General features: G+C 41.3%; 8 protein-coding genes across 9 annotated transcripts; 3 read left to right on the top strand and 5 right to left on the bottom strand.

Moving 5' to 3' along the window:
* Positions 1-4513: 4513 nt before the first annotated feature.
* Positions 4514-22408, bottom strand: LOC139456577 (ubiquitin recognition factor in ER-associated degradation protein 1-like). Its single transcript, XM_071238368.1, has 12 exons — positions 22320-22408; positions 20640-20751; positions 20341-20373; positions 17926-18047; positions 16133-16263; positions 15256-15328; positions 13293-13361; positions 11451-11528; positions 9752-9793; positions 8843-8928; positions 7169-7250; positions 4514-4867 (listed from the first exon to the last, which is right to left on the bottom strand). The coding sequence occupies exons 1-12, from the start codon at positions 22320-22322 to the stop codon at positions 4796-4798; spliced, it is 903 nt and encodes a 300-aa protein (XP_071094469.1). The 5' UTR covers positions 22323-22408; the 3' UTR covers positions 4514-4795.
* A 346-nt stretch (positions 22409-22754) lies between these two features.
* LOC139456584 (cell division control protein 45 homolog) lies at positions 22755-47242 on the top strand. The gene is made up of 18 exons (XM_071238375.1): positions 22755-22845; positions 23871-23930; positions 26554-26646; positions 27972-28066; positions 29237-29351; positions 30063-30178; positions 31493-31541; positions 32383-32444; positions 33266-33376; positions 33900-34091; positions 37015-37113; positions 38179-38290; positions 39397-39452; positions 41663-41801; positions 44007-44090; positions 44412-44530; positions 44880-44956; positions 46344-47242. Exons 1-18 carry the CDS (start codon positions 22795-22797, stop codon positions 46409-46411), a joined length of 1698 nt encoding a protein of 565 aa, XP_071094476.1. The 5' UTR covers positions 22755-22794; the 3' UTR covers positions 46412-47242.
* An 11946-nt stretch (positions 47243-59188) lies between these two features.
* On the top strand, positions 59189-63510 carry LOC139456576 (E3 ubiquitin-protein ligase TRIM45-like). The gene is made up of 3 exons (XM_071238367.1): positions 59189-60364; positions 61101-61154; positions 62715-63510. The coding sequence occupies exons 1-3, from the start codon at positions 59191-59193 to the stop codon at positions 63347-63349; spliced, it is 1863 nt and encodes a 620-aa protein (XP_071094468.1). The 5' UTR covers positions 59189-59190; the 3' UTR covers positions 63350-63510.
* Positions 63511-65354: 1844 nt separating this feature from the next.
* LOC139456575 (uncharacterized) lies at positions 65355-77499 on the top strand. Its single transcript, XM_071238366.1, has 4 exons — positions 65355-65467; positions 71536-72715; positions 73509-73559; positions 75153-77499. The coding sequence occupies exons 2-4, from the start codon at positions 71542-71544 to the stop codon at positions 75785-75787; spliced, it is 1860 nt and encodes a 619-aa protein (XP_071094467.1). The 5' UTR covers positions 65355-65467; positions 71536-71541; the 3' UTR covers positions 75788-77499.
* Positions 77500-88110: 10611 nt separating this feature from the next.
* LOC139456582 (D-dopachrome decarboxylase-like) lies at positions 88111-90224 on the bottom strand. Its single transcript, XM_071238373.1, has 3 exons — positions 90068-90224; positions 88860-89032; positions 88111-88231 (listed from the first exon to the last, which is right to left on the bottom strand). The coding sequence occupies exons 1-3, from the start codon at positions 90173-90175 to the stop codon at positions 88171-88173; spliced, it is 342 nt and encodes a 113-aa protein (XP_071094474.1). The 5' UTR covers positions 90176-90224; the 3' UTR covers positions 88111-88170.
* Positions 90225-96767: 6543 nt separating this feature from the next.
* On the bottom strand, positions 96768-103159 carry LOC139456583 (D-dopachrome decarboxylase-like). The gene is made up of 4 exons (XM_071238374.1): positions 102959-103159; positions 100502-100655; positions 97804-97976; positions 96768-97093 (listed from the first exon to the last, which is right to left on the bottom strand). The coding sequence occupies exons 2-4, from the start codon at positions 100607-100609 to the stop codon at positions 97039-97041; spliced, it is 336 nt and encodes a 111-aa protein (XP_071094475.1). The 5' UTR covers positions 100610-100655; positions 102959-103159; the 3' UTR covers positions 96768-97038.
* A 4468-nt stretch (positions 103160-107627) lies between these two features.
* Positions 107628-111295, bottom strand: LOC139456581 (D-dopachrome decarboxylase-like). Of its 2 annotated transcripts, none has more exons than XM_071238371.1 (4): positions 111129-111295; positions 110183-110339; positions 108871-109043; positions 107628-107921 (listed from the first exon to the last, which is right to left on the bottom strand). In XM_071238371.1, the coding sequence occupies exons 2-4, from the start codon at positions 110288-110290 to the stop codon at positions 107861-107863; spliced, it is 342 nt and encodes a 113-aa protein (XP_071094472.1). In that variant the 5' UTR covers positions 110291-110339; positions 111129-111295; the 3' UTR covers positions 107628-107860. The 2 variants fall into 2 exon arrangements, with proteins under 2 accessions (XP_071094472.1, XP_071094473.1); XM_071238372.1 differs by lacking the exon at positions 111129-111295 and adding an exon at positions 110968-111083.
* A 9218-nt stretch (positions 111296-120513) lies between these two features.
* Positions 120514-121847, bottom strand: LOC139456580 (uncharacterized). The gene is made up of 2 exons (XM_071238370.1): positions 121418-121847; positions 120514-120608 (listed from the first exon to the last, which is right to left on the bottom strand). The coding sequence occupies exons 1-2, from the start codon at positions 121845-121847 to the stop codon at positions 120514-120516; spliced, it is 525 nt and encodes a 174-aa protein (XP_071094471.1).
* Positions 121848-122413: the final 566 nt, after the last annotated feature.

Here is a 122413-nt window from a genome sequence, read left to right as displayed (position 1 = left end):
ATTATCGTTGACCTCGATTTGGGAAAATATGTTTTATGGACCAAAGAAATTGATATTGACCTAGGCCGCTGGCCTCGGTTTCTTTGGTCCATAAAACATGATATTGCTCTCATGCATAATTGATAATTATCCAACGTACTGACAGAATACTTTTGAGATGCTCCCCAGAAAGTGACTTGAGGGACAAGAACGCTTGATGCATCGTCAACTTTCCACCATTAATTTCGCATTATATTTATCACCTGACAATGAAAGAGGCATGGATAAATCACCTGATTACAGTTCAGATACATGTGTTTTGTGAGTTTTAGTGTATTTTCATGACAAATAGCACACACATACATCGGGGTTCAACCTGTCGTTCAGGTGTCGTTAATTAGTACAAGATGTCACAGTCCTGATTCCTTGTCTTACTGGTCCCATGACACCAAAACATTTGCTGTTAGACAGGAAAACAAGAACAGGTGTTCGATACATCATAAAGTGAAAACCTGTTAATCTGGCCGAATTTTCGAAGTTTATTGAAAGTGTTTTACGTTTGTTTCTACAAGTTCTTGTCGAAGTAAAGTTATTGTCAGATGTCCTCAAGGGCAATACAAATATGCGGTGATATGTTGTCTGAAGTTACAAAGGTGCTTATTGTTAAATTTTCTCCAGAAGTTTGAAATGTAGGCGTTTGTCCTACGAGTTGCATTTTTTTACACGGGGAGCGGTTGTGGTGCAAGCATTCGCTCGTCGCGCCGAGACCCGGGATCGATTCCCCATATGGGTACAATGTATAAAACCCATTTCTGGTCTACCGTCGTGATCTGGTAGAAGTAATGCTAAAAAAGACATAAAACCATACTCACTCACTGTGGGCGGCGGTCTGTACATAATCAAATCTGGACCAGACAATCCAGTGATTGATACGGAGAGCTATGATCTTGTATGGAGGCGCCTTAAAGTTGGTACGAAGCTCTTTCTGATCAAAACAAACCACGCTTGGGCAATATTGTTTTGAAGATAGTAGGATATTGTTTTAAATGAGCCAGCTATCTTACGAGCTTAAAAGCAATATTGCCCAAGCGTGGTCTGTTTTGATCAGAAGGAGCTCCGTAGCAGCACTCAATGGAAACTATAAGTCACGTTAACGAAAAAAAGATAAAAAAGAGACAATACTCTCTTAACCATAAACGAGCATTATTTACGCAAAACATGTAACCTCTGTTGACATTTCTTTAAAAACAGCATCAGTGATGATATGCCAGTGTATCTTATTACCTACATATGTAACTAAATATTTATATTCCGTAAAAAACATCCAAAGTCTCGTGATTGACGGCGACAGCTGTTAAGCTGTTCTTCTTATATGTTAAATCAATTATTAATTACTTAGCTGTTGGTTCTTTTCACTTTTAACACAAGATGATTGTCATCAAACCACTTTGTAAATGACCAGTTTCCTCTCAGTATTCAGATATTCATGAAGGATTGTTTCTACTGATTAAACTTTATTACTTTCAGGCCTTGGACCACGGCATCAGAAGAACATATACATATACAAGTACAACATGCGATGTTATTCAGAGGACAGGCATTGTTGCATCATAACAACTAACAGTTCATACAAGATATAAATTAACATGTTATCTAAATATTCGTACAATAACTTCATAAAAGTTACTTAATCCTGTTTCTCGGTGTAAAATAACAAGGCAAAATTCGGAATGTTGGGATATTTACGATAACATCATGGGATTTCTCTGTGTTCTTTTAAAATCATCTCGATGTTATCCATGAGTGACTGAGTGAGTGAGTTGGGTTTAAGGCCGCTTTTATCAGTATTCCAGTTATATCACGGCGTGTCAGCTTAATGTGTGAGGAAAGCCCGAAGTGATGCAGGTCTCAGACGTTTACCACTTCGGTGAAACCCTCGAGCACGGGTATGGTGCTAACAAACCTAGAAACACAACCGGGGCGAACCAGGATTCGAACCCACAATCATGGGTTTCTGGCGTGCCCAAGGGACGCAACTCTGCACGGGGAATCGCGGCGCCTCAGACGACTCGTCGACCCGTGCCGCCTGTAATCCATGAAACAGTGTATGGTGGACATACAGATGAGCGATAATGACATTTGCTGCGACACAAACCTACATTTCCGACCACTTGCTTGACTAGGGGAACTATTTATTACCACCTTAGGCACAAGGATAAACATGCCAGTTGCCACGGTGGCAATGTGTCGTCAGACATGGGGTCACCAGTGCAATATCAACGATTCGTCAGTGTATTATACCCTTTCGGCGGGATGTGCTGAATTAGAACAACCGTAGTCGACGTATTTGTTTGTTTGTTTGTTGTTTAACGCCGCACTCAGCAATATTCCAGCTATATGACGGCGGTCTGTAAATAATCGAGTCTTGACCAGACAATTCAGTGATTGACATGCTGGGCTTCAATCCACACAATTGGGATGGATGACATGCATCAATCAAGTCAGCCAGTCTGACCACCCGATCCCATTAGTCGCCTTTAAGGGCAAGCATGGGTTGCTGAAGAGCTATTCTACCCCGAAGTAGTGTAAGGGCAGAAAAATGCATTGGGGTCAATCAAAACAGGTGATTATCAGCTGGAATTGTAATGAAAGAGGACCAATGCTCTGCCTACATTAGTGAGTGAGTGGGTTGGGTTTAAGGCCGCTTTTAACAGTAGTCCAGTTATATCGCGGCGTGTCAGCTTAATGTGGGAGGAAAGCCCAATTTAAAGTGATGCAGGTCTCAGACGTTTACCACTTCGATGAAACCCACGAGCACGCTATGGTGCTGACAAACCTAGAAACATAATCGGGGCGAACCTGGATTTGAACCCATAATCATGTTTCTGGCGTGCCCAAGGGGCGCAACTCTGCACAGCGAATCGCGGTGCGTCAGACGACTGGGCCACCCGTGCTCCCCTGCCTATATTAAATGGTACAACCCTCAAATATGCACATTATATCATGAAGATATTTCTGAACCCAAATTTGCAACAACCTCAGTTTGATGAGGGAGGAAATCGCGAAGAGACTCAAGTTTTAGTGAGTGAGTGAGTGAGTTTGGTTTTACGGCGCTTTTAGTAATATTCCAGCAATATCACGGCGGGGGAAACCAGAAATGGACTTCACACATTGTAGCCATGTCGGGAATCGAACCGGATCTTCGGCGTGACGAGCGAATGCTTTAACCACTAGGCTACTGACCGCCCCCTCAAGTTTTAGATGTCTATGTCTTATTGGGAAACCCACAATTACAGGTGTCCAGCACACACTCCTCAGAGTGAGTGAGTGAGTGAGGTTTTACGTCACTTTTAGCAATATTCCAGCAATGGGGACACCAGAGATGGGTTTCAGACATTGTACCCATGTGGGGGAATTGAACCTGGCTCAGCGTGACAAGCGAATGCTTTAACCACCTGGCTACCCTACTGCCTACCAGCTTGTCCTAAGAGGGAATTAACAGGATCAGGATTGCTGACTAGGTTCATGCATGTCATTGTATCCCCAATGCGTAGATCAATGCTTGTGATGTCAATCACTGGATTGTCTGACCCAGACTTGATTATTTACAGACCGCTGTCCTTCAGCGGGAATATTGCTGTGTGAAGCATTAAACAAAAAACAAAAATTTTAATACACATATATTGACACATCATATTTTCCCGAACCTATGCCCAATTAAATCACTCAACAATAATAAGCCTGAGGTCAAATGATGTTTATTTACAAAATGATCATCTTCCTTTGATTGTAGAACACATTGTACATTTTACAGACACCCAACAATAACATAGCCTTGTCATATACCAGTGTCACACAGTTGCAAATCATTTCCAGTGCTTGACATTCCGCAGAATTGAATGGAAGTCCTGAAACCCACTGAAATAATATCAACATCTCACATCCTGTGGAGTTTTCTCATAATCTGGTGCAATTTTGTCTGTTACCAATAGTTTTAAACATAGGCTTATTTTCTCATAGAAACATAAGCCCAAACCTCTCCAAAAAACAAGGTTATGTATTTGATCAAGCAAACATCATGCCGTTATTTGCATATCAAGACATATCGTGGAAGTCAAGGTCTTTTGAAGACAGGCAACAAAAGTCGAGGCCTTTTCAAGCCATTGAGAAGCCTGTCAATAGAAGCAATGAAGCCTGATTAAAATATGTTCCAGGTGCAACAGTCTCTATTTCCCAGAATATTCCTTAAGGTTGCTAATCAAAAAATGTATAATTATAATAAATTATGATCCATCTTAAACTCTGAGAACCGGTATTCAATGCAGAATAATGACTAAAGCTTAAAACTGCTGTTACTCAATGTATGTCATCTGCTTGCCATGCTTTAGTAGGAGGAAGTAGGTGGCGCTGGGGTAAGGGAGGTAACTCTCGGCTAAATTGGGTTTAACTAAAAGTCAAATAACTTTACATTTCAGATACCAAGACATGGCTTCACACATTGCACACATGTTAGGATCAAACTCGTGTCCTTGGTGTGAAAGGTCAAGGCACTACCCACTAGGCCAAACCAGTGCCTCTGAATGTCCTAAAGAATTTAAACATTTGGCAGTAATGAGGAACGATGTCCATTTATCTCTAGCCAATCACTGTAAATGAAGTTAATTTGACCTGAATCCCAACAGGCAGCATAGATTAGATCACTTCAATATGACCCCATGCTGCTGTTCAGTCGTGGTATGACGAAACAATCAGAAGCATTGTGTGGATGATCTGTACAATGAAATAAATATCAACAATTGTCCAGTTTGCAGTGCGATTATTTCCTGCCCTTCCTTCGTAACGACTGACCCTCTCCTGAGAAGGCTTCAAAGTTCTTGTCATCCTTGTCCTGACAAAGAAAGAATTGTATGATAATTTGGGAGTGTAAATAAAAAACAACAACAACGCAAGAGGAAAACCATTCTCGATTCTACGACAGACAGATTCCATTCTGTGTAAAAGGCAAAATAGCTGTGACCATTATATGAATGGATCACTGAAAATCAGTGACGACACCAGGTGTTCATAGAAGGGTACAAAGGAATCATATCATGTTGATGTTGTGGGATTATAGGATGCCAGAAAAACAAATACAAGGTTCAGAAAACAAGATGGCTGCCCCTATGACATGACTATCCTTTTCTGTTTTGATCTGGAATGATTCAAAGTTCAATTCGATGAAATAAGTTTATGAGCTTGGAGGTTAGTGATTAAGGAGATTAGTAGACAGGTTTTAAAAAATATTAAAAATTAATAGCAATCTGGGAAGTGAGCTGTAAATACTACACTTCACACTGACACACTTTACTGACTGGTAGCTCTGAGTAGTGACATACAGACCTGTAGACCAACTGATAACCAACGATGAGGGATCTGAGAACCACACAAGGTACATCCCCAGCCCTGAGTAGTGACATACAGACCGATAGTGACATCCCCAGCCCTAAGTAGTGACATACAGACTGGTAGTGACATCCCCAGCCCTGAGTAGTGACATACAGACCGGTAGTGACATCCCCAGCCCTGAACAGTGACATACAGACTGGTAGTGACATCCCCAGCCCTGAACAGTGACATACAGACCGATAGTGACATCCCCAGTCCTGAGTAGTGACGTACAGACCTGTAGTGACATCCCCAGCCCTGAACAGTGACATACAGACTGGTAGTGACATCCCCAGCCCTGAACAGTGACATACAGACCAGTAGTGACATCCCCAGTCCTGAGTAGTGACATACAGACCGGTAGTGACATCCCCAGCCCTGAACAGTGACAGTCAGACCTGTAGTGACATCCCCAGCCCTGAGTAGTGACGTACAGACCGATAGTGACTTCCCCAGTCCTGAGTAGTGACGTACAGACCGGTAGTGACATCCCCAGCCCTGAACAGTGACATACAGACTGGTAGTGACATCCCCAGCCTTGAACAGTGACATACAGACCGGTCGTGACATCCCCAGTCCTGAGTAGTGACATACAGACCGGTAGTGACATCCCCAGCCCTGAACAGTGACATACAGACCTGCAGACCAACTGATAACCAACGATGAGGGATCTGAGAACATCACAAGGTACATCCCCAGCCCTGAACAGTGACATACAGACCGGTAGTGACATCCCCAGCCCTGAACAGTGACATACAGACCAGTAGTGACATCCCCAGCCCTGAACAGTGACAGTCAGACCGGTAGTGACATCCCCAGCCCTGAACAGTGACATACAGACCGGTAGTGACATCCCCAGCCCTGAGTAGTGACATACAGACCGGTAGTGACATCCCCAGCCCTGAACAGTGACAGTCAGACCGGTAGTGACATCCCCAGCCCTGAACAGTGACATACAGACTGGTAGTGACATCCCCAGCCCTGAGTAGTGACATACAGACCGGTAGTGACATCCCCAGCCCTGAACAGTGACAGTCAGACCGGTAGTGACATCCCCAGTCCTGAGTAGTGACATACAGACCAGTAGTGACATCCCCAGCCCTGAGTAGAGACATACAGACCGGTAGTGACATCCCCAGCCCTGAACAGTGACATACAGACCGGTAGTGACATCCCCAGCCCTGAACAGTGACATACAGACCAGTAGTGACATCCCCAGCCCTGAGTAGAGACATACAGACCGGTAGTGACATCCCCAGCCCTGAACAGTGACATACAGACCGGTAGTGACATCTCCAGCCCTGAGTAGAGACATACAGACCGGTAGTGACATCCCCAGCCCTGAACAGTGACATACAGACCGGTAGTGACATCCCCAGCCCTGAACAGTGACATACAGACCAGTACTGACATCCCCAGCCCTGAACAGTGACATACAGACCGGTAGTGACATCCCCAGCCCTGAGTAGTGACATACAGACCTGTAGACAACCTGATAACCAATGATGAGGAGATCTGAGAACCACACAAGGTACATCCCCAGCCCTAAAACAGTGACATACAGACCGGTAGTGACATCCCCAGCCCTGAGTAGTGACATACAGACCTGTAGACAACCTGATAACCAATGATGAGGAGATCTGAGAACCACACAAGTTACATCCCCAGCCCTGAACAGTGATATACTGACCGGTAGACAACCTGATAACCGAATATGAGGGGTAGTTGAATGGTGACATCAGTCCAAACAGAAGCTAAAACTTACATCTGCATTTCCATTAGCAACTGGCCTGGACGTCCTGATGAAGGTGAGGGTCCCACGTTTGTAGTTGTAGTTGGGAATACCTCTGCAATAAAATCACAGATTAATTCAAGTAATTCCTTTTAAAAATGAATCTGAACATCTCTACTTCATGGGTGAGTAGGGTGTTGTGCTGTTGAAAACCATTTTCAAGAATAATCGCAGTGCCCCGGGACATTGGAAACCAACCTGACACAAGGAAATGTGTGGGGAAGAAACCCAGGGTCTGAATATGGAGTGAGTGAGTGAGTGAGTGAGTGAGTGAGTGAGTGAGTGAGTGAGTGAGTGAGTGAGTGAGTGAGTGAGTGAGTGAGTGAGTGAGTGAGTGAGTGAGTGAGTGAGTGAGTGAGTGAGTGAGTTGGGTTTAACGCTGCTTTTAACAGTTTTCCAGTTATATCGCAGCGTGTCAGCTTAATGTGGGAGGAAAGCCTGAAGTGATGCAGGTCTCAGACATTTACCACTTCGGTGAAACCCACGAGCATGGGTATGCCGCTGACAAACCTAGAAACATAATCGGGGCGAACCGTGATAGATGATAGAACCTACAATCATAGGTTTCTGGCTTGACCAAGGGACGCCACTCTGCACAGCGAATGGCGGCGCCTTAGACGACTGAGCCACCCATGCTCCCTGACAGTAGGAGGAAGACTCCATTCCACTGAACAGGTTCCGTAGAGCAGTTCATGCTCTACGTGTATTCGTGCGCCAAGATTAGTTGTCAAATGAACTGTAGAACATTAGTGAACTGGTCATTGAGGTTGTGAGGTGAGGTGAAATGGGGTTTAACGTCGAGTCCAAGATTATTGCACTTATATAGCAACGTGCATGTACGTGTGTGTGTTTGTGTGGCTGCTTGTACTAGTCCGGACTGATGCCGATTTATAGTGCTAGCTCACTGAGATACCATGCCGCAGTTTAACATGAATACCCCACTCAGACACAGTATACTGACTCCGAGCCGAACAGTCCTTGTTTTAGCCCCTTAATGCCAAGCGCCAGACAGGGTAACAACAAGTACCATCTTTTAACGTCTTTTGGTATGACGCGGTCGGGGATCGAACCCCGGACCTTCCGCTCTCCGGGCGGACGCTCTACCACTGGAGGCGGTCCTGGTCTTTGAGAGGCATTTAGAAGTGATACACATAAGGAAGAGAATTTATGGATGTCAACATCCATGAATTCTCTTTCTTATGAGTGTACTGATTGTAATGGAAATGACGAACTCTAAATGTGTGATATTTGAAGATCCAGGTTAGAATTGGTCTCTAGCAACCCAAGCTTGCCATAAGAGGCGACTAATGGGATCGGGTGGTAAGGCTCGCTGACTTGGTTGATGCATGTCATCGATCCCAAATGCATAGATCGATGCTCATGATGTCAATCACTGGATTGTCTGGTGGAGTCTTGATTATGTACAGACCGCCATCATATAACTCGAATATTGCTGAGTGCAGCGTTAAACAACAAACAAACATTCTCAAACACATGAGGTAACAACTGGCTATCAACCCTTCCACAGCTGCTGATGTTTTCAGTTTCATCAATGATACAGATCCCTATTTCAATTATCAGGTCACAATAGCCTCTATAATAGCCTTTTTGTAAAAATGATCCAATCTAAGGGAGATAACTCCTGACCTGGCTGGGGCATTGCTTGATGCAGTGGCTGAGCTGTCTGTTCCCTTCTTTTTCCCATCCAGACGGTTACCTTGACCACTGAAAGCCTGCAGCGATAGAGCAAAACATGACCAAATCATCAAACTGGTACAGAGGATCTCACCAGTGGGTGTTTTATGTGAAATATATTAAGACGAGTAGCTAAAAGTTGAAAAACTGAGGCCTCCTGAGGATAGTTTTGACTTTTATCTATGAGTGTTGACATATCTGATATTTTTTGTCTAACATTATATGACTTTATATCAGGATGTCAATTCAAAAGCATAAATCACAATATATTTGTTCTTAATCTTTAAATTAAGTTAATGTCAGAGACAATCTCAAAATTACTCGGACGCATTGCAGTGTTAGGAAAGATAAACATGCATTTTAACACAATGTGATTTAAACATTTCGTGTATACTGTAGACTGTTTCTGATACCACTGTCTATGCGTTGCATTTATGTGTCATCAGGGTATGAAACTCCCAAAAATTTCAGCCAGCTGAAATACTTGCCAGCCCTGACCAAAACCTGCCTGCCACTATAATCATATGTTTCTCAGGATAAGCTAACAGGTTTCTTTTTGGTTACATTTTATCATTCATCTTTACACGTGAATTAATGATTACAATCGGGAAATATTTAGAATATTGTCACATATGAAATATAACCCGACCGTCGGGCAGCCTGAGTTGAAATTAACCCATCTCGGACGGTCGGGCAGGCAGGTATTTCGAACACTGGTGTCATCATACTTGCAAACCCGACTAGAAAGGCATCGACTATTTTCTAACTTGCCAGCTTGGCCCAAGAACAACTGCAATACATCGACATTACAATCAATTGTTACAACACCATGAGCACAATGAAGAGTGCAAACCCACTCACTCTGAAGGCACTGTCTACATCATCTGCGCCAGTGTCCATTTCCTGAAACACAAGTCAAAACATTGAAATACATTTTTCTTCACTCAACTGTTTACAAAGAAGAAATTTATGCTGAAATCCATCTGTTGTGAAGTTGCCTTGCAGCAAGAGTGAGTGAGTGAGTTGGGTTTAACGCCGCTTTTATTATTATTCCAGTTACCGTATTCGACGTAATAAGCGCCTCGCTCTAACGGCGATATTTGCTAATATATTGGCTAGTGAACAATCCCAATTAGCACCCCTTCCGATTGATCAATGTACACAACACTTATTTATTCATGTATAATATGCACTCGTGTGTTGTATGCACCCTTAATTATGGGCAATTAAATTCTGGAAAAATTTATCTGACGTATATAAACATTTCAGGTTGTCAGCAGTAAACCACAAAATTTATCTTTCAACTCTGTTTTTTTTCACCAAAATAATATTCTAATAAGAGCCCCCATATTTCTAATTTTGAGAGCTCCCTGGGCGCTTATTACATCAAATACGGTATATCATGGCGTGTCAGCATAATGTAGGAGGAAAGCCGGAAGTGAAGTGAAGACATTTACCACTTCGGTGAAACCAACAAGCACGGGTATGGTGCTGACAAACCTAGAAACATAATTGGGGCGAACCAGGTTTTGAGCCCACAATCATAGGTTTCTGGCGTGCCCAAGGGACACAACTCTGCATAGCGAATCGCGACCACTGGGCCACCCGTGCCCCAGTCTGCAACCAGACGCCAGCATTACTTCAGGTGGACTTCCTACATGACCATCATGCCATCTATCTGACAGTACTAGCACACTGACAACTGATCTCACATCAGCAACGTCAATCAAGGGGGTGAGTTTATTTTAATAATGTTTTGCATGTGTTGTACAGGGTTACAGCTGCATGTCATCTTGGAGAAAAGCCCCAAGTGGTGCTGGTCTTGAACCCTCTTAGAAGCGACCATTTTTGAGTACAAATGAGACTTAAATCTATGATTGGTGACCTAAATTTATCTACTGCTTGCCACTTGGTTTCATAAAGCGACAATATCTGTTTAAGATATCTGTCGGCTCCTAAAAACTTAGGTTTGACTCCTAAGATATTCATGTTAGGGGCCACTTCGCTCCCCCCCCAAAAAAAATAAAAAATTAGAGGGATGTTTATCATTTTGGTGATAAACGGGTTTGGTGCTGACAAAACAAAATATAATTAGGTAAATTGCAATTTGAAAAACAAAAAAAATTACGATAAGTAGGTCCTTGTGCTGAAGAAACACAACTGAGCACAGTGAATTGTGGTGTCTTTTCAATGACTGGGTCACTTGTGGCTTCATTTAACCACAAACAGAAGATCATTAGTTCAAGACTCCAATTTCCCCCACAAGTACTGCCAACAGATCAGGAGATGTGTGCAAAACACTCTATTACACATGCAGGTTTCAATGTCAGATGTCGTCACGATATGGCTGAAGTATTGCCGATGTGACGCAAAGCATAAACTCACTCACTCACCCAATGTCAGACATGCTGCGCCCCTCAGTGTTTATTCTCCCTGCAGTGTTTTATTGTACTATAAACAACGACCATGAGGCGTTTATTTAATAAATAAATGTACATCACCTGACCCAAACAATAACCACCCATTGGACAAAAGTATTTACCCTGGCTACAGAACTCACCTCCCCATCTGTGCAGAGAGATTCCTCCATTTTCTGGCGCCGTGGTTCCTGGTAACCAACTGGTGGGGCAAAATCCACCTGTACACAACACACAAGCAGGACAAGGCTTCAATGTGTTGACAAGTTTCATTTCCATTTCTTGTATTGTTCAGAATTCCATGACATTTTGACATTTTATTCAAACCCATCGACTGTCTAAGTTAATGATGTTGACTTTTCATTTCATTAACAGGGAATGCCAACACATACATCCATCTTGACAAACAGGTCAATAACTGCTACATATTACTGAGGTATGGAACAGTGAGTGAGTTGGGTTTAACGCCGCTTTTAACATTATTCCAGTCATATCGCGGCGTGCTAGCTAAATGTGGGAGGAAAGCCCGAAGTGATGCAGGTTTCAGATGTTTACAATTTCGGTGAAACCCACGAGCACGGATATGGTGCTGACAAAACTAGAAACATAATTGGGGCGAACCGGGATTCGAACCCACAATCATGGGTTTCTGGCGTGCCCAAGGGACGCAACTCTGCACAGCGAATCGCGGCGCCTTAGACGACTGGGCAACCCGTGCCCCCGGTATGGAACAGGTTGTAGTTGATACCATGACTCCCTGCAGACCTATCTGACTCCGTGTTCACAACTATCCGTAAATTACAAAAGAATATCATCGCATTGGGAAACATATCCTCTTCATTGAAAGAATAATGGGACTCTGACAGGCAAATGTTATTTGGAGACCTATAGTACTTGCTGTATTAAGTAGAGCTGTTACAGTTCACTCACTTATTCGGTGAATCGGACCGTATCAATTCGTGAATTGAATTTGTTATTCATGACCAATAGAATCGAATATTCATGAATATGCAGTCATGTTCAATTACATACCCTGTATCTAAAAATATCCATAAGAACATATTATATGCATAGATTTCTTGAAAGAAAACACACTTATAATATTTAATTTGACAGTAATGTGGTCACTGGTCATTGTCGCATTTAAGCAGATACTACCACCTGGATAAGTGCAGTATATAAATGTTAATAGTTAACAAACCATGTCAAATAATTTGTGTTGCTTTTGTTTCACTGAATATAGCAAATAATACATCAACTGCTGACTTGTTATTGTATTCGTGAATTAATATTTGTATCCTTACTCTATATTCGTGATACGAATCGCATTTACCTCATAGTGTATTCGTTGCAGCCCTAGTATTAAGCAGCCTGCTCCAATACACTCCCCCCGAGCAACTGCTAGACCAATTTGGAAGTAAGCTCAGGTTACATATGACAGTGGATGCAGAATTCTGAACCAATCTCATTAAAATTAGATCTTAGTTCTCGCTACCGCTAAACAAATATCTGAGGACATCCCATTACAGGTCACGTCAGACGGACCATGTGCGAACTTTGACCGACCAATGGAATGACCAATCAGAAGGCAGCTCTCTCGTGCTTTACGGAACTAATTTCAAATTGGCGACTATGCTTCGAAACATATTTTGACAAATTCTTGATTACAAATTTGAAACCTGAACAAAAGAACATTCTGGAATGGCTAATAGATGGTCTAGATTTTATGGATTCAGTCGTTGAACCTGTAATTATTGTTCGGAGTTAAAGTTTTCGAGGTTGCATTATTAGAAATCACATTCCGACTGTCACTTTCATAATCTGGTAAGCGATGCTCTGATTGGTCGGATGAAAGGTCGTTCTGACGTGACCCTAATGGGATGTCCTCAGATCTTTGTTTAGCGGTAGCGAGAACTGAGGTCTGATTTTAATGAGATTGTATTCTGAACTGGACTCCCTGTGAGTGTACAGAGGCATGTACTTACATTCATGTCACATTCAATGATGGACACAGCAGTACCGGGCTTGGTTTCCAGGACACACAATTCATAGATCTAAAATAAAAGAATGAGTGAACATTTAAGCTTCAGTTGGCAGTATTACAGCAGCCTATAGTGGCCTATTAGTTATCAAGTCTAGACACTGTAAACAAAGCCGTGTGTTAACAGGTGTGGTGTTCTCAGACTGCTCTGATGACAGGTGTGGTGTTCTGAGATTGTTCTGACAACAGGTGTGGTGTTCTGAGATTGTTCTGATGACAGGTATGGTGTTCTGAGATTGTTCTGACAACAGGTGTGGTGTTCTGAGATTGTTCTGACAACAGGTGTGGTGTTCTTAGATTGTTCTGATGGCAGGTGTGGTGTTCTGAGATTGCTCTGATGGCAGGTGTGGTGTTCTGAGATTGTTCTGACAACAGGTGTGGTGTTCTGAGATTGTTCTGACAACAGGTGTGGTGTTCTGAGATTGTTCTGATGACAGGTGTGGTGTTCTGAGATTGCTCTGATGGCAGGTGTGGTGTTCTGAGATTGTTCTGATGGCAGGTGTGGTGTTCTGAGATTCTTCTGATGACAGGTGTAATGTTCTCAGATTGTTCTGATGGCAGGTGTGGTGTTCTGATATTGTTCTGATGGCAGGTGTGGTGTTCTGAGATTGCTCTGATGACAGGTGTGGTGTTCTGAGATTGTTCTGATGGCAGGTGTGGTGTTCTGAGATTGTTCTGACAACAGGTGTGGTGTTCTGAGATTGTTCTGACAACAGGTGTGGTGTTCTGAGATTGTTCTGATGGCAGGTGTGGTGTTCTCAGATTGTTCTGATGGCAGGTGTGGTGTTCTGAGATTGTTCTGATGGCAGGTGTGGTGTTCTGAAATTGTTCTGATGACAGGTGTGGTGTTCTGAGATTGTTCTGACAACAGGTGTGGTGTTCTGAGATTGTTCTGACAACAGGTGTGGTGTTCTGAGATTGTTCTGATGACAGGTGTGGTGTTCTGAGATTGCTCTGATGACAGGTGTGGTGTTCTGAGATTGTTCTGATGGCAGGTGTGGTGTTCTGAGATTGTTCTGATGACAGGTGTAATGTTCTCAGATTGTTCTGATGGCAGGTGTGGTGTTCTGATATTCTTCTGATGGCAGGTGTGGTGTTCTGAGATTGCTCTGATGACAGGTGTGGTGTTCTCAGATTGTTCTGATGGCAGGTGTGGTGTTTTGAGATTGCTCTGATGGCAGGTGTGGTGTTCTGAGATTGTTCTGATGGCAGGTGTGGTGTTCTGAGATTGTTCTGACAACAGGTGTGGTGTTCTGAGATTGTTCTGACAACAGGTGTGGTGTTCTGAGATTGTTCTGATGGCAGGTGTGGTGTTCTGAGATTGTTCTGATGGCAGGTGTGGTGTTCTGAGATTGTTCTGATGGCAGGTGTGGTGTTCTGAAATTGTTCTGATGACAGGTGTGGTGTTCTGAGATTGTTCTGACAACAGGTGTGGTGTTCTGAGATTGTTCTGATGACAATTTCTAACCACGATAGAAAAGGTGAGGTGAGGTGAAATCGGGTTTAACGTCGCGTCCAAGATTATTGCACTTATATAGCGACGTGTATGTGTGTGTGTGGCTGCTTGTACTAGTCCGGACTGATGCCGATTTATAGTGCTAGCTCACTGAGATACCATGCCGCAGTTTAACATGAATACCCCACTCAGACACAGTATACTGACTCCGAGCCGACCAGTCCTTGTTTTAGCCCCTTAATGCCGAGGGCCCGAGAGGGTAACAACAAGTACAATCTTTTAACGTCTTTTGGAATGACGCGGCCCCGGATCGAACCCTGGACCTTCCGCTCTCCGGGCGGACCCTCTACCACAAGACCCCGGAGGCGGTCACGATAGAAAAGAGTGACACAAGAGATCACATATCATCATTCAAGATTGCGCTAATGGTCACAATATCAAGGACACTCACCTTGTCGTTGTATTTGATGGCAACCACATCAGCTTTTGTTAAACAAGCAAAGTTTCTCAGAGCATTTTCAAGTCTGTACATGAAAGTTAAGGAGAGAATATGGCTACTGCACATCATAAGATGGGCATCCACACGCAACATAAGTCTGAAGAATCGGTAAAAGACGTAAACCTGATATGAATCACAGATTCACTCACATAAATAATTACCCACATTGACAAAGAGACACAACATAATTTTTTTTAATATCTTACCAGGGCTGGACTTAAAGACCTTCATATAACCTGCACCGGGTGCAGGTTGGCATGAATACCCAGTAGCACCAGACAAAACCAGGTTGCACCCTGGTCCCATAAATTTATCAAAGTTGGAACATAGGCCGGTCTGCTGCCTGTGTCACATTAATTGATGACATATTGCTGTAAAACGTAACAGGAGCTTAATCTTGAAATACCCCAAGTTTGATGTCAAGCCCATAAAGGAATGACAAATTACACATATCACAGAGATTAGTTATGTAGTATGGTAAATAAACTTTGAGGTATTGAGTGTGTTCAAAGATCGTTGTAGTGTGGACAAGTAATGGTTAGGCAGACACCAATTTTGACATAAATATTAGGCTGCAGTTTTCCTACACAAGGCTGCACTGGTGCATTTTATCATGTAGGTTCATCAACATCTCCAGTCAGAGAGGTAACGGAATAATTGATCTGATCTTTATGAAACTGAATTAGTGTATAGACGACAGTCCAGTATTGACGATAAACAGTTAAATACTGCAACAAGAAAAGCCATGTAACAATATTCTCCCATTATGTCTAGTTCTGCCTTCTTAGACACACTTTCATCAATACATGTTTCAAATTGGAAAGGATACACAGCTTTTGGGTTGGTGATGTCAAGGAAATCGACGGACTGAGGTTGAAATTTGGCAAATGTTGCGACTGAGAGTGAAACGTTCTCTATCTGTATCAGTCCACCTTCGTCCAACAGGAGGTTTCTCATCATCTGAAACAAGCAAACAGGATTCTCAAAAACCTGCTCAGTTGATTGCCAAAATAAACTTCTCCATACACCTTGAGTTATTAATAACAAAAATACCTCAGGTTTACACTGGTATCAATGACTGATAACACAAGTGACATCTCATCCTGGCCTCTGGAAGTACGTATTTCCAAATATTATCAACAACCTAAGAAATGTTAATCAAATCCTGAAGTGAGAGAACGTAGTGTTATGCTGTTTTGTGTTTCAGTAATATCAAGGTCTACCCTATCAGCACTAACACTGACAGACCATGGAACATAACTAGGATCAATCTGGGATTCTCACCCCTCATTAGCACATCCAGGTATAGCTAAGGGACGTAACTCCGTACGGTGAATTGCCGCATCCAAGACAACCTGGTCTGATACCAGATTGTTGAACAAGGAAATCAAAAAACGTTCAAGAAAAGTATCATTGTTAATGACACAATCACAAATATTTTCTTATGCAGGTTGTTAAAAACCCCTCATGTTCCGTAAATCGGTGAATAATCACCAGGAATTTATGTATTGCAGAAGGTTGTAGGGCTGGGACGAGTCCAAATTTACTACCCGGGTACCCACCACCCTATAACCCGACCCTACCCAGGTACCCACTGTAGGTCTCAGGAGATGTCTCAAAATGTCCGATTGGGAACATTTTTAGCATAGCCCTGGCAAAACGTATTAAACATTAGATACACGTATTAAACAATCTGGACATTCATACACTGAAGTTGACTTAAGTTTTATCTTTATTCAACCATATGAAAAATCAGAAGGAATGGGTGCACAGTCAGAAAGAAATGCGAACATTAATGGCTTGTAGTGTAACCATAGAGTTCTAGATAATTCTTGTCATTAAACAATACATCACGTGACTAACCACGGGTCCGGGTAGTCCTGTGGGTACCCTGGTCCTACTCAGTATCCACCCAACTGGGGTACCGGAGTTACCCGTCCCAGCCCTAGAAGGTTGTTAGATTTATTTCAGTCAAGAGCTCAGAGTTTTCAGAGGAGCGTTTGCGACACCCTTACCATTTTATCACCTTTTCTTTTCTGTCATGGCTGCATTTGTATTTAAGGCAGACGTTTACTGTAAATCTTGAAATTAATGCGTCTCAAAATTGATACGACTGCTGACCCCTAGCCAAAAATGCAACCCCAGGGGAATAGGGATATAAAGCCTATCGGTGAGCTTTGGATCGTGTTGGCCTTTGACGCAGCATTACGTGGGTGGCGTCAGTCTGGACTGCTGGAGTGGTCAGTGATGACTAGTTTGTCCCGAGTGAGTAGAACTCTTGACCCAAGTAGTGATAACTCACCTGACCCCCATTGTATAATTCTATTCTTTGAATGACATTGATATATACTTCTTACAACTGCTGCTCAATAAACCGTGATATGTGGAAGATATAGTTATTTGTGTTTATATTCAAGTAGGTATTTCCGCTATCTAAAGTGTGCAGTGAGTCTGTCTTATTGTTGATGGTCATTTTGGAGATATAAGTGAGAAGTTTCATTAATGAGAACAAACACCACTCGCATTTTCGCATTTAATTCACGCTCGCTTTAATTTTAAGATTTACAGTATTCAAGGATTTAACTTTAGCTGACAATCTCTCCATCTAAAAGTGTCACTCACCCAATAAGGGATGTATATCCGGCCTTCGTCTGCCACAAATTCCAGCACGCCACAGTGTGTCTCTCGACCATGCTTCTTGTTGGTCAGTTTGAACAGCATAGGGTACTGAATGTTGAGCCGAGCTGTGAACGAACAAAACACACACTGACTCTAGTGCACAAAATGCTTCACAGCCCCAGGTAATGTGCTAAGCCACTGAGTATTTACTTCCATGTTATCACTGTTATCTCTCACATTGGGTATTAGATGGTTATCTTTGGGCATTCAATGTGTGTGACCAACCATGAGTGAGTATGGTTTTACACAACTTTTAGCAATATTCCGGCAATATCACGGTGGGAGACATTAGAAATTGACTTCACATATTATACCCATGTGGGAAATCGAACCCGGGTTGTGACGGGCAAAGCTTTAACCAACCCTGACCAACCATGAGATAAGGGACCTTATGGGTGAAAAATCACAATTTTTTAACTTATCCTGCATTACTCCTTATTGCATATTACTGCCTTTTCTTGACAGAAAGAAGAGCTGTGTGAAATCTTGCTGAAGAAGAAGTTGATTCAACTAGCCTTGGGGAAAACCCTATCAAACAGCTCCCACGTGACCAATGGAAGTGATGATGTCACGGTCTTCACATTACTGCTGTCATTCACAGTGGATACACCTGTGTGATTTTTTCTGAGTAAAAATCTTGTTTCTCACTTGTATTGATTCTTAGTGAATATTTCTTGTGATTCTATTGTGCCTCTGCTTTGTACCTTCATATATTTAATATGATTTACGCCATAGCATAATGAATTGACACCTAGTGGTGGGTTTTCTCCACAAAGTTCAGGTGTCTTGTTGTTTCAGCGGCCATCTTGAATATTTTACATGGCTACGTGCATCTTGTGGTTTGCATTCTGTATTCTTTTCATTACCTTATACTTCACTATTGAAGTATGACTGCAAATATATTGTTTATTAAACTGGTGTTGTTATACATGTTTTTAAACTTGTTTGTCATAAACCCACAAGACTGGGACAAAGATTATAGCATACATATTCGGGCAGGGGTGCATTGTGATTTCACTCTGCTTCATTGCAGATAACACGCCATCTTGTAGCAAGTGCAGACAACAAATCGGCGTGGGATCCCCACCCCTCTGTCTAAATGGAACGTCCCTGTGCTCCAAATCCACAAAATGTAAAGACTCATTATATCTTAAAACTACAGTATCTCAGGAAAACAGGAACACAATGCACAGGCTTCAATTCTTATTTATTAAAATATACTTGGCATCAAACAGCTGAACTTATTTTAACTGATGTAATAATTTAGATATAAAGACTTATTAATCAAAAGTAGACATGTAAGCTGAAATGATTCGAAATAACACTTTTATTACATTACGACTTGAGACAAAAATAAGACATTATTGGACAGTCTGCCTAGATCTACATGGCAATTTTTACGGAAGTTAGCTGACGTCAAACGTTTTTCTATATGACGTCACAACACAATTGTATCCCACAGGGCTGGGATGATTCCAAATTTACTACCCTGGTACCCACCCCCCTATCACCCGACAATACCCGGGTACCCACTGAAGGTACAAAAAGATACAAAATGTCTGGCATTTTTTTACCATAGCCCTGGTAAAACGTATTTAGATACATGTATTAAACAATCTGGTCATGCATACACTGAAGTTGACTTAAGTTCTATCTTTATTCAACCATATGAATAATCAGAAGGAATTGTTGAATAGTCAGAAGGAAATGCGAACATTGGTGACTTGTAGTGTAACCATACTAGAGTTCTAGATAATATTTGTCTTTAAACAATACATCACGTGACTAACCACGGGTCTGGGTAGTTCTATGGGTACTTGGGTCCTACTCAGTACCCACCGACCCGGGTACCCGAGTTACCCGTCCCAGCCCAAGTATCCTTCCTCCCATAAGGTCCCTTTTCTCCTGGGTCATATAATTGTACTGACTGTGGTCCGACGCAATCAGCGCCCCGCTCTAATAAGCCCCCACGGTGATATTTGCTAATATATTGGCTAGTGAACAATCCCAATTAGCACCCCTTCCGATTGATCAATGTACACAAGACTTATTTATTCGTGTATAATATGCACTCGTGTGTTATAAGCACCCTTAATCATGGGCAATTAAATTCTGGAAAATATATCTGTTGCGTATAATATGCACTGACTTTTCTTTTGTATCATTTCAGGCTGTCAGCATAAACCACAAAATTTACAATCTTTAAACTCTATTTTTTTCTCCCACCAAAACTTTATTCTAATTTAAATTATATACTATATTCTATTCCTATTTCTAATTTTGAGAGCACCCTGGGTGCTTATTACGCTGAATATGGTAACTATTGAGCATGCACACAAATCAGTTGAATATACTCACTGAGCTGGTCAAGAGCAGAAGGTGGCATTATAACTGAAAGTAAAACATAGAACATCAAACATGAATCTAGGTAATCTTACTCTCCATCATATCTATGAGGGCACCTGCTGAATATTGTATCAATGTTCAAAGTGATAAATTTATATTTTGAAATGTTGGCTTAAGAATATTCTACTGAAGACGTGATTGTATTCTTTGAAATAATACTTGCTGTGATATATTTTAATTTTGACACTGATTATGTTTTGTTTATCTTCAAAAATTGAACTGGTTGTAAACAAAATATTGGTAAAACTCACTTTTGCCTCCCCTCTCCACGTCCTCTCTGTCTCCCAGCATCGTCACTGAGTAGCATCTGTAGGTTGTCTGAAAGGGCCGACCCACCTCCGGGAACATATGTCCAAAACCAAACTGAGGATGAAATAAATTAAGTATGACTAAAAGTGATGCGCCATCTATGGTTAACATGCATATTTTAACATGGTTAAAAGACAAATAGCAAATGGTTAACGATACAGCAGTGTTTGTGCACTGTGTCTTTGATGACGAGGACCAATGTACGCTTGCTCGGTGTCCTAGGCCTTATGTGTACAAAATACTCTTGTCAAGTGAGTCTATAGAATGCAGAATGGGATTTGAAAGTCATTTTCTAGGACATCGTCAGATTGTCATCCAAAAGGTCAAATTTGGTAGTGATATAGAAGAATGTCCTCAAAAAAGGTATAATATACAGTGTCTTGCAGATTACGGCATGGGGCGAGTGTTGTCACAAGGTCTGCCTTAGGTCTGTGGGGACTCAAAAGCGCTTCGCTGGCTTACCGGCTTGGCTAATTAGTGCTGGATTAAGAGCGCCATCGTCTGAAATTAGTGCTCATTTAATGGGTCATTAGCACCTCATTAACAGCATTGCACAATTAAGTAAACAATTAATTGCACATGCATGTTACTGATGACGCGCTCTCCAAATTCGTCTTTTTGAGGAAGCCATGCCTGTCATTGTCCATCAAAATGAGTAACTAATCGAGGGACAAAACTTGTTAAAACAGACCAGTCTAATAGGATTACCCTCATTGGATAATTGGAAACACTGTGCAAAGGTAAGAATCTATGGCTACCTCTAGTCGTAATCAGGCTAACATGAAGGATAAAAAAGGGGTGTTGGATCAGAAAGGCGTGTCAGTACCCTAAGATTGAAAAGGAGTGTTGGATCAGAAAGGAGAGTCAGCTCCCTAAGATCAAAAAGGAGTGTTGGATCGCAAATGTGAGTCAGTTCCCTAAGAAAGAAAAGAGGTGTTGGACCGAAAGGCGTGTCAGGTCCAGAGTATCGAAAACAGGCGTTGGATCACAAGGTGTGTCAGCTACCTAAGATCGAATAGTGGTGTTGGATCACCAAGGTGTGTCAGCTCCCAGAGATGAGTGCGAGTGTATTTGAGAGTGAGGCGTAATTGAACTGTTGGTAGCGGGCGAAGCTGCGCTTGTTAAGCTGCACTGCTGCCGTTGAGCATACATAAGCTCATCACCTCTCCTTTTGATGAACTATTTTATTCCTGTTAAAGCTGGTTGTTGTATGGCTGTCAGTGTAAACATGAAGTCACACATATTAAATGAAATTGTCTAATAAATCCCTCGGGGTATAAATAGCGATGTAAAAAAACTACAAAATTTTACTTTCAGTTTGGAGTGAGTTCATTGTAGTCATTTCTTATAAATACTTACCATGTTTTGAGTTTTGGGATTTGTTTACAGGCACTGGGATATAAACAAGAGTAGACATAAGACAAGGGATATCAGAACATATTTACCCTATGTCAGTGATTCAAACAATATTCGCGGTGGTGGATTTCACAAGATGTTTTACAATATCTTTCTGAAGAAAGTCAGTGGACTGTCGATAGACCTATAACATGAACCAGAATACCGACTTCAAACATCTATGCTAAGGGATCGTAGCAACATAACAACGTGTTAGTGATACGTACCATTTTTCAAATCGTGTTCGAACGGAAACAATAACAGATTATATTAAGACGTGAATCACATATGCAATGACACTGCTCAACAGCTGAACAGGAAGTAAACAGTACGCACGCACAATCGTGTCGAAGTGTTTGTTTACTTCCGGTTCAACACAACCCAATGAAAGCGCCTCTCTGATTGGTCATTTTCTCTGTTAACTTTTTATATGTTTTGCATCAAATTCCTATGTTCACCCCTCATATTCGTGAAATGTTATTAGATCACTCGTGTTTATATTTTTGTTTTCACAAAATGTAAAGGAGAAAGGTCCCACAATGACATAAACTGTAGAATATGGAGTGTCCAGTTTCAGTACTGCTAATCGTCAACCAATCATAAGCTTTGTATCACAAACGCGTTGGCTGTGTCGGCACACGGAACCGCGCCAAAATCGAATAACACGGATGAAAACACTGTGAAGAATTTATTCATATCAAAATGTTTGTCAAGGATTTTAAGAAGAATTTTTATGACGCTATACAAAATCAGGTACACTTCATCAGCAAAATTCATAGCAGCATTTCATTTCGATACAAAAACACAAATGTACAGAGGGCGAATATTCAATGTTTTTATGGCATTTCATGACAGAGACACAGTTCAGCTGTTCTCGTATAAAAGATATCAAAGTGATCGGAGTACACATCATGCACAAATATTAGAGTTACATTTGTGGCAATCTATTTGAACTATTTTACATCTTGATTTATTGGCATATCATTGGAGCTGAAGGGGTCGTCGCCACGGGTATTAGGCCTATATAGATTTGTAGGATACGGTAATATTATGGCTCATAATGTTTACTAACACATTAACTATGTCATACGCAAAATGTTTCTTGATCTCTAGTCAACTTTTATGACACATCAGTTAGGAGTAATTGATGCTAAGTTTCTTTACAGAGTTCAGTAAACAAAGTATCTGTCATAAGCGATTCAAGGGCGAGCAACTCAATATTATCGCGGTATGGCTATTTTTGGGCTTCGTCTAAACAAATGGGTTCTTTTCTGATCAATTTCGAACCGAGGTAGGGGTAATTCCACTTCAAAATCATTCAAGAAACTGTCATAAAAAGGTGAATGAGTATAGTTACAAGTAGCTGTGACATAGATCTACCGCAAGTCCTGTATTTCATCAACCATTCAAATATCGTGTTAAGATTTGCATAAGTAAGCAGTTGACAGCGGGTGTGGATTACGAGATTTTCCGATACCGCGATAATATAGAGTCATACTTTACCCTGGGTACGTTTCTGTCTACAGAAAGGTACCCTAGCCAAAATCAGAATACAGAATGGTACTCTAGGATGAGTCCATACCACATTGTGTTCAACCGATTCCTTGACTGGATCGGAACTGTCATACTATTATATGAGATGCATTCTAGTGTGCTGAATAAACACGAGCACAGTGCCATACGTACATCACTCTTATATCACACAATGCACAGCATTATCCAGCATCCAGTTATTTCCTGTATCCTGACGATGTGTAAATCTGTTTCTTCTGTTCCAGCGTGTTCTGGTTCTCGTGTCTTTCGACGTTGATGCATTATGTGCATGCAGGATATTGCAGGTTTGGCTAATTTGTTTTATTTTTTGTTAGAATGATTGGAAGATAATGAAAAAAACAAAGAGAAAAAAATCATAATTTTGTTGAAACTTGTGACTTTTCTTAAAGATCTCATTTTCCTAAAATCAGCGGTATGACATTATATTCAATGCAGTAAATTATAATATATGACAAAGAATTAAATCCTCTTCCTCTTTGTTGTTCCTGTGATTAGTGAAACCCAAATCATTGCAAATAGCTACTAGGGCAGGAAATGGAAAATTTGTCCTTTCAATTTGGGACATTTGCTGCTGACTTGGGGCGCAATATCGGCCTCTGAGTATGTGTAGACAAATCCCTGGAACAAACTGAAAGTATGGTATGTGATACATTGACCTAGCTATATAATGCCCCATAATTTGCAAAAAGTTGTTCATTTTCCACCTTTGTTAAATGTGTAAGCAAAGTAAGAAATAAAACCATATAAAGTACTTTATAAAGTATATATAAAGTCTATATATGTCTTAGTATTTGTAATATCATGACCATGGTATGTAGGTCCACTATCATAACCATGGTATGTAGGTCCACTATCATGACCATGGTATGTAGGTCTACTATCCCAGGCATACATGCTTGGTTTAAATATGCTCAACTGCTGCCTTTGTATATATTTGAACATTGTATGGACAAGACAGATTGTTACTGATACATGATTATGTTGTCACATGTGTTGTTTCGATATCTGTTCCAGTGTACCTCATCCTAGTCAGTGGATGCTTGTTACTATGGCTACATATGTTGTTTCAGTATCTGTTCCAGTGTACCTCATCCTAGTCAGTGGATGCTTGTTACTATGGTTACATGTGTTGTTTCAGTATCTGTTCCAGTGTACCTCATCCTAGTCAGTGGATGCTTGTTACTATGGTTACATGTGTTGTTTCAGTATCTGTTCCAGTGTACCTCATCCTAGTCAGTGGATGCTTGTTACTATGGTTACATGTGTTGTTTCAGTATCTGTTCCAGTGTACATCATCGTCCCAGTCAGTGGATGCTTGTTACTATGGTTACATGTGTTGTTTCAGTACCTGTTCCAGTGTACATCATCGTCCCAGTCAGTGGATGCTTGTTACTATGGTTACATGTGTTGTTTTAGTATCTGTTCCAGTGTACACCATCGTTCCAGTCAGTGGATGCTTGTTACTATGGTTACATGTGTTGTTTCAGTATCTGTTCCAGTGTACATCATCGTCCCAGTCAGTGGATGCTTGTTACTATGGGCACATGTGTTGTTTTAGTATCTGTTCCATTGTACATCATCGTCCCAGTCAGTGGATGCTTGTTACTATGGTTACATGTGTTGTTTCAGTACCTGTTCCAGTGTACATCATCGTCCCAGTCAGTGGATGCTTGTTACTATGGTTACATGTGTTGTTTCAGTATCTGTTCCAGTGTACACCATCGTCCCAGTCAGTGGATGCTTGTTACTATGGTTACATGTGTTGTTTCAGTATCTGTTCCAGTGTACACCATCGTCCCAGTCAGTGGATGCTTGTTACTATGGTTACATGTGTTGTTTCAGTATCTGTTCCAGTGTACACCATCATCCCAGTCAGTGGATGCTTGTTACTATGGTTACATGTGTTGTTTCAGTATCTGTTCCAGTGTACATCATCGTCCCAGTCAGTGGATGCTTGTTACTATGGTTACATGTGTTGTTTCAGTATCTGTTCCAGTGTACACCATCGTCCCAGTCAGTGGATGCTTGTTACTATGGTTACATGTGTTGTTTCAGTATCTGTTCCAGTGTACACCATCGTCCCAGTCAGTGGATGCTTGTTACTATGGTTACATGTGTTGTTACAGTATCTGTTCCAGTGTACACCATCGTCCCAGTCAGTGGATGCTTGTTACTATGGTTACATGTGTTGTTTCAGTATCTGTTCCAGTGTACACCATCGTCCCAGTCAGTGGATGCTTGTTACTATGGTTACATGTGTTGTTACAGTATCTGTTCCAGTGTACACCATCGTCCCAGTCAGTGGATGCTTGTTACTATGGTTACATGTGTTGTTTCGATATCTGTTCCAGTGTACACCATCGTCCCAGTCAGTGGATGCTTGTTACTATGGTTACATGTGTTGTTTCAGTATCTGTTCCAGTGTACACCATCGTCCCAGTCAGTGAATGCTTGTTACTATGGTTACATGTGTTGTTTCAGTATCTGTTCCAGTGTACACCATCGTCCCAGTCAGTGGATGCTTGTTACTATGGTTACATGTGTTGTTTCAGTATCTGTTCCAGTGTACACCATCGTCCCAGTCAGTGGATGCTTGTTACTATGGTTACATGTGTTGTTTCAGTATCTGTTCCAGTGTACACCATCGTCCCAGTCAGTGGATGCTTGTTACTATGGTTACATGTGTTGTTTCAGTATCTGTTCCAGTGTACACCATCGTCCCAGTCAGTGGATGCTTGTTACTATGGTTACATGTGTTGTTACAGTATCTGTTCCAGTGTACACCATCGTCCCAGTCAGTGGATGCTTGTTACTATGGTTACATGTGTTGTTTCAGTATCTGTTCCAGTGTACACCATCGTCCCAGTCAGTGGATGCTTGTTACTATGGTTACATGTGTTGTTTCAGTATCTGTTCCAGTGCGACCAGGTCCTGTACACCATCGTCCCAGTCAGTGGTCTGGAAGAACTGGAGAGGGCCTTCGTAGAGAATTCAGAAGGAGTGAGTCGTCTCTCATTTGTGTTGGGTGGTTGTGTAAATAAAATCATGGGAGACACCACAACTTTAATTCAACAAGTCTACATAGATTTGGGTTAGAGAGTGGCCCAGTTTCCTTAGGGCTGCAGTGTTAGAAATTGGCACTGGTCCTGTAGTCCTTGCCAAACTGGCCAATAGTTAAGGTATCCTAAGGACTAGTAGAAATTTGCCTTTTTTAAGGGTTTTGCTATATGTTATCATTATAAGGACTAGTGGACTAAATATATTAGTTTCTACCACTGGGGCAGCCTCTTTCTGTGCAGAGTTGTGTCCCTTCATCATGTCAGGATCTGCTGACATGGGTTCAGACACCTGATAATGATCTGTCAGCATCATACCTGTACACATGGGTTTAGACTTTCCTCCACCAGTAAGGTGACAAACCATGATACAACTGAAAGACCCTTCAAAGCATCCCTCATCTCAACCACCCATCTAGAATAGATTTATCCATGAAGATCCGGGTTAGAATAGGTCACCAGCAAGCCATGTTTGTCGTAAAAGGCAACTCTGTTTGTTGTATGAAGCGACTAACGGGATCGGGTGGTCAGGCTCGTGGATCGATGCTCATAATGTCTGTAACTGGATTGTCTGGTCCAGACTTGATTATTTACAGACCGCTGACTTGCTACATGCTAAGTGCGGTGTTAAAAAGAACACAAACAAACATAATACATTTTGTACTTGTTTCTGGAAAATGATTACATTTTTTTAGAAAGCATCTGTTCCTTACAATCTTCATTACCGTATTTGACGTAATAAGCGCCTGGGGCGCTCTCAAAATTAGAAATAGGGGGCTCTTATTAGAATATAATTTTGGTGAGAGAAAAAACAGTTGAAAGATTGTAAATTACGTAGTTTATGCTGACAGCCTGAAATGATACAGGCGATATGTGCATATCATACACGACAGATATATTTTCCAGAATTTAATTGCCCATAATTAACACATAATTGCAAATAACACATGAGTGCGTATTAAACACGAACAAGTAAGTCTTGTGTACATTGATCAATCGGAAGGGGCGCTAATTGGGATTGTTCACTAGCCAATATATAAGCAAATATCTCAGTGGGTGCATATTAGAGCGGGGCACTTATTACGTAGAAAACGGTAGGTTCAGCCTGGTATAGTGACAATGTTGAAATTGTGCATACTTCCTTGATTTTTGTGTCACTCAACAAACAATATGTTTAATATGAACTGGCCATTCCCAGCAAACAATACATTGATAGCTCCTGTAAGACTATTGGTAATATCTCTCATGCCGGCCTGTCTATATTTTCAGATCAAGCATGTTGTGATGATCAATTGTGGGGCCTCCGTGGACGTTGTGGAGATGTTGCAACCACCGGAGCACATCCGATTCTACATCTCTGACAGGTATGCTTCGTCTACAGCCTTCCCCCTGAAACATTCCTGAGAGTTGACCTAGAGAACAAGCATGGGGTACTGGGAACCTGTTCTTCCCCTGAACCCCCATAGGATATCATGCTTGTTTGTTGTAGGAGCCGGCACTCTTGGGGCTCTCACCATGTGACCTGATTGATTGTGTGTCATTGTATTTGTTTGTTTGTTGTTTAACGCTTCACTCAGCGATAATCCAGCAATATGACAGTGGCCATAAATAATTGAGCTTGGCCAGACAATCCAGTGACTGACATCATGAGCATCGATCTATGCAATAGGATACGATGACGAGCTTCAACCAAGTCAGCGAGCCTGACCACCTGATCATACTAGTCGCTCTCTTGACAAGCATGGGTTGCTGAAGACTGATTCTAACCCGGATCTTCACAGGGGGTGTCATTGTACCCTTACATTGTTGATTGTTGTGAGAGCTGACTAAACTGGGGGTCTCGCCATGTCACCTGATTGATTGTTTGTGGTCGTCTCTGACACTTTTGATTTTTGCTCGTACTGTCAACCATTGGTGGCCTGGCGTGATTATTTACAGGCCTCCTTGATAAGACTGAAATATTGCTGAGTCAGCCAGAAAACAACACTCAGTAACTGTTCAGTATTCTACCTGAGACAGAGATCTAATTGACACTAATAACTCACATGCTCGCTCAACTGGGGGCCGAGGCCAGTTCACTGTTGTCTGACATCGCTATCTGACTGTAGTAATCTTGAACATGACGTGGAACCCATTTCACCTCACCCCACTGTTGTTAAAGGTGCTGTAATTCGCTGTAAAGAGTTGTGTCCCCTGGTTGTGTCAGAATCCAGTGACCCTAGTTTCAAATCCAAGATTTACATGCCGTGATATAATTAAACAATGCTACTCACAAATAGTTAAGGACCAACCATTCTTTGGTATTACTACAGTTAATTTGTTATGACATTGAAATTGAAATATTCTACTCAAAAAAGTTAAGGACCATCCGCTTTTTTTCACATTACTATTGTTAATCTGTCAATTGTTAATTTCAATGCCATGACAGATTATTTTTAGTAATTTGAAAGAATTGGGTTGTCCTTAACCTTATTTTTTGAGTAGTATAATTGATGACCTGACTGTTAGGGTGTGACATGTTTGTTGTGCTGCAGTCACCGTCCGGTAGACATCCACAACGTGTACAACGCCGTGCAGGTGAAGTTGTTGATGAAGGAAGAGGAATTGACAGAGCTGCCGGAGTATGATGAAGTCTTCCGGGATGACAGCGTAAGTCGGAAACACATCTCGTTGCAATATGTCCCCTTTGCAGCAATATAAAATGGCATTAGTCCTGTATTCGTAGTCTTTGCCAAACTGCCCAATAGTAGAAATTTGCCATTTTTAAGGGATTTGCTATATATTATTACCACAAGTGGACTAAAACCGACAGTGTTTACTGCTGCTTCGGTTAATTATCAACACGTTGTTAGTGTAAGTCTGAAACACATACACCCCCTCCGTGGTCTTGTGGTAGAGCGTCAGCCCGGAGAGCGGAAGGTCCGGAGTTCGATCCCCGGCCGCGTCATACCAAAAGACGTTAAAAGATGGTTCTTGTTGTTACCCAGTCTGACGCTTGGCATTAAGGGTCTAAAACAAGGACTGGTCGGCTTGGAGTCAGTATATTGTGTCTGAGTGGGGTATTCATGTTAAACTACAGCATGGTATGCTAGCACTATAAATCGGCATCAGTCCGGACTAGTACAAGCAGCCACACACACACACACACACACACACACACGTACATGCACGGTGCTATATAAGTGCAATAATCTTGTACGCGACGTTACACCCAATTTCACCTCACCTCACCAGAAACACATACTTGTTAGCAAATGTTAAGAAAGAGTTCTCTGGATACGCCCTAGTACATGTCTTTCATGAAATATACACAGCTATTTAAATATAAATAAGGCTATTTCAGGAGAGTTGATATTTCAGTCGGACGAGGATTCCGGTAATGAGAGTGACAGTTCTGAAAGATCAGGGAAAAAACGGAGGTTTGATGAGGCAGCCATAGACAGACGGAGGGAAAAGAGACTGTGGACTGAAAATAGGTCTGTTGACTGTTGATAAGGATATATCTTCAGTAATATTCCATTCTTTAACCCTGGGGGGCGGTTGGGTAGCCTAGTGGTTAAAGCATTCGCTCGACCCAGGTTCGATTCCCGACATGGGTACAATGTGTGAAGCCCATTTCTGGTGTCCCCCGCCGTGATATTGCTAGAATATTGCTAAAAGCGGCGTAAAACCATACTCACTCGCTCACTCACTCACTCACTCACTCACTCACTCTTTAACCCTGGCGGGGTGCACGGGTGGTCCAGTAGTCAAGGCACTGCAATTCATTATGCAGAGTTGTGTCCCTTTGATGTGCCAGTCACCTCTGATTGTGCCTTTGATTCACTCCGCTTAACTTTTTGATTTGTTTTAAGATTTGTCAGCACCATACCCGTACTCATATTTTTTGCCACAGTGGTAAACATCCAGGACCTGCATCAACTCACTCACTTCTTTATGAAGTTTTGGTGTCCAGAGGGTCCAGGGTATTTTTTTAAACAAAAAGGAGATATAACACACTGGATAATCGAAGGTGTTGCTCATGCTATCAGCCACTTGTTTAAAAGATCACATTTGAGATTGCCATGTAACAGTCTTAAACAGTCATTACTTGTGTGTCATGGATACACGTCAGCCATTGTTCTCACTGTTGTAAACCTCTAATGATGTCACCCTGTTATAAATATAGGTTCGACTTTTCTCACGTAAACCCATAAAGGAGTTATTCCCTCAGAATGCCTGGGTAAGCCGGCATTCCAGCTTAAGTATGCCCTGGTCAGCGGGCATTCTGTGAAATTTAATGTTTTATAAACTTGCCCCTTGATATGACCACAATTTTGATTGATGATTGGTTTAAACCTAAATTCCATGACGTGAATCGAAACTTGCACCCTCACATATCGTGTTAAGTTTTGTAACCAATTGTTTTCCCACTGAGATACTGGGGCAGGTGATGAGAATTTGTTCACATTATCATGTCATGACTCCATCTAGTACACACTGCACATATTTTTTCTCTCGCATGCTTTGTGCAAATTCCTTTTATACCGCGATACACTGTATTGTTTCACTATAAGGTTTGTCGATGTTTTCTTATGTTCCTGGTATTTCTTGCATATAGATGGTTCATAAGTAGGATATAAACTCCCCCCTCGGTCTTGACTGAGAATGTAAGCCTGGGGTGTCGGGAAATTAGGTTGGGCCTCCTCCGCGGGCTTACATCCTCCGTCAAGACCTCGTGGGGAGTTTATATCCATTACTTGCATACCCCATACAGTCTTGATAATCAGTGTCTTGTGTTTTCCTTGCAGGAACAAGGTCATATTTGACTACACCAAGTTCACATCATACGGAACTTCAGTGAGTATGGAGCTCTGTCATCTTTGGCACTGGGTAGTGGGGTGGTCTCGTAGTCTAAGAGTTTCCTCGTCACGCTGAAAGCCCGGGTTCGATTCCCCACAGGCGTACATATGTGAAACCCATATCTGGTGTCCCTGATGTGTTATTGCTGGAATATTGGTAAAAGCGGCATAAAGCCTTATTCCCTCGACACACCTCACCTCACTCTTTGGCAACGACATTTATATTATCAAAGAGAGGGCCTGGGATATTTAATCGGGAATCATGCAAAGTTCTTTAAGGTTTATATGGCCGATGGGCATCAGTCGTTTTTCACAATTAATAATTGTTCGACTTCCATCACATAAGATGGCTTATCCCATTTGTTGTTTTATGAGATTATTGCCAATATGTGTATCATGTGTAGGTTCATTGTTAGTTCATAAAGTACCAGTAGAATATGATTGAACAAGATGATTTAACAATTTCTTTCATTAATGAAACATGTTGAATTAACATATCTCTATGAGGCTAAAAAAAAATAGTCCAGCTTCTCAGGCACCGCTCGCATCATCTTAAAGTTCGCCGCATCTTTCCTTTTTATTTCAATTTTAGAAAAAAATGACATCCTTAAATATTCCAAGTCCGACGGTAGTCAAAAACTGTATTCCAGTGCTTTACTCATCAAGGAATACATTTATGTAGGGAGACCCTTTCTCAGGTTGTTTGTACACAACTGTTTATATGTTTGCCCCCCCCCCCCCCCAAAAGGACACAGCCCGCCCGCACTATATTTTCAAAAACCGTTGCCTCAGAACCAATTCTTTTATTTTTTAAAGCCTTATGTTTGCTTTGTTTTCAGTCTTCTTTGTTAATGTTTGAACTGGCCTGGAAGATGTCTAAAGATACCAATGACTTACTATGGTGAGTTATCAGGGTGTCAGATCAGTTGATGTTTCTCGGACAATGGCTGTATGTCCTTACAAAATGTCCTTAGGACAAGTAGAAATCAAATAATGGTTGTCCTCATTGACCAGTAGCATTCGAGAGTTACAAGACTCAAAGAGTTCTCAATTTTTCCATTTTTCTACAAATTGGTACTGAATAAAACTGACCGAAAATGTAAAGATATTAAAATTTATTGTCTTATTCAAACAGGGCTAAAACCTCTGAGGACTGAGAAAAAAGGTTTCCGCTGGTCCTATCGACTTATCTTTAAAAAACCTGAATTTCTAAGGCTGCGCCAGCACTAATACTATGAAAAAAAATGTGTTGTGAACACTTTGTCATCAGTACTATCAGGGATTATACCAACACTATAGGGCTTTGGTACTTACTGATTCGGGGGCACGGGTGGCCCAGTTGTCTAAGGCGCCGCGATTCGCTGTGCAGAGTTGCGTCCCTTGGGCACGCCAGAAACTTATGATTGTGGGTTTGAATCCCGGATCGCCCTGATTATGTTTCTAGGTTTGTCAGCACCATACCCGTGCTCGTGGGTTTCACCGAAGTGGTAAACATCTAAGACCTGTATCACTTCAGGCTTTCCTCCCACATTAAGCTGACACGCCGTGATATAACTGGACTTATGTTAAAAGCGGCGTTAAACCCAACTCACTCACTCGTTACTAACTGATTCATGAGGGAGGGAGATGGAGGCCTACTGGGCGAAGCATAGTTCATCAGGCAGATCACTTGGGTTCCATACCAAACTCGCTAACATCCCCTGCATCCTTCTTGTTCTGTAGGCTTGCTATTATCGGTGTGTCAGACCAGTATGTACATTTCAAGACCCCGAGGGACAAGTACATGGACGATGTCATGGCGCTGCAGTCTCACGTAGCTCGCCACAACCATCGGTGAGCTGTCATCTTGTATAGGCCTGGGCCTTGTTCCACAAAGCAATCTCTGCACAACATTTGTCATACGTCTTGTGTTAGAATAGGGATGTTACTATCATCTATCACCATGGAAGCTGATATTTATGGAATAGTTCTCCTTTTTCAGTCATTGTTGGTAAATACTCATACATGCATTTATAGGCTACAAAATGCAAAGTTGCAGTTACTACAATATTAATAGGATCTGTGGCAAAATACATTTCGTGCTGAAAACAGCTAAATTTAACAATAGAAACCTCAAGCTGTTCGTTCGGTTCCAAATTATATTTAGTCTGGTTATATCTACAGGTAACCAAGCTCTACATTGAAAACTCAGTATGTTTATCTCCTAAATGTACCATGACTTTAGAGAATACTTGATTTCTATTGGTTGATAAAAGATATCAAACATGCGTACTAAAATGAGTTTGGACATTTTGGCAAATACTGAATTCATATTCCCGACTGCAGTATAACTGTTGCTGTGTTACCATGGTTACAGAGGAGACGATGAGGAGAACCTCATCTCCATCAACTGTCTGAAGATCGTGTTTGACGAGGAACTGACGCTGACGATGTACCGCCACTGGTCTCTGTTCGAGTCCATCTGTCACTCGGTCGGCATGGCGTGCAAGTTCAAGGTGTGGACACTCAAGGGACAGAAGAAACTCAATGAATTCCTGGCCGAGATGGGGTGAGATCAGCCGTTCCATGAGAAAATAACGGATAACTTTTTGAGCAATTGAGTTTTTACTCATAGGTTTCTATCTTAATTGGGTTATTACCAGGGGTCCGGAAAATTCAAAATCCCAATCGGACATTTTCATTTATGCCACGCCCCCTTCAAACAGCATGTTTTAGTACGACTTTTTACACACAAATTACAAGTTGTTACGTATTCATAATATGATGAATTATGAATTGTTTCAATTTAAATTGTTTAATTTACCGGACAATTAATAACAAATAATATCATTTTAGATATACATGGAAATCATACGTTTGTTTCTGTTATAATAACGATCTGTCAACGTTGTGAACGGTCTAATTAATATTCATGAGTCTGCTCAAGTGTACGCGTTGTAACATTTGGATCAAGATTATTATCCCATATTTGGTTATCACGTGACCTCACGGGAAAAGGTTTTTTTTAAAACTAAAGATTATTTAAAAACAAGACAGATAATATAATCATAAATCCTAAACTATCGTTGATAGCAATAGTTATTTGAATACTTTTTCATCTGTACTTAATTATTGACCATAAAAAAATTGATATCGATCGTCACAGAAAGCAAAATGGCGGTCAATAAAGATTCAATATACGACTAGCTACTGAAAACAATAAAATCTGCAAATCCTCATTGTATGTCAACCAAGTGAAAGTCGTTAGCCACGACTTACAAAATGATCATTCAGACTTTGAGGGTTTGGCAGATCCGCTCGACTGATCTGCATCGGTCGACTGGCTGTCGTCACGCTTCCGCTTCTTGTCTGAGGTTACGTATCGTAGCATTGTGAGGATAATGAGGTACATCGATGATGCAAGGTATTTATGTACAGTTGTAAACACATTTTACTCAAATTAACAAGATGTTCTCAGTAATAAATCCTCGATTAATCAGTGTCAACTCAGTTTATTGCCTATTACAGTGATTGACCGATTGGACTATCAGTATCATTCTAGGTACGATGTATTTACAGCAATCAAAACAAACAAAGCTTAAATTGTCAGTGTAGATAATCTTCATTGTGTTACAACTGCAGACAGAAATTGCTCAGTCCTAACTGTTGATCATGTCCGGTCAAAATTTAAGAATGTCCGGACAATACTTTTTAAAATGTCCGGACAGAAAAATTTAAATGTCCGGTAAGCAATATTTTAAACCGGACATTTGAGATTCCCAATCGGACATGTCCGGCGCATATGACGGTTTCCGGACCCCTGGTTATTACATGTCATTAGGTAACCAATATTTTTTCACTCATCTATTCATCACTCTATTGGGTTTTTTCCCAAATGAGCTAACATTTTGAGGTTTAAAAAGAATTGAAATAATGTTATAGATGTATATAAGGGTTCTAACTACAGGCTTGACTTGGAAAGTAAATTAGCTCGTAATTGTACTTTGGAAATTAGATCCCTTGTACAGATGCTGAAAAAGCTTCGTAGGGTATTTACGCATGGTGTTTTTATAATTTGAGTTTTTCATTTCATGCATGCATTTCTGTACGCAAGTTAATTGCAAGTAATTGGGTATTGAATATTTTTTATAAGGGTGGGGTGGGGTGGTATTTTACGCAAATACGCTGCTTATCTGTAGCTCTGGTGTAGTTCAACTCAGTCATGAACAGATGAAAATGTTTGAGGCTTTTGTTTTGGATCTTGCTGGAATTCTGTGTTAGAAGATGAAGTTTCTTAGTGGATTGGGTGGTCAGGTTCCGTGACGTAGTTGATTGTGTGTCATCATACCCCAACCGCATGGATCGTTGCTCACATTATCAATCACTGGATTATATGGTCCAGACTTGTTTAGTACAGGTCGCCACCATATAGATGGAATACTGCCGAGCGTGGTGTTAAACAACACAATCACAAACACTCACAAAAACTCACAGTGGCTTGGGGCTGCTTGTTCTGCTCAAATTTTCTTTCCGTTATATATCCCTCTACTGGCGGCTCAGGGGGGCATGGGTGGCCCAGTCGTCTAAGGCGCCGCGATTCGCTGTGAAGAGTTGCGTCTCTTGGGCATGCCAGAAACCTATGGTTGTGGGTTCAAATCCCGGTTGGACCCGATTATGTTTCTAGGTTTGTCAGCACCATATCCGTGCTCGTGGTAGTGGTAAACGTAGGAGACCTCCATCACTTCGGGCTTTCCTCCCACATTAACCTGACACGCCATGATATAACTGGAATACTGTTAAAAGCACGTTAAACCCAACTCACTCACTTACTACTGGCGGCTCATTGGTCACATGGTTGAAGGAGGCACATAGCAGTGCCAGCAGTGTATTTGCAGTTATTTGTTGTAACCCATGTTCTCAGTCTGAGTGCTGCCAATAAACATGCTCTCTCCATCAACTTACCTTGTGTTCTGACTGAGCTAACAGAAGTGTCACAAAGGCTCTTCCTCCTAATAAATAAAGGGACCATGGTCTTCCTCCTAATAAATAAAGAGTCCGTTGTCTAATGGTAGAACGTCCGCCCGGAGAGCGGAAGGTCCGGAGGTTCGATCCCCGGACGCATCATACCAAAAGATGTTAAAAGATGGAACTTGTTGTTACCCTGTCTGGCGCTCGGCATTAAGCGGCTAAAACAAGGACTGGTCGGCTCGGAGTCAGTATACTGTGTCTGAGTGGGGTATTCATGTTAAACTGCGGCATGGTATCTCAGTGAGCTAGCACTATAAATCAGCATCAGTCCGGACTAGTACAAGCAGCCAAACAAACACACACACATACATGCACGTCGCTATATAAGGGCAATAATCTTGGACGCGACGTTAAACCCCATTTCACCTCACCTCACCTAATAAATAAAGAAGTTGTTATCCATAAATTGTGTCAAGGTTAAGCTTCACTCATCCACTCCTTCCTTACTTCCTTCCTTCCTTCAGGATGCCCCTGAACCAGTGCAAGCAGAAGTTCTCGGCCATGGACACGGAGTTGAAGGGGAACATCAAGGGCATGATACAGGACCAGATGAACAAATATGGGTCAGTCCCCGGCCCCCCTCCACGACTAGTAGCAGGCATCTTCCTGCCTCTGTCTCATCAATAATGATTCAAATAATGGAGGGGCACGGTGTGCGGTGTCGTGTCCTTGGGGCACTCCTGAAACCTTATCATGGGTTTGAATCCCAGTTTGCCTTGATTATGTTTCTAGATTTGTCAGCACCATACCCATGCTCGTGGGTTTCACCAAAGTGGTAAACGTCGGAGACCTGCATCACTTTGGGCTTTCCTGCCACATTAAGCTGACACGCCACGATATAACTGGAATACTGTTCAAAGCGGCATAAACCCAATTAATTCACTGACTCAAATAACGTTTGTGCCTTTACTATAAAACACCCCTCTATATAAACTAGGGAGTGCAATGCCATCCTTGCTGCCATCTACCGTGTCCTGTTGCAATTGAGAAAATCAACGCAATCATCTATCATCTATACACCACAAGCACAAACAGACACCGTGGCTTTGGGTTGGTTGTTCTGCTCAAATATTCTTTCGGTTATTTATTCCTCTACTGGCTGCTGGGGTGAAGTAAGCACACTCTCTATACAAACATTTTTCTTAAACTGCGGCATGGTATCTCAGTGGACTAGCACCATAAAATCACCATTAGTCCAGACTAGTACAAGCAGCCACACACACACACCACACCACACCACACCACACCACACACACACACACACGTCGCTATATAAGTGCAATAATCTTGGAAGCGACGTTAAACCCCATTTCATCTCACCATATTGCCATGTGGTCGGAGCCTGTTCAGCTTCATTTACAGTTAATAAAAGTACACAATTCAAGGACACCGCCTGCCGTGTCTAGTTACGTAACATTATGATATAGCCAAGTGTTCCTCTCAAATGTGGAGAAGTATATTTGGTGTGTAAGCACCTTTCCTACGCTTGTTGGTTTCTCCAAAAAAGAAAAAAGTATAAAACTTTTGTTCCTTTTGACATTCGTCCCATAGTCAACTGGTATGCGGTGATGTAACTTGAATAGTGTTTGAAGCAGAGCATTACCTGACTTTTAAATTGCTTCATCCAGATTGGTGATGCAGGACATTGTCATCCCATCATTCTCGGCCCAATATGGCTACCGGAACAAGCTGTGTGCCACGGACGCTGTGTATGCTTGCTGTGCAGTATTAGAGGGAACTGTAAGTGCAGCTTTTTTAAAAAGACCCTTCCTCCACTTTCTAAATTCTTGAGACCACTGTAGGGAATGATTAAATATCTCCCCGTGAAATTCCGGGTTAGAATTTGGCTTCAGCAGCCGATGCCTGTCGTAAGAGGCGACTAACAGGATCTAAACCTGGGATCCAAACCCACTGCTTGCGTCCCTCCGATGCCCAGTGTTGAAATTCTCTACAGCGATTTACATGCTCGGCCACTGTATGTCTGGACATGCACCCTGACTGATTTGGAATGGTTTGGGATGTTTTGATAGTGCTTGCTTCCCATATTGGAAGTGACCAGCAAAGATCTAGGGTAGAATAGGTTTTCAACAACCCATGCTTGTCTTACGAGGCCACTATGCTTGTCGTAAGAGGCGACAAACGGAATAAGGTGGCAGGCTTGCTGAATTTGTTGATGGTTGTCGTCTTATCCCAGTTGCGTAGATTGATGCTCATGATGTCAATCCCTGGATTGTCTGCTCCAGACTTGATTATTTGCATACCGCCATCTTAAGGCTGGCCTATTGCTGAGTGCGGCATTAAACAAACAAGCAAACAAGTAGGAGATACCTGCTGCATCAGGGTAGCCCCCATGCTATATTATCATAATTATTGCTATCAATTAGACCTATGAAGATTCCAGTGTAGAGTAGGTCTTCAGCAACCCATGCTTGCCGTAAAAGGCGACTATGCTTGTCGTAAAAGGCAATTAACGGGATCGGCTTGTCAGGCTCGCTGAGTTGGTTGATGCATGTCATCGGATCCCAATTGCATGGATCGATGCTCATGATGTCAATCACTGGATTGTCTGGTCCAGACTCGATTATTTACAGACCGCCGTCATATAGCTGGAATATTGCTGAGTGTGGCGTAAAACAACAAACAAACAAACAAACAGAGCTATCAATTAGTTTTGTTTTTCGGCTTTACATAACTACTTGGTTTGCGGGTTATTATTTCTAAAAGTGTGTTCTGAAAAGTAAGAAATCTCTTCACTGCTGGTATTGGCTAACAGAAATATAAATTAACTTTTATCCGTAGCCGATAAAGAAAAACACACAGTTACAGAAGCTGTTGTTCTGTTGTAGGAGAAAGGCAAGACCCCCAATGACAGTTTCCTGGATGCAGTCGATATTCTAACAAGGTAGGCAGTTAACTATTTATCACAGAAACTGACCACTCAGTGTGGGTGCAAAAACATTATATCCTGCGGATAGGCTTTAACATGATTGAGAGGCTAATCAGTCAGACATTGGATTGTATGAGGTCGCCTTAGGCCCACGTAACAGCCTGATGTTACAGGCCCGTGTTTACAGGCTCTTGTTACAAGTCCATCTTACAGCCTCAGGTTACAGGCTCATGTTACAACCTCTGGTAACAGGTCCATCTTACAGCCTCATGTTACAGACCTATGTCACAGGCCCTTGTTACAGCCTCATGTCACAGACCCATGATACAGTCTCATGTTGAAGCCTCATGTTACAGGCCCTTGTTACAGGCCCATGATATAATTCCATGTTTCAGCCCCACGTTACAGACCCATCTTACAGCCTCAGGTTACAGGCTCATGTTACAGTCTAATGTTACAGGCCCATGTCACAGGTCAATGTTACAGACCCATGTTACAGCCTCATTATACAGACCCATGTCACAGCCTCATGTTACAGACCCATGTTACAGCCTCATTATACAGGCCCATGTTACAGGTCAATGTTACAGCCTCATGTTACAGACCAATGTCAGAGCCTCATTATACAGGTCAATGTTACAGCCTCATGTTACAGACCCATGTCACAGCCTCATGTTACAGCCTCATGTTACAGACCCATGTCACAGCTTCATGTTACAGGCCCATGTCACAGGTCAATGTTACAGACCCATGTTACAGCCTCATTATACAGACCCATGTTACAGACCCATGTTACAGCCTCATGTTACAGACCCATGTCACAGCCTCATTATACAGGCCAATGTTAGAGCCTCATGTTTCATACCCATGTGACAGCCTCATGTTACAGACTCATGTTACAGACCCATGTTACAGGCCCATGATATAATTCCATGTTTCATCCCCACGTTACAGACCCATGTTACAGCCTCATGTTACACACCCATGTTACAGCCTCATGTTACAGACCCATGTTACAGCCTCATGTTACAGCCTCATGTTACAGGCCCATGTCACAGGCCCATGTTACAGCCTCATGTTACAGGCCCATGTCACAGCCTCATGTTACAGACCCATGTTACAGCCTCATGTTACAGGCTCATGTTACAGCCTCATGTTACAGGCCCATGTTACAGCCTCATGTTACAGACCCATATCACAGCCTCATGTCACAGGCCGATGTCACAGCCTTATGTTACACACCCATGTTACAGCCTCATGTTACACACCCATGTCACAGCCTCATGTTACAGACCCATGTTACAGCCTCATGTTACAGCCTCATGTTACAGCCTCATGTTACAGGCCCATGTTACAGACCCATGTTACAGCCTCATGTTACAGCCTCATGTTACAGCCTCATGTTACACACCCATGTCATGTTACTCATGTCACAGCCTCATGTTACAGCCTCATGTCACAGCCTCATGTTACAGGCCCATGTTACAGGCCCATGTTACAGGCCCATGTTACAGACCCATGTTACAGCCTCATGTTACAGGCCCATGACACAGGCCCATGTTACAGCCTCATGTTACAGCCTCATATTACAGACCCATGTTACAGCCTCATGTTACAGGCCCATGTCACAGGCTCATGTCACAGGCCCATGTTACAGCCTCATGTTACAGGCCCATGTTACAGCCTCATATTACAGACCCATGTTACAGCCTCATGTTACAGCCTCATGTTACAGGCCCATGTTACAGCCTCATGTTACAGACCCATGTTACAGCCTCATGTTACAGTCCCATGTTACAGACTCATGATACAGCCTCGTGTTACTGGCCAATGTTACAGCTTCGTGTTACTGGCCCATGTTACAGCCTTGTGTTACCAGCCCATGATACAGCTTGCGTTACAGCCCCATATTAAAGACTCATGTTACAGCCTCTTAAGAATTGCTGACCCCTGTGGGGTAGAATTTTTACCGTCATCTATCCTTATCACACAAGGCAAGTTAGTGGATCAGGTGGCCAGACTCGGTGACCTAGTTGATTGTGTTTTGTCGAACCCAAAAGTTGTGCATTGTTGTTCATGATATCAATCACTGGTTTGTCTGGTCCAGGCCAGATCATTTATAGGCTTATTTAAGTGTACTATTTTCCTTTCACAAACAGACCATAATCAACACTACAGTCCACCTGTGTGTAATATCTCTTATCATGGATGTGTTGATGTTTCAGGACAAATGTAGCTGCTCTAGAGAAGGGCCTGGAACTGGCCAAGCGTCAGCTGAAGGCCGTGGTCACACAGGTCCAGACTTTCCTTGACATGCACCAGGTCATTTCTGCTGGGCCCTTCCTCTACGCCCTTATACAGGAGGTGAGTAGACAGCCAGACCCTTCCTCTACGCCCTTATACAGGAGGTGAGTAGACAGCCAGGCCCTTCCTCTATGCCCTTATACAGGAGGTGAGTAGACAGCCAGGCCCTTCCTCTACGCCCTTATACAGGAGGTGAGTAGACAGCCAGACCCTTCCTCTACGCCCTTATACAGGAGGTGAGTAGACAGCCAGACCCTTCCTCTACGCCCTTATACAGGAGGTGAGTAGACAGCCAGGTCCTTCCTCTATGCCCTTATACAGGAGGTGAGTAGACAGCCAGGCCCTTCCTCTACGCCCTTACACAGGAGGTGAGTAGACAGCCAGACCCTTCCTCTACGCCCTTATACAGGAGGTGAGTAGACAGCCAGACCCTTCCTCTACGCCCTTATACAGGAGGTGAGTAGACAGCCAGACCCTTCCTCTACGCCCTTATACAGGAGGTGAGTAGACAGCCAGGTCCTTCCTCTACGCCCTTATACAGGAGGTGAGTAGACAGCCAGGTCCTTCCTCTACGCCCTTATACAGGAGGTGAGTAGACAGCCAGGTCCTTCCTCTACGCCCTTATACAGGAGGTGAGTAGACAGCCAGGCCCTTCCTCTACGCCCTTATACAGGAGGTGAGTAGACAGCCAGGCCCTTCCGCTACGCCCTTATACAGGAGGTGAGTAGACAGCCAGACCCTTCCTCTACGCCCTTATACCGGAGGTGAGTAGACAGCCAGACCCTTCCTCTACGCCCTTATACAGGAGGTGAGTAGACAGCCAGGTCCTTACTCTATGCCCTTATACAGGTGGTGAGTAGACAGCCAGGCCCTTCCTCTACGCCCTTACACAGGAGGTGAGTAGACAGCCAGACCCTTCCTCTAAGCCCTTATACAGGAGGTGAGTAAACAGCCAGACCCTTCCTCTATGCCCTTATACAGGAGGTGAGTAGACAGCCAGGTCCTTCCTCTACGCCCTTATACAGGAGGTGAGTAGACAGCCAGGCCCTTCCTCTATGCCCTTTTACAGGAGGTGAGTAGACAGCCAGGCCCTTCCTCTACGCCTTTATACAGGAGGTGAGTAGACAGCCAGACCCTTCCTCTATGCCCTTATACAGGAGGTGAGTAGACAGCCAGACCCTTCCTCTACGCCCTTATACAGGAGGTGAGTAGACAGCCAGACCCTTCCTCTACGCCCTTATACAGGAGGTGAGTAGACAGCCAGGCCCTTCCTCTACGCCCTTATACAGGAGGTGAGTAGACAGCCAGACCCTTCCTCTACGCCCTTATACAGGAGGTGAGTAGACAGCCAGGCCCTTCCTCTACGCCCTTATACAGGAGGTGAGTAGACAGCCAGACCCTTCCTCTACACCCTTATACAGGAGGTGAGTAGACAGCCAGACCCTTCCTCTACGCCCTTATACAGGAGGTGAGTAGACAGCCAGGCCCTTCCTCTACGCCCTTATACAGGAGGTGAGTAGACAGCCAGACCCTTCCTCTACGCCCTTACACAGGAGGTGAGTAGACGGCCAGACCCTTCCTCTACGCCCTTATACAGGAGGTGAGTAGACAGCCAGGCCGTTCCTCTACGCCCTTTTACAGGAGGTGAGTTGTAGGGGTGTCACGATATATCGAAATATCGATATATTGCTCTTGGTAAGCACTTAAAGAAAATAAATCGATTGTTAAATCAGTTTCCGATCAATAGTATTGATTTCAGTTAGGAATATCAATAGTTTCGATATGTATTTACCATATAAATAAAAAACATGCAATACTGTTCAAATGTGTTTTTCTTTTGATCAGGAGTGGTAGTAATTTACACATGGTAATGTGGAAGTTTGTTTTCTTAAATTACTAGGGTAAAGAAAAACAAATCAGTCATATCTCAAACTTTACTTTTTATTTGTTGTTATGGTTATCACATTCAAAGGAAACTTCAGTTCCAAGGTTTAATTCAACTCTAAATTCCATCTAAAATGATACACTGAAAACTATCGATATTTATCGCAGTAGTTGCTTGCAATATCAATAGTTATCGCAATAGTGATTTCAAGACCAATAGTCACTCCTAGTGAGTAGACAGTAAGCATGACAACAATGTACTGCTTTTCATTGTTATTTCCTTCAAAACCAGCTGACAGTCTCTCAGTGATGAAGCTGCTATTCAAGAACTTTACTACACATGCTTTGTAACAAGACTTTATTTTTATTTTCACTTTTCAGGGAACAGCAGATGTGAAGTTTTTCTCCAAAGTCAACTGCCTCATCCGACTGGCTCGGTTCACACTAGAAGCCCACTGCTCTGTGGTGAGAACTTCCTTTTAATATAGACATTGAAGAATTCTTTTAAATCTTTATGAATTTTGTTAATAACTTTCACTTTGTGTGAGTTCATTGAGCTTATCGTAGAGTGTGGGCAGGGTGTAAGCAAGGGGTTCTCATAGGCTCATATTCACCCCCATAAATATCAGTAAAAATTATCCAATTTGAACTAATAATTGCCTAGCACAGATTATTATTATAATGACCAATACTTTTGATTAATTTTTTTTCCGATTTGCCTAGCACTGACAATTTGTTTGAAATCCGAGATACATATCTTCTGATCAGTGATGATGCTTTTCACAGAGTCGCAGTAAGAAGGCGCGGTCACTGCCCCTAGTGCTGGGTGCCCCCCTCAACACGGAGCAGGGGACGACGCTGGTGATCGGCATCCCTCCTCTTGAGCTGGACGATGAAAGGAAGAAGTAAGTCTCTGACTGACTGTTGAGAGACAGAAGAGGCAGATCCCCACCCCCCCCACCCCCCCCCCCCCCCCCCCCCAACACACGCGCATAGGCAGTCAAATTATCTGAGAGAGGATTCTGATATTTTGGACTCCACTGTTTAAAAGATGCTGGACCCTGATATGATGCATAAATTTTAGCTGCTAGCGGCTTATTTAATTACTTTGTTTACTAATTTGGAGAAATCTGTAGAAGAAACGAATATGCCTTTTTGTCAACTCTTTACTGTTTATGTAAAACAACCCTTATTCAGTGAAGGTGATTGATGTTTTATTATGATGTATAATAAATTTATGTATATTTATTTCAGCTTCTTTGGAAAGGCGTTTGAGCAAGCAGCAAGCAGCACCAACTCCCGAACTCACCATGACTATTTTGACTCCCATGGTAGGATCGTTATATCAGTATCTGCGGTATTAGGGGGATCATGATACACCTACAATACAGGGGCGGTCGGGTAGCCTAGTGGTTAAAGCGTTCGCTCGTCACACCGAAGATCCGGGTTCGATTCTCGACATGGGTACAATGTGTGAAGCCCATTTCTGGTGCCCCCTGTCATGATATTGCTGGAATATTGCTAAAAGCGGCGTAAAACCATACTCACTCACTCACTCACAATACAGAGATGCCAACCCTCATGATGTTCACATAATAGTCACGAGTTTGAGCCTAACCTTACACTATTACACTGGTCGGAGCCAAATAACACTTTTGCCATTTTGGTCATTTTTGTCACAAATTTATTTACAAGCATAAAATATTTTGGAGAGCAAATTGTTAATGCACTGGTGACATGAAGTATTTTACGGCCAGACTATGCTGACCAATGAGAGCCATGCTTTCAATTCACACAGTGTTAAAGTATCCATTCCTCAGTGATGTGACCAATGAACCAATCCTTGCTTGTCATAAGAGGCGACTATACTTGTAAGAGGCGACTAACGGGATCGGGTGGTTAGGCTCGCTGACTTGGTTGATTGCATGGCATCGTATCCCAAATGATCGATGCTTATAATGACAATCACCTGATTGTGACTCATTTATTTGCTGACCACCATCATATAGCTGGAATTTTGATGAGTGCGATGTTAAACAACTAACAAACAAATAAACAGTGATACGTGATCTCTCATTGGGTGCTAAAACACACTCAAGTCATTGGTACTGTACTGTTACCATTACTCTGTGTCAGATGAAATTACTCTCTCTTACACCACTGATTACTCCAAAGCTTCAGCTAGGGTTGACAATACTGTCATGATACAATACATTCATACTTAATTTTTCAATGTTTGCATGAAATTCACTGCCTAATTGCCATGACAGGTTTGTTTTGAAGGTATTATTCAATCAGACCTAGCATTTTGTTTCATGACAGGAGGGGAGGTAATGTAAGAGTGGTTATTGCAAAACTTCGTAAATATTTTACCTTTTGAAAATCAGTACAAAACTATGTTGTGCATAGGTTCTCGCATCGTGATAGTGTAAATTTGCCGTGCACCAATAAATCAGTGAATTGTGACTCCTCGTGTATCTCTAGACTAGTAGTTCATACTAGACGGAGCATAGATGGCCCAGTATTCTAAGTCGATCCAAAGTCACTGTGCAGAGTTGTGTCCCTTAGTTGTGTCAGGATCTGCTGACTATGGTTTGAAGCCCTGTATGCCCAAACCATATTAAAGACATGCTACTGTGGACTGCAAGGAATACATTGATTGATGCTAGAGGCCTGTGTGGTACCTCCCTGATGACCCCATACCTGTTCGTGTTTCAGTGATGGAGATGAAGACGGATGACAGGAGCAAATTCTTCGATGCCCTCCTCAACCTTCTACAGACATGAGTCCAGCTTGTCAGCTTCTATTTATTTCTACAAGTGCTCCTCTTTGGCAGATATTAGGATCAGTTAGGTAGCCCAGTCGTTAGGTTGTTGCCTGTCACCCGAACATTCAGGTTATAATTACCAACTGGTCACATTTATGGAGGTCGGTGGGGTAGTTTAGTGGTTTAGACACTCGCTCTTCACTCTGAACACCTGGGTTTGATTCCCAAAATGGGAACAATGTGTGAAGCCCATTTCTGATGTCCTCGTTCCCCCCCCCCCAGTCGTCATGATTTTGCTGGAATATTGCTAAAAGTGGCTTAAAATCATACTCACTCACTCACTCACTCAGCTGGCCAAATATCCTTCATCTATCACTTAGATTACTCCATGTACATTGGCAGACTAATAAAGATGTTATGGTTAGTGTCCGACCTGGCTGTGTGTCGTGCGGTGACTGCATAGGTCATTGCCGACTGTGACATCAAACAACATTCGCTCTCACTCATCCCTGGATCTGTCACCAGGTTGTTCAGTGTATCTGGTGACTGCTAAAGGTCTGTTATAAAATTGTCATCAAAATAATTTGCTAATATTTAAAGATCTGTTCTTGCAAGTATTGATGAACGTATTGCACGTGTCTAGATATCAAGTTCTTGTACAGATCAACTTAAAATAATGATCACTGATGACTGAGTACCTGATACACTATTGTGTGAGGCTGTAATTCCAATTTCTGTATATTTAGGAAAAAAACATTACGTATTTGTCTACTGTAATTCAAAATTTGATGTTAAGTAATTTAATTTGGAACCAGACGGCGTTTGGCAGTATTCTAATAAAAAAATCAGTTTGCCGACATTGTAAATAAACAGTTTCCAGACATACTCCAATCTCATTCAAATCAGATCTATGTTCCCGCTACTGCTAAACAAAGATCTGCGGATGCAACTCTGCACAGCGAATCGCGGCCCCTCAGACGAACAGTTAGAATGCAAATGATCCTCGAACAACTCATGTTAGAATAAAAACGTTTTTCATTGCTGATATGAATATGTACATATACTATTCAAAAGAAATAGAAGAACACCCAATGCTTTCAACTTGCTGTAGTTCAATCTGTCATGCCATGACAGATTGACTCAAAAGACAATGATAAACCTTTCTTTCATTTAACTGTGACAAGTTAACTAAAGTAATGTGAAAGAATTGGTAGTTCTGTAACTTCTTTTGAGTAGTATTTCCTGTATTTTGTCCCACTACCAAGTGCTACGCTGTGTGTTGTGTTGTATCTATCCGTATATAAACAGTTGTTAAATAAAATGTCCTAATCTTGTCGTAAGAGGTGACTAACGGGATCGGGCGGTCAGGCTCGCTGACTTGGTTGATGCATGTCATCGTATCCCAATTGTGTAGACTGATGCCCATGATGTCGATCACTGGATTGTCTGGTCCAGACTTGATTATTTACAGACCGCTGTCATATAGCTGGAATATTGCTGAGTGGCATTAAACAAACAAAACAAATTGTACATAAGTAAATTGTTGTTAATATATTTGTAAACCCTGCATATCTTCTTGCAGTGTTATGGTGAAGAGGTTTGTCTAAAAAACCCTGTTTCTTGGTTTAAAGTTTTTCCCCCTAACTGTAGGGATGGGTTTTTTATATTTTTGAAGTGGTTTCTGAAAAGAATTATAGGTTGAATGAAATAAAGAAAAAAAAAATGAACCTGGATTCGTTTTCAATCACAAATGAAAGAGTTAGTTGTTTTCTAAATTGACCTGCATGAAGTTTTCTGAATCACTGATAGTTTTTACCACACCTGTCCGAAAAAATAATACTTTTTAAACTGTTCATTTCTTTCATGTTTATTTTCATATATAAGCAGATCTATAAACAAGTGGTTCAAAAATGGCTAATGGAAGATGATGTCACAGTGCTTTATCCTAATTGGTTGAGAAAAATAAATAATGTGACCATCTTAATCAGATTTTCCTTGAAACATCATCTTGAGGCGTTTTGAGGTTTGTGATGGAAGCAAAAATATTCACAGTAAAATCATATACTAGTATCTGTTTATAGGTACCTATTTATATACTGCTAAAAAAATTGTCGGCCACTTGATTCTTTCAAATTACTTTATATTTAATCGGTTATGACATGATAGATTAACTATAGTAATATATTAGAATCAGATGGTCCTTAACTTTTTTTAGTATTATATTTGAACCCTTTGTTGTAAATGTGATGTTTTGCCTCCTGGAATGTTTTAATAAAGTTCTATGCACATTCTAAACAAACATGGAATTACACATGAAAGTTTTATTAATCAATCTTGAAACCTGACAGGAAATACAAGTCACAAAGTGGAATGATGCTATCCAAATGTTTTGTGTGTGTAAATAATTGTATGAATTGTAAATATGACTGAATAAATGATACAGATTCTTTTTTGGGTTTTGTTTATGTTTGAAGTGTGATATATTCACGTGGAAATATGCCTTGGCCTGCTGTTTCACAAGATCTGTCCTTGAGCATGTGTTGGATGAAGAGAAACCTTGTTTTTTACGCTGACTTCCAAACAAACTTTTGACATTAATCAAGCTGCGACCATCTTCCCCAGGCCGAACTAGGCTGGTATTGTGGAGTTACATTTTGGCTGGACTAACGAGTCTATGCATAGTCCAATCACAATCGCGCTCAGAAATCGAAATCCGGTTCGTAAACTGTCATGCAGATTTCCGTCGATTGGAGGATTTGCAAAGCATGTGCACCGCTAACTCGTTGTCAACAGATATTTTCTAAATCTTTTCATGTTTGTAATCAAGTTGCTCGCGTGATTTGATGCACTCCGTGATGTAAGACTCGTTTTATCACAATATAGATCTTGATTATCGACCAGATCGTCTTGACGGGGCGTCAAATGATATGAGAGGTGGAATCTGATTGGTCCATAGGAGAGGCATAGAACTCTTAATAGCCACCGATTGCGCTACGATCGAGCCCAGGAATTCCAGCCTAGTTCGGCAGGGGTGGAAACTGGACTTTTAAAGTCCGTTAACTCTCTTGCTTTGGGAAGATGAGCTGCGACAGGCCTTGGTCAAGATCTGGAATGATACCCCAACAGCCTTTCTCTACCATCTTATGTTGACAATGAGGTGCCGTTATCAAGCTTGTGTCACTGCAAATGGTGGCCAAATCAAATACTGACAAGTGAATTGACAACAGAGTGATGTCCATGAAACATGAATTCATCAGTTCTGCCAACACATGCATCAAACGTCATCGTGGGGTCAATATATTGTTGCAAAATCGTTCTTTGTTAGCATTTATTTACTATTTCCCATGATATTTAGTGATGCACAGGACTTTTTCCGCTAGTATGTAAATTATCATTTAAAATACGGACGCAAGGTATTGCAGAACGCAGCGCAAACGACGCAGATAAGCAATCGTGGCTTGGGGATGTCACCTAGGATGTAGAACGCCAGACAGTAACCATGGAAACTCTAAGAAAGATAACCACCTCCGTGGTCTAGTGGTGAAGCGTCCGACCGGAGAGTGGAAGGTCAGGGGCCGCATCATAACAAAAAGACACTAAAAGATGGTACTTGTTACCCTGCCTGGCGCTTGTCATTTAAGGGGCTAAAACAAAGACTGGTCGGCTCATAGTCAGTGTACTCTGTGTGAGTGGGGTATTCATGTAAAATTAGCATTAGTCCAGACTAGTACAAGCATTCACTCACCTCGACCCGTGATGATTCCGGGATAGAATAGGTCTTCAGCAACCCATGCTTGCCGTAAAAGGTGACTATGCTTGTCGTAAAAGGCGACTATCGGGATCGGGTGGTCATGCTCGCTGACTTGGCTCATGCATGTCATCGATCCCAATTGCGTGGGTCGATGCTCATGACATTAATCACTGGATTGTCTGGTCCAGACATGATTATTTACAGACTGCCGTCATATAGCTGGAATATTGCTGAGTGCGGCGTTAAACAACAAACCAACCAACTCACCCACCTCACTACATCGCTAAGAAAGAAACATCATCTTGCATACACAATTATTTATCTAAATAAATGTCATGTATGATATACCGGGTGATGTTCCGGATTGAAAGTCCACCGTAAATAGAGTGACATCACTAAGCTCACTACTTCCAGTCATACAGGGCGCTTCACGACTGACAGCCTGGATGCGACACAGGTAGTCTGTATGCTGATCAATGTAGCCAATAGTCCTCAAGATGGGACAGCGCTGGTCACATGATATGCATGTCATCGTATCCCAATTGAGTGGATCGATGCTCATGATGTCAATCTCTGGATTGTCTGGTCCAGGCTCGATTATTTACAGACCGCCGTCATATAGCTGGAATATTGCTGAGTGCGGCGTTAAACAACAAACTAAAAAACCGAAAACAATTTCCAAATCCCGTCACTCTCGTCATGTCTAGTTCAGTTATGCCGGGGCGGTCGGGTAGCCTAGTGGTTAAAGCGTTCGCTCGTCACGCCGAAGACCCGGGTTCGAATTCCGACATGGGTACAATGTGTGAAGCCCATTTCTGGTGTCCCCCGCCGTGATATTGCTGGAATATTGCTAAAAGCAGCGTAAAACCATACTCACTCACTCACTCACTCAGTTATGCCCTTGAGATGCGGCACACTACAACAACGCTGTCCATAGATAGATGTCAATATTACATGGTACGAAGCCGAACACTCGTTATGAACTATCATCTCCTCGTGGGGATTACGGGTTAGAATCAGTCCCTATAAATAGGTCTACAGTTATCATACAAAGCGACTCAACGGATCGGTGACTTGGATCATTGTGTGTCACCGTGCCCCGATTGCGTGGGACCCGTGAAGGTCCGGGGTAGAATAGGTCTTCAGCAACCCATGCTTGCCGGAAAATTCGACTATGCTTGTCGTAAGAGGCGACTGACGGGGTCCGGTGGTCAGGCTCGCTGACTTGGTTGATGCATGTCATCGATCCCAATTGCGTAGATCGATGCTCATGATGTCAATCACTGGGTTATCTGGTCCATACTCGTTTATTTACAGACCGCCGTCATATAGCTGAAATATTGCTGAGTGCGGCGTAAAACAACCAACCAACCAAACCAACCGATCGCGTCGGAAGATGCTCATAATATCAATCCCACGTTTGTGCCGATTCGATAATTTACAGGCCGCTGTCATATAGCTGGAATAATGCTGAGTCCGGCGATAAACAAGAAAATAACAACAACAAAACAATCGTAGGTACAACGGAACATTTCTAAACTAGTGTCCAAAAGAAACGATACCACCTGTTTGCAACGACATAAAAGAAAAACTAAACAATGCAGAAGTTTTGGATTGGCGTTATGCTTTTGAGAAATCCTTTCACAACATCTGTACAAAAATTTCATTTCAATAAAATCTGTACAACCAATATGACAAGCCTTTAAAGATGGGTGGGGTCGAAAAATGAACATTTCGTTAGAGCACTGAGCACAGAAACAACGGGAAATGTCACACCACACGTCTCAAAGTCAAGTCAGTAGCGGGTATGTCCACCGTGAACATGCCAGAACACGCCTACGGACTGATGACGTCAAACGTCTGATGACGTTGGGAGTGATGCGTTGCCATTCCTCGAGGAGACATCGTTCCAAGTCCTGGACGTTGACTGGAGGCACACGGCGACGTCGGATTTGCCGATCGAGGTGGTCCCATAAGTGCTCAATGGGATTCATGTCCGGTGAACATGCGGGCCATGGCAAAAGTTCTGTGTCAATCTTGCTGTGTGTGGCCTTGCATTGTCATGTTGGAAAAGGAGTCCACGAGGCTGTTGCTGAATAAAGGGCACCACAACAGGCCGTAGGATGTCATCAAGATAACGCTGTGCATTCAGGTTTCCACGAATTACGACAAGCATCGTTTTGACGTCACCACATATGCCACCCCAAACCATTAGCCCTCCACCTCCAAACGGCCGGACCTGTTGGATACAGTTAGGCGCCAAACGTTCACCAAATCGTCGGTATACAAGCTGCCGTCCATCGTTTCTGAAGATGAGGAATCTGCTCTCATCAGAGAACATAACACGTGCCCAGTCCCGCCGTTGCCAACGTCGAACTCGCCTGGCCTAGATCAGTCTGTTGTTCCGGTGTCGAGGCGTCAGGAGCGGTCCGCGGTAGGGATGACGTGGCCGGATACCATACTGCCGTAGTCTCCTGTAGACGGTCTGTCGACTGATCCTGTGTCCCAGTGCTGTAGCCGCCGTGGACGTCGCTGTTACGGTGCGGTTCCTCAGGTGTAATACCCGGATGTAACGATCTTCACGGGGCGTGGTTACTCGTGGTCTTCCACTCCTGGGCCTGTCTGACGTCTGACCTGTCTGACGTAACCGCTGCATCAACCTGGTGATAGTGATGCGTGCGCAGCCCAACCTTCTGGCGACGTCGACGCGTGACGCTCCTTGTTGGACCATTCCAACGGCTCTCTCTCTCTCTCGATGGCTGTCAAACGTGGCATATCTTGTGTTCTTTTTGTTGCTGTGATATCAACGTGTCTGATCAGCCGTTTTATACAGTTTTTATGCACGTGCAGAACATGCTAGAGAGGGAAATGTCACTTTCACGACATTTATGTTTTTTTCCCCGGAAGTGATCACGTGTTCCCGGTATTTTTTATCGACTATGCTGTGTATGGGATGTGCAATACGAATTGGCATGTTTTCATACTAGACAATTCACTTAGTAAAAAACAATTTTGAAAATAAGTTGGTATCGTTTCTTTTGGACACTAGTTTAGTTTTAGTTAAAGAGCCGATTTTTATATTTATATAATAATCAATGCATAGATCTTTACTTCAATTTGGATCATATGATTTTAAGATGCTTCAAATGTGACATACATTGTCCCAGCAAACGTTGCCAAACGAAACTAGACACAGCGCATGTCTGCCACTTACCCGTCACTAAAACGACAGGGGTGTAACGACTTTCCCATTCGTGTCAGGCATGTTACTACGATGGTGTTATTGACACACGTGAAACACAGAAAGAGCTAGTTACCAAGAACTGTATGTCAGTTCCCAGTAACCTGCGAAGGTAAGTGATTTCAATTATCAGTGAGTTCACTTTGAACCAGTTCTGTAACTGTCCTTTTGAACACAATACAACTTAAGCTATGACCAAGCACACAAACACAAAAGTTTACTATTGAAAATCGACCGAAATACCTTATATTATGTGTTGATCTACATGTGTATTTCGAAATTATGTATATATGAAAATTAAATATAATACTTTATTACTCGAAAATGGCGGTAGCCTATGCTTATGAATGACCTATTTTTTTATGCGTGTGTATGCCTTTTATTACACGTGCCTTTGAGTCCGACTGTTTTCCTTACTGACGGTAGCTAGGTTGCTACTATTGACGGTGGGTCGGACTGACGTATTGACGTGAATGGGCTGTTATTTCCCGTTATTTGTCTGTCTGGTGAGTCATTTGTCGCATTGCGACCCAATTGCCGGTGTAACGGGTTGCGGCATACTTTGGGGCCGACCATTTCATGTGGATTCTCAAAAACAATAATAATGCTTCATACTGTTGAAAATAAAAGAAATTGCCTGCCACGAAAATTTCAGTGTTGCGAGGTGGTTTTCTTGAAACAAATTCAGGCTCTTGGTTTAAAATATAAAAATATCTGGCCTTTTAGCTAAATATCTAATCTAGATACACAACTGGAATATTGCTGAGTGCGATGTTCAACAACAAAGAAACAAATATTTCACCTAATAAATAATTTGATAATAATGCTCTACCTTGAATTGCAATGATCTGTACAGTCTTGGAATAATACACCTATAGCTAGTATATGTAATTTGAAAATGATTAAGGCTCTAGCTGGACTTGCTATGACCTGTACAGATTTGGAAATAACACAGAATGAGTAATTTGATAAAGAATGTCTCTATCTTGACCTGTACAGAGTTGGAAATAACCCCCAATTAGTAATTTGATAATCGACGGGTCTCTATCTTGACTTGCAATGACCTGTACAGAGTTGGAAATAACCCCAATTAGTAATTTGATAATGGATGTGTCTCTATCTTGACTTGCTATGACCTGCACAGAGTTTGAAATAACCCCCAATTAGTAATTTGATAATGGATGTGTCTCTATCTTGACTTGCAATGACCTGTACAGAGTTTGAAATAACCCCCAATTAGTAATTTGATAATGGATGTGTCTCTATCTTGACTTGCTATGACCTGCACAGAGTTTGAAATAACCCCCAATTAGTAATTTGATAATGGATGTGTCTCTATCTTGACTTGCAATGACCTGTACAGAGTTGGAAATAACCCCCAATTAGTAATTTGATAATGGATGTGTCTCTATCTTGACTTGCAATGACCTGTACAGAGTTGGAAATAACCCCAAATTAGTAATTTGATAATGGACGTGTCTCTATCTTGACCTGTACAGAGTTTGAAATAACCCCCAATTAGCAATTTGATAATGGATGTGTCTCTATCTTGACTTGCAATGACCTGTACAGAGTTTGAAATAACCCCAAATTAGTAATTTGATAATGGATGTGTCTCTATCTTGACTTGCAATGACCTGCACAGAGTTGGAAATAACCCCCAATTAGTAATTTGATAATGGATGTGTCTCTATCTTGACTTGCAATGACCTGTACAGAGTTGGAAATAACCCCAATTAGTAATTTGATAATGGATGTGTCTCTATCTTGACTTGCTATGACCTGCACAGAGTTGGAAATAACCCCAATTAGTAATTTGATAATGGATGTGTCTCTATCTTGACTTGCAATGACATGTACAGAGTTGGAAATAACCCCAAATTAGTAATTTGATAATGGATGTGTCTCTATCTTGACTTTCTATGACCTGCACAGAGTTGGAAATAACCCCCAATTAGTAATTTGATAATGGATGTGTCTCTATCTTGACTTGCAATGACCTGTACAGAGTTGGAAATAACCCCAAATTAGTAATTTGATAATGGATGTGTCTCTATCTTGACTTGCAATGACCTGTACAGAGTTGGAAATAACCCCTAATTAATAATTTGATAATGGATGTGTCTCTATCTTGACTTGCAATGACCTGTACAGATTTGGAAATAACCCCCAATTAGCAATTTGATAATGGATGTGTCTCTATCTTGACTTTCTATGACCTGCACAGAGTTTGAAATAACCCCCAATTAGTAATTTGATAATGGATGTGTCTCTATCTTTACTTGCAATGACCTGTACAGAGTTGGAAATAACCCCAAATTAGTAATTTGATAATGGATGTGTCTCTATCTTGACTTGCAATGACCTGCACAGAGTTTGAAATAACCCCCAATTAGTAATTTGATAATGGATGTGTCTCTATCTTGACTTGCAATGACCTGTACAGAGTTGGAAATAACCCCAGTTAGTAATTTGATAATGGATGTGTCTCTATCTTGACTTGCTATGACCTGCACAGAGTTGGAAATAACCCCCAATTAGTAATTTGATAATGGACGTGTCTCTATCTTGACCTGTACAGAGTTTGAAATAACCCCCAATTAGCAATTTGATAATGGATGTGTCTCTATCTTGACTTGCAATGACCTGTACAGAGTTTGAAATAACCCCCAATTAGTAATTTGATAATGGATGTGTCTCTATCTTGACTTGCTATGACCTGCACAGAGTTTGAAATAACCCCAAATTAGTAATTTGATAATGGATGTGTCTCTATCTTGACTTGCAATGACCTGTACAGAGTTGGAAATAACCCCAAATTAGTAATTTGATAATGGATGTGTCTCTATCTTGACTTGCTATGACCTGTACAGATTTGGAAATAACACCCAATTAGTTATTTGATACGAGGCAATTAGAAGATATAAATAAAGAAACGTCATGCTATAAATCATGGATATAGTGTATGCACACTCAATACTGAACATTTTAAGCCGTATCACAATTTACTGACTTTAAGCAGTGTAAGAGTCGTATTGCGCTCATTGCAATCTTGATAGAAAGAGCATGCTCGATTGTATCTCAAAAGTTGTGAAATGTAAACACCAAAGGCTGGAGCTGCTGGAATATTGCTCGACATGAAGAGAAAGTTGACAATTGGAAAGTTAAAGTCATCTCTCTTGTCATACAGTCTTGTGGAGAGTGTTTTCTCATTCTGAATCTTTATACATAGATCCAAATATGAAACAGATGAGGCGGTCTCACTGGTCCCTTTATTTCTAGTTCAGGTAGATAAATCAGTGGAAGGGAACTGTCTATTTGAACGATATCAGATCATCGATATACCTGAAACTTAAGTTAAACTTCTTGGCCAAATTACCTTGTTTTAACTTTGCCAATCCGAACAGAAATTCCGATTCATATGCATAAAGAAACAGATCCACAAAAAAGGAGAGCACAGTTGGTGCCCATGGGGATGCCTACATCTTGCCTAAATGTCTCACCCCCAAAATCTTTCGTAGATGTCATTAATGAGGAAGTCCAGCATGTCACGTATTGTTTTCTCAGTAAACTTCAGATGCCATTTGCTTTACTTTTTGACAAATTGTCCGGAACCTCTGAATATTGATATGTAACCTTCTCCGAGTTCACGTCCACGTTTTGTAACAAAAGCTCATGGATCAAGGATTGAAGTTAGGTTAGTGTAGTGGTTCTAGTGTAGACTGCATGTCCCCTACCCATTATTTGTCTCCATGGTCATCAGTTCATCAGCTCATTATAAAGCCATGGGTTCTAGTGTACACTTCATGTCCCCTACCTGTTATTTTGTCTCCATGGCTTAATATGTTATACCAGAAGTGCTAGTTCCTCTCCTTCACTTTTTCTGATCATGTAGGGATAATTTACAAACGAGTGAGTGAGTGAGTGAGTGAGTGAGTTGGGTTTAACGCCGCTTTTAACAGTATTCCAGTTATATCGCGGCGTGTCAGCTTAATGTGGGAGGAAAGCCCGAAGTGATGCAGGTCTCAGACGTTTACCACTTCGGTGAAACCCACGAGCACGGGTTTGGTGCTGACAAACCTAGAAACATAATTGGGGCGAATTTACAAACGAGTGCAATATTGTGGCCAGTTAAGTATAATGTAAAGTGAAAATAAATAAACAGTTTAAAGTGATCTAGCTCCGAATGTTGCACATTCATTCAATTAACCTATAAATAGCTTTTGTATACACATTTCATACAAAGCCTCAATTACAGGAATGATATTTATGCAACAAAATGATCAAACAATGGTTAGGTAATAACAAAATAGCAGTCATTACGACATTTTCATGTGTCCATTATCCTGCAAATAGTTTGGGAATATCAGAATAAGACTTCACTTGATCACTGAGTGTTCACTGTTTGTGTTGGTAAATATTTACTACTGAGCAAATATTGTCCCAGTGGGACCTCTTTACATCGCATCGTGTTACTTAAACAATGTGTGGCAGCATGACATACTAGTTACATTGAAGAAGTATTAAATGTTCACTTGCGATGTTATGCATTATTCTACCATGAATTTGGAATTTACTCGATTCTGATTGGTCAATCAGAGGCTATTAAATCACAATAAACCCCCTCTGATTGAAACAGCTGGTTTGACGGCGCATCACCGCGGAAGCTAAAATTGATAGAATAGTACTATTTTCAGTCATTGTCGGTAGGCACATTTAAATAATTATATCTACAATTACAGGTTACAAAATGCACAGATGCGGTTACTACAATATTCAAAGGATGTGTGGCAATACATTTCGTGCAGAAAGATACGACAGAAATCAACAAAGGGAATGTATTTACGTTTTGGAGACAACAGAGAGCTTGGAATTTTGGCGCTTTTCTATATACGACTGTGACGTCATATCTTTTGCGTCTAAATGACCGATATGACGTCATAATGGTGACGTGCGATGTAGAGCGAAAGCCTTGCAAAGCTTGCTTTGTTTTCTTTAGGGATGCCCACCTCATGTTACCTTACCAAGTTGCCGTGATTATATACTTTCAATGCCTGTCATATGTTCGAGCGAAGTATTACGGTGTAAACAAACTGCTTGCGTTTATACAGCACCATATTTTGTTCGGTGATTCCGCAATTCAGATCGATAACCCACTCAAAACACTGAACTCAACCCATGCCGCTTCACTCAGTATATTTGCTAACACCAAAGAGTTCGCGTTTTATTTAGTCATGCTAAATTTAACATTTGAAACCTCACGCTGCGCGTTCGGTTCCAAATTCAATTTAGCGGGGTTAAATCTACAGGTAACCTAGCTCTACATTGAAAACACAGTATGTTTATCTCCTAATTATCAAGATAAGAATGTTGTTCAAAATATAAAAAGGTAGGCTATAAATGCACTTACTGCAACGAAAATAGTTTACAAGTAACAAAGTTTAGATTAGTTCCTTTCCTGTTTTGATCATATCATTTTCATAATTTTAACTTGTAACTTGTAACTGCACCAATGTCACTTGTTCTTGTTTTTTTTGTTAATATGAACCTGTGTCCTCAATAAAGATCTCATTATGTTGAATTTTGTACAGGTAAACAGTAGAGCTAATAAGCATTACCAACATTTTCACAACAATAAAACAAGCTCGAAATTTGAAGGGTTTCCTGCAGTTTTAAGTGGCGTACGTAGCGTGCAAGTTTGGATGTGTCTGCCATGACTTCGAATCAGTTGTCTCGAGACGAAGACAAAAAATAAATAGGAAATCCAAAAATGCTTGCTATGTAATATATATATTTCCAGATAACCATGACGGACTACGTATCGGCGTCCGCCATCAAGGACCTCCTCACCGAGTGCCCAATATGTAGAGAACACTTTGATGAGGCCAGACGGACACCTCGTCGTATGCCCTGCTGTGTACAGTCAATATGTCAGGCATGTCTAGAGACGTACAGCAAAGGACTCCCAACGTTATCATGCCCCATGTGTCGACACCAACATAACCTGTCGGGTGGTGTGAAGTCTCTGCCCAAAGAGCCTATCATCCTAAGAATCCTGGATCATCTGAAGATTGTGAAAGGGCTTCATCTGACATGTACAGATTGTCCTGATGGTAACCCTGCCATGTCCAGATGTGATGACTGCTGCCTCTTCCTGTGCCAAGAGTGTCTAAATGCCCACAAAAGAGTTCAATCTATGCGAGATCACCAAACTGTCAGTTTTGACGACATGAGGGAACGACCAGTTGAGAGCTTCCGTCGCCTCCATAAGTGTACACAACATCACCAGCCTCTACAGTTCTACTGCCACACTTGTGACCAGGCCGTCTGTGTGTCTTGCACAGTAGTGGAACATGATAAAGGGAGTGGGCACAACGTTGTGTCTGTTGAAAACGCACATGAAAGTAAGGCTGCTGAAAATGAAGACGTCTTGCAGAGATTAGATGAGAAGGGCAAAGCTCTTGAAAAAGCAGCTGAAGATCTACAAAAGAAATGTGACAGCATAAAGTCATCAAGAAGCACTGCCAAAGATGAGATCAACAAAGCCTTCACTAATCTGATGGAGGCATTGCAGCAAAGGAAGACTGTCATGTTGTCAGAAGTTGATAGAAGGTCAGATGAAGCTCTGAAGCCTGCAGAGGAGGCATTGGATTTCACAGTAACGCTGCTGACTAAAGTGAAGTCTTCTACAGAATACACGAGACAGATGAGAGGCAAAGCTGACAAGATAGAGGATCTACAAGTGATGGGATCTTCAGCTGCCTCTTTGAATTCCATCTTGGCGGAGACACCTAAAGATGTTGGGTTTGTCAGGACTGGAATCAGCTTCGTTCCTGCATGTTTCAAGAAAATAACATCATTGATGCAGATAGCTGGCATTGTCCGAGTAGTATCATTTTCACCTGCTAAGAGACCTGAATACATCCCTTTCAACAATATATACAATTCAATTACTCTTGACCAAGGTACTTTGGAACAAGGTAAATATATCGTAACATTTCTTTTGAAGGTACACACTGTGATAATGTTTGTTTGTTGTTTAATGCCGCACTCAGCAATATTCCAACTATATGAAGATCTGTAAATAATGGAGTCTGGACCAAACAATCCAGTGATTGATATCATGAGCATTTATGTACGCAATAGGGATACGATGACATGCATCAACCGGGCCAGACCACCCGATCCCGATAGTCGCCTTTTACCACCAGCATTGGATTCAGAAGATCAATTCTAACACCGGATCTTAACGGTCACTGGGAAAATGTTTGTGGGTGAATACAATTGCCCACTAGCCACAGATCAAAGTAGAAGAATAATGGCTTCTATAATATTTTTAATATGGTTGAAAAGGAAACCAAACGCTTCGGATGGAAACTGTTAAAACAGAAGAAAATCTATTTTGGGGAACAACTGCATGAGCTTTTGTAATTTCAAGGAAACATGTCTTGTTTTTGCAACAGTGGTATGTCTAAATGTTTTACTTCGGTACAGAAATAAATAAAATATAACAACATACATGTAACTAGCTACTCACAAAGTTTGTACTGTATATTCCAAAAGCGAACTATGAGCGAATTGTGTAGTCATCTCAATAAAATTATCTGTAGTTCATAATTTGAAAATTAAAATTCAATAATACAAATAATTCGCCAAAAGTAACTACGATAGAAATGTGAAGCAAAATGTTTCCTTTTACAGCAGCAGCAGCAGCAGCAGCAGCAGCAGAACATATGAACCTGGAGCCTGTAGGAGGAGGTGGAATGTATTGTGAGTTGGCAATATATACGTTATCTGTGACACTTCATGTGAACGAGTGAAGTTCCTTCAATGGTATTATGCGTTTTGTGTTTCTTTATGCATATGAATCGAAATTTCTGCTCCCATTGGCAAACTCAAAACACGGGAATTGGGCCAACAAGTTTAACTTAAACTTCAGGTATATTGATGATCTGATAGAGTTCAATAATTGTCAAATAGCAAATTTCTCTTCAACTGATTCACTCACCTGAACGAGAGATACAATATGACTGTATGAGAAGAGAGATGACTTCAACTTTCCAATAGTCCACATTCCCTGTTGAGCAACATCCCTGCAGCTCAAATCTACATTTCGCAAATCTTGTGGTACAATAGAGCATGCTCTTTCCACGAAGATTTCATAGAAGGTAATACGACTCTTGCTCAAAAGTCGTTTGACACGGCAACAACATTCAAGGCCTTAGTAAGGGTTTCATAAAGTGTTATCATAGACTTCCTAACTTGACGCATCAGTGACAAGAATGATACCTTTCCATATTTTGCTTGTACCATATGCTCCCATGTTCATTAAGGTGAACACTTGCCTTGCCTTTGCACGTGTTTGTGACAGGTGGGACAGGCTACACTCACATTTCGCCAACACCTGGTATCATCACTAGTTGATAGTGATTCGTAAATATAAAAAGTCAGTCCAAGAGAATAACCAGTCTCAATTTTCCAACGGACCAGATTTCATTGGGCGAAGACAGCATGCTTTTGATATAGTCGGAATCGTGCAGCGGATTCTGCTACTAGAAGAGATTTAGCTGCTGACAAATCAAGGATTCGAACCCACAATCATTGGATCCTAATACGCCTAATGGATGAAAGTCTGCAAGTCGTGGGATCCTTAGACATTATCGGAGAACAGAATAGACCAGTCACATTCTTGGATTATATAAACATTTCTACTGTACTAAGGATTTTTTTAATTCTTATAACCGTTTTGCTATTTGTGCCCTATGGAATCTGTTTCGGCAGATATTCGAGGCTGATAAGTTTCAGACGTCTTAATGATAATTGTGTTTCATGAAATGCTTATAGACACAAAACGATCCGGATGTTGACCTTTCTGTTACTCTTGAACATATTTAAGAAGTCTGAAAACATGTTGAAAACTACATCATTATTCATTCGGTTCGGAACATATAATTTCGTTTCCTGTACTCGGCATTCATGATTTGTTTGATACCATGTCCACGTCTTAATTCATGAACGTCCATTGCATCTGTATTGGAATTGATATCTTTATTGAAGTGTCATGACGTCAGTTATTACGTCCACTAGTGCACATATGAGTTCATTTTCCAAGGTGTGTAGATTAATATTATAAAGCATGTGCATTTTGAGAATTGTTTTCTTTCTACTATTGAATGCCTAGATTTTCGAAATGTTATTATGAAATTCCTTTGTAGTATATTCCTGTAGTATTTGGGAAATGCTATTGATTACACTGATGGTAAAGTAAAGGGTCGGCATACATTCATGTGTTTCATGTGTAGTTTATTCATGTTATTCTGTTTACTCTAGATGCTGACCTGGAGTGGGACAGCAGAACTGCCAGTGCAGTGGTGACGGTGACGGGGTCAGTTGTCACAAATGAAAAGCCAGTTCATCCTCCTCCAGCCTCGAGTTGGCGGCTGCAATTAAGTCGTCGTGTTCTTGCGTCAACACCTCTAGTTGTCGGGAAAGGTCAACGCATCATGTGTGCCATGAGGGTCACATTCTCTGTCATAAAGCCAGAACAAAAAGGCAGAGTTTTCTTCGACGCAGCTTTTACCCACAGTCCTATTGAAGCTCACAGACTTCAACCAATAGGATTGAGTGTAAACATAGCAACCTGTTCGAATCATGGCGGGTACATCTGTATCAAGGTGTACTACAATAGGAAACGTCTAAGGGACAACACCCTAACTCCAAACAAGTCTGATACATCACGCACTCTGGATATCTGTTTCATACTCGATGAAGCCAAAAACACAATCCATGTCCTTGACGTAAGTCACCCGAGAGTCGTCGCGAAGGTACATGAGGTCATGTTTAGAGACCCACTGTGGCTGATAATAAACAGTGGGGATAATCGTAACACACGCGTGTCCTGCGAGTTATTGCCAAAGAGTGACATAGATTTTGTAGACAAAATAACAGACCTACTCTCAGAGTAACAGTGACTGACCAAATGACTAACAGGAAAATCTTCATTTGTTCGATCATTGTACCAGTGCGCATTAAGTGACAAATTGAACCCTGGTTTAACTTGTGTAAATATGGTTATCACATGAAAACATTTACTTAAGAGAAACTGAGATCCCCAGAGTTTCATATATTATTCACACACCTGTGTTAGTGTGAAATAAATTCGCAAAAATCGCAATGTCATAATGACAAGTTTTATTGCTTGAATCATGGCTGAGCTATCGCCGAAATGTTTGTAACTCACACGCTGACTTTGTGGAGTTTACTATGTCACCCTTGCTCGTATAGTCTTGCAATGATTATGCTATATACTTAAGCTACACACATAATGCCAACATTTCTCTATGCTTAATTTGTTTTCAAGCTTTTTACAAATTTACACCTATTTGGATCAGTAGTTTAAGAAATTGACTGATTGAAAGTGTAACTGTGGATTGAATGGCTTGTGTATTATCTATATCTTAATTATGAATGTATTATCTGTGAATAATGTTTTGCTTACTGTTGCTTACTGTTTCTCAAAATGTTACTTTTCTCAATTGAAGCCATATTCTTATCATATCCAATAGTTGAATAAACTTATATAGCTGGAGAAACAGAAGTCAGGAGCTGTCTATGATATTTGACAAACCTTTTTTATTATGCTTAAAAGTTCTATATTATATAAATGAGATTCAAAGAAAGCTCTTCATGATAAATGAATCATGATTCAACAAATTGCATTCGTTAATAGGCACAAACACGACTGAACGACATCACCGCTAAATAAATTATGATGTTGTGATACATCACGTATATAATAAGAAAATTAGAAATGTATTTCTCCAAAACTAGTAAGGCTACGTTCATGTACACGTATCTCGTGAGCACGGTGGCCTGATGTTTTGAAGCTACGATTCTGTGTAACCAAAAATATACCCAGTTAACACTGTATCCATATATAGCTTACTATTTGTAACATACGGACGCAAAGGTAGGTAGCGCAAACGACACGATAAACCATTCAGGGCTGCGGATGTCATCTAGGATATACAAAAACCAGTCAAGTATCCATGGAAACTCGAAGAAAAAAAGACCTTTTGAATATGCAGTAGTTTATTTAATATTTATGTCATGTTTGATATTCCGGGTGATATATGTGAGAGACAGTCCAGCGTTCATGGAAGGGTATGAGATCTGTTCACTCAGCTCCACTCTGTATACCGCCTGTATATATGGGGCTACATTAAGCATGAAACTGGTGTTTTTTCTGCTGACAGATACTGGATAAGGATTCTGAAACAAAGAAAATGTAGCCTTGTTGACTGTTGTTTCCATCTTTCAGGTCAGGTCTCTGTTGGGCTGGACTTTGGACGTGTCTGCACTATACTTAATGTGTGATAGGGAAGGCTTTAGTTTGTGACTGAAGTGTTTGTTCGTCACAATGAAGACCCAGGTTCGATTCCCCTTTTTGTCCGATTTTGGTATCCCCCGCCTTGATATTGATACTACTACTGACCCGTGAAGGTTCCGGGGTAGAATAGGTCTTCAGCAACCCATGCTTGCCGTAAAAGGTGGCTATGCTTGTCGTAAAAGGCGACTATCGGGATCGGGTGGTCAGGCTGACTTGGTTGATGCATGTCATCGATCCCAATTGCGTGTATCGATGCGCATGATATCAATCACTAGATTGTCTGGTCCAGACTCGATTATTTACAGATCGCCATCTAGACTGCTACTAATGTTGAGTGTGACGATAAAGACTGACGTAGGTATAACGGAACATAACTAGTTTTCGTGTATAGGGCTGTCATGTTTATATTTATATAACTCTGAATACATAGAAAAGTGTAATTGATCTTTACTACAATATGGATTCAAATATTTTACGATGCTTCATATGTATCATACATTGTACCAATAAACGTAAAGTTACAAAACGAAAGTAGACACAGCGCATGCCTGGAACATTCCCCGTTCAACGACAAGGGGATAAATACTTCCGCGTTCGTGTCAGACATGTTACTGTAATGGTGATATTGACGTCCTTAAACAGAGAGATAGATGGTTACTAAGAATTGTGTGTCCGTGCACAATACCCAGTGAAGGTAAGGGATTTCACTCATCACAGAGTTCACTTTTAATCAACGGTTCTTTGAACACAATTACAATTTAAGCTATGACCAAGCACTAAAGACCTCAAGCTCTCAAACACAGAGTTTAATTTCAAAGGAAATCGACCGAAACTCCCACCTTACTCTTCGGTATTTTTCGGCGTTATATCCCACAGGAGTGGTAAGAGTAACACGTTAACTCTTAAAATGGCTGATAATGTAGCACAGTGACCTACTTGTGATACCTGTATAGGCCTGTGTGATATATGCCGTTACAGCTGACTGCTTTCCGCACTGCGTGCAGCTCGGTCCCTACTACAAAGGGTGTGTCGGACTGACAGTGTTGTGAATGCCTTGGGTTGATGACGGCTGCTGTCTTGTGAGTCCTCGCTCGCACAGCGTCCGGGTGCTGGTGTAGTAGACTCAAATCAATACCTTAAAATTAACTCAAGAGTGATTTGAGTCTTGGCCCAAACCACTCTAGATCATTTTTAGCCTATGCTGAAATTAAGAATACTGAAATTTTCATAAATTCGCCATTCGTTTGATCAGTTTTCAGGCGCCTATTACTTGTTTTGTGATACATTCATAATGCGCCAAATCCATGCCCTAAAGCATGCCCAAAGTGCTACATTATTACCCTGGCCAATGGATGAGTGTGCAAACGAGTGTCATTCTCAGCTCCTTGAGGAATATACATCCCAAGCTGCCAGTGAGGGCGTGAAGGTTAACTGTCCTCCATCCTACCGGGTACCCATTCACAGAGGCATATTCACATAAACTTCAATAAAAAAGTTTATTTTTAACATCGCAATATGTCATAATGTGATGCTCGAAAAACAGGCAACGGGACAAAACGAAACCTGGAAAAACACAGTTTTTGATCAAACAAAAAGAAACAGTTGAAAAAGAAACACTTCAATATTTTAATTTGTATTTGAATTTCTAATTTCTTGATTTTTTTTGAAGATCGAAATCAGTGTTGAATATTTTTTATACATGGATAATTTAGCACCATTTCTGTAGAAGAAATAATAATTGAGTATTTAAAGAAATAGCTTGAGTCTAATGTTATGTCCGTGTCAGAATGTCATGTGGTTTCATTTGATAAGTTTTGCCAAATATTATTTAACCGGATCTGTTATACTATGTATGCACACTGACCAGTCTGGGTATATTATGGCCACGTGAACCGTATATAACAAGTGTTTAAGAATCAAACTCACCTTGCATATATCAAACAGGTCACCACTCGGGATACTCGTGTCTAGAACGGAACCTGCGTATTTCGTCGAAACTAAGTTTTTGTAGAATGAAGGTGAAGACATGATACAGTGAGAATACTACACTCATTCTCGTTTGATACCTTTTTACGAAACGAGTGAACTTTCTATGGTACCTGATACTTAATATGTACTGTATGCATTTTCCGAAGTGTCTAGAGAACGTTCTAAGTGTGGGAAAATGCCTTACTCTCAGTGGGAATTGTCCACGTGGGGAAATGTATGAACCCCATATAAGTGTTGACACAAAGTGAACATACAAAAGAAATGACACTTTGTAGTTTCGTACTGATATATAAACATATGTTGACAATCACTGGCTTGCTTGTTTTACGCAAGCAACATGCACACCCAACGTCACCAACCACATTTGCATCAATTATTATTATACGAATATATACACAAACATACAAATAACTATGGACATTTGAAACACTAAGGAAAGTGATTTGAGCCTCGGGAATCTTTGTGTCTAAGTCAATCTAGAGTGATCTCAACCCAAGCCCTAGTCACTCGAGGGTGATCTCAACCCACGCCTAAGTCAATCTAGAGTGATCTCAACCCAGGCCCTAGTCACTCTAGAGTGATTACAGCCGACGCCTAAGTCACTCTAGAGTGATCACAGCTCACGCCTTAGTCACTCTAAAGTGATCTCAACCAAAGCCTAAGTCACTCTAGAGTGATCTCAACTCACACCTAAGTAACTCTAGAGTGATCTCAACCCTCGCCTAAGTCACTCTAGAGTGATCTCAACCCAGGCTCAAGTGACTCTAGAGTGGTCACAGCCCAGGTCCTAGTCACTCTAGAGTGATCACAGCCAACGCTTAAGTCATTCTAGAGTGATCCCAATCCAGGCCCAAGTCACTCAAGAGAGATCTATGTCTAGGCCCAGGTCACTCTAGAGTGATGTCAACCTTGGCCCAAGGCACTCAAGAGTGATGTCAACCGACCCAAATCACTCTAAAGTAATCTCAACCCAGGCCCAAGTCACTCAAGAGTTATCTAAGCCAAGAACCAAGCCCCTGTGGAGAGATCTAAGCCTAGGCCCAGGTCACTCTAGAGATATCTCAACCTTGGCCAAAGTGACTCTTGAGTGATCTCAGCCTAGGCCCATGTCACTCTAGAGTGATCTCAACCTTGGTCCAAGTCGCTCTAGAGATATCTCAGCCTAAGCCAAGGTCACTCTAGAGGGATCACAACATTGGTCCAAGTCACTCTAGAGTAATGTCAACCTAGGCCAAAATCACTCTAGAATGATCTCAACCCGGGCCCAAAACATTCTAGAGTGATCTCAGCCTAGGCCCAAGTCACTCTAGAGAGATCTCAACCGACCCAAGTCACTCTAGAGTGATCTCCACCCAGACTCAAGTCACTCTAGAGTGATTATTACCACGGCCCAAGTCGCTCTAGAGCGATCTCTCAGCCCAGGCCCATGTCACTCTTGAGTGATCTCAACCGAGGTCCAAGTCACCCTAGATTAATTTAACCTGGCCCCAAGTAACTCTAGAGTGATCTCAGCCTAGGCCCAAGTCATTCTAGAGGGATCTCAATCCAGGCCCAAGTCACTCTGGAGTGATTTGAACCTAGGCCCAAATCACTAAAAACTGATCTCGGCATAGGTCCAAGTCACTCTGGAGTGATCTCAACCCAGACCCAAGTCACTCAAGATTGATCTCAACCCAGACCCAAGTCACTCAAGAGTGATCTCAGCCTAGCTCCACGTCACTCTAGAGTGATCTCAGCCTACGCCCAAGTCACTCAAGAGTCATCTCAACCCAGGCCCAAGTCACTCTAGTGTCATTTTAACCTGGCCCAAAGTCACTCTAGAGTGATCTCTCAACCCAGGCCCATGTTATTCTAAAAGGATCTCAACCTTGAGTGACTCTAGAGGGATTTCAACCTAGGCCCAAGTCACTCTAGAGTGATTATTACCTGGGCCCAAGTCACTCAAGAGCGATCTCTCAGCCCAGGCCCAAGTCATTCTAGAGTGATTTTAACTTTGGCCCAAGTCACACTAGAGTGATATCAACCTAGGCCCAAGTCACACTAGAGTGATTTCAACCTAGGCCCAAGTCACCCAAGAGTGATCTCAGCCTAGACCCAAGTCACTCTGGAGTGATCTCAGCCTAGGCTTAAGTAACTCTGGAGTGATCTCAACCCAGGCCCAAATCACTCTAGAGTGATTTTAACCTGGGCCCAAGTCACTCCAGGGTGATCTCAGCCTAGGCCCAAGTCACTCTAGAGGGATCTCAACCCAGACCTATGTCACTCTAGAGTGATTTCAACTTAGGCCCAAGTCACTCGAGAGTGATTTGAACCTAGGCCTAAGTGACTCTTGAGGGATTTCAACCTAGGCCCAAGTCACTCTAGAGTTATCTCAGCCTAGGCCCAAGTCACTCTGGAGTGATCTCTAAACCTAGGCCCAAGTGACTCTAGAATGATTTCAACCTAGGCCCAAGTCACTCAAGAGTGATCTCAGCCTAGGCCCAAGTCACTCAAGAGTGATTTCAACCTAGGCCCAAGTCACTCTTGAGGGATTTCAACCTAGGCCCAAGTGACTCTTGGGGGATCTCAACCGAGGCCCAAGTCACTCTAGAGTGATCTCATAACCTAGGCCCAAGTCACTCTTGAGTGATCTTTCAACCCAGGTCCCAGTCGCCCTTGATTGATTTGAGTAGGGATTGATTTTAGCCTCTTACGCCGATTTACGAGTTAAGGTATGCTTACTGCATTTCAAGAGCAAGCATTTCTCAGCACGTGGGTTTGGCTTGTTAACAGTGGATCTTACTACCAGTGTTTGCGGGATGGGTTCCTTATCTCCCGGGTATCAGTGGGTGTAAGGTCCCCTGCCTGAGGGCGTCCTGGGTGTAGATATTTGGTGACCGCTAGGTCGTCCAGTGATCAGGAGTTATAAATGTTGATTTTAGTTCTGCTCAGGGATGTTTTTACCTGCGTGGAAAGCATTCACTCAAACTAAATTTGATATCGATGATACTTAAGTAGTGTAAAGAATAATACCTCTAAACCCGAAATGGTTACTTTATCCGAACAACTTGGAATAGTACACCATACATGTGTATTTGTAACTAATAACCCTGCTTGCTATCTTGGAATGATGAGTTATACAGTTGTAACTCGATAATGAATAAGACTCCATCCTGAGGAAGAACGATCTGTTCAAACTTGGAATATATCATCCAATAAGTAATTCAATATTGAGTAACGCTTGATCCTTCCGGTTTAAGAATGGTATTGATGATTGCAGGCGTCCGATTTTTGATCGGCCGAAAATATTAATCTAAATTTGTGCACTTAAATGCACTACATGCTGACAGTACCTTAAGCGTTGTGAAACCTGAAACAACCGTTTCTGTGTTTATGTGATCTTTCTGGAATATGACTGGTCGACTGTCAAAGTCAACGTCACCATGACAGAAGTTTACAAACAGTTTATGACCAGAAGAACATTATATGTCAGGATACTCCTGAACATACATGATTTAATGGACAAGAGTCTTGTTAAATATGCTTTGTTTGACGTTGGTAAGAGTTTAAGGTCACCATAACAGAATAACATTATATGCTAGGATATTCTTCAAACTATACATACATAATCTCATGGACAAGGGTCTTGTTAAACTTTTGACTTTTTGTTTGACTTTTGTGAAAGGTCAAGGTCAAGGTCACTATAATTTTGAAAGGCAACCGCCACATATGAGCACGACTTCCATAAAATATACCAGAACAAAGAACATGTGTGTGCATTACTTCAATTATATCACCTTCACGATGGTTGATTTATGCTGTGTCTTAATATGTTATTTCTTACATGCAGTCGTTTCATTTTTTTATAACCAACTATTTGGAATTAAAGTGAATGAGTGATTATGGTTTTACGCCGCTTTTAGCAATATTCCAGCAATATCATGAAATGGGCTTTACACATTGTACCTTTGTCGGGAATCGAACCCGGGTCCTCGACGTGACGAGTAAATGCTTTAACCACTAGGCTACCCGACCGCCCCTATTTAGAATTGAAGCAAAAGAAAAGAGATAATAACACGAGCACACATCTAGATATGCAAATACACTATCTGTAGCTGAGGTTACATGATAATATTACGTGCGGCATGGTCATCAGTCCCATGGATATAGTTTAGACTGCATGTCCCCAACCAGTTATTTGTCTCCATGGTCATAAGCTCATCAGTTCTGTCTGCTTGTGTTGGTAAATATCTACTACTGAGCAAATATTGTCGCAGTGGGACCTTTTTATTCCGCATCATGTTACTTAAACAATGTTTGGCAGCATGACATACTAATAACATTGTTCAAGTATGAAATGTTCATTTGCAAGGTAATGCATTATTATTAAGATAACAATGTTGTTAAAAACATAATAAGGTAGGCTATAATTTCATATTCTGCAAAGAAAATATTTTACACGTAACAAAGTTTAGATTTATTCCTTTCCTGTTTTGATAATTCCTCAAAATATCATTTTCTTGATTTTAAATAACTTGTAACTGCACCAATGTCACATGTTTTTGTTTGTTTGTTTGTTTGTTAATATGAACTTATATTCTCAATAAGGATATTGTTACGTTGAATTTTTGTACAAAGCAAATACTAACATTTTGTTTCCTGTAGTTTTAAATGGTGTACGTAGCATGCAAGTTTGGATGTGTCTGCCCTGATTTCGAATCAGTTGTCTGGAGAAGAAAAGAAAAGTTACATTGGAAATCCGTAATGCATCATATGTATTAAATACATTTCCAGATAACCATGTCGGACTACGTATCGGCATCCGCCATCAAGGATCTTCTTATCGAGTGCCCAATATGTACAGAACACTTTGATGAGGCCAGACGGACACCTCGTCGCATGCCCTGCTGTGTGCAGTCAATATGTGAGACATGTCTAGAGACGTACAGCAAAGGACTCCCATCTTTATCATGTCCCATGTGTCGACACCAACATAACCTGCCGGGTGGTGTGAAGTCTCTGCCCAAAGAGCCTATCATCCTAAGAATCCTGGATCATCTGAAGATTGTGAAAGGGCTTCATCTGACATGTACAGATTGTCCTGATGGTAACCCTGCCATGTCCAGATGTGATGACTGCTGCGTCTTCCTGTGCCAAGAGTGTCTTAATGCCCACAAAAGACTTCAGTCTATGCGAGATCACCAAACTGTCAGTTTTGACGACATGAGGGAACGACCAGTTGAGAGCTTCCGTCGCCTCCATAAGTGTACACAACATCACCAGCCTCTTCAGTTCTACTGCCACACTTGTGACCAGGTCGTCTGTGTGTCTTGCACAGTAGTGGAACATGATAAAGGGAGTGGGCACAACGTTGTTTCTGTTGAAAACGCACATGAAAGTAAGGCTGCTGAAAATGAAGACGTCTTGCAGAGATTAGATAAGAAGGGCATAGCTCTTGAAAAAGCAGCTGAAGATCTACAAAAGAAATGTGACAGCATAAAGTCATCACGAAACACTGCCAAAGATGATATTAACAAAGCCTTCACCAATCTGATAGAAGCATTGCAGCAAAGGAAGACAATCATGTTGTCAGAAGTTGATACAAAGTCAGATGAAGCTCTGAAGCCTGCAGAGGAGGCATTGGATTCCATACTAACGCTGCAGAGTAAAGTGAAGTCTTCTACAGAATACACGAGACAGATGAGAGGCAAAGCTGATAAGATAGAGGATCTGCAAGTGATGGGATCTTCAGCCGCCTCTTTGAATTCCATCTTGGCGGAGACACCTAAAGATGTTGGGTTTGACAGGACTGGAATCAGCTTCGTTTCTGCATGTTTCAAGAAAATAAGATCATTGATGCAGATAGCTGGCATTGTCCGAGTAGTATCATTTTCACCAGCTAAGAGACCTGGCAACGTCCCTTTGAACATGATATACAATTCAATCACTCTGGACATAGGTACTTTGGAACAAGGTAAATATATATATCATCACATTTCTTTCAAGGTTCAGCAAAGAGAGTCTGTCCTCAACAGTATCCAAAGGAACATCCACAAGATGAGAATGCTGCTGAGAATGTGAAATAAAAGTGCCTAAAATGAAAATGTTGTGATAATGATTGTTTGTTTGTCGTTTAAAGTCGCACTCAGCAATATTCCAGCTATTTTATGATCTGTAAATAATCGAGTCTGGACATAAAATCAGGTGTTTGACATCATGAGCATTGATGTACGCATTTTGGATACGATGACATGCATCAATTACGTCACCGAGCTAGACCACCCGATCCCGATAGTCGTCTCTTACGACCAGCATGGGTTGCTGAGGATCATTTCTGAGCATGATCTTCACGGGTAAAGGGTAAAAAGATCGTAGGTGAATAAAATTATTGCCCACTAGCCACATATAAAAATAGTAGAACAGTGGCTTCTATAGTATTTTAGATATGATTGAAAAGGAAACCAAACCCTTTTGACGGAAACGGCTAAAACAGAAGACCATCTATTTATTGGAACATCTGCATGAACGTTTAACTTCATAGCTTTTATAACTTCAAGGAAACATGTCTTGTGTCTGTCTATATGTTTTACTTTGGTGCAGAACTAAAATCAATAGGTTGGTAACTAGTTCACACCAAAGTTAGTATTGTATTTTCCAAAAGGTAATTATCAGTTCTGGTGGATGTAGCATTTTGAAAATTAAAACTCAATATTTCAAATAATACGTAAATACGGTAGAAATGTAAAGCAGACTGTTTCCTTTTACAGCAGCAGCAGAATATATGAACCTGGAGCCTGTGGGAGGAAGTGGAATGTATTGTGAGTTGGCAATATATACCTTATCTGTGACAATTCATGTGAACGAGTGAAGTAGCTTTAATGGTATTATGCGTTTTCTCTTTCTTTTTGTATGTGAATAGGAACTTCTGCTCGGACTGACAAAATCAAAACACTGGAATTTGGCAAAGAAGTTTAACTGAAGCTTCATCTATATTGATCATGTGATATACATGTAGTTCAATAATTGTCAAATAGCCATTTCCTATTCCACTGATTTGTCCACCTGGGCGAGAATGACAAGCAACATGTACAACCGCCTCGTCTGTTTCATATTTGGATTTATGCATCCATAAACATTCAGAGTGGCAATAACAAGATTGTATGACAAGAGAGGTAATCTAAACTTCCAACAGTCCACATGTCGAGCAATATACCAGCAGCTCAAATACATTTCACAACTTTTGAGGTACACTTAAGCATGCTCATTCCATGGAGATTTCAAGGAGAGTAATACGACTCTTTCTCAAAAGGTGTTTGATTCGGTTTACAGCATTCAAGGCATTAGTAAGGAAGTTAAAAATTGTTAGGATATTCATGTGGAGTATATTTCCAAATTTGACGCATCAGTGACAATAATGATGTGAGATGCATTTCAATATTTTGCTTATACCATAGGCTCCTATGTTCATTTAGATGAACACTTGACCTGCCTTTGCATGTGTTTGCGAGGTGTGCAATCGGTGGATCAGGATTCGCCCACCTTTCACGAACACCTGGTATCATCACTTGTTGATAGTGCTTCGTAAATATATAACGTTAATGCTTTTGATATAGTCGGAATCGTACTGCGGACTGCTATTCAGCAGCAGACAAATCAAGTATTCGAACGCACAATCATCCTGACACATCCTGACGGATCCTGACACGCCTTACGGATGCATGTCTGCAAATCGTGGGATCCTTAGACATTTTGGGAGAAAAGAACAGACCACATACATTCTTGAAATTTATAAAAAGAAATTCTGTTGTACTTTCCATTCATATAAATTTCATCACTGTTTTGCCATTTGTGCCCTATGTAAATCAGCTATTCGAGGCTGATGATTTTCTGGCGTTGACCTTTTGAATTTATAATTATTGTGTTTCATGAAATGCATATAGACACAAAACGTTCCAGATGTTGACCTTTCTGTTACTTTTGAACATGTTTAAGAAGTCTGAAAACATGTTGAAAATTCCATCATTATTCATTCAGTTTGGAACATATAATTTCGTTTCCTGTACTCGGCATTCATGATTTGTTTGATATCATGTCCAAGTCTTAATCCATGAACGTCCATTGCATGTGTATAGGAATTGATCTCTTTATTGAAGTGTCAAGACGCCAGCTATTATGTCCACTAGTGCACATATGAGTTAATTTTCCAAGGAGTGTAGATTAATATTATAAAGCATGTGCATTTTGAGAATTGTTTTCTTTCTACTATCGAATGCCTAGATTTTCGAATTGTTATTATGAAATTCCTTTGTTGTATGGGAAATGTTATTGATTACACTGATGGTAAAGTAAAGGGTCGGCATATATTCACATGTTTCATGTGTAGTTAATTCATGTTATTCTGTTTACTCTAGATGCTGACCTGGAGTGGGACAGCAGCACTGCCAATACAGTGGTGACGGTGACGGGGTCTGTTGTCACAAATGAAAAGCCTGATCCTCCTCCTCCAGGCTCGAGTTGCCGGCTGCAATTAAACCGTCGTGTTCTTGCGTCGACACCTCTAGTTGTCGGGAAAGGTCAACGCATCATGTGTGCCATGAGGGTCACATTCTCTGTCATAACGCTAGAAGAAAAAGACAAATTTATCTTCGAGGCAGCTTTTACTCACAGTCCTATTGAAGCTAACAGACTTCAACCAATAGGATTGAGTGTAATCATAGCAACATGTTCGAATCATGACGGGTACATCTGTATCAAGGTGGACTACAATAAGAAACGCCTAATTGACAACACCCTAACTTCAAACAAACCTGATACATCAAACACTTTGGATATCTGTTTTGTACTTGATGAAGCACAAAACACGATCCATGTACTTGACGTAAGTCACCTGAGAGTCGTCGCGAAGGTTCCTGAGGTCATGTTTAGAGATCCACTGTGGCTGATGATTTACAGTGGGTTTAATCTTAACACACGCGTGTCCTGCGAGTTATCTCCAAAGAGAGAAATAGATTTTGTAGACAAAATAACAGACCTACTCTCAGAGTAACGGTGACTGACCAAAGGACTAACAGGAAAATCTTCATTTGTTCGATCATTGTACCAGTGCGTATTAAGTGACAAATTGAACCCTGGTTTAACTTATGTAAATATGGCTATCACATGAAAACATTTACTTAAGAGAAACTGAGATCCCCAGAGTTTCATATATTATTCACACACCTACTGTGTTAGTGTGAAACAAATTCGCAAAATCGCAATGTCATAATGACAAGTTTTATTGCTTGAATCATGGCTGAGCTATCGCCGAAATGTTTGTAACTCACTTGTTGACTTTGTGTCTATGTCACCCTTAGGTGGTTCTTATAGTCTTGCAATGATTATGTTATATACTCCAGCTACACACATAATGCCAACATTTCTCTCTATACTTAATTTTATTTCAAGCTTTTTACACATTTTCACTTATTTGGATTAGCAGTTTCATAAATTGCTTGATTATTTGTGCGATTGTGGAATGAATGGCTTGTGTATTATCTTAATAATAATCATGTGTAAGTAATATTTTGCTTACTGTTGATGATGCAATTTAAGTATATATTACTTTTCTCAATAGAAGCAATTTTCCTACCACATTAAATATAGTTTTATAGTTGAGTTTACTATATCACCCTTAGGTGGTTCTTATAGTCTTGCAATGATTATGTTATATACTCCAGCTACACAAATGAAGCCAACCTTTCTCTCTATACTTAATTTTATTTCAAGCTTTTTACACATTTTCACTTATTTGGATTAGCAGTTTCATAAATTGGCTGATTATTTGTGCGATTGTGGAATGAATGGCTTGTGTATTATCTTATCTTAATTATGTATGAATAATGTTTTGCTTACTGTTGATGATGCAATTTAAGTATATATTACTTTTCTCAATAGAAGCAATTTTCCTACCACATTAAATATAGTTTTATAGTTGAGTTTACTATATCACCCTTAGGTGGTTCTTATAGTCTTGCAATGAGTATGTTATATACTCCAGCTACACACATAATGCCAACATTTCTCTATGCTTAACTTGTTTTCAAGCTTTTACAAATTTACACCTATTTGGATCAGTAGTTTAACAAATTGACTGATTGAATGTGTAACTGTGGATTGAATGGCTTGTGCATTATCTGTATCTTAATTATGAATGTATTATATGTGAATAATGTTTTGCTTACTGTTTCTCAAAATGTTACTTTTCTCAATTGAAGCCGTATTCTTATCATATCCAATAGTTGAATAAACTTATATAGTTTGAGAAACAGAAGTCAGGAGCTGTCTATGATATTTGACAAACCTTTTTTATTTTGCTTCAAAGTACGATATCATATAAATGTGATTCTTAGACAGATACATGTACGTACACGTATTCATATAGCATCGAACATCCCACTGATATTCTGTAATTACCGACCTTTGTTCATAAGTAAATTCTAGGTAATATGTTAAATAAATTCTTACAACGATGGTAACAGCTGAAGATGATTATGTAAAGACCTCTGTTTCTGATTACTTTGCGTACAAGATATTTTCTCTGAAAACTGCAAGGGGTATTTTTAAAAATGTTTTCTGAAAAGAACAGTAGGTTGAATGAAATAAAGAAAGAAATAGAAAAATGATTTTTAGGACCACAAATGAAAGAGTTACTTGTTTTCTAAATTGACCTGCATGAAGTTTTATATATCACTGATATTTTGTACTGTAGATATTCCTGAATAAAACTGTACAGATTTTATTTAAGGTTTGTTTGTTTTTTAAATGTGTTATTCACCTGGACAAATATTTTAGCACTGTATATTTCCATATGGACCAGCCATTTATTAAAATCGTATTCTGTATTTATTTTCAGAAGAAACTGTACCGTTACATCCTTCTAGTACCAACTTGAGAGCAGGCATTGGTGGGGGTCTCAGACATTTGTCTTATGTAGATTGCCAAGCTCCATGAAAGCTATAGATACGAGGAGTGACTGAAATGTTCTGAAACTAACTGTGAAGTATGTATTGTGCACCCTTAAGAGTCTATTTGTATTAAGTACAATACTTTCCATGCTTACTGGCTGCATTGGAACAAATACAAAACCACGGGCATTCGGTTGGCATTAAACTCTTCGATACCAAATTGGCCACCGTACTGTCATCAAGTAACTCCAACTGAAGAAGGGAAGGGAGAAGAGCCTCTAAGATGATCCAAGCTCGGGAAGACCTTTATATGCAACCACAAAGGCAAATGTTGATGACTGGCAATGTGATTGTGGATAATCGACGATTCAGCACACGTCACACTGCCGATACAGTCGCCATCTCTCATGAAAGAGTTGAGAACACTCTGATGAATGAACTGGCCATGGCAAAGGTTTCATCACGCTGGGTTTCATGGCTCAGAAAAGCCTGATCTTGTGAGAAATGACGTCGTATTTATTCAGACCCACCTTATAGTGTTGAGCGATTTGAAACCGTGGATGATTTGTGATTTCACCACTATCAGCTAGAAAGTTACGTCTCCTCTTCTGAAGAAAGCAAAATCTGTTCCATCAGCTGCCAAGGTGATGGCTTCGGTTTTGTGGGATGCCAATGGAATCCTAGTCTTCAATACCCCCCGAATGGTAAGACAATTAAAGGCCAATATTGGACTGATATTCTCAGGCAACTGCGTGAGAACAACATTGAACACCGTCCGTAGTCAACATATTCGGCACTGTCAGATCTCCACCTCTTCCAATATTGAATAAAAAACTAACTGGCAAGCATTTCACAATGATGATGACGCCTTTCTGCTGTGGATTACGTTTTACACTACAAGGAGGACGCCTCCTACATCAGTGGGATCCAGGCACTTCAGCATCGTTGACAGAAGAGTGAGAACCTCGGAGTGGATTAAATTGAAAAATAGTTTGCAACCAACTACATCAACACAGCCCATCATAGTTAAGCTCAGAGCGTTTCAGCCGACCCTTGTATATGAAATTATTATGACGGTGCTAAGGTACTTTCTGGGTGTACATATACTTGTATTGGAAATATGACTATCATATAATTTGTACATATTTGACTTTAGCTTAGGTACGGTTGTCATTGAAGCTTTCACCAAGTCTGTATGTTGCTGTTGTGTTGGCACAGGTCCTGTGCACAGGTCACAAATCAGGTGAAGATGTGAAACGCCCGGCAGAGGAGAGACGTTGAATCACAGGTTATGAAAGGTGTGGAGTTTCCATGGGCATGTGACTTTGTTCAACAAATGCCTCAATACACCCAGCAATGAAAGCGTGTACCTTGGTGGATGAGATGAATGTCACTTTTATTCTTCACTTCAGTCAAGTACTGAGTTGATAAATGTGATATTTTCATTGCAGTGAACTTAACACTTGATATTTCATTGCAGTGAACTTAACACTTGATATTTCACTGCAGTGAACTTAACACTTGGTATTTCACTGCTGTGAACATAACACTTGATATTTCACTGGGTGATTAATAACAGCAATACAAATATGCACTTAACATTGTTTGTTAATGTCTTTACGTTCTTTGAAATATTCTGATAGAAAGAGTTCAATGAAAATAACACATGCCCATGCTGTAATCGAAACTGTACAATCGGCTTTGCTTGTAGCAGTGATTTCTTGCAGGTATGGAAAGGGTTTTGTCGCTTGTATCATTATACACTCATGCGGTATCTGATATTGGGATTTGATTGAAGGATTTCATTTTTCAGAAGGTTTCAAATATTTCATATTTTGAGGATTAAATACTGAATATCATCCGCAAATCTAAGAACACATGTATCTCTTAATAATACGTGTTGGAAATAAACTGTATCATTTTGTTGGATGGTGTAAGCTGAATAAACTGACGGGAAGAGTCTATATTGATGATCAATATCCGTCGTTAAGTGGAAAGAACAAAAGATAAGATGTCAACGATGCTACTTGTTGTTTCCCTGCCTACGCTTCTCGTTAAAGTAACACAGAGATAATATTGCAGTTTCAAGTGTTACGAAATTTAAAAGATCATTAATTTCATTTTCAGTTTGCTGTTTTATCACAAAACACTAAAGTAAAAATGAAAACAATAGTTGGCCAGTGGCTAAGAGTTACTATAACAGCGTTACTAGAAAACTAGAAACGGGATCTGATTTGCAAGGACACAAGGCCGAACTATCATAAACTGAGGAAAAATACTTTGAACAATGGCTAATACTGTCTTACACAGTGTTGTCATGACAACTGGTCACTGTGGCGCTGAACTACTAGGATTCGAGGCCGAAATGATGGAACTCCGCTGGCAGGTATTGGATGACGAATCTGAAACAAACAAGTCTTTGTTAACAAATGACCCCCACGATCCTCAAACTGTTAGATGATTTTGTGACTGTTGAGAAAGGAACATTCGCCAGAGGAAACTGTTGTGGAAAAAAGCTTTGCGATTTAGACATGAAATCTGTCGACATGTTGTTAAAATGTTGTTAAAATATTAACACATTAACGTCCAAGCGCGTGGATTAGTGTCCTTATTGTACAATGTTCAGCACAAAAACAGTTGTCCTGGTCAAGTAGTTTGTTTATTTCTTTGTTTGTTGTTTAACGCCGCACTCAGCAATATTCCAGCTATATGACGGCGGTCTGTAAACAATCGAGTCTGAACCAGACAATCCAGAGATTGACTCCATGAGCATCGATCTACGCAATTGGGATACGATGACATACATATCAACCAAGTCAGCGAGCCTGACCACCCGATCCCGTCAGTCGCCTCTTACGACAAGTTTAGTCGACTTTTACGGCAAGCATGGGTTGCAGAAGACCTATTCTACCCCGGATCTTCACGGGTTTCCAGTAGTTTGAAATATATACGATGTGCATCAAGAATGCTCTTCATGATAAATAAACCATGATTCAACAAATTGCATTCGTTTATAGGCACAAACACGACTGAACGACATCATCGCTAAATAAATTATGATGTCATGATACATCAGGTATATAATAAGGAGATTGGAAATGTATTTCTCCCAAACTAGTAAGATTACGCTCGTGTACACGTATCACCTTTGAGCACGGTGACCTGATGTTTTTCCTAATAACAAAATAGTTATGGGTACCGTATTCGACGTAATAAGCGCCGGCTCTAATAAGCGCCCACGGCGATATTTGCTAATATATTGGCTCGTGAACAATCCCAATTAGCACCCCTTCCGATGGATCAATGTATACAAGACATATTTATTCGTGTATAATACGCACTCGTGTGTTATATGCACCCTTAATTATGGGCAATTAGATTCTGGAAAATGTATCTGTCGTGTATTATGCGCACATACATTTCTTTTGTATCATTTCAGGCTGTCAGCATAAACTACGAAATTTACGATCTTTCAACTCTGTTTTTTCTCTCATCAAAATTATATTCTAATAAGAGCCCCCTATTTCTAATTTTGAGAGCGCCCCGGGCGCTTATTACGTCGAATACAGTAATTTATTTACATAACATGCAGGGAAAACGCAATTATTAACGTATATTTTTATTTGACACGTGATTGCTGTTACGTGAATAATTAAACATTGCATATGCTTAAAAAACACCTCAGTAATATTTTGTCCAAAACAGCTGATATGAGCAATCAAGCCCATGCCATTTCCTTATGAGGGCTTACTGTTATGCCACACTTTTAAAGAAGATAATTTGCATTTGGCGATTATATGACATCCCTAGTGTTACTGGGTCAACGAAGAAGCTACGATTCTGTGTCACCAAAAATATACCCAGTTAAAACTATATCCATATATAGCTTACCACAGTAAACTACGGTTATAACGAACAAGCTTATAACGAACTTACGGATATAACGAACTTACTTTTTTGGTCCCGAGTATTAGCTGTAGTTATGATGTATATATGCTTATAACGAACTACGGTTATAACGAACTAAAATTTGTAGTCTCTTTGAGTTCGTTATAACCGTACTTTTCTTTATTTGCAAAATACGGACGCAAAGGTAGGTAGCGCAAACGACACGGTAAACCATTCAGGGCTGGGGATGTCATCTAGAATATACAAACACCAGTCAGTATCCATGGAAACACGATGAAAGAAAGACCTCTTGAATATGCAGTAGTTTATTTAAATGTTATGTCATGTATGATATGAAAGATAGTCCAGCGTTCATGGAATGGTATGAGATCTGTTCACCCAGCTCCACTCTGTATACCGCCTGTATCTATTGGGCCACATTAAGCATGAAACTGGTGTTTTTCTGCTGGCAGATACTGGATAAGGATTCTGAAACAAAGAAAATGTAGCCTTGTTGACTGTTGTTTCCATCTTTGAAGTCAGGTCTCTGCTGGGCTGGACTTTGGACATGTCCGCACTATACTTAATGTGTGATAGGGAAGGCTATAGCTTGTGACTGAAGTGTTTGTTCGTCACAGTGAAGACCAAGGTTCGATTCCCCTTTTTGTCCAATTTTTGTACCCCCTGGCCATGATATTGATAAAATACCGCTAAAGCGGAGGAAAACCAAACTCACTAACTCTTTATTGCAGAATGGTGAGGTGAGGTGAAATGAGGCTTAATGTCGCATTCAGGATTATTGCACTTATTATTGCACTTATGTGTGTGTGTGTGCTTGTACTAGTCCGGAATGATGCCGATTTTATAGTGCTAGCCCATTGAGATACCATGCAACATGTATACCCTACTCAAACACAGTATACTCTGAGCCGACCAGTTCTTGTTTTAGCACCTTATGACCGAGTGCTAGACAGGGTAACAGCAAGTACCATCTTTTAACGTCGTTTGGTATGAGGGGAGTCGGGGATCGAATCCCGGACCTTCCGCTGTCCGGGCGGACGCTCTACCACTAGACCACGGAGGCGGTCCTATATTTTTGAGCGAATGGACATAACAAATACAACGTTGTACATTGTATCTGTTCATGGCAGCAACAAATTACGCAACAAGAATTAAAAAAATATGCGAGGAAAATACACACCTCAAAATATTGCCAAGAAATTTAGTCTCCGTAAAGGAGAGTGCACTTCCAACCTAGTAGTTAATGCTTGTCCTTCTTTTAACACAGAAGACAGTGAGTAAGTAATTATGGTTTTCGCAGCTTTTAGCAACATTCCAGCAATATCACGGCGGGGGACACCAGTAATGGGCGAAATCGAACCCGGGTCTTTGGCGTGACGAGCGAACGATTTAAACACTAGGCTACCCGACCGCCACCCACAGATGATAGTTTTGTTAACAAGTAAGGTTTTCTTTTCAGAAGCTATGACGCTGAAACTCTTAAGACATGATCTAACAGACCAAATGATAAACAATTAGTTTGTTTTCGGAATAAATACGCCTCTTTCCAGTTGAATTTGGTTTTGATAACCAGAAATAAACAGAATCCAGCGTCCAAACACTCCCAGAATGTTTGTGCCCATGCATTATACAGACAATGAGGCGATCAGGATCGCCGAAAACTGACCTTTCAGCTTTAAGTTTGAGGTTGCTCTTGAGGAAGTCCAGTATGGGCGGTGTGTAGGTCGGGTTTCTCTCCTTGTCGAAGGCGTCAATGCACGTGATCTGGAGGAAGCAGGCGGGGTCCGTGTTGTGGAGGCGGAACTGACGCTGCCCCGACAGGACCAACACGTTGAGTTGCTGGCAGAGGGAATACATGAGTGAGTGAGTGAGTGAGTGAGTGAGTGAGTGAGTGAGTGAGTGAGTGAGTGAGTGGGTGGGTGGGTGGGTGGGTGGGTGGGTGGGTGGGTGGGTGGGTGGGTGAGTGAGTGAGTGGGTGGGTGGGTGGGTGGGTGGGTGGGTGGGTGGGTGGGTGGGTGGGTGGGTGAGTGAGTGAGTGAGTGAGTGAGTGAGTGAGTGAGTGAGTGAGTGAGTGAGTGAGTGAGTGAGTGAGTGAGTGAGGTTTTCCATCGCTTTTATTCCAGGAATATCACGGCGGGGGACACAAAACAAAAAATGGTACCCATTGTACCCATGTCGGGAATCGAACCCAGGTCTTCAGCGTGACAAGCGAACGCTTTAACCACAAGGCTACCCGACCGCTGCTCAGGATAAAGAGATATACAACGAACACATGCTTATGGCGCTGACAAACCAGGGCGATTTGAACTCATGACTAGATATGGACACATCAAAGCGATGCAACACTACACGGCGAAAAGCGACGTCTCAGACCACTGGGCCAACTGTACCATGTGAAAGCTCCGGGATTCAAACCTCATTAAAGCATAATGTGTTAAACCCAATCAGTTCTCAACCCAACCCAATCAGGGCTCAGCGCGGCTTTGAAGAGTGTTTCAGTTATATCAAGACATCTCAGCTTATTGTGGGAGGAGCACCCAACGGGAGCCGCTTGTAGACGTTTACCATCTTGGCGAAACCCGTGAAGATCCGCGATAGAATAGGTCTTCAGCAACCCATGCTTGGTGACTATGCTTGTCGTAAGAGGCGACTAACAGGAACGGGTGGTCAGGCTCGCTGACTTGGTTGATGCATGTCATCGTATCCCAGTTGCGTAGATCGATGTTGATGATGTCAATCTCTGGATTGTCTGGTCCAGACTCAATTATTTACAGACCGTCATATAGCTGGAATATTGATGAGTTCGGCTTTAAACAAACGCTGAACTTTTACAGTCAGTTATTGTATTTTTTTATTTATTTCGACCTACCCAAACTAATTGGTTACAAAATTCCGTCAACCTAGTGTACATATTAGTAACGTGAGCATATGTCCTACCTCCATGGGTCTGTCCAGGACTTTACCAATAAGCTCTGCGAGTCGGGCCTCCAGCTGTGGGGGGACGTCCGAGTCCTTCAGGTTGGTGTACAACACACACATCGGCATGATGACTTCAACAACAGTAGTCTCTATTTTAAGATGAAAAATATAAATAATGGTTATCATACAACCAAACTGCAACTAAGTCGAACATTCAGTCAATCTGTAAACAACACATGTTTGATAATCCCCAGAAAAGACACAGGGGTTTCTGAGTGAAGATCTAAGTAAAAATTGGTCTTCAGCAACCCATGAGGCGACTGAGTTAGAATTTGTCTTCAAGTTAGTAAGAGGCGACTAACGGGATTGGGTGGTCAGGATCGCTGACTTAGTTGATGCATGTCATTCCATCTGGTTCATAATGGATTATTTAAACCGCCGTCATACAGCTGGAATATTACTCAGTGTGACGTTAAATAACAAACAAAGTAACAACACCCCGCAATCAGTTGAAGCTGTTGCGTGTCAGCTGTGCACATTACTACCACAGTCAAACACTTGTACCACTAGGGATGCAATATGCCTTGTCATTGCTTCTAGAAGACAGATACGTCAGACAGTCAGTACCCTCGTGAGCCTTCTAACGCGTTTCAAGGTCAAGAAACGGTCACAGTCTTTCAAAACAGTATCTTTTCGTCCCCAATTCCCTTCTTAAAAAGTCACTGTAGGTTTATGGGTGTGTTAAACTGACTTACAGTTAGATACAACATGGAATCTGGTGTAATGTTCTCCGACTTGTACTGATACTAACGAACCAAGTTCAAAATTCCCAATTTCCCAGATTCTATGGTCATACCCGTTAAAAGAACTACGTACATACAGATGATCAATGCCTCCCAGCCGTGTCATACCTGAGTCCAGTAGCTGGAGGGACGTCTCCGATGGCAGACTGAATGCGTCGCCGGGAGCCCGTGGAACCTGATAACCGTCAGAAATGAGATCACGCAGCAAGATAGCTGCAAGAGCTCGGCGGTGGATATCTCCTTTTCTATGTATACAGGTCACTCAAACGGTGCATCAGTGAAACACCTGATGGCGTGGGATAATCAACCGCCAGACTTAATTATTTATGTTTGGAACAGTGCTGACATCGGCCTAAAACAACATTTACCCACTACGTGTGTAGGGTTCCGTAAAGGAAACACATTAACAGAGTGAGTGAGTGGACACTATTTTAGTTACATCACGTTGTATCAAAGAGTTCAAGCCCAGTTTGGCTTTACGCTGCTTTTTTAACATTTGAAACATATTTCGGGTGAGTGAGTGAGTGAGTGGGTGGGTGGTCTGAGTGAGTGAGTGAGTGAGTGAGTGAGTGAGTTGCACACACTCTGCTCCGGGTCTTCGGCTTGACCTAACCACCAGCTATCGATCTTCACTTATTCCACCAGTGACGCGGGTCACAGGCCGCTTTAGTCACTCACTTCTGTCTTTGCTTGACATTCTTCCGTTGCAGTTAACCCCATCACTATCACTCGAATACAGCTGACATTGCAGTTAGACTGCACTGCTCATAGTCCACTGACAGACATTACCTCAATCCAGTATCACGGAGGGGGCACGGGTGGCCCAGTCGTCTAAGGCGCCGCGATTCGCTGTGCAGAGTTGCGTCCCTTGGGCACGCCAGAAACCTATGATTGTGGGTTCGAATCCCGGTTCGCCCCAATTATGTTTCTAGGTTTGTCAGCACCATCCCCGTGCTCGTTGGTGTCACCGAAGTGACTCGTTGGTGTCACCGAAGTGGTAAACATCACTTCGGGCTTTCCTCCAACATTAAGCTGACACGCCGTGATATAACTGGAATACTGTTAAAAGCAGCGTTAAACCCAACTCTCTCACTCACTCATTCCAGTATCACGGCGTGTCAGCCAAAAACGAAGAAAACACAAAGTGCCCCACGACGTGACCGTAACCGCTTTGGTGAAAGGAACGCAAGCAACGCCAGATTTTACAGAAGCAACCAATAATCCATTTTTTATAGAGTGTTGTTACATCGCGGTCATCAAGTCACCGATTCATAGCGATATTTTATGACTTAAAACACATTCGTTTTTTGTAAATGAAACCCGGATTAGTACACAAGAAAAACATTGCTTATGTACATTGTAGATACCGCTCCAGGGAAAATAAAATTACATTTGGTGACTTTATATAAACATGTTCATGTTGGCTATATACGTAAAAAATAAAAGAAATTAATCTGTAACCGTAAGCTGGAGCTAGCGGTGTCCGAGTTAAAGGAATGCAGTATCACAATTTCAATATTTTACCCCAAAATAACTAATATTCGAATCCTTTGACAGTAAAATAGTGGACTGATTTAAGAACCTCCACGTTGATTGCGACACTAAATTTAGAGCTGCGGTCAGACACCGTTCTCAGGTTATATCGATGGGTGTAAAAATACATCAATACAATACAATAGTTCATAGCATTGGCATTAACCATTAGACTCCACACACACACCCCACACCCCACACCCCACACCCACACACACACACACACACACACACACACACACACACACACACACACACACACCGCCCCATCCTTATCGTTGTTGTATCAATGGAATAATCCCATCCAGTCCGCCGTATCAACCTGTAGGATAGAATAGATTTCGAGGACACGTCTAACAGTTTTGTGTATCGTGATCAATGTTGCCTAGAGTGCACTAAATGGGGCAGCGCTGGTCACTTGACATGCTAGTGTAGTTTACCAGGACAAACATATCATTGTCTGGTCCTTCCTCGTCCACGTGGACACACTATAGACATGAGATCACAATGAATAATATACATACTAATATATACTAATATGGTGTTATGTCATTTCGTATCTGAGGTAACAGATTCCTACTTAGCCGTGCGTCCATCTGGAAATGTTGTTGTTTTAAGTTGTCTAAAAAATGAGAGGATACCCTACATAAGTGCAATAATCTTGAACGCGACGTTAAACCCCACCTCACCCAAACACACATAGGTGTAACGCATGGAACGTTAACGCACCTCCAGCACTATGGGATTCGCAAGCCGACGACTGCCTTTGATTACCTCATACGCGACCCGTGAATGTCCGGGGTAGAATAAGTCTTCATCAACCCATGCTTACCGTAAAAGCCGACTTTGCTTGTCATAAGAGGCGACTAACGGGATCGGGTGGTCGGGTTTGCTGACTTGGTTGATGCATGTCACCGTATCAATTGCGTGGATCGATGCTCATGATGTCAATCACTGGATTGTCTGTTCCAGACTCGATTATTTACAGACCGCCGTCATATAGCTGGAATATTGCTGTGCGGCGTTAAACAACAAACAAACAAACAAACCTCATACGCTTATATCTGGGGGATAAACACGGTAGAAACAACTGTTAACTACACATGGTACCTTACAGAATGCAAACAATTAGAGGGATACATCAAATTATTGTGGACACACAAAATAACAACATCTTTCATTTGTATTGAACGTTCAGATTTATTTTAAATGCTAATGATTTTCATTCTGGCATATATGCACTGTACACAGGCCGTGTCCAGACGCAACTCTCTGACTACCAGCAGTGACGCACGACGCGGTGATACTGTTGACGACGACGTCTACAACGGCGTCACTAACCCCACGTTATGAAGGTGTAACGGAAGATACTGGATAACAATTCTGAAAAATTGAATAGTGAAGTGTAAGACTCATTACTCAAATCACAAAGTAGACACAATTTATGGATAATAACTATTTTACTGTAATGGCGACGTTCGGTGAAGAAAGGGTCTGTACCGAAACGTCACCATTACAGTTAAAAAATAAAGCTGATATCCTTAAATTGTGCCTACTTTGTCATCCGTCAACTTCTAAGAATGCCTATCACACAATTCACATCAAATCATACATCTATAACCCAAGCACCAATGTATTTTTGATTTGACAGAGATGAAAGGAAGTTTTGTCTTTAATGTTTTCATTTCGATATAGAGACTCCTAAGTGCCATGAGAATATTAACTGGCGGTCATAAGAAGCTTAACCATAGTTTTATATAACTCTGGTTATAATACTTATAATATAAAACAAACAAAAAGCAATAAGATACACAAAAATACTCCAAGTATCTGACTTGACATTCAACCATAATTCCGTCCTTCATGTAGTACATGCATGCGGCGTCCTTACACTCTAACCTCAACTGTTGCTATAACAACGATTGAAATATAAACTAATAAACCTCACTTCCATCTGTTGGAAATACATTATGATTGGCACTACCGTCTCAAAACACTGTGCACTATTCACCTATTTCCATCGATGTTCAAGGCATTCTTGAGGAAGTCTATGATAGGCTGAGTGTAGGCTGGGTTCCTCTCTTTGTCAAACACGTCTATTGAGTGGATCTGAAGGAAGCAGGTCGGGGCCGTGCTCTCCAGGCGGTACATGCGCAGTCCGCTCTGTATCGTTGTGTTCATTCGCTGAAATGTTTCTCTAAGATCAGCATACAAATAAAAGCAACAAAAACTTTTCAATAATCACAAGAAATCTCTACAAAAAGCAGAGATCATTGTAAGATTACGACTATATCATAATCATGCGTTTATAATTCACTATCAAATAGTGATGGTTTACACGAAAAGGTGATGCAAACACATGCAAGGGCAAGGCAGTTGCTCACCTGAAACGAACACGTGAACATATGGAGGTCAAAATAAGGAATTGCATTGGACATAATTTTTATCACTGATGCCTCAAATTTGGAAATGTCATCCACATATATACTTTAAACGTTCTGAAAGCTCTACTGGGCCCTTGACACCATGATCACGGGTAAATGGAGCTGACGATTCTGGTGTGCCGAAGGTACGCAACTCTGCACACCTTAGACGACCGGGCCACCTGTGCCCCTTTTAGAGTAAGAAACTCATCAGCATGTCTTACGTTCATGACTATCCTCAAATTAAATAAAACGAACACGCTATGAATGTAGCTTTAATGGGGCCACTCACTCCTTACATCAGGGGCGTTGGGGGTAGTCTAGTGGTTAAAGCGTTCGCTCGTCGCGCCGAAGACCCGGGTTCACACCCCCACATGGGTACAATGTGTGAAGCATATTTCTGGTGCTCCCGCCGTGATATTGCTGTAATATTGTGTCGGTGTATATGTGTGTGTGCGAGTGCGTGCGAGTGCGTGCGTGTGCGTGCGTGTGCGTGCGTGTGCGTGTGTGTGCTTGCGTGTGCGTGTGAGATTAGGATTGAGACCATATATGTTTTCAGCTGTAACTGCCATTGCAGATATTTGATTCACTAAAACTATGAGCCTAAAGAACATCTTGCAATAATGTTTTTTTGGTGGTGGACAAATTTTTTTTCAACGGCACCAAGCATAATTATTTTTTTCCAGTATTTTCTAGGCCAATCTACACATATAAACGAGCTCTTTATGTAAAGGACATTAGCATTGCAAGTAGTAGAGAGTGTTGCCGTGGCATTTTATAACTACTGACTACTGACCGCCATGGGTTTGTTGAGAACCTTTGAGATGGTCTGCGCCAGAGTGACCTCCAGATCTTCAGGGATCTCGCTGTCCTTCAGGTTGGTTTTCAACAGGCATGTCGGCATGGTTGGGCTGGGTGACTGGCCAGGGAGGAACGCTGGTTACTTACGGCTGATATCTGAAATCATTTACAATACCTTTTCGTTAGGTAACCATAATAGTGACATGCAAGGAGGAGACGTGATGCCTTTCGTCGGGCCTTTAGTGTTATTCCCAACCAAGAAGAGAGTGACTCGACAATCATCTCATCAAACCACCAATAAATGAAACTTCTGCAAGACCGATATCAGCCGACAATATCCTTAAACGTTTGAGTCATTTCCTATGTCAAGTGCTAAAGATACGAAGTAAACACCTATCCTTGTAACCTCACGTGCATTATTCTCCAGGCGCTTATTCACCATGTGCATTTAAATATACTTATCATCTTGTTTGCTTTATGGGCCCAGGGCCATAAGTAGAGAATTTATTATGTCAGTTTGTCCGTCTGTATGATAACCTTTAAATAATAATTTGAATCAGTTATAACAGATGAAACATTTAATTGCAATTCGTACAGATCGGTTTACAAACGTTAAATGATACATCCACTGACGTTTGGACCAAACGCTTAACATGCGTAAGTCAACTGTATTCCTATCTTCCCAAGGCAAGGTAGTTAACTGACTATAAAAGTCCAGTTTCAACTCGAATGGAATTAGGCTGGAAATTCGTGTCTCGATCCTCGCGCCATGAGTTATGTCCCTTCTTTGTCCCTCCTATTGACCAATCTGATTCCACCTCTCACTTGCATTTGCTTCAGACAAAATGGCGGCTCTCAGTCAAGATGATCTAATCGATAATCAAGATCTGTCTTGTAAAAAAACGGGTATTACCTCGCGAAGTGCAGCAGTCACTTGAGCAACTTGATTAAAAACTTAAATAAAATATCTGTCAACACCCAGTTGACGGTGAACATGCTTTGCCAATCCTGCAATCGACTGAAATCTGCACGCGATTTTGATTTCACTATGCATTGACTCGTTAGTCCAGCCATACTATAATTCCGAATTTTCAGCATGGTTCGTCAAGGCTGTAAATAATTTTATACCCAAATAATTCCCTTGCTTTGGGAAGACGCTGCATTTCATAATTACAAAGTTTTAGGGTTGAGCTTCATGCATTCGTATAGACCAGTGATTCCGAGCCATGCTATGGAGAGGTTAAGGCAGGCAGTGTCGGTGCATTCAAAGATGGCGGAAAGGATGGAAATATAAAATGTCAACTCCACGGAATAACCTGTCTTGATTTTCCAACGAAACAGATTTCATTTGGCGTGAAAGACAACATAGCAGTGAAAATAATATGAATGGTTTAGTGAAAATCAATGACACCAGGGCCCACTTGCACAAAGCGATCTTAGCGCTAAGGTAATCGCCCATACTTTAACATAGCCATACGATAGTCTTAGCGTTCAGATTGCTTTGTGCAAGTGGACCCAGGTGTTCGCGAAGGGGGTAAGCACGTTCTGCCCTACAGGTAGCACCCGCCACTCACACAATTTGCATAAAAGAAGTAAAAGTTTTTTGCCTGACCCAGCGTAGCAGTACTCGGTGTGTACACAACCAGGGCCCCGTTCCACAAAGCGAGTGTAGCTCTACGACTGCCATAAGCCTATGTTAAAGTGAAGGAGTAACTATCATCTTAGCAGTACGATCGCTTTGTGGAACGGGTCCCAGACAATCACGTTATGTGTGATAAGAGATGTGGCGTCGAAAAAAGGCGTGTCAACCGGTACAAGCAAAGAACGAGTTCTGCATGTTACCATCACCGTGCAATACCATCAGACTATCTGCTCCTCCTTGCAAGGACGCCCTGGTTGATGGTCCATGTGGGGCAGTGCACGCCAATACAAGCCTACGACATTCTATATTGTCTGCAGTTCAACATTGTGCAATACCATCAGACTATCTGCATACCTTGTAGGACGCCCTAGGTTGATGGCACATGTGGGACAGTGCACGCCAATACAAGCAGACGACTTTTTGCAGGTCAAATCTGTTTAATACCATCAGACTATCTGCATACCTTGTAGGACGCCCTGGTTGATGGTCAAAGTGGGACAGTGTACACCAATACAAGCAGACGACATTCTATACTCTGCTGGTCAACATTGCGCAATACCCTCAGGCTATCTGCATACCTTGTAGGACGCCCTGGTTGATGGTCAGTGTAGGGCAGTGTACACCAACACGAGCAGACGACACGTGTTTTCCTATACTGCATGTTAGCGATATGCATGTGCAATACACTCAATTCAATTCAATTCAATTCTTTATTGTATGAAAGGCCACAGGCCCATATACAACGGAGTTACATAACATATTTGATAAAATACAAAGTCAAGGTAACAATTCACTTCGTAACAAAAAAGCATTATGTATGTACAAAGCCAGTTGATGTTGTGTCATAAGATCCTTGCAAGACAGTAATGAAGACAATCTTTTAGCATTAAAATGAGATAGAGACCACTTCGGTAAGTACTTGTCTCTAAGATTTTCGTATATAGGGCAAATAAACATGAAATGGTATTCATCTTCGACAACAATGTCACAAAATGGGCATAATCGTATCGATTTTTCAATAGATGAAAATCTCCCTGTGTTAATTTTTAGATCATTCAGGCCAAGTCTGAAACGAATAAGGGTGTTACGAGAATTCCTGTACCGTAAATTTGATAAATAGGATTCTGGTTCAAGCAATGACTTGAATTGGCGATAAGTATCATATCTTGAACTTTCATAAATATCTGAATGCCATTTCTGATGAAACATGTCAATGGCACGCATGCGAAAGTACTTACTGAAAGCATTTGCATTACCAATTGTCTGGGACAGCCAAATGAAACCAAAGCCATATGTAAAAAGCAATGTACGAATACGAGAAGCCCATGTGTTCTTTCCAAGATTGTCGAGGTGTACGAGCATGTTGTAGGCTTTCTTGGGTAAACGGTGTTCAGGCATTATTATTATTTTACACCAATACTTCAAACAACGAGTGTAAGATCCAATGTACAATGGGAATCTCCCGCATTCTCCATAAACCATATTACTTGGTGTTGACATACCAATTAACATTCAAAAACTTTTTACAAGCGAGGAGATGAACCTTTTCAATTGTATAGAACTCTTTACAACCCCATATCTCAGACCCGTATAGTAAAATAGGTTGTATTTGAGAATCAAATAATTTAAAATACATTTTTGGTGAAATAACTCCGAGCTTAGACATAACAAAGTGGACTTGTAACAGAGCTTTCTTTGCTCTGTTTGTGAGATTAATTACTGACTTATTCAGATTCAGTGTATGGGTAAACAATATGCCAAGGTATTTGTATTAATGCACAACATTAATACATGTACCTTTAAAAAACCATTTCTCTCTCGACCACCTCTACGAAATATAACAATATTTGTTTTATCAAGATTAACACTAAGTTTCCATTTATCTGAATATTCCGAAAGGATGTTAAGCTGCTTCTGTAGACCAATAATAGTACTAGACATCAAAATCACATCATCTGCAAAAAGTAGCATGAAAAGTTCTATTATATCAGGGGAGAGCTGGACGCCATGTCTACCAGACTGTATGATATCAACATATAACTCATTTATAAAAAATGAGAAAAGTATAGGACTTAAAACACATCCTTGACGTAAACCTATCGGACAATCAAAAAAGTCACTCTTAATATCACCACAGCGAACACATGATTTTACATTTGCATACATTGATTTAATAATGACAAGCATTTTGCCTCCTAAACCCTTATTTTTCAAACACCTCCACAAATAAGCTCTATTTACAGAATCAAATGCCTTTTTAAAATCAACAAAGGCCACATACAACTTACGTTTCCTGTACGATAAATATTTCTCAATGACTGCATACAACGTAAATATGTGGTCAAAAGTAGAATAGTCCTTTCTAAATCCCGCTTGTGTTTCAGGGATCAAATCTCTCATATTTGATCACTGTGTTAATCTATTATTGATGATAGATGTAAATGCTTTACTAAGGATACTTGTGAGAGATATACCCCGATAATTGTCAGGATTGTTTACGTTTCCATTCTTGAATAACGGATTAATAATAGATTTTGACCAGATAGAAGGAAAAATACCTGTATCAAAAATCCGATTGAAACATTTAACCAGAAAAGGCATAGTATCAGGTAGTGAGTACTTGAGCATTTCAGCTATAACACAATCAGTACCAGCAGATTTACCTGTTTTAAGGTGAGATATAGCATTAAATATTTCCGTTTCCGTGATAGGCGATTCCAACAGAATCATGTCAACATCACTAAGAATTTCACTGACGCCATCATCATCACGTTCAAAGCACTCATTGTCTACCAAATATATCGAATCATCTTTTGATAATAACTTCTTGAAATGATGTAACCATTCTGTTTGGGATATAGATCCTTTGGGGGTAGGATGTCTCTGAAGAGAACGTATAGTATTCCAAAATAGTTTCGGACTGTGTAAAGTGCTGTTTAGTCGGACTAGCCGTGACAATTTAAGGTCATATTTGAACTTTCTACAAAAGGTTTTATACACATTTCTCAGTTTACAGTAGCGTTGTCGGTTGTATTCACTGCGACAACACCTATACCTTCTGCGAGCCTTCCTGGATTCAGATCTTGCTGCCCTACATGCTATATTCAACTTTGGTTTATCGTGTTTATTTTCGCCATATTTGATCTGTTTCCTCATACAGGATGCCGAGTCTAGAACATACTGTACCAAATATGTAATCCCCTCCTCTACATTAGCTTCAATTTTATCCATCAAGGAATTTTCATGAATATGCAAGGACCATCTAAGTGCTGTGATAAAAATGCTTTTCTTCGATTCGTTCCATGAAAATGTACTGTTCATAGAGACATCATCCTCACAGTCTAAACTATGTATGGCGCGATTGCTACAAGGAAACCTGCAGGATAATTCAAGAGGGAAATGGTCTGAATCTGATCGATCACCAACATTTAACATATCTACATACTGGAAAAAATCAGCAGATGCAATAAAATAATCAACAACACTAGAACTAGTATCTCCTACAAAAGTAAACTCGCCTGCACTATCACCATAAACTCTCCCATTTAGTATAAACATACGAAGTACAAAGCATAGATTCAATAAAATGCGTCCGAATCTCAGGAATAACAATACCTTGGTAAGACTGGTAGGACGGCCTGGGATGGTGTTCCTGTGCAGAGTCTTGCAGGAAGTAGAGACGGGAGTATAGCAGATTGTGAGCACGCGTCAAGACTTCTAGTCTAAAGCTACTGAACTGGAGATCTAGATACGATCCTTACAGTTACAACGTATGAACGACGGTCAAGGCCGAAATGAGATAACACTGGACACGTGAGAGACCTGGCTCTATTACCATTAAGCTGACTCATTACCACAAGGTGTGTTATGTTTGTATAGTACTCAGGCACGTCACCCTGCCATGCATTTGAGCAGGATAGGACACGTGATCTGGAAGTGTGAGATATTAATAATATGTTAAAATACTATCATCTAGAGACCAATATCAGATAGCTGAAAAGACCGGTGGGGTAGGCTAGTGGTTAAAGTGTTGGCTCGAAACGCCGAAGACTAGGGTTCGATTCCCGAAATGGGTACAAGCTGTGTAGTCCATCGCTGTGGTATTGCTAGAATATTGCTAAAGGCGACATACAGGCATACTCACTCCAGAAAGCTGAAAAGAGTGTTCATCTGGACGACCAATGTGTATTCATAACTTCCTGGGGCGGCGGATAGCAAACTGGTTAGAGCGTTCGCTCGTCACGCCGAAGACCCGGGTTTGATTCTCTACAGGGGTACATGTGAAGCCCATTTCTGGTGTACCCCGCCCTGATATTGCTGGAATAGTACTAAAAACGGCGTAAAACTACACTTACTCATGAAAAGGACCGTGGTCAGTTTTCGGAAAATATTATAAAAACAGGTGCATCGAAGGAATTACAGTGTCTACTGTTTATTTGCTTTGAAATGAACTTACCAGAGAACAAGCAATGAGACCATACATTTACAGCCGTGACAAAAGAAGAACAGATTGACATGTGTATATTTTATTTACATTCAGAGTATCATGAACCAAGTATGACCGACATATAAAAGCACACGTGTCACCAGATCTAGACCAAATACAATTATTCAAAATAGTCAGCGGAGCACGATTATATTTATTTTTATGTAATCGTATCCAAGTTGCGTAGATCGATGCTCGTGTTATCAATCACTGGATTGTCTGGATCCGATTATTTACAGACCGCCGTCATATAGCTGGAATATTGCTGAGTGCGGCGTTAATCAACTGATTTTAAGTGAGTGTGTGAGTGAGTGGGTTTGGTTTAACGCCGCTTTGAACAGACATCATTTCAGTTATATCACGGCGTGTTAGCTTGTTGTGGGAGGAAAGCCTGAGGTTCGGTGGTTTTATGAACAAACCGAGAAACACAATCAGGGATTCGAACCCAGGATCATACAGTTCTTGCACGTCCAGGTGACGCAAATAAGCACACCGTGATCCCCTCATCAGCCCCTCACCCCTCACCCCACCACCATCCCCCACCCCCCTCATCCCCACCCTCCCACGAACACATTTTATAATATGAACGTTTGTCCGATTAGAGTCAAATCGGACATGTATTCATAAAACATTTTGGATAAGCGTTCCATCAGTCAACTGATGTGTTGATGGTGATCTGCATTATATGTATATCAACTTAGATTTAGTCAAACATGGTACAAGAAGAATCTGTCAGAAAAATCTGTTTAACACATTAGTATCCTCTTCTGTCTACGTTTCTTTCTGAACGGTGTGCGATGACGACACCATGACAACGTTGACATTAAAAACATCATCTTTACTTCTCCATTCCGACGTTGTGCGGTAACAATGGCAGATACTGGATGACAACCCTGTAAACAGTGAGGAAGAGTGACAGCAAATAGAAATTATAGAAATATATACAATTTAATAAAAAAAAAATGATGATGATATTGAAGATGATAATAATGATGATGATGATGATGATAACTAATGATGATGATGATGATGATAAGGAGGAAGAAGAGGATGATGATGATGATTATGATGATGATAACGAAGATGATGATGATAATGATTATGATGATAAGGAGGAAGAAGAAGATGATGATGATTATGATGATGATAACGAAGATGATGATGATAATGATTATGGTGATACGGAGGAAGAAGAAGATGATGATGAAGATGATAATGATGATGATAACGAAGATGATGATGATAAGGAGGAAGAGGACGACGACGACGATGATGATGATGATAACGAAGATGATGATATGATTATGATGATTAGGAGGAGGAGGAGGAAGAAGAAGATGATGATGATAAGGAGGAAGAGGAAGACGACGACGATGATGATGATGATGATGATAACGAAGATAATATGATTATGATGATTAGGAGGAGGAGGATGAAGAAGAAGAAGAAGATGATGATGATGATGATGATGATGATGATGATGATGATAAGGAGGAAGAAGAAAAGGATGATGTTGATGATAATGATCATGATGATAAGGAGGAAGAAGAAAAGGATGATGATGATGATTATGATTATGAACAAAACACTTTGCACTATTCACCTATTTCCGTCGATGTTCAGGGCATTCTTGAGGACGTCTATGATAGGCTGAGTGTAGGCTGGGTTCCTCTCTTTGTCAAACACGTCTATTGAGTGGATCTGAAGGAAGCAGGTTGGGGCCGTGCTCTCCAGGCGGTACATGCGCAGTCCGCTCTGTATCATCGTGGTCACTCTCTAAAAGATTATTGTATGTGAATATAAGTTAGATTATTACAGGAGTTATAAATTTCGGAAAAACAGTATGACACACATGTGGAAGTAAAATCTCTTCTCTTTATCATTATTTTACACACTGTACTATTGGTTGTTGTGAAGAAGTCTACCGAATTGAAACTGTGCCGAGCCGCTTTACATGACGTCAACGATGATTCAGCGTATAACGTCATTGCTATTGTGACCTTCATTAAAAGTCAACAATGGCGTATATATTACACTAACGATGCCATTGGGTGAGTGAAATCAGTATGACAGGTGTGGTCTGTGTTGTAATCGGTCATCTTGAACTTCATGATAATAAAACATTAAACATGATTTTACTAAGTCAATTGGCTGGGTTTAACTTCGTGTTATTCGCGTCTCCAAACATAAACCTGCTGGAACTACGATGAAAACGGTATAAAACCATAACCCTCACATCAAAAGAGGGATTAAGAGAAGGATTAAATCTTTCTTATGGTTAACGGTCCCTTTCGTCGAGCAATATTCCAGCAGCTCCAGTCTGTGGTGTCTTCATTTGACCAATTCTAAGGTTCAACGTAGCAGGCTCTTTCTGCGTGATACGAGTTTTTCACGGCCTTAGTAAGCTTCCAAGACTTCTTATGGTAAATATCCGTCGGACATTTCCATATTTGGCGCAGCAGTGACAAAAACGGTGTTTCAGATGCATTTCCCTACTTGTACCATATGTACCCGTATTTATTCAGGTGAACAATTGACTTGTCTCTGCATGTGTTTGCTGCGGGTGCCTCAGGTGGGCCAGGATACGCTCAGCTTTTTGCAAACACGAACTCTTCGAAAGTTATTCACAGACATAGACGGGATCGTACAATGGAGAATAATTTTTATGATTATTGAAATGGTTTTGTCGCTTTCTTTATACAGTGAAACCTCGCTAGACCGGATACCCCTACCTACGAGACCAATGTTGGGAACGTTATGAGAAATCGCTTCGGGGTGTTCAAGCACTATCTCCTTGGACATGTCATTGCCATGAATTGCATCACAATGCAGACCATTTTTACGTCCACAGTTACCATGACGTCACAATAAAATGACATCACTAATCTCTCTGCCACTGAAGCTTTACTTTTTACACTAATGACACTGGTAATTACTGTTTACATACTGAAAAAGTTAAAAGAATGATTTGGGATGATATATAGAATCTCACCCTCATGCATTGTTATATCCAATATTCATATCAAATATCATATATCATACTCAAGCCTTGATATCGAAAGACACATGGGTGAGATTCTCAATGCATGTATACAGTTACAGGGACACTCTTACTTACTATTGATTCGTTAATCAGTACGATTATACTGGGAAGGACAACGTCAATGCGGTTACACTGTATGCTGATAACAATCAACGTTTTTGTTTTGTTTCCGAACTCAGCAATATTCCAGCCACATGACGGCGGTCTGTAAATAATCGAGTCAGGACCAGACAATCCAGTGAAGCGTAACTTTTTACACTGGAAATTACTGTTTACGCACTGAAAAAGTTAGAAGAATGATTTGGGATGGTAAATAGAATTTTACCCTCGTGTATTTTTATATCCAATACAGTAAACTACGGTTATAACGAACACGCTTATAACGAACTGACGGATATAACGAACTTACCTTTTGGTCCCGACTATTTGCTTTAGTTATGCTGTATATATGCTTATAACGAACTACGGTTATACTGAACTAAAATTAGTAGTCCCTTTGAGTTCGTTATAACCGTACTTTACTGTATATATATATATATATATATATATATATATATATATATATATATATATATATATATATATATATATATATTGCATATATCATAGTCGTCGATAAAAGTGTTTAACTCCTCTGCAAGCCTATATATCGAAAACACACTTGGATGAGATTCTCTTTACATGTGTTCAGTTACACGGACACTCTTACTTTTGATTCGTTGATCAGAACGATTTTACTGGGAAGGGCAACGTCAATGAGGTTTCACTGTTGAGATCTGACGAAATGCTGGGGATATAAAGGTGTTTTGAATTTTGAGGTATGTGCATGTATAATTGTTCTGATACTCTTTAGAGTGATACTGAACACAATAATAATACCTTCAGAAGGTTTAGTCATTGAAAACATAGTTCATGTTTTGTTTGTTTGTTTAACGCTGCACTCAGCAATATTTCAGCTTTATGATGGCGGTCTTGAAATAATCGAGTCTGGACCAGACAATCCAGTGGTTGATATCATGAGCATCGACCCACGTAGTTGGGATACGATGACATGCATCAACCAAGGAAGCGAACCTGACGCCCGATCCCGTAGTTCATGTTCTTCTGAAACATCAGTTCTGAAACAGAATTTCTGATTCTGACATTTTGAATATATAGAAAGGGGCTGAATCAAGTAGAGTCGATATGAAATCTGAATTGATATCATAACACAACACTCATTAATTTAATCTGTTTTGTTTGTATATCAGCAACTGACCTCAATGGGCTTGTTGAGAACCTTGGCAACTGTCTCCGCCAGAGTGACCTCCAGACCTCCAGGGACCTCAGCGTCCATTAGGTTCGTGTATAACAGACACAGCGGCATCGTTGAACAGGGAGACTGGCACAGGAAGACGCCGAGTTATGCTGCACTACAAATGACAATATCGTCGTCAGATATCAACAGTATCAGTGACTATTTCAGCACTAGTTTTCAAGTACCGCTTGCAAGTTACAAGCACAATCAGGCTATGTGCAAACGTTGAGTAGAGTTTACGGTTCCGTGCTGGTCAGCGTATTTTCGCAATGGAAAAGATTCTTGGTTGTTTTTCGAGGCAGTTTGCGGTATTACTGCTTTATAACATGAAGCTGTAAACCGATTGTTGAACACACCATTGCTAGCATGGTAGGGGTGTCTCGATAAATCGAAACATCGATATATTGCTATTAGTAAGCACTAAAAGTCAATAAATCGATTGTTATAGTTTCCGATCAATAGTATCGATTTCAGTTAGGAATATGGATAGTTTCGATTGCATTTACCATACCATGCGATTGATATCGGGGTACGAGAATCCCGATCCATTTCATCGCCTCTCATGCCCATCTTATCAGTTTGACGTGGGAGGTAAGTGATGCAGGTCTTTATTTACCACTTTGGTGAAACCCATGATCACATGCATGGTGCTGACAAACCTGTAATTGTAAATCGGGCGAATCTGGGATTCAAACCCACAATTCTATGACGTCCAAATGACGCTTAAGATGACTGAGCGACCAATGTCATCTATGACTGTTCTGGAGTATCTCTCAGTCTCACAACCTGTGACAATTCTTTGTCAACGGGGCGGTCGGGTGGTTAAAGTGGTTAAAGCGTTAGCTCGTCACGCCGAAGACCCGGGTTCGAATCCCGACATGGGTACAATGTGTGAAGCCCATTTCTGGTGACCCCGCCGTGATATTGCTGGAATATTGCTAAAAGCAGCGTAAAACCATACTCACTCACTCACTCTTTGTCAAGGTATAAACGATTTTTTTTAAATCAGCATACTTCAAGTTATATGACGGTTATTTAAGAAATAAACGAATCACGGTAGTTATCATGCAATGAAACACGGCGGAGTAAATAAACCACAAGGGGCGCAGAGAGCTTGAAACACACCCCCCACCCCCCACCCCCCCCCCCCCCCCCCCCCCCCCCCCCCACCCACCCACGGATGAGTCGATGTTTTCATGTATAAGTACTGCGGGGCAACAATGTTTCATTGTACTTGAGGGGGCGGTCGGGTAGCCTAGTGGTTAAAGCGTTCGCGCGTCGAGCCGAAGACCCGGGTTCGATTCCCGACATGGGTACAATGTGTGAAGCCCATTTCTGGTGTTCCCCGTCGTGATATTGCTGGAATATTGCTTAAAGCGGCGTAAAACCATACTTACTCACTCATTGCACTTGCCGATTGTAGCGTTCAACTAAGTATAGACACATGTTCAGGTTCGCTGCCCCTACAGATCACTAATGATATATCTAATGTAATCAGGGCGGTACGACCACAGTATTGTTGTACGTTTGCATTCCACATATTGTCACAGAAAACGCATTATGTTTGTATACACATCACACGATGACGAGTGAGTGAGTGAGTATGGCTTTACGCCGCTTTTAGCAATATTCCAGCAATATCACGGCGGGGACACCAGAAATAGGCTTCACACATTGTACCCATGTCGGGAATCGAACCCTGGTCTTCGGCGTGACGAGCCAACGCTTTAACCACTAGGCTACCCGACCGCCCCACACGATGACGATGGCTAAAACCTATATTAATACCATAATGAACAGCCCCGCGGGTAGCCCATGTACAGACCCTGAAACAAATATATCCAATACAACCCATGAAAGTTTATAATATTTGTAAAGTCTCCTGCACTATCACGAAATGAAGAAAATCTCTGGGCTCCTTTTTATCATATTTTATAACTATAATTTAACAAATTTTTTCTGTATAATAGTTCATTTCAGAGAGTAGACGTTAGTCTTCCCCGAGTGACATGGTTCAGGGTAGCTCCCTCGCCCTGTTTCTCTTGTGAGAGGCGACCGAATTAGATGGTTATTCACCGCGACTGGACTGATTCCATGTCATCGTGCTCGGTTGGCGCGGGGCGTTGCTCCTATTGACTGCCACTAGTTTACCTAGTCGATACTGGAATATTAACAGGCTGGCGGGATACAGCTGTATTATTATTGACTGCGGCGTTACACAACACTCACACGCTAGTTACAACGAACTATATAGATGAGTGAGGGAGTATGGTTTTACGCCGCTATTAGCACTATTTCAGCAATATCACGGCTGAGGACACCAGATATTATAGCTGAGCCAGTGAGGATGCTGTAGCCGGATCAGTCGGACCTATCTCTCTGTACACTTGTGTTAAAAATAAATCTACTTCAACTTACCGCAATAGTGAAGAAGCTCGCGGTTGGGAGAACCGTGTTTTAACCAGCGTACAATCCAAGTGATCTCGCAATGTAGCCTTGCAGTGCGTGTATTCCTTGTAGGCTGTCAAGCTGTCTGCCTAGAAGGTCACCATGCGCCTGACGGTCAAGGTCAAGGTTAAGAAAATATCAATACCGGATACGCTCACTAAAACGACCTACAAGCTGTGCTTATTCAAACGTTACACTGTTATATCTCTATTGAATGCAATGTGAGAAAGAAGCCTTGGGTAAGTTTAGGACTACTATCACACACGGACGTGACAGTGTATGGGCTGTGTATATCTCTAATCGGGGCTGATCGTGAGCTTGAATTACATGGTCTCCTACAGGCAAGCGTGGCCTTATTTTGCATTTTCTGAAGACGAATCGTCCGGAACAGACTGTGTGAATTCATTTTATTTGACGTCAGTTCTATGTTTGATGAAACATTATTTAGCAAATCAGACAAGCGTATATCGTCCAGGATGTGTTGTATGCGTCATGTATATGTTGTACTCGTCATGTATATATTGTACTCGTCATGTATATATTGTACTTGTATGAATAGTTGTACTGGTCATGTATATATTGTACTTGTATGAATAGTTGTACTGGTCATGTATATATTGTACTCGCCATGTATATATTGTTCTTGTTATATGTAGTTGTACTGGTCATGTATATATTGTACTCGACATGTATATATTGTTCTTGTTATATGTAGTTGTACTGGTCATGTATATGTTGTACTCGTCATGTATACATTGTACTTGTACGTATAGGTGTACTGGTCATGTATACATTGTACTTGTATGTATAGTTGTACTGGGCTTGTATACATTGTACTTGTATGTATAGTTGTACTGGTCATGTATACATTGTACTGGGTATGTTTATATTGTTATTGTTATGTAAAGTTATGTTGGTCATGTATATGTTGTATTCGTCATGCTTGTGTTGTATTCTTCATGTATAGTTGTACTCGTCATATATATATATATATATATATATATATATATATATATATATATATTGTACTTAAGAAAAGTTGTACTCGTCATGTATATGTTGCATTCATCATGTATATATTGTACTCGACATGTATATATTGTATTCGTCATGTATATATTGTATTCGTCATGTTTGTGTTGTATTCGTCATGTATAGTCGTACTCGTCATGTATAAATTGCATTTGTTATGTATAGTTGTACTGGTCATGTATATGTTGTATTCGTCATATATATATTGTACTCGTCATGATTGTGTTGTGTTCGTCATGTAAAGATGTACTTGTCATGTTTATGTTGTACTTAGCTTGTATATGTTGTATTCGGCATGTATATATGGTACTCGTCATGTTTATGTTGTACTTAGCATGTATATGTTGTGTTCGTCATGTATATATGGTACTCGTCATGTTTATGTTGTACTTAGCTTGTATATGTTGTATTCGTCATGTATATATGGTACTCGTCATGTTTATGTTGTACTTAGCATGTATATGTTGTATTCGTCATGTATATATGGTACTCGTCATGTTTATGTTGTACTTAGCTTGTATATGTTGTATTCGTCATGTATATATGGTACTCGTCATGTTTATGTTGTACTTAGCATGTATATGTTGTATTCGTCATGTATATATGGTACTCGTCATGTTTATGTTGTACTTAGCTTGTATATGTTGTATTCGTCATGTATATATGGTACTCGTCATGTTTATGTTGTACTTAGCATGTATATGTTGTGTTCGTCATGTATATATTGTACTCGTCATGTTTGTGTTGTGTTCGTCATGTAAAGATGTACTTGTCATGTTTATGTTGTACTTAGCTTGTATATGTTGTATTCGGCATGTATATATGGTACTCGTCATGTTTATGTTGTACTTAGCATGTATATGTTGTGTTCGTCATGTATATATGGTACTCGTCATGTTTATGTTGTACTTAGCTTGTATATGTTGTATTCGTCATGTATATATGGTACTCGTCATGTTTATGTTGTACTTAGCATGTATATGTTGTATTCGTCATGTATATATGGTACTCGTCATGTTTATGTTGTACTTAGCTTGTATATGTTGTATTCGTCATGTATATATGGTACTCGTCATGTTTATGTTGTACTTAGCATGTATATGTTGTGTTCGCCATGTATGGTTCTCCTTGTCGTGTTTTATTGTATTCGTAATATATATTGTATGTTGTATTCCTAATGTTTATATTGTATGTTGTATCCCTAATGTTTATATTGTATGTTGTATTCCTAATGTTTATATTGTATGTTGTATTCCTAATAAATATATTGTATATGTTGTACTGGCCATGAATATGTTGTATTCATGAATATTTTATGTCCTAGTTACATTGACACAGTTACAGTGACACGGTTACAGTAACACGGTTACAGTGACACGGTTACAGTGACCAGGTTACAGTGACACAGTTACAGTGACACAGTTACAGTGACACGGTTACAGTAACACGGTTACAGTGACACGGTTACAGTTACCAGGTTACAATGACACAGTTACAGTGACACAGTTACAGTGACACGGTTACAGTGACACAGTTACAGGGACACGGTTACAGTGACACGGTTACAGTGACACAGTTACAGTGACACGGTTACAGTGACACGGTTACAGTGACACAGTTACAGTCACACGGTTACAGTGACACGGTTACAGTGACCAGGCAAAGTCACGTGACTCAAATGGAAATTTAGCAACAGATCGAAGACGAGAGGAAGTATTATAATGGCGTTACAGCTCAAAGAACAATATAGTTCTCACACATGTGCTTTTTTATCCGGATAAAGTACAAAATTACTTCATTAAAAGTACTGAATCCACTTATGTTCCATGAACCTACAGCCCTGTCGTTGTACAAGGCGATCGCGATCTTACCGCTAGGGGTATCGTAACTCCCCTGTTTGTCGTAAGAGGCGACTAACGGTATCGGGTGGTCAGGCTCGCTGACTTGGTTGATGCATGTCATCGTATTCCAATTGCATGGATCGATGCTCATGATGTCAATCACTGGATTGACTGGTCCAGACACGATTATTTACAGACCGACGTCCTATAGCTGGAATATTGTGGAGTGTGGCGTTAAACAACAAACACAGTCGTAACTCCCATTCCTTAACATAGTGAGTGAGTGAGTGAGTATGGTTTTACGCCGCTTTTAGCAATATTCCGGCAATATCACGGCGGGGACAACCAGAAATGGGCTTCACACATTGTACCCATGTCGGGAATCGAACCCAGGTCTTCGGCTGGACGAGCGAACGCGTTTAACCACTAGGCTATACCCGACCGCCCCTTCCTTAACATAGACTTACGACAGTCGTAGTGCTGAGGTTGTTTTGTTTTGCATTTGTAAAGCTTGAGATATATGCAGCCGAAACTGTATTGGTTGGAGTGCTTTATCAGGATTGTGTTGCTATGCACGTCGGTCAATGACACCCACTGAACCAGGGCACTTTGCTCTGCTCTGACGTGCCCGATTAACAATGTCGATGTAGGCGATATTTACCGTAACACGACTCTCTCCTGTAAATACCTCTATTGTGACGTTTTAGATTGCTGAATAAGTGTCTATATTCACTATCACGTCGTGCATTTGTCGTGCATGGGTCGTGCATAGCTTTGTAAAGTCCTGCACCATGACTGTGGAACATATTTTTTAATGAAAAAAACCCCAGAAATCTACAAAAGCAAGTCTAGCCAGCTCTAGCTAGCTATATTCCAAATCAGCATCAAGACAATTATTTTTTTTGTTTTTAGAGTCAAGAAGGGTATTGTGTAATAATAGATTTCATAGACTAACTGTTAGTCTAAGCTTTGTGTTATATTTGCAGCGGGGACCAGATATTATCACTATCATGATTTCTTTTCGAAATATTTCTTTTCCACTTATTCCCAATTTCAGAGGGTAATGTCATTGGTTTGAAAATCACGTTCCGGGGTCGCAACAAGGCATTGAAACTAACGGATGTCAAATGGTCCGATAATTTTTTTCTGGGATATTGTACAAATCAAGACGGCTTAAGTCGTAAGTGGCGACTAACAAGATCGGGTGATCAGACTTGCTAAATTGGTTGATACATGTCATCGTGTTGATCGTATTCTTATAGTTTTTGATAAACTTTTGGATAAAATTATTATTAACAGTATTTATTAAATATATATTTCAACCACGTACGGATAAACGGTTTAGCTATAAGAACACGGGAACCTCTCAGAGTGCTTATTTTGTAGCAAGCGGGGGCGGTCGGGTAGCCTAGTGGTTTAAGTGTTGTCACGCCGAAGACCCGGGTTGATTCCCGACATGAGTACAATGTGTGAAGCCCATTTCTTGTGTTCCCCGCCGTGATATTGCAGGAATATTGCTAAAAGCGACGTAAAACCATACTCACTCACTGTAACAGGGTAAGGGATAAAAACGTGTCCTACGTATTGTCCTCAATATTCTATTGCAGTTCGTTATAAGCATATATAAAGCAAATATGCTACTGGTGGCCGGGACTAAAAAAGAAGTTCGTTATATCGGTCAGTTCGTTATATTTGACTATTTACAGACAACGGTCTTATAGCTAGAATATTGCTGAGTGCGGCAACAAACAAACAAAAAACAAAACTAAGAAGTAACACTGCAAGTATGAAGTGCACATGGTCTGTTTCACAGGCAGCGTTTATTACATACAACCACGGCTACAAAAACAGACAGTTGTGTACTGTTGTGTCGGAGCAGCATGTCTGTTATGTCATTTATACATAGGCCATGTCCACACACGTCGTTCATAGCTCCTTGACCTTGACCTTGACGTGACGTCCATTGTAACGCACGACGTGGTGGTGACGCTGCAACGCCTTACGACGTCTTCTCCAGCCCCACGTCATGAAGATGGATTGGCAGGTACTGGATAACAATTCTGAAAATAGCCATCGAATAGTGTACAACGTGCAGAGGAACATCGTTAGTCCGGACCCGCTGGTCCTGATCTCCGTCCGGAATAACAAGGTTTCATGTACATCTATAAATGCTTGAAATGCCGAAAAGGTCATGATTAAAACCCTGGTATTGAGAGTGTTAAGTATAGCTATAACCGTTTACATCCGTCCGGAGAGCGGAAGGCCGCGTCATACCAAAAGACGTTACAAGACAGTACTTGTTGATACCCTGCCTGGCTCTCGGCATTAAGGAGCTAAAACAAGGACTGGTCGGCTCGGGTTCAGTGTACTGTGTCTGAGTGGGGTATTCATGTTAAACTGCAGCATGGTATCTCAGTGAGCTTGCACTATAGATCGGCATAAGTCCGGACTAGTACAAGCAGCCACACACACACACATCCATGCACGTCGCTATATGAGTGCAATAATCTTGGACGCGACGTTAAACCCAATTTCACCTCACCTCACATAGATATAGCACAGGCTTTTCTTTTATAATGAATTGTTTAATGGTTATTTGGTTGTGGTAGAAATAAAAACAATGATTATTCATTTTTGGTGAGAAAATCTAGGATGAGAAAAACATAAATTTCAAATTCTCTATTCCTTACGGCATTTTCTTGTTATGTGACAGGAATGTTAATATGTTATAAGCGTTTTTTATGGGAACAAAACCACACACCAGAGTGCCGGTGAATCTATCAATCATATTTGAGTGTCAGTTAAGGTTTATTGAGCATGATCAACTCATCAGGGTGGGAAATAATTTGTGACCTTTCTTCATTCAAAAGCGTATTTATCAAGCTCGGATAGTAATAAACAACATGACCCGTTTTCACTTTAACACAGAGTGCAGGTCCACTTCTCACCAAAATACACTTGCTTCAATATACGTTAAAGAGCTATCATGCTCTATAGTTTAATAATTACCTGTTTCCGTCGATGTTCAGGGCATTCTTGAGGACGTCTATGATAGGCTGAGTGTAGGCTGGGTTCCTCTCTTTGTCAAACACGTCTATTGAGTGGATCTGAAGGAAGCAGGTCGGGGCCGTGCTCTCCAGGCGGTACATGCGCAGTCCGCTCTGTATCGTAACGTTCATTTTCTGAAATGGTAAACAATGATGTTTAAAAAAAAAATATGTTGGAAATTAAACGAGCGCTACACTTGATAATTATATTTGACCAAAAACGTTACTAGGCTGAAAACAGTCGACGATAACACAGTTCCAAAACTATGATACCCGTATCAAATACATCACCATCAAATCATGTTTGTTTCATTTTTAGCCACCATCAAACGCTGGTATATACTTTCCTTTGTTTATAATATAACCATATATAGCTCTGTGATGTCATATATTTTGTCTTTTTTTTCTAACGATACCGTTATTTTTTCACTGTGATGGAGATTTTACGAGCGCTTTCAGTAGATCTGATGCGGCACGCGGGAACCTATTAATATGCAAGTTACACAAAAAACATATTGAGTACAGTTTTGGAATCATAAAAACGTGCTCATGATCGACCCAAAATTTTTTTATGAATATGGAAAGGGTTTTGTCGCTTTTATTTATATGATTGATTTTCTTGTTATGTATACTGGAACTACTGGTCAATCTAAAAAAACCAGATCTTTTACTCTGCGTGAATGTCTCACAATTCCGCCATAGGAGCGAGTGAGTGAGTATGGTTTTACGCCGCTTTTAGCAATATTCCAGCAATATCACGGCGGGGGACACCAGAAATGGGCTTCACACATTGTACCCATGTCGGGATTCGAACCCGGGTCTTCGGCGTGACGAGCGAAAGCTTTAACCACTAGGCTACCCGACCGCACCTCCCCCCCTAGGAAGGATGGGCGACATTTTAAGCCAATCAGATGCCAGCTTTCTCAAACTATTCGGTTTCATTTCCTTATCACCTCGGTTCAGAAGATTCCAAAGACTACCCTCACAGAACACAGTTATTCCTCGATAGAGAAACGACAGTGTGAATATCACAATCCACAACATATATAGCACGGCCTTTAGTATTTACATTCGGAACATCCCGTTTATGTTCGTTTCCAGGGTACAGATATAAGACATGCCGTTGTAAATGCTTCGCTCGTTCGTACAGATAATTTTGAAGCCTCAACTGGCTGATTACAAAGATCACCTGAATTGATCCTCGAGATCTATTGATCATCAAGCAGAGAGGTATCGAAGAAAACTGATCGATTTTGATGAGATTGATAACTGACCTGCATAGGTTTCCCAAGCGCCTTGGCAACTGTCTCCGCTAATGTGACCTCCAGATCACCAGGGACCTCGGTGTCCTTTAGGTTGGTGTATAACAGACACAGCGGCATGGTGGGACAGGGCGACTGGCAGACGGAGAAGGTTTGTCACTTGCTGTCTCTGGAATCATTCAAATCTTGTGTCACTCCAGCAATGACCTTTACCATGGAGACCCGGGTAACACTTAAAGGTAACAATAGGTGCACGGGTGGCTCATTGGTTGCGTCCGTTGGGCACGTTGTGGGTTCGAATCCCGGTTCGCCCCGATTATGTTTCTAGGTTTGTCAACACCATACCCGTGCTCGTGGGTTTCACCAAAGTGGCAAACGACTGAGACCTGCATCACTTCGGGCTTTCCTCAAACATTAAGCTGACACGCCGTGATATAAACTGGACTGCAGTTCAAAGCGGCGTTAAACTCAACCCCCTAACTCGCTGGGTTTATCATATTCACATGCTTCGTGGTAACAGTGGGTATCACTGACAAGGTGGCCAAAGATCAGCAACAATGTTAACTTATTATCATCAGTGTTTATATCGGTGTCACAAATGAACAAATTAGGAGTGTATGTAAACAACTGTTTATGTTTACTGCGACGTTTACTTCATACTTTTGTTCGTATATGACTGTGTGTATGACGACGGTCCGACGCAGATCTCAACATTGTCCATTTGTCACGGCAAATAAGCTTAATATTGGAAGAAAGTGAAGAATAGCGTAGGTCGTAAACCAGCTTGGTGAACTCACGAGTATGGGTATGGTGCTGACCAACCTCGTTACATCTTCAGGGTGAATCGGGATTCGAACCTCGACCACAGGTTTCTGTCACGCACGCTAAAGGGAGGCAAGGGTTGGACAGCAATTTCCGGCGCCTCAGACGACAGAGCCACCCATCCCTCGTGACTTACCTTGGTTGGACGGCCGGAGTTGCTATTCCCAGGTAGTCTTGCTGCCAGTAGAGATTAAACAGGAACACCCAGTCGTCCACTCAGAACACTGCTGTCGATATGACAGGAATAACTCATAGACCTTCACCGTAGTCGTAACTATTATGTATCTGACCTCCCCTCTGAACAAGGTCAAGGCCGAATGTGATAGATAAGCTGCTTGTTTGTAAGACTTGCCAGTAGAGTCTGTTGACTCTAAACTGACAAATATTGACAAAGTGTGCTAAGCTGTGACACTACTGTGAACATCTGGGTGTAGGACTGGCCTCACACTCTATCATCTAACTGTCAGACTTTGGTCTGACGAGTTACTCAAGGCAAGCTATTTGCCTGGCGGTAATGCTATGTCTGGAGATGTAAAAAATCACTCGCTGTTCAAAGGTATATTTTTCAAAAGACAGGATGCGGAAAATATGGGGAAAGATAATCTCTCTCAGTTGCACATAGTCTGTATTCAATCAGGCCAGAATTGTATTTTTAGGTTTACGTATGTTTTGGTGAAAAGCCATTTTCGCTAGGATGGCAAATGATAAAACATATAAAAGACATTTCAGAATTGTTTTTGTTCACTCCATGCTAAAGGAGACCCAGTGAGATGGTGGACCCTGAACCTGAGGAAAATCTAGACTTGCTTTGGGCTGCAACTTTACAGAAAGGGCTGGAGAAAGGGAAAATGATATGGTTCAGGTACTGAACTCATCAATACTTCAAAGGTTTGTATACTTTTTGTCACTCTATCACACGTGAATATATACAACTTCTTTGTTCTGCCGGGAAGTAGGGTAGCATTGTGGTTAAAGCGTTCACTTGTCACGCCGTAGACCCGGGTTCGATTCCCCACATGGGTACAATGTGTGAAGCCCCTTCCTAGTGTCCTCCGCCCTGATATTTTTGGAATATTTCAACAACAAAAACGGCCTAAAACCATACTCACTCACTTTCGCTGTTGTAATTAAATGAAGCTGTTTATAACTGAATACATATTTTTTATAGACAATCTAAAATGTTCGAGTTATTATGTATTTTCCTACTGATATTGAAAGCCATGGTTGTTTTCGGGTGAACAATTGATTTGCCTTTGCATGTGTTTGTAACGGATGCCACCGATGTGGAATGACTATTTCACCTTTTCGCGAACACCTGGCATCATAACTTTTTATTAATTGAACCCGTTCCTTCGGCGTCAAGAGCAAACGCTTAAACCACTTGGCTACCCAACCGCCCCCATTGAATAATAGGATAGAAATGTTTATACTCGCTAGCACCAAACCCTTTATCCTTTTCGACAAATTTCGATTCATGATGTATTTTGTTTAGAGTTCTGACTCAAAAAACATTTTAACTGCTGCTGCTGGCAGCTACAAGTAAGAACGGGCAGGAATATCGACGATGTTTTGAGTAAACAAACCCCACGATACCCAGAGACGTTAACCACAATATCGGCTTGTGCTGTTGGTTTTGAATCGGGTAGATGCTTCGGGTATTGCCTGGCGGTCTGCAACAAAGACCTTTCAGCCATCTTTTTATGTTTGTTTGTTGTTTAACGCCGCACTCAGCAATATTCCAGTCATATGACGGCGGTCTGAAAATAATCGAATCTGGGCCAGACACTCCAGTGATTGACTTCATGAGCATCGATTTACGTAATTAGGGTAAGATGACATGCATCAACCAAATCAGCGAGCCTGACCACCCGATCCCGTCAATTCCTTCACAAGCATAGTCGATCTTACAGCAAGCAGGGGTTGCTGAAGACCTGTTCTAAGCAAGATCTTCACTGGTGTACTGTAGAGTGGGATTCACCGGTAAACAATGCACGACCCCGCTGAACGGATGTGATGTGTGAAGGATGTGACATGTGAAAGATTGATGTGACATGTGAAGGATGTGATGTGATGTGTGAAGGATGTGACGTGTGAAGGATGTGATGTGTGAAGGATGTGATGTGTGAAGGATGTGGCGTGTGAAGGATGTGATGTGTGAAGGATGTGACGTGTGAAGGATGTGACGTGTGAAGGATGTGGCGTGTGAAGGATCTGATGTGTGAAGGATTGATGTGACATGTGAAGGATGTGATGTGACGTGTGAAGGATGTGACGTGTGAAGGATGTGGCGTGTGAAGGATGTGATGTGTGAAGGATGTGATGTGTGAAGGATGTGACGTGTGAAGGATGTGACGTGTGAAGGATGTGGCGTGTGAAGGATCTGATGTGTGAAGGATGTGACGTGTGAAGGATGTGACGTGTGAAGGATGTGACGTGTGAAGGATGTGATGTGTGAAGGATGTGACGTGTGAAGGATGTGACGTGAGAAGGATGTGATGTGTGAAGGATGTGATGTGTTAGCCCGTCACGCCGAACTGTTCTTTTACGTTGAAGGAGAGGAAATCAAATTGTTTGCCGTCAGCGTATGGGTTCACTTGCACAAAGATATCTCAGATGCAATGCTTTCAATACTCCTAGACTTCCAATAGTCTTGGCGCTAAGGCCGCTCTGTCCACGTGGGCCCATCAGTGTCCACATCAGTGTCCACATCAGATTGGAAACATGTACCAGTAGCAGTCTGCAGTTGGTCTTTTAATACGTTGAAGTGGGACAATGTTAACGTACTTCCGCGTGTCTCATCTTTCTCCATCCTTTCACCCTTCTCCAAGAACAGGAACTAGAGTTATTACACTTCGCGGCCAAAGTTCCAAGGGATCGTTTACGCACATGTAGTTGGTCCCTTTTCCCTCTTCTCGAAGCAAGGGCGTTAACTGACTATAAAAATACAATTTCCAACCATTGCCGAATTTTGCAGGAATTTCGAGCCTCGATCGGAGCGCCACCAGTAGCGCCACTGAGTTATGTCCCTTCTATATCCCTCCTATTCACCAATCAGATTCTATCTCTGATAACACTTGAATTTACTTCAAGGAAAATGGCGGCGCCCAGACAAGACGATCTGGTCGAAAAATCGACATCTAAACTAGTGTCCAAAAGAAACGATACCAACTTATTTTCAAAATTGTTTTTTACTAAGTGAATTGTCTAGTATGAAAACATGCCAATTCGTATTGCACATCCCAAACACAGCATAGTCGATAAAAAATACCGGGAACACGTGATCACTTCCGGGAAAAAACGTAAATTTCGTGAAAGTGAGATTTCCCTCTCTAGCATGTTCTGCACGTGCATAAAAACTGTATAAAACGGCTGATCAGACACGTTGATATCACAGCAACAAAAAGAACACAAGATATGCCACGTTTGACAGCCATCGAGAGAGAGAGAGAGCCGTTGGAATGGTCCAACAAGGAGCGTCACACGTCGACGTCGCCAGAAGGTTGGGCTGCGCACGCATCACTATCACCAGGTTGATGCAGCGGTTACGTCAGACAGGTCAGACGTCAGACAGGCCCAGGAGTGGAAGACCACGAGTAACCACTCCCCGTGAAGATCATTACATCCGGGTATTACACCTGAGGAACCGCACCGTAACAGCGACGTCCACGGCGGCTACAGCACTGGGACACAGGATCAGTCGACAGACCGTCTACAGGAGACTACGGCAGTATGGTATCCGGCCACGTCATACCTACTGCGGACCGCTCCTGACGCCTCGACACCGGAACAACAGACTGATCTGGGCCAGGCGAGTTCGACGTTGGCAACGGCGGGACTGGGCACGTGTTATGTTCTCTGATGAGAGCAGATTCCTCATCTTCAGAAACGATGGACGGCAGCTTGTATACTGACGATTTGGTGAACGTTTGGCGCCTAACTGTATCCAACAGGTCCGGCCGTTTGGCGGTGGAGTGTTAATGGTTTGGGGTGGCATATGTGGTGACGTCAAAACGATGCTTGTCATAATTCGTGGAAACCTGAATGCACAGCGTTATCTTGATGACATCCTACGGCCTGTTGTGGTGCCCTTTATTCAGCAACAGCCTCGTGGACTCGTTTTCCAACATGACAATGCAAGGCCACACACAGCAAGATTGACACAGAACTTCCTTGCCAACGCCAACGTACAGGTTTTGCCATGGCCTGCATGTTCACCGGACATGAATCCCATCGAGCACTTATGGGACCACCTCGATCGGCAAATCCGACGTCGCCGTGTGCCTCCAGTCAACGTCCAGGACTTGGAAAGATGTCTCCTCCAGAAATGGCAACGCATCACTCCCAACGTCATCAGACGTTTGACGTCATCAGTCCGTAGGCGTGTTCTGGCATGTATTGATGCTCACGGTGGACATACCCGCTACTGACTTGACTTTGAGACGTGTGGTGTGACATTTCCCGTTGTTTCTGTGATCAGTGCTCAAACGAAATGTTCATTTTTCGACCCCACCCATCTTTAAAGGCTTGTCATATTGGTTGTACAGATTTTATTGAAATGACATTTTTGTACAGATGTTGTGAAAGGATTTCTCAAAAGCATATCACCAATCCTAAACTTCTGCATTGTTTAGTTTTTCTTTTATGTCGTTGCAAACAGGTGTTATCGTTTCTTTTGGACACTAGTTTATATTATAATAAAACGGGTCTTACTTCGCAAAGTGCATCAAATCATGTGAGCACCTTAATTAAAAACATGAAAAGATTTGAAAAATACCTGTTCAAGCCGAGTTGGCGGTGCACGTGCTTAGCAAACCCTGCAATCGACCGAAATCTGCATTCTCTTTTACGAACCGGCTGTCGATTTCGTTACGCGATCTGATTGGAGACTCGTTTGTCCAGCCAAAATAGAACTCCGGAATTCCAGACTAGTTAGGCAAAGGTGGAAACTGGACCTTTTTAGTCAGTTAACGCCCTTGCCTCGGGAAGATGTCCCGTTACATACATGCGATCGTCTCTATCAGTGGTAGTTCAAGATCTGCCAGAAATGGGAGCCAGTTAGCCGAAAATTTGTTGCCCTGTAACGCTGATGATGCGAAGGTCATAATTCTCTGCAGCCACACAAGAGACATTCCGTCTTGCATAATCACTCGTCATTGCACTGTCATCGTAGTATTTGAGAAAGCCCTATTTTTTGCATAATTATGTCTGCAATTTACCACCAGATGCCGAGGTAATCTTCTGTCGTACATATTTTAGTAAGTTATCAAAAATAAACGATGTGCGAGAATTGCGCTCACGATGCACTGTCAAACATCAATGCAATTACGTATGTATCTGTGCTATCAACGTTTCCATCTCATTGTGTGAAATATTTGCAAATATATTAATTTCAAAGGTCGTATACTGTACGTCTTGTGTGAATGAATATTATACAGAGAATTTCCCTCAGAATCCAATTTCTATATACATTTAGAGTTCAATATTGGGCTTAATGGGAGGTACAGCTGTGATAATTTTTCTCTATTTGCAAATTTGCGTTTCCGCGATACTACATGGTGATTGGAGAGTTTAAGCGATATGACGTCACATTGATTTATTGTTTACAAAATGTGGCATGAAGCCTTAAAAAATTATCGATAACATTACGTCATCTGAACAATATAACTTCAGTGAAGTTCCCTTAGGGTACACTTTTCTTCATTGTCCTTCTTAAAATGTTAATGATTAATTTTATGTCAATAATCTTATAAGTCCCTCATAAATGAATGCTGCGTTAATCCCTCGCCAAAGGCTCGGGGCTTAAGTAATACATTCACTCTGGGCAGATAATCCGTATAATTCCTCTAAGATTGGAAAATAGCTCTGCAGTCGCGGAAACGGAACCGAACTTATTGCATGCCAAAACAATATAGTAGGGTTGATATTGAGGTCAGGTGTTTGATAATATGAAAAACCAGAATAATCTTTCATGTGTTATATACTTAATTTAAAAAAAACAAAACAGAAATTTTATTAAATTAGAGATTTCATTTATCATCCAAAATCATTCTCTATTCCCCCGTTTTATCGTGTTTAATGTTTAACGGGGTTTGCGATCCTAGCTCTGTGATTATTGTAAGTCTGTGGTAAAGTATCGGTGTTAATGTGAATCAAGTAGTACTAAGATCGCTTTGTGCAAGTGGACCCTGGACCACTATGGAGAAATCGGAGACAGTTGCAGCATCTTTCACACGTGTTTGAAATAAATGGAAATGATGAGCCTGTGTCCAGAGGCGGTTTGGGTGGCCCACTCATCTATGGCGTCGCAATTCACTGTGCAGAGTTGCGTCCCTTAGTTGTGCCAGGATTCTACAATCGTGGGTTTGGATCTCGGTTCGGCCAGATTATGATTCTATGTTTGTCAGCACCATACCTGTGCTTGTGGGTTTCAATTAAATAGTGAACGAATAATTCTTGCATCGCTTCGGGATTTTCTCCCCATCTAACCACACCCCATGATATGACTTAATTACAGTTAAAACAAATTCACGGTCCAGTATGGGCAAACAAATGTGAAATTTGGTTCCGAAGAAACAGATTATCATGTAATCTTAAAATGCTCGCTGTATCAGAAGTATTTTCACTCCATTGGAAACGTGTATGAATACAAAAAGTAAATCGTCCTATTTATATTATAGTGCCAAATGATGGCAGCCATGTTTGTGTTATGAAGCCATATCACATAGCACACTACGGCGCAGTGATAACACCACTGCCACAGGCTAATTTGCATAACACGTGACCGGACTTTTCTCTTGTTTATAAACAAACGCACTTTTTCAGAAATCAGAATAGAACGGACTAATGCAAGTATTTGGTGGTGCTTTGCATAATTATATGAATACGCTACTAAAACTGCGACTGTGAGTGGCATGACAACACATATTTACACATCAAAGTGATCGTATCACTAGCTCACCGTAGGGCTTCGATGACAGCACGTGGAGCTGTACAGCCAATCTAAACATAGGATAACTGCGCTAATGGAAATAGTTTTTCACGGTTTAGGATATTTTCTCAATGAAAGTTAATCATTCTGTGACATATGTTTATCTAGATATGTAGACGTCAAAAATGAAACAGATGAAAAACATATGCAATATATCTTGAATGGACTGTGTAAGATGTGACGAATCGTCACGTGGCGCTGGCCTGTGGCAGGGGTAGAATGCTGGTCGCATGGAACTCTGGGTAGGCGCGTGATCCCATTAGGAACCCATCAGCCGGGCAATAGGGTATCAGGCACTCAGACATCGAATCTCCTACCCAGAATTCCTTGCGGCCGGCAGCCAGTCAGCATAGTACCTCTGCCACAGGCCAGCGCCATGGGACGATTCGTCACAGTCCATTCAAGATATTGCATATGCTGTTCATCCGTTTCACTTTTGGCAAGCTTTCACATTGTGATAAACACATGTCAAAGAATGGTTACGGTTCATTTAGAAAGTATCCTAAAACGTGAAAATCTACTAGCTTTGCGTAGTTATCGTTTGTTTACATTGGTTGTACGGCTCCACGTGCTGTCATCGAAGCCCTACGGAGAGCTAGCGATACGGTCACTTTGATACAGAAATATATATTGTCATGCAATTCCCTGTCGCAGTTGTGGTAGCATATCTATATAATTATGCAAAACAATATGTAAAGCATATACCAAATACTTGCATTCGTCCGTTCTATACTGATTTCTGAAAAATCGCGTTTGTTTACAAACAAGAGAAAAGTCTGGTCACGTGATATGCAAATTAGCCTGTGGCAGTGGTGTTATGCTGAGTCACCACTACGAGTGTGTCAGACATCGAATCTGTGTATGTAGCTTTGTAAAAGTAGTTCCTCCCACTTGACCTCATTTGGGTGGTCAGGCTCGCTGACTTGGTCGATGCATGTCATCGTATCCAGATTGCGTGGATCGATGCTCATGATGTCAATCACTGGATTGTCTAGTCCAGGCCCGGTTATTTACAGACCGCCGTCATATAGTGAGGCGTAAAAATGACAATATAATCAAACAAGAAAAGATCTCATTTGCATATTTTTCGGTACGTGATATTTTATCGGATTGGCACCCAGCAATATTCCAGCTATATGACGGCGGTCTGTAAATAATCGAGTCTTGACCAGAAAATCCAGTGATCGACATCATGAGCATCGATCCACGCAATTAGGATACAATGACATGCATCAACCAAGTCAGCGAGCCTGACCACCCGGTCCCGTTAGTCGCCTCTTACGACAGGCATAGTCGCCTTTTATGGCAAGTATGGGTTGCTGAAGACCTACTCTACCCCGGATCTTCACTGATATCACTATATAAAGGTGTATATACTGTACTGCACGTGAACAACATCAAGCACTTGTGGGGGCGGTGGGGTAGTCCGGTGGTTAAAGTGGTCGCTAGTAACGCCGAGGCTCGGGTTCGATTCCCTACATGGGAAGCCCATTGCTGGTGTTCCCCGTCGTAATGTTGCTGAAAGATTACTAAAAGAGGCGTGTTTTCTTAGACGTAATTTCTGTTCGTTTATACCGCATATCGTAAACAACAAAACATATTTGACGTCGAAGTGAGCATAATTCACGGTACTATTTGACAGTGAATGTACACGTATATAAAAAGTTTATTCACCATGACAAAACATAGACATTTCACGTGATAATTACATTGTTGACATATAAAATTAGAAAAGATATGAACACACAATTTAAATAAACGTGACGTGTCTATTCTTCATTAAGATATTCACGATAAAGATTTATATATATTGTCCTTCTGGACCAAGGGACCACCCATTTGATTTCCTGGAAGTCTGGGAGTTTTGTATGGAGATATATTTTTTTTCAGCAACATCTAAAAAACCAGATGCTTTTTATTCAAACTATAAGCCTATATATATTAAAAACTTTGTGCAACTATGAATTTTTTTGTGGCAGAAAATTTCTTTGTTTTGTCAAGTCTAGAATATAATTACTGATTTCAAACATTTAGATGGACCTCTTTTTTGTTCGATAAAATCCCAGCCCTTCCTCCCCAATCTCCTCCCTCCGAATCATGTTTTATCTTATGGTGTCGGTCCCTCACCATGCCTAGGCGCGAAATCATACCATTTAATAAAGTAGAGTCTTCGAAACTATACATGTTCAAGGATATCTATATGGTACACATATGGAAGAGTAGTGATTTATGTAAATAAAATTCATAAATATATAAATATTGAATAAACTGTAATTATAAATTTGTTTGTAAATGTGTAAAGGTAGACATCAGTTATGAATAGATCAGGTGTTGTTTCACTAGATCATGACATGAACTGTGAAAGATTCGCGTTGATGGTATATGTTCTAAGGATGCAGAGGTTATATATAATTTTGTAAAGTTCCCCGCAATACCTAGATATTGTGGCAATATGAATATAAACAATGTGATTTCCTTGCACGGGGTGGATATTTGGTTGCGGCAGCTGTTTTACATGTTGTTGTAGTCGTCGTCAGAGGATGGTGCAGAAGGACCGCTTCAAACTCTCATTGACCGAGTGGGGTGGTCGGATGATGTGGAGTGGCATCTCACACTCAGGGTCGCTTTCTGTATAGAGAATATTACAATTAAACATATTTACACAAATAATAATAATGATGATAATGATGATGAAATGAGATTTAACGTCGCGTGCAAGATTATTTAAGGCTTAAATAGCGACAAACTGGCGGGGGGGGGGGGGGGGGGGGGGGAGGGGAGATTAAGCTGAATCATTTTACTTCGCATGCACACTGATTGTGAAAATCAAAGCAAGTCAAAACCATCGGAAAAAATACTCCAAAATAGTTCTATAATGGCGTGTGAAAACGTCATGATCAGTTACATACATCGAGGCCACGCGTTTCAAACACACATGTAGCATTTCTCATTAACATTGGTGAAAAAGATATTTACCTGCAAAAGATTTCATTACAATGACTTGTATGAGAGGCAAGACCCCCTGTTATTTTAGCGAGACGGCTAAAAATGGCGGCTGAAAATATCCCCTTCACGTGTACGAAATAATTAAAAAGGCGGAAATAAATTATAGAACCTAACCTATTAATGATTAATTATTGTTTCTAATTAAACACTTTCCTGTCACACATAGATTACGTCAAGAGCGGAAAAGCAACATTCAATCCTAGAAAAAAGCAACATTCAATCCTAGAGAAAAGCAACATTCAATCCTAGAAAAAAGCAACATTCAATCCTAGAAAAGAGCAACATTCAATCCCAGAAAAAAGCAACATTCAATCCTAGAAAAAAGCAACATTCAATCCTAGAAAAAAGGCAACATTCAATCCTAGAAAAAAGCAATATTCAATCCTAGAAAAAAGTGGTGTATGATATCGTGCACGCGGGGATAAACCTACCAAATTCTTCACTGTTTTTCTCTGGTGTAAAAACAGCAATTCCGTTCCATGGCGCTGTCCAGCGACCGTTGAAAATTCCGGACCTTGATTCCCGATCTTCTTGTTCCTCCCACCGCCACACCTTGGACTTGTCGGGCGAAACCACGATCCATTTCCAGGTGAAGGTCGTCTTGCGAGGGAGGGTTACGGTCAGGCGCCACTGATTGGACCCGGCCGGATGGACTGACGCCATCACGCATTCCTTGGGATTCCACGACCCTAGCTCTGGTAGCGAGCCGACCATTGCAACACAGGCGCTGTTTCCCAGAACATAATCCGTTTCAAAACTCACCGTCACCGTGTTTTGGCACATGCTGGAGTACGCGGCGGAAATGACGGCGAGATCGTGTAGAAGTTGTTCCTCACATATCTGCCTGAAAGTTGCCAGCATATTTCCGTTGGTAACACGTCATGACGTCATGAAGTTTCCAAGCGACGCTCCTATTGTTCCCGTTGTCAAGGTGCGTTGACGATCAATGCGAATGACGTCATAAAGGGACAATGCGCGTGACGTCACAGTGCTTGTGAGGCGTCGAGAATTAGCGTTTGGTACAGAACCAATAACAAAATCGTCATAGAAACAACAGTACAGTAAACACCAAACCCCCTCCGCCACCACACATACACAAAACTCTTAACGACATCCGCTTGTTAACTTCTTACAGCGTTCCCAAAGATGTTTTGTTTGCTTGTTTGTTTGTTGTTTACACCGCATCGCAACATTCCAGCCATATGGTGGCCTGCAAATTATCAAATTTCCCAAAGATATAAACATTCCGAAGTCAATGCGAGTGTGCCATATGAATGCGCCATGCAATCACACGACCCTTAATGCTATGTGTAGAGCAATCGGAAGGGGGCTAACAAGGGTATTAGCTTAATCTTTATCCGATCACAACACGAGTCATAATGACCGATCTCTCTCTCCACCATGACGTAAGTTCAACCGGGGAGGCG

The sequence above is a fragment of the Haliotis cracherodii genome, unplaced genomic scaffold, assembly GCF_022045235.1.
Source record: "Haliotis cracherodii isolate W230 unplaced genomic scaffold, xgHalCrac1.p SCAF_11, whole genome shotgun sequence".
Lineage (NCBI taxonomy): Eukaryota > Metazoa > Mollusca > Gastropoda > Lepetellida > Haliotidae > Haliotis > Haliotis cracherodii.
This window is presented reverse-complemented; position numbering and strand designations above follow the sequence as displayed.

What these genes read in the sequence shown, in the direction of transcription:
- LOC139456575 (XM_071238366.1), top strand. Translation starts at nt 71,542, where the DNA reads ATGTCGGACTACGTATCGGCATCCGCCATCAAGGATCTTCTTATCGAG. An exon ending in CATAGGTACTTTGGAACAAG is followed by an intron (nt 72,716 to 73,508) that starts GTAAATATATAT and finishes TTCCTTTTACAG; the next exon opens with CAGCAGCAGAATATATGAAC. An exon ending in GGGAGGAAGTGGAATGTATT is followed by an intron (nt 73,560 to 75,152) that starts GTGAGTTGGCAA and finishes TGTTTACTCTAG; the next exon opens with ATGCTGACCTGGAGTGGGAC.
- LOC139456584 (XM_071238375.1), top strand. Translation starts at nt 22,795, where the DNA reads ATGTTTGTCAAGGATTTTAAGAAGAATTTTTATGACGCTATACAAAAT. An exon ending in ATGACGCTATACAAAATCAG is followed by an intron (nt 22,846 to 23,870) that starts GTACACTTCATC and finishes CTTCTGTTCCAG; the next exon opens with CGTGTTCTGGTTCTCGTGTC. An exon ending in TCTACGCCCTTATACAGGAG is followed by an intron (nt 41,802 to 44,006) that starts GTGAGTAGACAG and finishes TTCACTTTTCAG; the next exon opens with GGAACAGCAGATGTGAAGTT.
- LOC139456581 (XM_071238371.1), bottom strand. Translation starts at nt 110,290, where the DNA reads ATGCCGCTGTGTCTGTTATACACCAACCTAAAGGACACCGAGGTCCCT. An exon ending in CGCTTGGGAAACCTATGCAG is followed by an intron (nt 109,044 to 110,182) that starts GTCAGTTATCAA and finishes TTACCATTTCAG; the next exon opens with AAAATGAACGTTACGATACA. An exon ending in CTGAACATCGACGGAAACAG is followed by an intron (nt 107,922 to 108,870) that starts GTAATTATTAAA and finishes GGCTATTTTCAG; the next exon opens with AATTGTTATCCAGTACCTGC.
- LOC139456577 (XM_071238368.1), bottom strand. An exon ending in GGATATACATCCCTTATTGG is followed by an intron (nt 16,264 to 17,925) that starts GTGAGTGACACT and finishes TGCTTGTTTCAG; the next exon opens with ATGATGAGAAACCTCCTGTT. An exon ending in CCATCAAATACAACGACAAG is followed by an intron (nt 13,362 to 15,255) that starts GTGAGTGTCCTT and finishes CTTTTATTTTAG; the next exon opens with ATCTATGAATTGTGTGTCCT.
- LOC139456580 (XM_071238370.1), bottom strand. Translation starts at nt 121,847, where the DNA reads ATGCTGGCAACTTTCAGGCAGATATGTGAGGAACAACTTCTACACGAT. An exon ending in GAAAAACAGTGAAGAATTTG is followed by an intron (nt 120,609 to 121,417) that starts GTAGGTTTATCC and finishes TTCTCTATACAG; the next exon opens with AAAGCGACCCTGAGTGTGAG.
- LOC139456576 (XM_071238367.1), top strand. Translation starts at nt 59,191, where the DNA reads ATGACGGACTACGTATCGGCGTCCGCCATCAAGGACCTCCTCACCGAG. An exon ending in CCAAGGTACTTTGGAACAAG is followed by an intron (nt 60,365 to 61,100) that starts GTAAATATATCG and finishes CAGCAGCAGCAG; the next exon opens with CAGCAGCAGCAGAACATATG. An exon ending in AGGAGGAGGTGGAATGTATT is followed by an intron (nt 61,155 to 62,714) that starts GTGAGTTGGCAA and finishes TGTTTACTCTAG; the next exon opens with ATGCTGACCTGGAGTGGGAC.
- LOC139456583 (XM_071238374.1), bottom strand. Translation starts at nt 100,609, where the DNA reads ATGCCGCTGTGTCTGTTATACACGAACCTAATGGACGCTGAGGTCCCT. An exon ending in TTCTCAACAAGCCCATTGAG is followed by an intron (nt 97,977 to 100,501) that starts GTCAGTTGCTGA and finishes ATAATCTTTTAG; the next exon opens with AGAGTGACCACGATGATACA. An exon ending in CTGAACATCGACGGAAATAG is followed by an intron (nt 97,094 to 97,803) that starts GTGAATAGTGCA and finishes CACTGTTTACAG; the next exon opens with GGTTGTCATCCAGTATCTGC.
- LOC139456582 (XM_071238373.1), bottom strand. Translation starts at nt 90,175, where the DNA reads ATGCCGACATGCCTGTTGAAAACCAACCTGAAGGACAGCGAGATCCCT. An exon ending in TTCTCAACAAACCCATGGCG is followed by an intron (nt 89,033 to 90,067) that starts GTCAGTAGTCAG and finishes GAAACATTTCAG; the next exon opens with CGAATGAACACAACGATACA. An exon ending in TTGAACATCGATGGAAATAG is followed by an intron (nt 88,232 to 88,859) that starts GTGAATAGTGCA and finishes TCAATTTTTCAG; the next exon opens with AATTGTTATCCAGTATCTTC.